The 144,179-nt window shown below is 38.2% G+C and overlaps 4 protein-coding genes across 5 annotated transcripts; 2 read left to right on the top strand and 2 right to left on the bottom strand.

Annotated features, from left to right (window-relative positions):
• Positions 1–14,862: 14,862 nt before the first annotated feature.
• On the bottom strand, positions 14,863–38,837 carry LOC150092504 (protein toll-like). Its single transcript, XM_090414543.1, has 7 exons — positions 38,719–38,837; positions 36,244–37,018; positions 26,173–26,729; positions 25,224–25,359; positions 20,846–21,034; positions 19,504–19,633; positions 14,863–17,140 (listed from the first exon to the last, which is right to left on the bottom strand). The coding sequence occupies exons 2-7, from the start codon at positions 37,016–37,018 to the stop codon at positions 16,885–16,887; spliced, it is 2,043 nt and encodes a 680-aa protein (XP_090270669.1). The 5' UTR covers positions 38,719–38,837; the 3' UTR covers positions 14,863–16,884.
• Positions 38,838–57,025: 18,188 nt separating this feature from the next.
• Positions 57,026–60,345, top strand: LOC150092503 (platelet glycoprotein Ib beta chain-like). The gene is made up of 3 exons (XM_090414219.1): positions 57,026–57,354; positions 57,581–57,720; positions 60,285–60,345. Exons 1-3 carry the CDS (start codon positions 57,133–57,135, stop codon positions 60,343–60,345), a joined length of 423 nt encoding a protein of 140 aa, XP_090270345.1. The 5' UTR covers positions 57,026–57,132.
• Positions 60,346–77,217: 16,872 nt separating this feature from the next.
• Positions 77,218–141,311, top strand: LOC150092501 (uncharacterized). Of its 2 annotated transcripts, none has more exons than XM_090414511.1 (8): positions 77,218–77,584; positions 106,797–107,710; positions 109,424–110,210; positions 134,272–134,798; positions 135,075–135,216; positions 137,054–137,242; positions 138,714–138,840; positions 140,802–141,311. In XM_090414511.1, the coding sequence occupies exons 2-8, from the start codon at positions 106,871–106,873 to the stop codon at positions 141,091–141,093; spliced, it is 2,904 nt and encodes a 967-aa protein (XP_090270637.1). In that variant the 5' UTR covers positions 77,218–77,584; positions 106,797–106,870; the 3' UTR covers positions 141,094–141,311. The 2 variants fall into 2 exon arrangements, with proteins under 2 accessions (XP_090270637.1, XP_090270638.1); XM_090414512.1 differs by lacking the exon at positions 77,218–77,584 and adding an exon at positions 100,908–100,999.
• LOC150092502 (uncharacterized) lies at positions 80,039–100,761 on the bottom strand. The gene is made up of 7 exons (XM_090414513.1): positions 99,911–100,761; positions 97,546–98,320; positions 88,932–89,488; positions 87,989–88,124; positions 83,352–83,540; positions 82,078–82,207; positions 80,039–80,763 (listed from the first exon to the last, which is right to left on the bottom strand). Exons 1-7 carry the CDS (start codon positions 100,625–100,627, stop codon positions 80,508–80,510), a joined length of 2,760 nt encoding a protein of 919 aa, XP_090270639.1. The 5' UTR covers positions 100,628–100,761; the 3' UTR covers positions 80,039–80,507.
• Positions 141,312–144,179: the final 2,868 nt, after the last annotated feature.

Here is a 144,179-nt window from a genome sequence, read left to right as displayed (position 1 = left end):
AAGACGCTAATAACTGCTTGTTAATATTCACGCATCTAAATTTCTTCTTCTTCCTCTTTCCTCACATATTTTCTCCTACTCTCTGGAACAGCCTTCTTCATGTTTGCTTTCCGACCATAGATAGGAATTCTTTCCAATCCCTCCCCGTATGTTTAACTATTTAACCACGTGTCTCATTTCGCATATGAAACTTTGGAAATTCAAACAAAAATTACTTCGTCCAGGTTCCTGATGTTCTGAAATATCTTCGTGCATTTTAAACGTACAAAAATAGTTAACAAAATGTGACAAATTAAAATAAGCCTTGAAAAAAAAACTCAACATCACTCACCAGTAAAGGAAAATGCCAGCGGGATTGCATGAAAAAATAAAGCCGTGTTGGAGCGAAAGTCATTGGACTTCAATGCGGTCATCACGATTGACACTAAAGCAACAAAAACAAACCTAAAATAGAAAAAAAGATATACTTACTGAATCAAAAACACAGCATGTATCGTATTCTTATACAAGTAGTGGAATACAAACAATGTTGGGAAAGTTTAATATTTTGTGCATTAATATTAGAGAGAAATGTGCTGAGTAGTATGGCAGGCACTTTGAACAAGATGAAGATCAAGATAAGATAAGGAAGCGTGACGTCATTGGTTGATAAGATGATTGACGTCATTGTGTGTGATGCGTGCGTGACGTCATGATATTGAAATAATTGGAATTTTTCTGGGGAACATATGTGTTTGTGACATCACGTTGTTTGTTTTATTCGTGTATGGAATTGTGGGTGAGATTAGAGATAAGTACTCGTGTCGTGATTGATGGGGCAGTTTAAACCAATTGAATGGGGGAAGCGACATTAGTGTCCTAGATGTGTGTTGTGATCAGATGTAGATACGTGACCTAATTTGATAGTTGTAAATAAGTGATGTTATTGTTTTGAATGGAAAAGGAAGATTTATTAGTGGATAAGGATTCGTAGTGTGATTGGTGGGACACTTTAAACCAAACAGGGGTAGGATGAATGGGGAAGTGACATCACTGTCATGAATGTGTGTTGTTGTGAGATGTAGATAAGTAAATGGTTTGTGTATGGGATTGTGGGTGATGGTTAGAGATAAGATATCTTGGAATTTCACTGGGGGGCTCAAACTGTCATTGACGTCACGTTTTGTCTTTGGTTGTCGTGATATCATTGTTTGGCAGTACGAATTTTCCAATATAGGTTTGAGATATTTCATTATTATTGAGTAATGTTATTGAGTATGGTAATTTTTAGTCTAGAGTCGAGATGGCGGCAGAATTTAGACCTTTTCTGAATAATTAATTACAAAGTAACATTGGTGTCTCCCGCCCTCAAACACACACACACGCACACACACACATACGTTTTTCTTGTCAATAGAAGAGTAAGGGAATTCTTTGTTTGGAGTCAAGATGGCGGTAGCATTTAGACCTTTTCTGAATAATTAATTAATTGCAAACTATCATTGGTGTACCCATCTCAAACACACACACACACACACACACACATACGTTTTTCTTGTAAATAGATAAGTATGGGAATTCTTAGTTTAGAGTGGAGATGGCGGTAGTCTTTAGACATTTTCTGAATAATTAATTATAGCCTATCATTGCTGTCCCCTCAAGCACACACTTTTTTTCTACTATACATAACTCATCCAAATATTTTGATTTGTCTAATATTTTAAGATCTTAAACTTCATTACTTTTTCTAATTAATGTTAACTTTATCACAAAAGGTTTTGGCTATTGGAATTTTTACTTTAGAGTCAAGAATGGCGTCAGCCTTTAGAGATAAAAATTAGTTATTTTTTGAATGAGAAACAAACGGCATTTTAAAAAATAAAAATAAATAAATAAACAGAGATTTTAACGGATTACAAGAACTTTTGTATGTAGTCTAGAAAAATTCTAATGACAATTTAGATTAACTTATATTCTCTACAGAATGGATCTTCTGAATGCCAATAGATATTCCAAAACAGTTGAATTATAACCCTTTATCCACAGCATAGCACACACAAAACACAAGGGTTGAAAGAAGGAAAGTTCTGTAAATAACCTGAAAATCTAGTTGATGCTCCTTCCTTTAGATTTCTGTCCGTTTGGTACTCTTCACTAATTTCATTAGCACTGGGGGTCATGCTATGTTTTTTACCACGGTGGCGAGCTTAAAACTCAACGTGTGTTTTTCATGACTGATATTCACAAGTGACAAGTAAATTCGCATTTCTTGATGTGGAGTTTTTGATAAGGTTCTATTTTTTTTCCAAATTGATTGGTTATTTTTCTCTATTTTACTTTTAAAATTCAGTTTAACTAGATATTTTAACCAGAATAACTGAGCAAAATATACAAATAAATAAATTGTGTGTGAATTTATTTTTCTCCCACTTTAGATTTTTGATTTGTGTTATCTTAAAGATATGTCATTTCCAGTTGCAATTTTGTCATACCTATATGTAACATGCGCTGTTTGAGTTTGGAATTCTGCGTTAGCGATTTGTTATTGCCACCACAAATAAATTGTTATTGCTTATTATTTCAAATGAATATTAGCTCTGCAGTGTATTTTGTTAATTTCTATGTTACCTGTTATTTTCTATGAACCTGTTATATTACCTGAAATATTATTTACAATATTTCATTATTGTAAATAATATTTAGAAATATTACTGTATTTCTTGTATTTCTAAATCTAACATACAGAAATTCAATAAAGTGAAAAAGACAATAATTTTTTTGTTTCTTACTCTATTTATTTAACATTTGCGCTGATGTTCATAATGTATGATATGCCACGGGTGCGTAGGTGAAATTCACGTGATTTTCTTCATGTGTTATTTCAAAACTAGTTTACCACCAACTCCCTTGTTTGGCTCATTTCCATTAGGCCCAGGTAATTGTTGTCCTCTCAGCACGGCATTGATTTCACAGTAGGGATATTTATATATATTTTAACACATTTATTATATTAGGTATTTTTTCCAACACAAATAAATATTTATTCTTATTTCAATTGAATTTGGTACTATAATTTTCAACTTAATTCCAAAGATTATACTTCAGAATTCCGTATTTGTCACCGCTATTCTATTCTGTTAATTTCACAATGTAGTGCGACAGTTTGTACTAAGATTTAGAATTTGCATTCATAATTTTTTTTTCAAACCGATTGATTGTTTTTCTCTATTTTACTTTTAAAATTCAGTATAACTACATATTCTAACAGAATAACTGAGCAGAATTAATAAATATATAAAGTATATGAGAATTTATTTTCCAACACTGTATATTTCTGATTAAGTCTTACCTTTAAGGAATCTATGTTATCCGGTCACCTTTTGTTGTACGTAGGTGAGAAATCATGTGTTTTGGTTTGAACTCTTGGTTTCCGTTGGGAAATTACCAATATAACTATTAATTTTACCTTCGATTCCTTGTGCTCTTAACCTATTTCTGTAAGTAGAATTTATTTGTGAATTATTTTACCACACTGTTAATTTTCATTCATTAACCTTGTTTGTAGATAACGAACAAATAAAACTTTTAATTCAATGAATCAAAAAAAAAATTCTCTGGTTACTTTGTGGCATGAAATTTCACAAGGAAAAAAAAAAAAAAAAAAAATCATCAACGACACCCAATTTTTTCATTTAATTTACACAATTTTATTGAACGAAATATTATTTACAAATTGTATTTACTGAATCTAACAATATAGAAAATAAATAAATTGAAAAATACATCAAAGGTTTTTCCATGGTTGTGGAATTGCCATCGTATGGTTTTGACAATGTGACTCTCATCTGAATGTTAATTTTCATTTCGTGTTTGTTTGTTGGGAATTTATTACTGTAGTAGTAAAATTAAGGGTTGCATATTTATATTTTCGAATCCAATACGTATACTTCAGAGAATTATTAAAAGCACAGAATCTTTCGTTATGTTTCCAAAAGCATTTAAAAGTACACATTATGTTTTCACGTTTTGGGCATCCAATTTCATTTAAATCAAGAACAGGCCTCCCTATTAACTTCGTTAATGTTTTTGATTTTTCTCTTCCTTTGGCAAGTAATATATGATATTTGCATGTTGATTCTATCATCCAATCTCTTAGTTTGTCCAAAGCTAGTGAACCAATTTCCCACTTCAGCTGATGGCTATATTTTATTAACCAAGAATTCTGTTTTTTAACTCTTTCAGGTAATTCTTTCCAACTACAAGGTGATTTTGTCACTGCATATCTTACACTAATTCCATCAGAAATACAAATTTCTTTAGGAAATAAATTTGAACTGTTATTCAACAAAAATTGTACATCAATTATCCCAATGATAACTGAAAGTTCGTATTTTTCACCCACAGTCGATTTTTCATAATCGTTTTCCTTCATTCTTCTTCTTCTTCTTTTTCTTCTTAGATTACTTCATATGGCACCACAAATGAATAGTTATTTATTATTATTTCACTGATTATTAGCTCTGATCGTATACTTTATGGTAACATTCGTTTACAAAATTCTAAACAATTAGAACTTTTCACAAAGAAACTTTCAAAGAATTTGTGGCTCACCCATTATTTTTGCATTACCAAACACAAATCACAAAACAGCAGCTGCAGTGGATGAACGATTACCTTAAGTCCAAAGTCACTCGACTCTCTGGTATTTTCTTATAGTACTGTTTACACTTACCATCCCCTACCCTGACCGTTCCTTCAAAAATGAACCTTTTGCGCAGATGACTCAACGACATGTTTTCACATGCTGTTGGATATACTGTTGGTGTGTTTTTATCTTACTTTGTGTAGGGAAAGGTAAAATTTGTATATGTGTTATCTGTAGAGTACAAACATTTTCTCTATGCCAAACTTTAAAGAAGTGTTAAAGTCACATTTTGTTGGTTTAATTAGGTGCTTCTCTCTTTCTCTCTCTCTGTAAAATAACCAAATTCTAACAGTTCGGATTTTCGATTATGTGAATGATTTGTTTTCAGATAACTCAAATACTGCCAATAGGTAGCATTAGACAATTTCTAAAATAATCAATACATGGATATTCCTTTTCAATACTTTTTTTTCCTGTCCTGGCATTAATTTCACAGTTGTGATTTTTTTAAATAATTAAACAGAATTGCATTAAGATATAAAGTTGTGGATTTAAATATCAAGATCTAATCAGAATAACTGAGTAAAAATTCACTGTGGAAAAACACAACAACAAAAACACACATCTTTGTTCATTTAAGTTTACAAATGCACATTTTATTTTGCTGAAATACTATTTACAAGTATATTCACTGAGAAAAATTCGAAACATGTAATTACCTAAAAATATTTCACAATATTTAATTTAGACTCTTAACATTTTCCAAAGAGTTCAATGAATAAAATTTTTGTTACTCACTGTTTCTTGGTTACATTACATCAAAATAGCTGGTCATGCAAAAGAATTTTTAAATCAGATACCATGCTAACCACACTTCAATACGTTTGATATTGTGTCAGTCTGGAAATGACACCATGCCTCACTAAACATTCTGTGTATTCTTTTGTCAGCTAATATACACAAACAGTTTTTGTAAAATGTTCGTAACTGTCTCAAAATAAAGAATCTTTATCGAATTGGATAAAATCTTGAAGTCTAATTTTACCATTGATGAATTTAAATGTTGAGCGATAATTTTTCCCATTATATGAACAGATGGTAATTCAGTTTCCAAAAACAGTAAATGATTGTACATCAATGTTGTACATTTTTGGTGAAAATCTCTCAGCTTCTTCACAACTAATAGAAAAAACCTTACTTCCATCAGCTCCTGTATCATCAAGTATTAGTTCCCCATCTTGGCATTTCAGAATATAACACTCACCGAGGTCCATTTCATAGTCAACTCTTCTTTGCAAGTAGCCGAGGATATCAGACCACTTCCTGCATAATTTTTCCCAAGTGGTCCGGGATAAATACATCACAATGTACGTGTCTTCTAAAATAATAATCGGTTTCCATCCTTTTAGAGCTAGGTGAAGAGTTTTGTCTCGTGCTATTTTCCTGAAGAAAGAAAATTTCGATGACTTTTGTGGCTCACCCATTATTTTACTTTACTTTACTTTCCTGGATAGCAATCACCACAACACAATACGATAACTTCACAGGATGAACGAATTGTTGTAACTGCAAAGACACTTGACTGGTTTATTTTTCCTTATAGTACTGTTTACCTGACCCTTAACCCTGACCATTCCTTCCAAAATGAAACTTTGCGCAGATGATTCATGCACATGTTTCTACATGGTGTTGGATAAACCATGACGACAATGACGGATGTGTGTCACCCTGGGAAAATTCCAAGATATCTTATCTCAAAAACATCACCCACAATTCCATAGCCAAACAAAACATGACAACAATGTCGTTATGTGTTTGAATATTTTTGCGGAACATATGTCTCTCATACTGTGATATCACAGAGGGTGACAGATGTCTTCCCTGCAATGCTCCCCCACCTAACCCTAGTCTCTCACCATCCCCTCTCTTCCAGAAGATGTCTGCTCAGCCTAGTGGAGATGAGTGAGCTCATCGTTTGCGGATATCTTTTAGTGATGTCACCTCCAATTGATACTGATAAATTTTTTGGGAAAAAAAATTAAAAAAAGCGTTTTTTATGAAACTTTTTTGGAAAAAAAATAAAAAAACGCGTTTTTTTATTTTTTTTCCAAAAAAGTTTTCATAAAAAACGCGTTTTTTCCTAAAAAGTTATCATAAAAAAACAGTTTTTTAAATTTTTTTTCCCAAAAAATTAATCACCGACGGGGATATCACCGACTATACCGCTTACATCCCGATTTTGTATCAACCAGCTATTTCCGCGAAACATGTTTTCGGTTTATCACTAAGCAAATTCTTTGGTTATATCGAGGCGCGGTCGTACATTGCATGGAAGGATAATTTCCAAGATGGTGCCCTGTCTGTTTCCTTGAGTCACCGAAGTTCGAAGTCACCTTTGTCCATTTTGGTGGTCCCCCACGTATTTATATTCAGTGCACGTTCCGCATTCTTCAGGAGTTAATGGCAGATTTCATTTAGCAAAGGAATATCTCTAATATTTTGGAGGGCGGGTGTATCACAAAGTTAATTGTCAAATAAAATTATTTACGCACATGTCATACACTCGCCTTCCAAAATATTAGGGATATCCCCTCAAAACTAAATATTACGAAAATAGTGTAGTTCTACTGCATTTTATTTCATTAGGATATTTTCTTGAAATAGATCTTGGGATTGTGGGGCCTGTGGCTCAACATCTAGACTCGCACCTGATTGCTCATCATAAAAGGAAAGAAAAAAGAAAGATAAATTTATTGCTGCGTGGTTTGTAAATATTAAAATTGGATCTTATTAGGTCTTAAACTGATCTCATTTATTAATGAGATATTTTAACTAATAGCGACAAGCGGGAACATGCAACCAGCAGAGAACTAAAATTAAAACTGATATTCGTTTTTACCGTTTCAAGATCGAGACAAGCCATGAAGAAGGTTGCCCTTCTGCTGTGTTTCTTTTTCGTCCAGTCGGTGCATTGCCGGAATAAATGTCCGTCATGCAAAACGCCAAGTGACGTCTGCTGTAGTTTTAATTACAAGGATTGTTGTCCTGAAGGTGAGTTGGTTTTCCTTACTCATAAGTGCTTCTCCTCCTTATTTCATCTGTGCGCGGTTTCCGATCATCCTGAGTTCGAAATGTCGAGAGAGGATTGTCTTGTAACGTTTAAATGATCTTACTGACATTTAACCTTTTTTGTGTGTGTGTGCTTGGCCTTTTTTTTTATCTTACAAAGCGATTTACCAACTTTTCCAGATGTTGTATTACATTTGCTAACAATCACAAACTAATCATTGCGATCGCATATTTATTTGCTGATGAAATAGTGGATGGAAGACATCTTCCATCAGCCTAATCTGATTTCGCCATCCAATCAAAAGACGAAATCTTTTCAGTTGAAATTTCAGAGGACTGAATCTGAAAAGTCACATTCGGTGTTGAATTTAAGGATAAGGGATCCATGGCTGGGGAAAAAAGCATTGCATAAACTTCGGAATCGCTATTAATATGTGTTATTCACTCTCTCTCTCTCTCTCTCTCTCTCTTTTTAGACGATATATTCATCTTTCAATGAATATGTCGTCTAACCTGTTGACAACTCCTTGGCAAACATTAGCCATATTTCATTATCAAAAAATCGGGCGTGGATGTGTCAGAGCACGGCCGGAGGGGTTTTATGAATACGTCACGTCAGCGGATTATATATGTGTTGGGAAGTGTAAATAAATGAAAACAAGTTTAATAATCGATTATAATTTTATTTATCATAGGGCTATGGTGAGAGAAGTAAGATGCAAAGGGTAGACAAGATACATCCAAGTTTCTGGCGAAAGTCAAATTAACACAAGTGTTACCTAGCGTGTTGCCGTGGTCTGAACGTAAGTGAGATTAAACTAGCGTTCCATAAAGTCTTGCAGTTATCGGTTTTGTGACACATCGACGTTGAACTCACCGGTGTTGATGGGCGTATGGGTCTGGCTCGATACTGGAGATTATTTTCTTTATGCATGTCGAGTATTGCAGCAGAGATCGATAGATACAGCATTCTATCGCTGACGATGAAGCGTTCGAATGAATGCACACAGCTCCGAGGACCAATTTAGATACACCGTTGATCGTCCAGGCATATCTCCCACTGATATGCCTGGACGAGTCATAAGTCGAAGAACCTGGACTGGTTCTTCGCCTTATGACTGACGATTCCACTGATTGTTCTTCGATTTAAGCTTACAACTGACATCAGTGGTAACGATACGTTGAAAATCGGTAAAGCTGTTGAGGTTCCTGTACATGGCGACTCCACCGGCGCTGCGTTTGGACGATGACGACAAAGTTGACGGTTGATTGCATCTCCTTTCTATGGCTGTATTCTTACATGCTTTAAGTTCGAAACCAGATACATTCACAGGTGTGGCATCATCCATCTATCCTTGGTCATCACTGATGATCAAGTAGTCCGGTCTGTTCATAATTGACTCATTTATCTTCGGTGTGCTCCACCAAATTCTGTGCGTTGATCGCAAAGACAAGTAAAACTCTCCGCCATGAATTTTCGTCATTGTTATGATCATCATCTGCGTTTAATATCTGGACCTCCTCTGTGATCGCAGCAGTCAACTATCGTCGACCACAGAAACTGTCAACTCACTTAACCAGTGTCGGCAAGTGGTGTTTCTTCATTGTCTCGTATTCGTCGCATATCTCCCTGAGAGTGGGTGCTGAATTTCCGTAACCGTGATGAAATTTATAATCGTCTCTCTCGTTAGTTAAATACAGTCGTCGATAGAAGTGACTCTGCTCAGTGCAACGTACACCAGTTGATTTTGTTGAGACTTGTCGTACTGAAAGACAACTCGATCAAAAGTGCCTGCTTGCGATTTGTGAATCGTTATGGCACAAGCGGGCTCGTCGACCTCTAATGCTCTTCCATTTTCACCGACCTTCCGAAATCCACATTCATTTCGTTCAATCCATCTTCTGAAGAGGTGGAATAGTCGCTTACTTCATTTACATCCATGGGTTCGTGCGCCACCGCCGCCGAAGTGCTGGCGCCATCAGCCGCGCTGTGCCACTTCCAATTTCTTTCGCTCCTGATACTTCCTTATTCGTTCCGACCCAGACATTGGGATATTACTGGAAAGCTGACAAGGTGCTCTTTTCCGTCGTATGGGTTCGGCATATTTCCGGCTGGCTTTCCGGCGAGTATAGGCGGACATTTTGAAAGTTCTAAACCCTTTCAACTGCAATTCACATTTACTTCACCAATACTGTACTGAAATTGAAGAATTATCCGTTATCTCGATAGATCTCGACGAGAGCTGTTGATTGACACTAAAACGAGCGTTGTACCACGACAGAATGCGAAGTGATATTGAGTGGAAGTTTCCGAGGCGCAGTGGATCGTGCACAGAACGGCGGAGCCCCTACTGCCACCCGCGGGGCGCTATCTGAAGGTCACTCTCGAATCTTTATTCCCTCAGCTATCGAATGATATAAGTTTGGTTTGGCTACCTTTAATACTTTAGAAATTATTAAGCCAAACCTTATTGAATGATTTTGTTACACTCAACTTTTCGTCCCGAACCCCCAAGTACCGTCCTGAATTTAAAGATGTATTCACGTCAAAAAAAATCAGTCACGTCAAAAATCCACATTTTATTCCCTTATGGAAGTAGGCAAGGCCGTTTTAGCCCTATCTAACTTTTGGAGACTGAGTGGGCAGTTCAATCTCGACTGATACCCAGTCAGAGATAGCTGGCCCAATGCTATCACTAATTAAGCGGCACGCAGTGAAGAGAGACGGTCAACATGTGCCGCCATCTCGTGATCCCTAATCCTAACGCAATATATTTAATGTCTGAAGATAGCGTGGGTTGTACGGTCGATTTTTCCAGTTTACGGGACGAAAAACCAGAGTTTCCGTGAAACAAAAAACAATTGCCCGTGTCAGAGATCGATCAACTCGGGAGCCGGTGTAAGAAAAAGTTCCTTTAGTCAGCCATTAGAATCAAACTCGTGACGATCTTTTTTCGGTAGGCTTAGCGCTGAGGAGTGTAAACACCACTTCCGCAGAGCTACACAGGCTTTACATTTCATAAAATGGCCTATCATAAAATATATATATATATATATATATATAATTATTCCCCTACAGGAGAAGGCGAGGCCGTTTTAGCCCAATCTAAGTTTTGGAAACTCAGGGTACATGTCAATTGCCGCCAGTGGTCAGTAGGAGTTCGCTGGCCCAAGACTCTCGCTAGCATTTGGTGAAGAGACGGCTGACAGGTTCCGTCACCTTGCGGCCCCTAATCCTAACTCAGTATTTTTTATTGTCTGAAACAATGTTGGTTGTACGGTCAATTTTCTTGAGTTTACGGGAAATGAAACCGGAGTTTCAAGAGGAAAGTCACGCTTTCCGGTGCCAGAAACCTACTAATTCAGGAAGCGATCGATGAGAGGCTTAGAAAAAGATCATCTATTCGACGACTGGAAAAAATGAACTTTGGCCTTTCTTCAATCATCCTAATACTGTGTGGGTGGAAACGCCACTTCCGCTGAGCTACACAGGCTCTGCGCAAATGTGTGTGTCGCATCCACTGTGTTTTCCAAAGATAACACAAGCAAATACATCGCATTCATAGTCTCTTCAGCTTCCAAAAACTGGTTCCTTTTCAGCTCAAGTCATTACTTCATTTGTAGCAGTGCTAATTCCACCCAACCTTAGTATATTTTTCTCACTATCGCACCGAAATATCGCTGAAATATTATAGTGGCTATTCAGAAGGAGAAATCACTTATTTGATGATCCTACTTCACAAATCTCACTCCATTCGCTTTCTCACAGTTTCCGAAGTATGTACTCTGTTGTGCCTATTTTGATCATCCACTGTTTGTGCTGCTCCGCAAAACTGCTTCCCGCCGTTTCTTAACTTTCGTATAAGCGCTCAAAACACAAAGCAAGTGTGGATCAGCATCCACAATTCACTTTGAGATTTATCGGACCATTTTTCTCTTTCTTTCTTTCTTTCTGCCTATCTTTGTTATTTGGAACTGCTTTCTCCACACATCCTCCTCCTCCTCAAGACTTGCAGTTGTTTCAAGAAGTACACTACTAAGATTTCTCTATCTCTCACCTTAATCGGAGAGAAAGAATAGCCAATAGTGATGTTCCCTAATCTGTAAAATCTGAACGGAAATATTTAAGAATTCCTTGTGATTGGTCTGAAATTTTCTGCTAAGCAAAAGAGCGCTTAAGTTTGTGGTTTGAGATTTTTATTGTTGTTTGTTGTCGATGCATTATACGATGCCATATACGATTTCTATTGGACGAATCTTTTAAGGAGAAGAAATGACCAAGAAAACGGTCACAGGTGTTTAATACGTTCAATTGTACACTACTTGTGTATTTGTTGTGAGTCTAACTATTTAGTGGAATCCATTCAGGACATCTATAAAACAATACAATTACCTGAAGTGTTTACAACATCTATCTGCGTACCAATTCAAAGAAACAAATGCACAAAATTGCGAGGATCGCAGAACTGTGAGCCTAATATCCCATGCATCTAAAATTACTTCAACAAAGAAATTAAAAGAGCCCTAAACGGTGAATTGAGTGAATAACAGAAAGGCTTCAGAAGAGGAATGGGAACCATTAATGCTATCCTTGAACTAAAAATACTAATGGAAAGATCACTTGAAAGAAATAGGAACATTTGCATATGCTTCATAGACTTTCAAAAGGCCTTCGACTGGATAAAACATAATAAAACGTTCAATATATTAGTTAGACATAGAATTTCATGTACTTAAGATTATAAAAATGATTTTCATCAAACAGAAAATGCAGCTGTTTAACTCTGAGACTTCTGAAGTGAAAATAAAAAGAGGAGTTAGACAAGGTTGTATCTTTTCACCAAATCTATTTAATATCTATAGTGAGACAGTGATGAAAAAGATTGAAAAAACAAAAAATTGGAATTAGTATCAATGGTATAAAATACAACAATCTTAGATATGCTGATGATACCATTCTAATAGCAGAAAACAGAAACCAATTAATCAAATTACTGCAGCTGCTAATTAAAGAAGGTAAAGAATTTGTATTAGATGCAAAAAAGACCAAGTTTATGAGAATCTCAAAAGAAAGCAGATCCGAGCCAGATATATTCATAAACAATATGAAAATTGAACATACAACAGAATACAAATATTTAGGCACCTACTTTACTGCAGATGGAAAGCAAGATAAAGAAATAAGAATAAGAACAGCCGTAGCTAAAGATGCATTCTGGAAAAATAAAGATCTGCTCAGAAGTTCTGTGAGTATCGAGACAAAGAAAAGAATGATAAGAACATTAGTGAGATCTGGATATTCAAGAAGAGAGTAAGGCAACAGATAATGGCCTTTGAAAAGTGGTGCTATAGGAGAGCTCTGAAAATCCCATGGACAGAACATGGGACAAATACAGATGTCCTACAGAAAATGAGAACACAGAGATCTTTCTTATTACAGGAAATGATCCAGAGAAAGATTAGATTGACAGGACATGTATTGAGAGATTCAGCAGGACAGAGAATACTAACAGTTTAAGAAGGAAGAATTATGGGAAAAGGATCAAGAGGACACAACCTCAATTGGTCCTAAAGGGGAGATGGGGAAAATTCGGCGAACCGCACACGATAAAAAAACAGAATCCCTTCTTCCACCCAACGTATTAATGATGTGCTAACATACCCCAGATATTTCGTCGGTAGATTATCATAAAAAAATAGTTTTATGTTTTCTTGTGGGCTTTTCTAAATTAGCAGAAACAGAGTTAAAAAGACTAAATAAATAAATAAAAATAAAATAGCGATTGCGCAGTTCAAGAGAAACTAAGTGGCTATAAATGCTTCACGATCTGACCTCTGATTCATGATTATCGTTTACAGCGGCATTGCGAGATAAATCCTAGACGTATTTGCTTATTGACGGAACAAGCGACACAAATATTTACAGAGGAAACTGAACCCCGAAGAGTTTATGACTGTTTCTATTATCAACGAGTCGCGCCCGTGCAACAGAAATGCTTCTCTTCTTATCAGCATGTAACACTCTTTTCCAGAATCCAAAATTCTCGGTGGTTTTAAGTGAAATTAAAACAGGTTTAATATTTCGTTCAGACGAGATCAGTTTGCTAAATAGCGAATTCAATGAAAATCTTAAACGTGAAGTAATCAATCGATAAATAAATAATCCGGCATCAGCGTCTTTTAAAGATACCCGGAAAGGAACAAACAGCACTGAACTGCTTGAGCCCTGGAACTCGCGAGAGAGTTCTTCCCATGTCGTGCTAGAAAGAGACGGGGTTTTTCCTAACCCCAGTAACTAGTATTAATCGGAATTTACTCGTGAGTATTCTACTGTTTTATTTTGTTACCATTTGCTGTAATTTCTATTACCTCGGTACTTCTCAACTCTGCTTCGTGTTATTTGTTTATTCTTTATTTAAACTTCGTGAAATGTCATAAATGGTCGATGCCGCCACTTATCTATTTATACTCGATCTTACGTGTTCTCACGCTCTATAGTCTTACACAGTGGTGGCGCACTCAGGATTTAATCTTGGGGAGGGGGCCCCGAGTTGAGTAGACGATTTGAGAATACACACTACGACCTACGACTGGGCATCTGCAGCGATCGCCAATACATGATACCCGCGATCTCCTCTGGCCCGGTTCGGGCAAACGAATTAATGCTCAGTCCAACTGAGCACTACTTCTTTTGCCTTGAGTTCATAGCGGCAGTGATTCCCGAGAGCTATAGGGTATTCCCACCTTATGTGGCCGCTAATTCATAAGGTAGTATAGAAATAGAAGACACAACATAAATAAAAAAATGAATTTTAACTAGGAAAAGATTTTGGGAAATTTTTCTGGTGTTTTTTTCTTTTTCTTTGGGGCGCACGGGCCCCTTGTGTGCGCTATTGGTTTAATAAATGTATTTGTTTTTCTACTGCCCCAATCAGACTATGTATTGAGTGCGAGATTATAAGATTTTCAACTTAAAGCAGATATTGTTAGCATTCCCTACTTATGTTAATCTTTACCGTTAATTAGTTGCGGCTTGATTATTGATCACTTAATCTTATGCAAGTTCGAAATCTTCAGGATAGTGCATTGACAGAATCAGTCTAATGTGTTGTTCACAAACCATTTAATTAATTTACACAGTCTTATCCACATTAACACATATATATACACTCGGGTCTCTTTATATGCGGATCTTTTTTTATGCGGATTTGAAGTTATGCGGTATAGTACGCCCACAGATACGAGACCTTTCGACACTTCTGTGCATGTCAACAGAAGAAGATTCCATTCCGATAACAGGGTAATCCAGCGTTACTCAAACTTTTCCTACGACGGAACACTTCAGAAATCCTGAAAATTTCAAGGAACACCTTGGTTATTTTGTAATGTATTAATTAATTACGAATTGTTAATTTAGCTGATTTATCATTATTAATTAATAATTAATTAAACATAAACATTAAATTAATTTGTGCCGATTTTCATTGACATATCGCATTCTGATCACCAATTTTTATGTTATTCTAAGTACTAACGAGTGAGATGTGAGTTTTCCCCTCCCTTTGAACATCCTGGAGATTGCTTTGTAGGCTGGAGGTGGATGAATCACTATCTGTTGGGTCACAAACACCTTCAATAAGAGAAAATTAAAGAAAGTTCGTTGTCTCTTATTCATATTAAATTTTAAATCTGCAGGCTTATTACTTTTAAAAAATCACGGCACTACGGTTTCGAAACAAGAATGTGGATAATGCCTTAAGTGACGATGATATTATTGGATATCGAATAACTTTAGATATCGTCGAAGATTCAGAAAACGGTAGCGAAGTGGAAGAAAAACCTGTCCCTCTCACTGCAAATGTAATCCGAGAAGGTCTTGAAATGTGCAATAAATTGAAAATCATTTTCCTGTTAATGACACAAATTCTGAACGAGCCTTGAAATTCCAACGTGAGCCGAAGAACTGTTTGTCTGGATATCGCGAGCTGTATAAAAAATTAGTGAAATCATCATCGCAATGTTTAATCACTGATTACATTGTCAGAAGAAAAAAATCAGCACAGAATGAGGATGAAGCTAATTCCGTTTGTGAAGAACCATTGCCCTCACCGTACAGATCTGATGGGTTGAATGTCTCTTCTGGTGATGAAAGTGATTTCGCACCAGTTCGCAAACGTTGCCGAACATTGTCGAATAGCGACGATAATTCTGATGACAAAATGTAAAAAAAAATGTTACTTTTCAATAAAATTAAATGAATAAAGCGTTACAACAAACTTAGGCATTTTTAAACTTTTTTATGCGATTTTAGGTTTATTTTAATTCATTGCTACGGTTTTATGCGGTTTTAGAAAATTATGGAACGTATCCCTAATTTTTCAACGTAAGTGAGGGTTTTTTGTGCGATTTTTTATATGCGGTTTTCTGTAGAACGGGAACGTATCTACCGCATGAAAAGAGACCTGATTGTATATATACTTATTTCAGAGCTTATTTCAATATTAATTTATGCAATGCAATCTTACTCTACCCATAAGCAGACCCACTTGATGCACATTCTTGCTCGGGAATATCACATACATAAGTACTTACAGTTCAGCACTGCTTTTTACATGTGTCTACTCGAAAGCATCGTTCACGTTTCTTCTTTGTTCGAGAGGTCGATCATTTTCTGCCCTGAAGGACCCTTAACATGGCGGCACTGTGTTAAGGGTCCTGAGGCTCCTTCCTAGCGAGACGTTCCATCAATCGACGCAATACTTCTCATGGCGGTGGATTCAGGTAGGAGAAGATTGAGAACTCTGAGAGCTACGACGCTTTCCTTCCAGTTACCGACAACGGACCTCACCTGGCAGCGGAAGACCCAGGTAGAAGATTCAGAAACATCGCACACTACGGTCGACATTGCAGAGCAGCCTTATTTAAAGTCCATTGTTTGTTTGTTTTTTTTCCCTAAGAAGGTAAAACTTCCTTGTGTGTGCCAAAGATCAACCAGTTCTTCTCGAATCAGATGACGAAAGAGTCTGGAAAAAGTTCCTTTAGTTTAAGACGAGACGGAATCGATGAGGTTTCTCTTCTGCGTTACGGAAGTCACCACAAAGTCACACACGCGTTTGTAATTCGATATTTTTAAAGAACTTTTGTGAAAGCAAAAACAGCAATCAGAACGGTTTCATCGTAAGTGTTTTTATTCAAGTTATTTGCTGCGCCCGAAACGATTCCACCTTCTTTTTGGGAAGTGCATACTTCAGCTTTTCCCAGAAGAACTTCTCTCCCCACAGAAGAAATGTGGTAGTCGCAAGGTACGCTCTGATGTCCGGATGCAGATCAAGGTCCGACGGCAGCTCTTCCAACTTGATCATGATGATGCGGCTGATCTTGTCTTTGAGGAATTGAGCGTGCGCCATCTGAAATTCTAGAACACACCATTCGCTCTGTAGGAAGCTCCTGTGGGAGATAAAAAGACGGTGGGTCATAATGATGTCGGAAAGAAGCAGCTTTAAGATTCCCACATAACATTATCAAAGAAAACTTAAATTAAGTCATAAGCAAATTAAACTTTGTAATTCCCACCAACATCGTCAGTGTATCTTAACCCTAGAAATATTGTTCGCAAAACATACAAATACCAATTAATTCTATAGGGGAGAGAGAGGAATCCTGCGCTACACTACTTAACAATTGGAGTAAAAGAAATTCATAGGAAAGGTTAAACTGCAATTTGTAGAAAAACATACAAACTCAGGGTTAGGAGATAAAACATTCCAAGAGATTTGCCAAGTAGCGTGTTCGCCCTCCTCTGGCCGAGATGACCGCTTGCACCTTGGGATTCGTTCCATTACACCACAGAAGGGGTCCTCAGGTATTCTGGACCACCCACACGCAATACCGTCCCAGAGGTCAGCAACCGAACGAAGCACTGGCATCGACCACCGGATGCTGTGTTCCACACGATCACACCAATGTACGATGAGATTCGAAGCAGAAGAATTAGGCGGCCAGGGGTGCACACGGAATGCGTGGATATGCTCTTCGATCAATAATTGCCCATTGCGATTCCTGTGGCACGGAAGAGTCAAGATCCATTGGGGCACATTGTGATCACGAAAGGAAAAACCAGAACCGAAACAATCCCCCAGGTAAGAATTGGCGGTCAAAGGTTGGTCAGTGTGCGCTTATAGGACTAGTGATGCCCACAAGAATAAGCCCCACAGGAGGATACGCCCGCCACGGGCATGTTTCCAACCAATCGTGCTGTCTGATTGGCCGGAAATGATCTGTCTCTCTCTATGTTCACTGCTCATCTACAGATGCCGTATGGTCACTCCGATGCGCGATGATGTTCCACACTAGGCCTCGCCATGTAGTCCTCTTGTTTGCCCTTCTGGCAGCCTCAACTCTCTGAAGATCAGTCACTCCACAGGCCATCCATCCATCTCATTGATGGTCTACCCCTGCCTCTTTTTCCAGGAATTTTACCTTCTATTACTATTCTGAGAAGTCCTCCTTCCATCCTTTTCATGTGTCCAAAATATTTTAACTTGCTTAATTCAATATCTTTAAGGAGCTTTAAAGTTATATTAATCTTTTCTAACACCAATTCATTTGTGCGCCTTTCAGTGTATGATATCCTCAACAGCCTTCTGTAACACCACATCTTAAAAGCAGATATCCGTTTCTTATCTGACTTCTTCAGGTTCCAAGTCTCGCATCCATAAGTTGCTGTTGGAAAGACAACTGCATCTAAAATCCTCAACTTCGTTCCCATGGAGATTGATCCATCCTTCCAGATTTTAGACAGGTCTCTGACTGTTGTTTTAGACATTCCTAACCTTTTTCTGACATCTTATGAACAGCAATTCTACACATTAATAATCGATCCCAGGTACTCAAATTTGCTGACTTCCTCAATTATTTCTCCATTAAGATACACTTGTTCTCAAGAGCTTCTCTGTTTGTTTTTCCTTTGAGAACCATGATCTTTGTCTTGCTAGCATTGAGTTGAAGTACTCTGTTAATACTGATCTTGTTAACTTTGTCAAGAATTAGTCCTAGTTCTTCCATGTCATTACAAAAGAGTACTGTATCATCAGCGTACCTCAGATTAATGATCAATCTACCTCCTATCGTAATTCCTGTCCTGATCTCATCCAATGCTTCATTCATGATGTCCTCTGCATATATACTAAACAAGTGAGGAGAAAGTAAACATTCTTGTCTAACTCCTTTTCCAACCGCACCTGGAGCCTTATTGCTGTTGAGCTGCTTAACTGCTCTTTTAACTTCATGCCAAAGTGGGGGAGGTTCCAAATCAAAATTTTCCAAATCAAAACGATCCGGCTGGCCATAATATTTGGCTTTATGAGAAACAAATGTGTGGGGTGTAAGGAGAATTCATTTGAAAATGGAAATGTGCCGAAGATATTACACGGATGAAAAGTGGCCAACGTACGAGTGTATATGCATAAACAAAATTTGTTCAATAGTATAGTTGTGGAGCGCTGGGTTGTTGGTGGATTAAAGAGCAGAGTAGAGTAGATTGCGCTTACCCTCCCACGACGAGTTCTTGGAGGTGTCGTGTAATTACACCTCTACACATTATTACGAAACCTATTAGGTTACCTAGTAAGCATCAAATGTGGAGTAGCAGTTTTTTGTCGTGTTTTCTCAGCATACTGCTAACTGCAGATACTGTAGCTTTATCAAATATTCGGCTGAATGCGAATCCTCTGATTCGCATTCAGCCGAACTATTTTTCATTTAATAATAGACCTTAAAAACGCAGAGGAATAAATAAAGAAGAAAATTACCTCGAGAGCAAGATGATGGTCCTCTTGCTGTTGCTGATAGCTACGCTGATATTGTGGTGAATGAATTCTCCGGGGATGAAGTGCCGATAATGCAGACACAGGTTGTATTTCGGTAATTGGTTCTCCAATTCTAAATAAGAGAAAATCGTTTCGTTACGATTAATTAAGGTGAAAGTTATCGTGTTTCTTCCCTGAAAGAAAGCTATTCCGTATTAGTCGCAGTGCGTCGTGTTTGTTTTAGCAACGAATAATTTCATATTATTGACACTTCTGTAAAGTGTCAAATTCATTCAATGCTGTTTGAGTACATCAGTAAACGCACTTTTCTGATGTACAGATGGTCTTCAGTCCAATTGCGTCGACATGTCAAAAGTCTACAAAACATTTTGAGAAGTATTTCATCCCATTTTTATCTTTCTGGCGTCACATTCTAAATAAATGAAATAAAAAATAAATGCGCTAACATCTTTTATTTCGCAAAGGGTGTAGGCAGGTCCGTTTAACCCCAACTAACGTTTGGAGACTGGGAAGAGCCAATCTCCACTCTTAGCCATCTGAGATAGCCGACAACACAAAGCTATCAATGATTTTAACAGATAACTGGCTCCATCTCATGAACCCTAACACTATATATTACTGTCTGAAATAATGTGCGCTCTGTTGTGAGTTTTCTTCATTTGGACTAAAACCACGTGTTTCCTGGAGAGAGAGAGATAGGGAAAACCCTACTCGTCTATGCCAGGGATCCACTAAATGGAAAACTGGTCGAAGAAAGGCTTAGAAAAACGTTCCTCTGGTCGGTGACGAGAATCGAACTTAAAACAGTGTTTCATTTGGGCGGCATAGCCCCGTGGAGGCAATAATGGCGTTTCCACAGGGGCTATTTCATTAAATCAGTAATAAATGTATACATCGTCGTTAGTAATATTTAGAGCCTGTGCAGATGCATTTTCCTGAGGGTATCAATATTTATTAAAACTGTTTCATTTGTGAAACCACTTCTCATTAACAGTGGGAGCCTGAGGTGCTTCCCGCACATCCTCTCTAATTCTAAAGTCTTACAGGCCACCTTGATGAGTTCTTTCCTGTTTGCATTTCTCTTTCGTTTCACCAATTGTTTATTTTTTTAAGATTATTTCATATTTGCGACTTATTTCTTATTATCTATGTGACAAACTTTGGTTTTGTGCTACTCTTATTCCTAATTATATGCGAATAGTTTCCTAATATTCCACAGGATTACGTAAAATTCTCTATATTAAGCACAACGATCAACTTATGTCTCTTTAAGCAAACAAAATTCATACTTTTCAAAGGCATTTGAAATCATCTGCTTACTCACCTGATATCAGATGTTTCAGCACAAATTCTTCGTCCTCGTTACTGTACGAAATGAAAGCGTCGAACTGTTTATCGTAATCGAAGTCCTCTTCTTTGATCCAAGTTATCCCGCGGGAGTAGAGCCACACCTTTATCACAACGTGGTTGTGTTTGTAGCAGAAGTACAGCGTGCTACTTGCGATTAACAGCACTAACAAATACATAAAACATTCATTATTATTACTGTTTGAAGAGGGCTCAAGTAGTATGCATTTAAACACACACAAAGGCAAACAAATCGAGGCCTCATTTTACTTAACGATCTGATTATTCATAATGTGAGAGTTCAAACTGAAAAAGTTAATCAAAAACGTAATAAAATTTATTTTTTTGCAGTCAACGCGACTCTTCCCTTTCCACTTTGTTCAGTCATTGGCGATACAAACATTTTTTATTTTACTTTTCATTACCTCTGAATAACAGAAAAGCGACGTGAGTTTGGTGCTTCAAATTTAGAGGATCTGCGGTAACTGATGCTATGAGCGAGGATGGAGATGTAATTCAGGCAGGCACAAAACCGCGAATGAAACACAGCTTGATTATGAAAGACTGAAGTACATGGCCAAAAAGAGATCCCATTTGGTGACCTTTGAACTATGGAAGTAATTCTTGAGTTTTGTGTGTTGTGACCCAGGGGCGAACGCTGGTCTTGAAATTCACGCTTGCTCTTGTTATCATTCAGGGAATGAGAGGTGTGATTGAAGTCTGATTAGCGGAATAATGAATTACTGACCATTTAAAACTATGTACAGGTAACCCTCGTATAACGCGGATGTTAGGTTCGGCAGAAATGCCGCGTTATATAAATCGCGTTAAGGGAGACTCAGATCACATACAATAAGTAGGGTTATGTTCCGAAATCGTTTTTTTTGTTTTAATTATATAAACAACAGTGACAAATCCAACATATAATTAACGTAAGTTAAGAAAACATAAACCATGACACGAATACATAGTATAAAAATTACAAATTGTACTTAAAATTCATTGCACACGATGCATAAATGTTTTAGGCAAGAAAAAAAAAGTGCATATTTTAATCTTTCATATCACGGGGATTTGAGGATCGGTTATAAACATTGGGTTTGTCATGTAATCACCTGATGCATTACTGCAAAACAGTAGCGTAATTCTATCTTTAGAAACTTTGAATCCAGGAGCTGATCTTTCATTTTTCAAAATATAGGTGCGTTTTTGCATTTTTTCCCAATATAACCCGGATTCATCCGCATTGAACACCTGGTCTGCATTATAAATGTTTATAAACTTTGAGAGCTTTTTGTTTAATATGATTTCCATCCAAAGGAATTTACTTTTGAGTGCATCTTCTTTCCAAATCATTAGAGATTTCTTCAATTTTCTCTTAGAAAATTGCGTACACGAGCAACGAGCTTTGCACTTACCGTTGATTATTTTGAGAGAGTTTATTAACCCAGCAATAAACACTTTCTCGGATTTTATGTTCATTGTGTTTGATTATTTGAATTGTTGATTCATTTAAATTCGAAGTTCTTACAACAAATCCTGGTTTTTCTCCATTTTTCAACCGATCCATGATTTTAATTTTTTTTTCTTCGAGAGAAATTTTCTTCGAGACGAATTTTCTTTCCAATATTAATTTTTTCCCTTTCAATGCAATTTGTGGCTTACTATAAAAATAATTTTTTAACATAAAAAAGCATTACATATTAATTATGTATGTAACTCAGCAGAAAATAAAGTGCTCAGCTTGAGATAACACACTTATGATTTTTAATGCGCTTTCGTGGCAGAAAACGAGGACAATTTTAAACAATAAACACATTATACGGTATACAATTGAGTTACATGTGTGCTAAAGGGTGTTTCCCCTAATATAAATTCGCTACGTATAACTACCTGCGCGATACGGGCTGACACAAATTTAACGAAGATAAAATTTGATTTTTAACTCGCGCGGGAAAAATATATGAAAAGATAAAGGGTTACTACAATTTGTGAAACGGGTTATATTGAAACCGCTTTGTATAAGTACCGCGTTATACGAGTTATCTGTACTGACCATTTAAAACTATATATTTAAAAATTTATGTACATTTAATCATACAAATACAACATTTATTTTACAAATGAAATTCTATATTTTTCAATTTAGCTACTTGAATACAAATTCTACCCTATGAAGGTTAGAATTCTTCTTTATGAACTGGTCAATAACATCGTCATAAAAGGTTGGCGATAAAATATATCGTGATAAAAAAATTTAATCCAAACCAACAAACGCAGATCAAAATCGAGCCCAAATTGCCGGAAGAATTTCTTAATCGTGTACTAGAAGTCATTAATTTTACGACAAAATTTCACGATAAATGTCGAAACTGGGTCACTTTTCACGACTTCCTCGTATCGTGCCGTTTAGTTGTCGTTATTGCTTAGATAAGAATCTGAAATATTTGTTTTATACATCATTGTCACTCAAACAGTAGACCGATAGCACTTTGTTATTTTTGTATTCTTTTAAATTTATTTTCTGAACTTCATCTACCACCTAAGGACAGTTAGGGACTTCCATGCCCACGGTGGGATTCGGAAACTCTCAGACTGTTGGTTGGAGAGCGAATACGCTGACCACCCGGCCAACCAGGCAAGTTATATTGACTGTTATTTGTTCACTTCTGACTTAAAGCGCTATAAATATTCTCTCTCTCTCTCTCTCGCTCTCTCTCTTACAAAAGAGAGAGAGCGAGTAACAAAAGCATCCTTTCAATTAGTCGCTTCATGGACATCGGTATCTAAATAGAGAAAAAGGGTGAGGGTGAGCTTTAACTTCCCTCGTGCTTGGCACAGGGAAGTTAAATTTTATTTCCCTGATTTTATGTATTTCATTACTGTTAATGTCGGAGAAACCGATTTCTAAATAAATTATAAACTATGACGATAATTGGCATTTTGTCCAGGATGAAAACTTGTGACGGAACTGACTGGACATTAAATATTTCTGTCGTTTGTTCTTTCAATACTTAAAAAATATTTCACAAATTATGAAGTAAGTGGAGGCGAAGATGTACGAGAACAACTTCTTCAAGTGTCATCCCAAGAAAGAGGTTGGCAACCATGTCAAGGAACCTTTTGGTTTCTTTTGCTGCTCTGGAACATTTATGGTAATTCAAGCCAGTCCAGTCTTTAATGTCTTCAAACCACCTGGGTCTACCTCCTCCTCTTTTTCGTTCAGCTTCCCTTCTGATATTCCGCATTTGAAAACAAGAAACCGAGTCTTGAAAATTGGAACTTGCAACTTGAGAACATTATAAAAAGTAGCGAATTTTGACAACCTGATACAGGAAATGAAAAGACTTAAAGTTCTTGTGATGAGAATTAGGTAAGTGAAACGATTAGATAGGGTGACGACAGCGGAAATCATTTTCCTGCTTGGATGGTCATATGTAATAGAATTTCGGTGTGCTGATCTTCCCAGAGCGGTATAATAAACGGAAAACATCGAGTCAACGACCTACATGCTGGTTGACACAACAGCATTGCAAGCATGTTGTTGATGCGAAAAGGAGGGCAAACACAGGACGGTGTTATTAAATCGAAAATTCCCGCTGCAGTTTGTCGAATGCCTGCGAGAATGGGATCGACACTACCGAAGATAGTACGACCATCGTTTTTGGCCAAGTAGGCTGACCCACTTTACCCAAAAAGTGATTTTCAATAGAACACTGAACTCTCCAATGCAATACCGAGAAATTCTTGCGGTTATTGATGGAAGAGCAAGAATACCTCATGTCAGCAGAGATTAAGAAGTCGGTCGAGTGCATTCCGAACTTCTTCGTCTTGCTCCAGCGTAATATTCTGGTGTTCTGAAAGTTTACCGGCTGTAATAAAGAGGGCAACACTTTGTATTGTAACAACGTTACAAAATACTTCGCGTATTGTGATGTTCTTAACATTTTATAATTTAAAAACAGAAAACCATTCGTGAGACTGTTTTGCAAAATACCCGGAAAGCTCATTGAAACATTCATCCCGTTATTCTGCGAATGGTAAGAGGAGAGAGAGAGAGAGAGAGAGAGAGAGAGAGAGAGAGAGAGAGAGAGAGAGAGAGAGAGAGAGAGAGAGAGAGAGAGAGAGAAATATACATTACGGATCTAATTACTTTTTCACTTCATTCCAAAAATATTAGTAAAGGTATAAATTTAAAATAATACAATGAGAAGGACGAAATTCGTATTCTATGCAGATTGACATTTTACGATGCGGATTTGCCTGGATTATATATTTATATACTGTATATATAATAAAGAACCATATAATATATAATATGTATGGTTCAGATACTACAGAAGTAACGTACTCACCTAACACAGTGAGGCCACTTATTACGTAGATTGCTATGGAAATGGGGCACAGATCCAAATCTCCCAAGGCGATAATGAAGATTTCCTCATCGTCCGCATCTCCGCTGATGCATTTTGTGGTATTTGCGTCCGTAATCTAAAAGATACAATGAAAACCCTTCTGTTCTTTTAAAAAAAGTTAGTTTTTAACCATAAGTTAGTTAAGTTAGATTTTTTTTAACTAACTTAACTTCATAGGACTTTTCGTTCAAAGACGTGTTTTTGTTGTTCCTGCAGAAAACACCCAAAAAAATGCAATAAAATAGAGGGTGAGATTAGCACATGATATACGGCCGTGCAAGAAACTCATTTCGGCATCATACGTCCACCTACGGTGATGAGAAAAGTCTGTCAAAGATCGTCTTTACGAATGAGAAGACTAACTACTTCTGATGAGCAGTGCGAGCAAAAACGACCTCAATTAAATACTCAAAAAAAAAAAAAAAAAAAAAGTCTTCGTTTGATCACACTGAATGTTTTTCTGTGTGAATCCAATGCACAAATGATTGCAAGCCGCCAACATTTAAGGTTGAAGAATCCAACCTGTAAGCCTACTTCAGGCTTTCAATCTGTTCACCTAGCAATATTCAGTAATGTTCGATATTTATAAGGGAACAAACATTTACTTCCAAGACAGTCCAATATTAAAAATTGGAGATGGGAGATATTTATATTTATATTTTTTAAAATCTCTTTTTATTAATTTAATTAAATAATTTTACTCTGTTTTGCGATGTATTTCAGTTAAGTCTTATTAAGTATATAAGGAAAGCTTAGATCCCTTTTCTTATTCTTTTCAGCCACCGTTTGAGAATTTCTGAGAAGAAATAATTTGCAATTTAAAAATCCCAATTTCCTAGCAACGAAGCCCTCAACAGACATCGAAAACGTTTCTTTCAATAGAACTTACCGCGTGGAGATTCCTCAGGAACCAATGTTTGAAATCGACAGTTTCGCAGTCGCATCTCCACGGATTTCCAGACATTGTCATCCTTTCCAGCTTCATGGCGTTCAGAGTGTCATTCGGCAGGGTGGTCAGTAAGTTGCGGGCCAGCAGCAATGCCGATAATCCAGCGTTGAGCAACCTTCTGTCGAGAACTTTAAGGTTGTTGTTTTCCAAGTTTATGCTATGAACTTGAACAGCAGGTGACGAAATGGTGCCGTTCCCTTCTGCTCTGGCGTCACTGATAAAAGCTATGACGACTTCGGGTACTGCGTCCAGGTTCAGAGAACTACAGTCGACGTCCAAATGGAGGTCGGCGGTGTCATCGTAACCTGCGCAAAAACATTTACAAGGAAGAGGGCAACTCCAGTAGCTCAAGTCCTCGGCGGTTTGCGAAAGGAAGGGTACGCCTTTCTTGAAAGGTGGGTAGTTGCATACGGGGGTGTCCTTAAGCACTTCATCAGGATCATAATACAACACTTCACCGAGTGATTTGCTGCGGCAGTCGCAAACTAATGGATTTCCTGTTAAAAAAAAAAGGAAATTATAAATGTATGGAGAGCATATCGCACTATTCAAATAACAATAATAATTGTATTTTCCCCCAATGAAAGAAATTTTATTCAGCCTGACTATTTACAATAGCGCAGTGGATGCAGGTGTCGCCTGCATACACTGCGCTGGACCGCACGAAGACAGACTTATAAGTTCGAGTCTAGTCCCAGCCTGGAGGAACTTTTTCTAAGCCTTTCTTTGGCAGTTTCCCGAGTTAGTCGATATCTGGTAGTACCGGCAAGCGGAATTTTTCTCCCAGAAAGTCGAATTTTTCGTCCTGTAAACTCAGGAAAATCTACCGTGGAATCTACATTATTTCAGACAGAACTATATTTTGTTAAGGTTAGATACCAAGAGATGGCAGTACTTGTTTGCCCGTCTCTTCATCGGTTGCCACTTTTAAGTACTTATAGTCTTGGGCCAGCTATCTTTGATTGGCTACTAGTGAAGTTTGAACTGCCCACAGAGTATTCAAAAAGCTAAACAGGGTTAAAAGGTCTTGTCAACTTCCTAGAAGGGACTAAAGACTTTAGCTGATTTATTTATTTTACAAATGTACAGGATGGCCATAAATTAACTTTCTCTCTTTAGAGGTATCTGTAGCTAAAACTAATACGGAATGAGACCGCATTTTATATTGAGACTTTAATAGGCATGGGGAAATGAATTCCGCGAAAAAAAGATTTAGTACCAAACGTCGCCGATAGGGGAAATTTTGGCGCTGATTGACTGATGAATTATGATGAATGACTTATCTCTGCTCAGTCTCATACCTCTATCTTCCAGTACTTTCCTCCAACGTTCCAGTTTAGCTGCCACTTCTCTTGATTCTGCACACGGTACGATGTCATCTGCATACAACATAGTCCAAGGCGGGTCTTCTCTCACCTCCTCCGTCATCACAATATTAAACACTACATTCGATCACTACATTAATTTCTGTGTCTCATGCAAGTTGTTGTTTTAGTTTAATTATTGTTCTTATTATCATTGTAATATGCACACATCTAGCCGGAATAAGTGACGCGCCTGTCGCTTATACCGTCGAAATGTTATTATTCCATTTTATCTGCCTTTAATGTAATTATGCGCTTATTTCCGGCTCCTCCAGCGCCAAAATTTCCCCTAACGGCGAATTTTGGCACTAAATCTTTTTTTGCGGAAATCATCTCCCCATGCGTTCAAAAGTCTCAATATAAAAATTTGGTCTCATTCCATTCATTGTCCGTGCGGTTATCCTAGTGGCTTTGCGCTTAGCAACCATATGCCTGGGGAAGGAGTGTCCTGGTTCGATTCCCGTCGCCGACGTGAGGAGCTTAAGGATCTTCCTCAGCCATAACCAAGTTAGCCAGTCTTGGGCATGGACAGCAGGGTTTTTCTCCCAGTTTATATGGGGTTTTTCATCCTGCAAGCAGGAAAACGGGCCCCGTGAACACACGGATCTACAGCCATAAATACTTAACCCCCCATGAGGGGGGACTCAACTTTCCCCAATAGGGACAGTGAGAAAAATGGAGGAAACTCCACATGAATAAATAAAATTCCGTTTATTGGTTTTAGCTACAGATGCTTCCAAAGAGGGAAAGTTATTTTATGGCCACCCTGTATATACAAGTACTTACATTTCTTCTTCTACAGCTTTTCACAGTTACGTAGGGGGGTCGCTGTTTGTGGTGAGTCTCCTCCACAACCTCCTGTCTTGGGTTGTAGCCAGATCCAAGTTCTTCATCCTTAAGTCCTCCTCTACCATCTCCCTCCATCTCTTCTTTGGCCGACCACGCTTCCTCTTCCCCTGCACATCCATCGGCATGACCTTTCTTCCCACATACTCTTCCTCCCCCCTCATCACATGACCAAACCATATCAACCTGGCCTTCTGTATCTTTGCTTCTAAGTTCATAACTTTCACCGTTCCCCTTACATAATCATTTCTCAGACGATCCTTTCTAGTCACACCGCACATCCACCTAAGCATTGTCATCTCCGCTACCACCATCCTGCTGATGTTATTTTTCCTCAGGGCCACAGTTTCCATAGCCTACCTCATAGTTGGTCTCACTACTGTATGGCCATCCACTCTGTAACACATATACTCTGTCTTACCTCTGCTCAGTCTCATACCTCTCTTCCAGTACTTTCCTTCAATTTCCAGTTTAGCTGCCACTTCTCTTGATTATGCACACAGTACAATGTCATCTGCATACAACATAGTCCAAGGCTTGTCTTCTCTCATCTCCTCCGTCATAACAATATTAAACAGGAACGGACTTAATGCTGACCGATGATGCAAGCCAACTGTCAATAGAAAACTTGCTGTCTCTCCCAGGCAGGTCAGAACTCTTGTCTTCACATTTCTGTACATCTCCTGCACCAACCTGACATATTTCTCCGGTACCTTCTTCTCCCTCAAACACCTCCAGACTTCTTGCCTTGGCACTCTATCATAAGCTTTCTCCAGATCAATAAAACCAGATGTAGCTCCCGTTGCTTCTCTCGAAACTTTTCCATCATCTGTCGTAACCCAAAGATGGCATCTGTCGTCGATCGACCAGACATGAAACCAAATTGCTCCTTTGCAATCTCCACCTCCTTCGTCAGTCTTCCATCAATAATCCTCTCTAGGATCTTCATTGTGTGGGACATCAACTTTATTCCTCTGTAATTCTTAGTCTTGGGCATCCCCTTTACTCTGGTAGATGGGGACAAGGGTACTTTCCCTCCATTCCTCGGGTATATTTTCCTGTTGACAAACTTTTATTAACAGGTTCCACGGCAGGTCAATCTCTCTTCGCTTAGTGCCTTCCATGCCTCCACAGGGATCCTGTCAGGATCTACCGATTTTCCATTCTTCATCCTCTTTACGACTTCCTTCACTTCCAGAACATTCTACTGATGTTCTGCACCATCCCATCATTAAGCTCCCCATCTTCTCTGTGAGTCCTTGCATTTTCTTCATTCAAAAGCCCTTCAAAGTATATTCTCCATCTTTTTCTTATATCCACATCCTTCCTTAATACTCTTCCTCCAGAGTCTTTGATCTGCCTCACATGTACGATGTCCTTTGAGGCCTTATTTCTACTCTTATTTCTACTTGCGCTCAACTCCTCCCCCCCCCAAGGGAAGGGAGAGAAACGGGGAAAGCCCATACAGATATTATTATTATCACTCATAAACCAGCAAGTTTGAATCCTTTTGTCTGTTATCTCAATCAACTCAGCACCTCATTTTCAACGTCCTGATCATCAGCAAAATATTTGCCACCAAGAGGCTACAGCACAGCCGGCTAAAAAAGGTGAAAGTCGCTCGGGGCAAATTCGCGGCTGTAAGGCAGATGGTGAGGGAGTTCCCACTGAGATTCTCTCCAGGGCTCCTGCAGTTGTAATGCAGGAGGAGCACTCCTGGTGTCAGTACGCCTGGACGTTTGGGGTGAACTGCATCCCGAAGCGTCAATGAAATGTCGCAGTACGATGTGCATACAGAGTCCTCACGCTTCTGGAAATGGGGCAGCAGTTCTCTTCGTGAAGCCCAAAACATTGTAAGCATATTCCTTCCTACTCTCAAATTGCTCGCTTGCCGGTGGAATGGGATGTGTCCGTTCATTGAAGAACGCTTTGATTCTAGTCGGCAGTTGGAACCCCCGTAACAAATCTGTTCAGCACCCATTCGGTTCATTTTGTGCCAAGGACTCAGATCTCTGGACAACCACTGCGCAAACATTTTTCCGGCATTTTAAACGATACTGCACTATGCTGTAGGTCAGACCAGGGGAAACCATTTCCCTCGGACCTTATCCGGTCCGATACCTAGTATTGTACGGCCCGCCAGCTTCTTCTTCCTTTTTTCCTCTTTTACTTGCGCTGTCGAGGGATTGTCTATTCATTTAACCGCAACCGTACACAAGCATGAGGTGGTTAGCCGTATTACTCCCGGTGTATCCGATGTCTGTAGAAGCGTTAAATTCTCAGGACCAGTTGGCCTGCTTGCGAGATGAAAAACTGGGAAGCAAAAACCCCGCAGTCCACGCCCAAGACCAGCTAAGTTGGCTATGTCTAAGAAAGACCCTAAGCTCTTCCCGTCAGCGACGACAATCGAACCCAGGACACTCCTTTCCCAGGCATATGGTTGCGAAGCGCACAGCCACTCGGCTAATCGCGCGGACTCGGCCTGCAATCTAAAGATTTTTAATGATTTTCTCGACAGAATAATAATAATAATAATATAATAATAGTACAAAATGTTGAACAATCGTATGTGTAACCTAAGACCAACTGCTCATCCAGGTTTCGATATGCATAAAGTTACAAAAATTTATGTAATGCATTTACTTTATATACACATATGTACATTCATATAATATACATATTATTATAATATACTGTAATTACTTAATGAAATCACAGGAAAAATATTAGCATGTCTCCTGAGAAAGTTGAATAACAATTAATTGGGAACAAAATAAAACAAAGCAGTTATATAGCATTTACATTTTTACGTTTTACCCACGAGACTGGATCTTTGAATACAAATATGCTGAAAACCAATAATTTCTACAATTATTTTGAACAGAACATCCTCGTTTCTGTTGGAAAATAAATACTCTTTGATTACAGTTTATATTTCTTTGGGTTAGTTTCATTTCTTATTGTTAAAAGTGGTGTGTTGAATACATTTGGCGCTAAATAAGTCTAATGTTTGTGTATTGCTTCTTTATTTGCTTCAAGAACTATATATGTTAGGCCCTTATGTCTACTAAGGAAAGCATCTTGTTTGATATTTACGTATTCGTTGTCGTTTTTTTATGAATAATAGTCCTTATAAGGACTGGCGTAAAGGGGCGAAGCAAGAATGCTTTTCATCTTCCCCGTTATCTGTAGAGGACAGTGTAGGGATAAGGTGTTATTGAGCAATTAAAACTCTGATCATGGCCAAGCCTCAGTTAGAACTTCATTAGCTACAGCATTGCCATCCATTACCCTCCAAGGGGCTCCCGTCTCTCCTTTATGAATAATAGAACCCTATAGACTATAAATATCTAAAGGGGTAGTAGGTTTAGTATGGTGTATTCATTACACATTGCAGTTTCCTTATATTTGTTTCTAGTTAAGATTTTAATCACTTTATTCTGAGTCGAGACTAAAGGTTTCAGCGTAGTGCGATAGATTCCTCCCCAACTTAAATATGCCATATTGTAGTGTACTTTGAATCCAGGCAGAATATAATGTTTTCAGCATATTTAAATTTAAGAATCTGTTTAGGAAATAAAGTCTGTTTAACATAATCCTTACTTTTTTTATGACATCGGTGATACGCGGTTTCCAGCTTAAACTACTATCAATTTTTAATCCCGAGTAAATTATTACACTGACTTTTTCTATTTCCTCGCAGATGCAATTTGAATTTGTCCTGGAATTCCAATCAGGCAAAATTAATTGTGCAGCGAAGTTCATTTAGCTAATTTTATTTCGCAAGTTAAAATTTATATATTTAGTTTTTGAGACAGTCAGACTAAGTTTGTTTAACTGGAACCAATTTGCAACTTTCAAAAGATCAGCATTCACGATGGTTTTCATTTGTTCGAATGTGTCTGTAGAGAAAATTAGTACTGTATCATCTGCAAAAATATTTATTTTACTGTTTAGTTTAAAATTGCAGAAGTCATTGATATAATTATTAAATAAAATTGGTCCCAAGACAGATCCTTGTGGTATACCGCAGTCTACTGTTTTGGAGCTGCTATAGCTGTTGTTTATTCTTACAATTTGTGATCTGGCATTTTTGAACCAGTTTAGCGCAGTAGCTCGTATTCCTATGACTTTTAATTTTTTTTATTAAAATTTCATGCGATACAGAGTCAAAAGCTTTGTGTATATCTAGAAATACTGCTAATGTTAGTTTATGTTCATCAAGAGAGGTATAAACTGTGTTTGTGAAGTTCAGTAAAGCGTGTGTTCTGTGCTAAATTTTTGCCTGAACCCAAATTGATTCTATGAAAAGAAGTTGTTTTTGTCCAAAAATTTCACGAGTCTAATTTTTACCAATTTTTTAATATTTTAGAAATGATGAAACTGCTTTTAGTATTCATTTGTGCCTTGTACAGTATATTGCTGTGGCTGCTTTCGAGCCAGGCGCAGTTGCGGCAGTGATCATATTTTGCATTCCCGTCTTCGCGCGCTGCCGCTCTCGCACAGTGCTAACTTCATGGTTTGGAGTACCGCGTGTTTCTAATCGCATCACGAGCTTAAGGCGGCGAATATTGGGCATATGCCCAATATTCAGAAAAGCATTGCGAAAAATATCTCTTATTTTTCCTTTTTTCATATTAGGCCTATCCTAAGCCGTTTAAAGCCGTATACCCGTCCCGAGGATAAGGTGGCTGGCACTATGCCTCCCGGTGTGTGCTATGTCTGTCGATGCGTGTGTTTCCGGAGTCGGTTTGCCTGCTTGCAAGAGGAAAACTCCAGATTAACTGGGGAGCAAACCCTGCAGTCCACGCCCAGGTTGTGGAGCGCATGGCCACTTGGCTAAACTGGGAACTCCGATTAAGTGTTATTTATGTTTCATAAACAAAAAAAAAAAAATAATAAAAAATAAAAAATCCACACTTCTCGGTTCCCCCAAATTTGGTTATACACAATTCTCTTCGGTCTTTTGTAAATAACAAAAATAATAATAACACTTGGAACGATAAAACGGTTTGAGACATGTAAACGAAGCTAGAATTTATTGAATACTCGCTTGTAATTCGTTCACTGTTTCATGAGCATCATGCAGGGAGAGGCAAAATAACTGATTAGAACATTCACACTTTTAACAGAAGAGCGAGTCAAACAGCTCGAGCGAGTCTTACTTCCACGCGTCTCGGTCACAGCTCAATGAGCAGAAGCAGCGCTGTCGAAGTTCCAAGGAACCAGGAATAGTGGTGGAATTCAAAATTAAAGTAGGAGCTTTAAATGAATCCTAATTTCCTCTTCATATGGTAAACCGATTTTTCCTAGTATTACTCCGTCTACCACACGTTTCTATAAGACGTCTAGTTAATGATAAAAATAAAAAAAAGAAACTGTTCGGTTTGCTTTTACCTGAAAGAAAACCTACGTGGCTTTTACCTAAGTGGCTTTGCGCTTCGCAACCATATGCCTGGGGAAGGAGTGTCCTAGGTTCGATTCCCGTCAACGACGTAAGGAACTCAAGGATCTTCCTTCAGCCATAGTCAAGTTATCCGGTGTTGGGCGTGGATAGCAGGGTTTTTTCCGCCAGTTTATCCGGTATTTTTCATCCCCCAAGCAGGCAAACCGGTCCGAGGGCGCACATGGATTACAGTCAGGAATACTGACCCAGCCATAGGTCTGATTCGTCAGCCTATGCCGGTACGGAGCCCGGATAAAATTTGTCCGGACTAGATGGTACCATGAACTCCCGTATAAAGGGGGAACGCTGTATCATCACACGGAATTTGTTTATTTATTTATCTCTTCCACCCGTTTCAGAGTGGCTTATGTCACAAGCTCGACAGGCCAGCCACATCGGCATTCACCGTAAAGTGTCAAGTGTCCCTGCGAATGTGAACTGCTGCACGTGACAGAAACTTCTTTCCATCAACATCCCTCTGGATGAACTTTCTTTGCAGGAAGTTCCTTTGCCCCCAATAAACGCTGTTCAACTGTCGTACTCCTCGAGCACGGCTGCCAGACTGCTGCAGACAGCGACAGAACGAGCATGCGCGTTTCTTCCCTATCCCGGAATCATCCTACTGTGCTGCTACCTAGTGGTGTGTACCGAAAACCTTCCACTTCCAGTTCGTCTCTTCCACTTTCCTTCCGTTCGTTAGACGTTTTAATGATTGCTTCTTCTGCTTATTGAAAAAAAAACGTAATTCGACAGTTCTTTTATATGCTCTAGTCCGTTTTCGAGTAAAAAATAAAATGAATTTAAAGTAGAGGGCTCACACTCTTCCTTGTTCTTTCCAGGACTCGTCTCGCCTTGCTTCCTGTCAAATAAGCTACATTGCTAATTTGTCCCCATGTGGATTTCTTTGTTCTTCCTGTAGTACAGACATTTCCAGTCGTCACGTTTCGCGAAGGACTTCCGTTGCCATGTAGATTCGGATAGGCCGGAACATGCAGATTTCGAACGCATTTTCTACATGTTATACCTTTTCCTCCGGACAACAAGATCCTTTAGGCATTTGTTACACTTCATTACTCACGTACACACCTTACTTCCTCGAGCTGCTGCTACCAGTTAAGAATGTGGAGTCTTTTCTTCTATCGCTGTTCATCACGTTTACATCAGAATTTTGAATACATGAAAAATACGCGACGGATTTCGATAATTTATACGTACAACGCGCTCAGATTGTTCAGAGGAACCACCTTGAAGCACTTTAAGATTGCTTATCAAGAAAAAAAAAACATTTTAAAACACTGATATATTAATAATGTTTTTAAAAAATATTTACATTTACAAATTCGTAATTCTATACAAAATTAACCCTAAAAGGGACAGGGAGATGTTTTTTTGTATCAGAGTTATCAAAAAAGTCATTGATAAGCCATGTGTGTCGCGTAATTTATGAAAGGAAATGTGATAATAAGCATCCTAATGGCTTTACTAAGAGAAAGTCTTGTCCGAGTAAGAAAGCACGCAGTTTACTATGAGCACATGCAGCGCCTTTTTTCAGAGAAAAGTTTTAAAATTGAGTTAAAACGGTTAAGCGCTTTATCGGAAAATTAAAATTTAATTCCCTATAATTTCGAACTTCCCTGAGATTCTTTTATCCAAATTTTTTCATTTTGACTCGTGCAGCGTTGCAGTGAAAGGAAGAAGCCCTCAGACCGCGAGGCCAGTGGACTCATATCATGTGCACGAATTGTGTGCGTTTCTTCTAGCAGGTTTGACTGTTTCTGGGCGAATCACAAACTACAGTTAGTTTAGGGAAGGAAATTCCCTCCCACTTTCGTACGAGACGGGCTAACTCCCCTAAGTACTAATGAGAGTTCCTTATACTGAACGTTGATCTTTCGAACGAGGGTCAATGAGACACTTAGGTAGTACAGAGCACGGGTCACTTTGCGCCTTTACGGAAGCAGTTAAGGACCTGCAATGGCGGGAACCCATTTCAAATAAGCGCTTTGACAATTTTAAAGTGCGATTTCTCCACCATTTCTCCACACACTTTCAGACGCCTAAAAACCTCCACAAATGGAAAGAAATTTAGTTTTATTGACTCATAACGACAGTAATGGGCTCCACGTGGCCATTAACAGTCCATGATTTAACTTGCGTAAACCTGCATCCAAATGTTGTGACCTCTCATAATAACGATCGTGTCAGGATGACATCGAAACACACATCCAAATGCGAGTGTTTTTGAAAAGAGCCTATTGTGTTGTTGTGCAGAACGCGCTAATTCAAACACGCCTCTATTTTCACAGATTTAAGAAGAAGAATTGACTTTGGATTCAATACGAGAATCGGACTTACCTTCAAGATGCAACTCCTCACAATAAGTTGGAATGTCCATCTCCCCAATTATGCGCAGTCTGTTGTTTGCTACATCAAAGGTGCGCACATACAAGAAGGGTCCGACATTGTTTAATGTTTCCAAGTAGTTATTGGAGAGTATTAATGTTGTTAATTTGGACAAGCAGAGGAACTGAGCTGCGTCTTTCAGGAGGTTGTGAGAAAGATTCAAATGAAGAAGAGGGCAGTGACCTATGAGGGAAAAATTAAGCGTGCGAATGTTGTTGTGACTCAAGTCCAAGTCGACCAGACTGGGATTTGTAACGAAAGCTTCTTTGTGTATAGTAGAAATGCGATTGCCGCTGACATTCACTTTTTGAAGCGAGACGCTGACACCAAACACCCATCGATCGAGAGTGGTTATGTGATTTTCGGAAAGGTCGATAAAATCTAGAGTAAGAAATGACGTCTGGAACGAAGATAAGTTTGATGCTTTCAGATTAAGGATGTGCAGCGGATGGTAATTCGGCATTGGTAACTGGGGAAATGGAGTTAAGAAGTTATTGTAACTCAGGTCCAGTAGTTGAACGTATGGCAGCTGTGTAAACATCACTTCTTCGACACTTTCCAGTTTGCAATTACTTAAATATAGTGAAGTAATGTTGGGCGTTCTTTCGAATACCTTCGGACCAATCATCTTTATCGGGTTTCCCGAGAGATCCAAGATTTCCAGGGATGTCATGTGTTCAAACACTCCTTCTGTTGAAGACAAACCGTTTCCATTCACGTTGAGCATCTGAAAATAAAAGTTGAAGCATCTGTAATGACACTGAAGTGACATCGAAACACTCAACAACAATAAAACCCCTCCTACCTTTAATTTCAAGTGTAAGATCTCACTTTTTAAGAATCACGTGCTTTATACGTAAATTTCCCAATTGTTGCACAAGCAAAATAGTTACCACTTTATGAACTAGAATTTTCTTAAAAGAAAAGCTAATTTTCCCACTTACAATAATAAACAATCATCCCACCAAATGCATTGATTACACTAATATCCGAATGGATTCTCCTTCTTCTGACATGAGCACAAGTGTCGAAGGGTCTCGCATCTGCAAGCGTACAGTATATATATTTATAGTCTGGAAACAACCCTGCTCAATAGATCAAGCATGGAATTCTTTCAAATTGTCTACAGAAAGGAGGAGATGGTCTTACACAGGTGAATGAAATTCACCTCTCACCTAACGAGAAGCGCGAATATCCATGGCCACTGCGGGGTTCGAACCCACAGCCTGCGGGTTGGAGAGTGAATACGCTGATCACGGCCAAATAGGTCGGCTAAGCGGAATTCTTTGATCATTCACTTGATGTCATGGGATTCTCGCTCTTCACCTAACTCCATCCATCCATCCATCCTGTGGAGTTAAGAACAATCTGCTTTCATGCACGCGGCTCTTCCTGTACGTTTCCTTACTTTTCCTAATTAACCTCAAGTCCTACTCATCGCTTTACTGATGCTCTTCATATTCGACGAACGTTCCAGCTGCACAGTTGTCCAAGATTCAAGGCCAATCAGACCAGCTTTCTTAAATCTCCTCCAATGAGGTGAGAATAACCTTGTAAGTCTCAGTGCTACGAAACGCAGTCATTTCTTTTATGAATGATTTCGTTTCTTTCCCACACACACCTATAGGGGGAGGTGTTTTACATCAGTTACATCTCAATGGTTCCTGCCTGTAAAGCTCACAGCAAATCAGAAATGGCTGTGCCATGCACTGTAAAGACAACCAGACATCTCCTATTAAAACGCATGACAAACACAGTCTGAGCCTCGCAGGGTCAAATTTATATGCTCAGAATTACGTTTGATCAAGAAATCTCAGACCCAGGGCTTGCACCTCAGAGGATCCATCCCGCAACAGGTTTCGACGAACGCAAAAGTGTTACATTTAAGAAAGGTTCCCCACGTGCCATTGCCGCTCTTTAGTTAACTCCGTTTTCCAAGAAAACTGCGGGTTTTGTTTTAATTTCTCTTTTTTTTAATTCTCTAGGATCTCCTGTGAGCTGGGAAAGGAAGTCAAGCGAACGATGTCACACAGGTAGCTCGAAGCAAATCAGAAATAGCTGTGTCGTGCCGTTCCAAGTAAACACGCGGCCTTAAGATGTTAAAATAACCTCATTCGAACCGGAAGATTGCGACGCACTTTTGTTTTCATTGCGACATGGGGAATGCCGAAGCGCTAGCGGAAAAATGCTTCCGTTCCGTCAAATATTACAGAACTTGACAACCTTGACAGCAAATGAGAACGTGCTCGCTACCGGGAACCACCTATGTTTAAGGTACGTCTCGTTTCAGTGTAGTCGGAAGCATGACTGCCTTCTTTTATTACTTGTTTAACTATTTCCATTATTATTATTATTATTACTCTTTCGATAATTGCTAAAACAGTATTTCAACGGAGTTGGCGAGCATTTTATGAAAGCAGCACCTACCTGAAGGTCGAGAGGCGAGAGGACACCGGACAGGTTGGTGAGGCGGTTATCCTTCAGGTTCAGGGTTAGGAGATTCTTCAAAGGACGGAAGGTCCGCGGATGGAAACTGCGAAGTTCGTTCGCTTTGGGGGGGGGGTGGGGGGGGGGGGGGGTGGGGGGGGGGGGGGGTGGGGGGGGGGGGGGGTGGGGGGGGGGGGGGGTGGGGGGGGGGGGGGGTGGGGGGGGGGGGGGGTGGGGGGGGGGGGGGGTGGGGGGGGGGGGGGGTGGGGGGGGGGGGGGGTGGGGGGGGGGGGGGGTGGGGGGGGGGGGGGGTGGGGGGGGGGGGGGGTGGGGGGGGGGGGGGGTGGGGGGGGGGGGGGGTGGGGGGGGGGGGGGGTGGGGGGGGGGGGGGGTGGGGGGGGGGGGGGGTGGGGGGGGGGGGGGGTGGGGGGGGGGGGGGGTGGGGGGGGGGGGGGGTGGGGGGGGGGGGGGGTGGGGGGGGGGGGGGGTGGGGGGGGGGGGGGGTGGGGGGGGGGGGGGGTGGGGGGGGGGGGGGGTGGGGGGGGGGGGGGGTGGGGGGGGGGGGGGGTGGGGGGGGGGGGGGGTGGGGGGGGGGGGGGGTGGGGGGGGGGGGGGGTGGGGGGGGACAGATCACTGTTGACACGATTTTCCTATGTAATGTTTCTAATTTTGTTAGCTGTTTGATGTGTTTGCTAAAGATATTATTCCATCCAACATAAAAATCTCCTATATCACGGTTGGAATAATGTCTTTAACTTGGAAGAGTTTTGCTGCGATGATCCGTAGTTTGGTGTGTAGGTATTCTATAAGTTTTGTCCATTTAAGGTGGGAATCTATATAGAGACCGAGTTATTTTGCGTGTATTAGAGGTTTGATTTCGGAACATTGGCAGGTATTTTTGTTGTTAATTCAGAGGTATGTGTGACAGTGTATCGATAGTGATGCGGGGCGAATGATTCTTGGGAAGTGTATTATCAACATCTGTGTTTTGGTGCCGTTGATTAGAATTGTGTTTTAGTGGAAGTATGTTGTGATTTCATTTAGGTTTTCTTGTGCTTTGCAGAGAGCCGTGTTGATGTCTGTGTGGATTGCTAGTAATACAGTGTCATCTGCGTACAGAAATATTTGACTTCTTATGGATATGTTATGAACATCGTTAATGTATATGTTGAATGCAGTGGGTGATAATATGGCACCTTGAGGGACACCGTGTTTTTTTTGTATACCTCAACTGTGACATGTACCTATTTTTGTTATTTGTGTTCTGTTTGAGAGGTAGTTCTTGAACCATGTATGCAGTGTTCCTCTTATACCTATTGAGTATAGTTTGGTGAGTAGTACGTTATGTTCAAGTGTATCAAATGCTTTGGTTAGGTCCAGCAGTATATGGACGGCGTACTTGTGTTTGTCGAAAACTTTGTTTATTGTGTCGCGATGTCTTCTAATAAAGTAATGGTGCTTTTTGTTTTCTGAAAGCCGAATTGGTTTTGTGAGATGATGTTGTACTTCTGTAAATAGTTCTGTAGTCTGGGGTGCGTTATTTTTTCTAGAATTTTTGAGATGACTGGTAGGGTAGGTATTGGTCTGTAGTTCTGAGTATCGTTTCTTTGGCCATGTTTGTATATTGGCGTAATTACTGCAGTTTTTAGTTGTTGCGGAATAATGCCTGTGTCGAATATTATGTTCACCAGTTTCAAAAGTAGTGGATTTATTTGTTCAAAGTGTGTTATAAGGTCTGTGAGTCTTATTTTGTCCACTCCTGGAGTGATCTTTGGTTTTAGTTGTTAGATTGCTTCTTTTTGTTCCTGTTTTGTTACGGATGGAAAATACATCGTTTGTTGTTGACTTTGTGTTGGTAGTTTTTTGTTGATCGTTGGTAGTTTGTCCTTTTTGAGTTTTGTGATGTTGTTTGTGAAAGCATGGTTGAATGAGTCAGCTAGTTCCTCTTGGTTTGTGTCCTGACCGAAGCTTTTTGCAATAAAATCTTGTGCTTGAAAAAATTTTATTTTTTCAAGTTACTGTTTCGTTGAGTGTAGTCCATGTTTGCTTAATCTTGTCGTAATACTCCACGAATGTTTGGAAGTAATAGCGTCTTTTTGCCCTACGAATTTTTGTTGTTAGTCGATTTCTTGTATTATTTTTATAAGATTTTTAAATGTGTGTTACTGAATGACTTTTTAAGTTTTTTCCATAGATTTTCTTTTACAGTAATGGTATTTAGTATGTCCGTATTTATCCATGGATTGTTGTCTGTTTGTCGCCTTCGTTTGTGTAGGTTTTGTTGCTCTTTTGTATATTTCTGTGAACTTTAGTTCAAAATTCTCGTATAATGTTACAGGATCATTTATTTTAAGTAGGGAATTCCAGTCTGTATTTTTTACATGGTTATCGACAATGCTCTTTAATATGATCGATTTTGTCGACGTTTGTGGTGGTAGGAGGGGGGGGGGGTAGGAAACGTAATAAAACGAAGTTGAGACAAAGTAATGATCGGCAATTTTGACGTTAATTACTGATGATTTATATGTATGGATGGGAGCCCGTATGTCGATATGATCAATGCATGATTTTGTTAGTGAGTTATTGAGTATTTCTTCTCTTGTTGGGGAGTTAATGGTAGGGTTTATGTTGTACTGACTTAGTATATCAAGATATGTGTTAGTGGTTGAAGAAGCGTGGTCAAGAGTATTTATGTTAATGTCTCCTATTAGGATGAGTCTGTGTGTTGTACGGGGTTCGATGCTGCTTGTCCATGTTTCTAACTCGTGAAGAAAACTGAGTGGATTATTATCTGGGGGTCTGTATATTGTGTATTTGATACTATTGTGGCGATTTGTGATTTCCAAAATTAGTGTTTCCGCATGTTCGAAGTGAGTTTGTTTTTAGTCACATTGTATTTTTCTTTGATAAATGCCAAAATGCCACTTCCTCTTTTATTTGGTCTACATGAGTTGTAGGTTTGATAATTATTTACGTTGTATGCGTAAATTTCTGTGTCGTTTATTGCAACTTCGGTCAGTATTAGCGCATCTATATTTATCATGGTATAATTGAGCTGTGTTATCAATGTAAGCCAGTGTTTTTTATACTTCTTATGTTTGTGTGTACGATAGTGAAGTTGGTATTGGTGGAAGTGTTGTCTGACAATTTCTTCAAAGAGTCAAAGATCTTGAAGTTTATGTTGTCTGACTGGATATGTTCGCCTATGTTTCAGATCTCCATTATATAGATTTTAAATGAGTTCTAATCTCTACTTAAGGATGTGAAAAGTTAGTTTTATATTGGTAGGTTGCGTAATTCGGATTGCCTTGTAATTATGTCTACTCGAGTGTTCCCATTCTTTCTCATAAATATCTGGGAATTCTTTGTCCACAGGAACTTGTAGTTTTTCTCTGTTTTTGTCTTCCTTGTTTGGTATAAAAATTTTTGAAGTATGGATTCCAGTGTTTCGTTATATAGATTGGTGTTGGGAGTTTCTTATCAGTTAGGATCGTTGTCAGCCTTGTTTTCTTGCTTGCTGTAAGAATAGGGTCTCTCAGACTTCTGTTGATAAAACGAGCGATGACTGGTGGCGGTCTCTCTTTGTTTTTTGTGGGCGTCGGTTAATAGAGGTGATATCTGTGGTTGCGATTTGAATTCCAATTTTGCTGCCGATCAGTTGTATTACGTTGCTTAAGTCTTCTGTATTTTCTTTCATTATTCCCTCAATTTGAAGTTTTTTTTCCTTTCTTTTTGTAGAATTTATTATTAATATTATTATTAGTCCTAGATAATATTAGTTCTTAGTCTTTTATAGTTCAACATTAAAAGACTAAGAACTCATTTCAGAAGAAAAAAAAAAGAAGATTGCATAAAACATAATTATATTAATAGTAATATTAAAATGACTAAATGTAATGTAATAATATTATTATTAATATTATCAAAATATTACTATTATATTTACTGGAATAATTAGAGGGCGCTGTGTAGGCATACGAACGGTCGCACGGTGATAGCGCTGCTCCAGATTTTTATAGTTTTAAAGTGGTTCCAACTCCTGTTTTAAGCTGAAAGTGCTCCCAAGTAACCCTACTTATCACGCCGAAGACAGTGATATAAAATTCAACGAGATCAGCTAAGAAGAAACCAAATTTTGAAGTGTTGAAAAGGGAACAGAGAGGACCGTGGTCAACACCCAGCGAAGAACAAAGGACGTCGTCATCTTTATAATCACGCCTCACTGCCTAAGGGAAGAAAGGTGAGTCATGAAGTTTATCAAATGCCTGGAGGAGTTATCGTCCAACGGAAATAATATAACTTGGACGAAATGCAGTAGGATTCTACACTTAAAATGTGCCGGCTTTTCAGAAACAACCGGGCAACATAAATATGAACCCGATGTAACACGTGAGGAATGGAAGTGTGTAATCTGCATGAGGAACAAAGAAACGCACGTAAGGCAGCCACCTACGATGCAGCCGATTATACCGGAGGCAAAATCTGATGACAAACTGGACAGACAAAAAAACACAGGTGAGTCCTATAATTTAAACTCATTAAGTATACTAATAGAAAACGGTCTAGTGACTATAAAAGCCAGCTTAGTAGATTTTGTGCAGATGTGTAGATGGAATATTAATTATTACAGAACTGGGACAGGATGGTGAGGTAGAAAGAGCACCACATTTAAGAATACAGTAGTTAGGGATAATAGTTATACCCAACTAATATTTATGGTTAACTATTTATATATTCCTCTTATTCCTAATACTATTCTAACTATTAATAGAATAGTTAATAGGAATAATATGAGTATATAAGTAGGTCACTATAAATATTAGTTTCGCTATAATTATTAGGTTTCAGTTATTGAAAACGGGGTGCTTAAAGGTCAAAGCTGTTTAAAGGCTATGTGGAGGAGACCTCCTCATAGCCTTTAAAGGAATGCAGAGAACCAACCAGGGCTTCTAACCTAATGTCCAATCCTCACCTTCTCGTGGTGCACCCTGTTGGGTATCTACTTGGATACTGAACGGACGAGGATGGGCTGGCAATTTGGGATTTAGTCGACCAAATTGTATTCTTATTGGTTAAACCAAAATAAAAAATAATGGTACAACATGACAAAATTTCATGCCGGCTGGGGTGTCGACCGGTTAAACAAGGCCCCCGTTGTTTGCGCCAGGGAACCAGGGCAAACAGCAAAAAGTCAGCTACTGGAACAAATAAGAAAACAAACCCCAATTCAACATCACCAGAGTTAAAGATCGGTACTGTCAACGTAAGAAGCCTGAATGGCAAAGAAATGGACTAACTGAGGAATTAGATAAGTACCAGATCGACATAATAGGGGTGACTGAAACAAAAAAGACCAAAACTGGTGAGATCTTTCTGAGCAATAAATACAAAATGTTATATTTAGGCAATGACAATCAAGAAAAAGAAGGAGTAGCCATAGTATTCAACACAAAATACGAGGCTAATCTTCTTGAATGGCAGTCAGTCTCAAGTAGAGTAATGTGGGCAAATATGAGAATGGGGAACAGGACAATGAGACTTATTTGTGCCTATGGTCCCACAGAAGGTTCTACTAAGGTAGAAGGAATATAACAAGGAATTTTTGTGGTTTTAGAAAAAGCAACTGACACAATGAAAAAGGAAAACGTGGTCCTTGTTGGGGATCTAAATAGCAGAGTAAGAAATGATTGTGAGACATACAAAAATATTTTGGGAAAATTAGAAGAAAAGAGCAAAGTTAATAATAATGGCAAATATCTGTTGGAATTCTGCTCAGGACATGGACTGGTTATTACTAACACCATGTTCCAACATAAAAATGTGCAGAAATTCACATGGAGAGAAGAGGCTAGGATTAATAAAAGTCTCATTGACTATGTTATTGTTAATAGTGATGTTTTCTCCCTGGTGCAGGACACCACAGTGTACAGAGGATTTGAAATTGGAAGTGATCACAATCTCGTCTTGAGCAGGAAAAAATTGAATTTCATATTGAAAAGAATAACATGTAAGAAAGTTTTAAAGCGAATAAAAGTTGAGCAGCTATAAGATGTGAACTGTAGACTAAAATACAGAAAGATTATTGAAAAAAAACATGAGAGAGTTTGAGAACAGGAATCAAACCTTAGAGATTCAGTGGCAAACTCTGAAGAAAACATTGATTGATTCTGCCAGAGAGGCATCTGGTGAGGTTGTCTGCAAGAATCAAAAAATCAGAACTCTCTGGTGGACACAGGAAGTTAAAGAGGCAGTGAAGGAAAAGAAGAAAGCATATCAAAAGTTCCTGGCAAATAAGTCAGCTTGTGTTCTTAGAGAATATAGAGACAAATGCAAGAATGCTAAACACTGTGTAAAACTGGCTAAACAAAAGTCATGGGAGGACTTTGGCAAGAATATAGAAAATAAATATCAAGATGGTGGCAAAATATTCTGGAGGTTGTTGAGAAAGCTTAGGAATAGGGGAAAGAGTGCTGTAAAAGGAATTAGAGATGATAAAGGTGATATGAAAACAGGAGAAAAAGATATCCTTGAAGTATGGAGTAATTACTTTGAAAAACTGCTAAATGAAACAAGCAGTGATGACAGCACAGTGGTAAAAAAACACTGATCAGGCATGCAGTCAGGAATATATATCCATACTTAAAATAGAAAAAAGCCATCAAAGGCTTGAAATGTGGAAAGGCAGCAGGAGTAGATGATATTCGACCAGAAATGCTGAAGTATGGTGGTATAAAAGTCTTACAGTGGCTACACTGCATAGTTCAGAAAGCCTGGACACAGGGACGAATTCCCGATGATTGGAGTAGAGCTCTCATAGTACCCATATATAAAAAGGGAAATAAAACTGAATGTGAGAATTACAGAGGTATTTCCCTACTGAGTGTTCCTGGCAAGATCTATGCAAATATACTTGAGAAACGGTTGAGAAGAATTGTGGATGGAAAGCTGGGTGAAGAACATGCTGGATTCAGGTCAAATAGAGGCCTGTCAGGATCAGATCTTCACTTCACGACAAATAGTCGAGAAAGCATGGGAATATAACAAAGATCTGTATTTAAGTTTTGTTGATTTGGGAAACGCATATGACAAGGTGCCAAGAGAGAAGCTATTCAATACGCTGCAGTTATATAGTGTCAATAAGGCATTATATCAAGCAATACTTAGTCTTTATCTGAGTTGTAAGTCAGCAGTTAGAATTAAAGGAAGTACAGGAAGATGGTTTAATGTTAAATCTAGTGTGAGACAAGGATGTATATTATCCCCTCTATTATTCATTATCTATATGGATCACATTATGAAGGAAAGTGGTATTAAACATGATATCAAAATTGGATATGTTAATGTCAGCTCTTTGCTTTATGCGGATGATGTTATACTTCTAAATAAATCCGCTACAAGTCTGCAAGATTCTCTGACTAAATTGAGTAGTTGTTGTAATAGATGTGGTATGAAGGTCAGCAATAAAAAGACAATGAAAATAGGCAGAATCATTGAAAAAGTCAACTGTGTTTTGAATGGAGAACCTGTGGAACAAGTTCTCCATTCACAAACGGAGTTGTGAATGAAAAATATTTCAGCTACTTAGGCACGATTTTTAGTGAAGATGGTAAATTAAATATAGAAATAGACAACAGAATCAGCAAAGTTGGTATGGTGGGAAATCAATTGGATAAATTCATGTGGAATAAGAGATAAATTAGTGTGAATACTAAATTAGCTGTATACACACTGTGTTCAAACCAGTTTTAACTTATGGATCTGAGAGCTGAGTCAGAAGAAAAACACTTGACCAAAGACTAGAGACTGCAGATATGAGATTTCTGAGAAAGATTAGAGGCTTGAACAGATGGCATCAATGGCAATATCATATTAAAAACTAGGATATTAGGAAAGAACTTGACATTGTCAGCATCCAGGAATGCGTTACCAGAGCTAATCTCAGGTGGTATGGTCACTTAAATAGAATGGGAGAGAAAAGATTAGCAAAACAAGTGTTCTCTGCCAGGTTGGCAGGAAAACGACCCAGAGGAAGACCAAGATATAGGTGGATTGATGTGGTACAAAGTGCCTTAGACGATAGAAATATAAGATCTGATAATGTTGGAGTCTTGACAAGTAATAGACTGATTTCGAGGAAAATTATAGATAGTAATTTAGTAATGATGTAATTTTTTTCATGAGTACTATCATATCCTGTGCACCCCTTGAGGTTACATGGCAGGAATTTGATGATGATGAGTTATTGAAAACACGTGCATTTTGAAAATCACTTTTCCTGGATAGCAAAGACATCTTGCACGCTGCTATCGTTTGCAGTACTAGTTTAAGATCACAGGTGCAATTTTGAGTAAAGATATTAAAGAAACATAATAATAAATTACGTAAATGCTATCATAATATGTAAATCAGCATAAGTAAATCTGCTGCTGCAATACTAGTCTTTACCTTTTCCTCCAATACAAGTATTTTATGACACACTGAGAAATTTTAAATTCAATATTTTTTACTGAAAATAAAATATATAGATGGATGCTCCTAAAATGAAATATGTAATTAATTACTTCTCTTGTGAACCGTTCAAAAGTAAACTGTAATCAGAAATATCAAATATCAGAAATATCGGCTAACAACCGACTCAACCGGCTAACAACCTCAGCTATGCAGACGATATAACAGAAGTAATAGACTCATCTTCAGCCAAGACACAACAACACTTTGACAAACTATGCCAAGCTGCAAAAATATTTGGATTGACAGTTAAATGAAATAAAACTAAAATACTCACAAATATAATGCAAGGTTCCATCATTGCAGAACACAATTAACCTTTAGAAAAAAGTAGAAGACTTTCAACGCTTAGGCTCAAATATAAATAATACTGTAAACGACATATTATTAAGAAAATATAAAATCTCAATCAACACAGGCATCAAAGATATATATTGAAATTGCCCCTCATTGCTTGGAAAATTAAAATTAAACTTTAAAAAGCAAACTCTCAGGCTATCTTCTGGTATCGTGGAGAAACATGAGACGGTTCCACCCAAAAAGCAATAATAACCTTAATAGCTTTAATACAATCTGCTTAAGACTGTAACTCGGTTACTATTGGAAGCAACATATTAGTAATTCCAGTATTTTAGAAGAGGCAAACCATAAAACCCTTAAAATGAAACCCAACGCAATCGTCAACTTGATTGGCTTGGACATCAACTGAGACATCCTTTTCTCCATACTTCAACATCTTAGTATTATACGTTCCCTCAAATAAACAAATACGAGGGGAAGACCAACTATACAATTCTGGCAGAATATTCACTATCTTATTAGCACAGATACTCTCTCTCTCTCTCTCTCTACGAGAAGTAACTCAACTAGCTCAAAACAGAGATGCCTGGAAAACTACAAATAATAATTAACTTTTTTCTTATTCCTATATTAGTTCGTTTTCATATTTAAAAATTATAAATTGTAAATAAACCAGGATGATGAACAACCGACTAGATAGCGAACTCTCTCCCAGCAATCAACTGTGGATTCGAAACTCGCAATAGGCATTAATGTTTGGAGTTGTTATTAGGGGAGAGATGAATTTCTTCGTCTGAAAATACTAGCATTGGAGGAAAAGGTAAAGATTAGTATTGCAGCCGCAGATGGCAATTTAGATGATCTTGATCATTATGATAGCATTTACGTAACTTCATTATCATTTTCTTTAATATAATTTCTCAAAAGTGCACCTATGATCTTAAACCAGCTCTGTTAACGATAACAACCTACAGTTTATCTTTCCTATGTAGGAAAGATAAACTGATAACCTTCTCATTACTGAAAGGATGGCGTAAAAGGCTTTACTAAACGTTCAATGTGTGGCCGTGCTCCATCCTGGATAAAAATTATGGAGTACAGACATTGTCTCTGCTGCAATTCAGGAATGACAAAATTTTCCACCATTCCTCGATAAATCTCTCCAGTAATGGAGCAGGTTACAGGACTTGTCGGGGTAATACGCTCAAAAAAGTAAGGTCCTATTATGAAATCGGCTGTGAAGCCACACCACATGGTTACTTTTGGAGAATGCAGTGGTACTTGCTGGATCGCTTGGGTATGTTCAGAGTGATGTCCAAGTTCTGTAGTGATGAGTGTTGACCAACCCATTCAGATAAAATTGAGCCTCATTACCCCACAATATTCTCTAAGGCCAGTCATTGTCGACCTCCATTCGGGGAAGAAACGTTAGAGCGTAGGTCATGCGCTTATCATAATCTGCAGTAGTTAGTGCTTGCACACGACTGAACTTATACGGATAGAAGTGAAGCATTTTTCAATAAGATTTTCCAGAGTGTACAGTAAGCCATATCAAGTTTGTGAGCTATGGCACGAGCGCTTGGACCAGTACTGGTCCCTCTGTCGTCGAACACCGCAGTAGCAACGTCTGTTACTGTCTCTTCTTGCACTGCTTTCCGTTCTCAGCCAGGTCTAACTCCTAGTGATCCAGTTTCTTCAAACTTCTTAATCATAGCTCTCAGTGCTACAACTGACATAGGACCTGTACGCAGGTTATGAAGCCTTCTAAATTTCCTAAGGGTCGCTACGGCATTGCACTGTTTAAGGTAAAACAACTTAACAAGTAAAGCATGCTGAGGCAAGGTAGGACGCATACTGGTGGCGCTGCTGTCACGTACGCACAGTAAAATTCGCATAATACTTTTTACTTGTGTTCACTGCAAATATTGGAATGCTTTCGGATCCACCAGCGCCAAAATTTCCCCTATCGGCGATTTTTGGTACTAAATACTTTTTTCGCGGAATTCATCTCCCCATGTCTTCGAAAGTCAGTACAAAATGTGGTTTCATTCCTTGTATATTAGTTTGAGCTACAGATTCCTCCAAAGAGGGAAATTTAATTTATGGCCACACTGTATATATATATATATATATATATATATATATATATATATATATATATATATATATATTTAAGAATAATAAATATTCTTAAATATGATGCTCTTTCTCCCCAAACATTAATATTCCATCAACGGAACCTATGGTATCAAAGTAATAAAGAATATTTATAACTTTTTAAGACGAAACAGAAATTAGGAAACTCACCGATCAATAAAATATTACTTTCACTTTCACTGTATAAGAATAAAAATATTATGAAAATATAAATAAATTATACATAGATCTTTCCCTGTTTTACCTATGCGGTGTCGAGGGTTTCTATTCCTTATAACCGCAACCGTTATACAAGGATAAGGTTGTCCAAATGCCTCCCAGTAAGTACTATATGTAGAAGAGACAGTAACAGCGTATGTTCTCAAAGCCCGTTTTCATACATGCTGGAGGAAGATCCCAAATAAACTTGGGAGAAAACCCTGAAGTCCACGTCCGAGATCGGCTAACTTGGCTATGTCTGAGAAAGATCCTAAGCTCCTCACTTCAACGACAGGAATCGAACCCATGACATTCTTTCCCAGGCAAATGGTTGCAAAGCACATTGCCAGCTAACAGCGCGAACTAATACGTAGATACATAATAAAATTGTACTTCGTGATATTCATCTCGCACTGCATTTACTTTTCTTATATTGGTATCAATGCAATATCATTTCCATTTTCAACGAATTTTTTCGGCGATCAATAGTTCGTGTGATGAGTTTTTCTGTGATGAAGTTTCCTTGCGATGATTTTTCCTCTTGATGAATTGTCCGTGAACCGTAAATTATATCTGGTAAATTATCACTGTGATCATCATTAAAAATCCTCGGAGCAATACATAGATTATTATGCCAATTTTACGTTGTGCAAATTATAAGGAAAATTTTTAAACTTTGTACTCAACCACATGTAGTAAAATGTGTTACTGTTGTATAAAAATGTATTAATTCATCTTACTGTAAGAGAAAAGTACTCAGCAATAAAAATTTTTATCAAGGTATTTAAAAAACCATAACTAATCTAGAAGACCAATAATATTATTTTTCAGATTTTTATTAAAAAGTTTATTCTTTTAGATACATCAGTTATATCTATTGTAAAAAGTGTTCGTATTACAGTGTTAATTTTGTTTATATGCTTTTGTGTAGATGTATTTTCTTTGAAGTACAATAAATATTATTATTATTATTATTATTATTATTATTATTATTATTGACAGAGGGCGCTGTGTAGGCATACGAACGGTTGCATGATGGTCTCGCCGCTCCCGTTTTTTATAGTTCTAATGTCGTTGTAATTCCTGTTGTTAATTTAAAAGTGTCATAAAATAATTCTGCGTGTCACGCTGAAGACAGTGATATATAATTTATCGAAATTGGCCAAGTGGAATCCAAATTTTGAGTGTGCTGAAAATTTATCAGAATTCACCACAGTCACTAACGAGCATAGAACAAAAGACGTCGCCATCTTTACAGTTGCTCAAGGGAAGAAAGGTGAGTCATGAAGTGCAAGAAGTGCCTGAAGGATATATCGTCCGATGGATGTTATATAACCTGCAGGAAATGCCATAGGGATCTTCACTTTACATGATCCTGACTTTCAGAAAAAACCTGGCAACGCAAATCCAGTGCCAAACGAGAAGAATGGAAGTGCCTAAATTGTATAGAGAACAAAGAAATGCTGTCACCCACGGCGCAACCGATTACACCGGAGGCAGAATCGGACGATGAACTGAACAGACAAAAAATACTGTTGAGTCTTATAATTTGAATTCTGTCAATTTATTACTAGAAAAAGGTTTAGAGAATATAAAAGCCAGCTTAGCAGATCGTGTCGAAGAACTCTTTGATAAACAAATAACCAAAAAATTAGTGAATATGAAGAGTTAGTTAACTGTAATAATTCAACAGTCGAAGAAGTCTTACAAACGGTAAAAGACATTAAAATCAGCATTAACGTACTAACTAACGGGTAACACAAATTGACGAAAGACATCACCGAACTTCGTCAAGAACTTAATTCCCTAAAACTACAATACGAACTTTTAAATCAACAACAACATAAAAAAGATCTTGTCATAAGCGGCCTTCCAGAAACTGCATCCACAGAAAACCTCAGAGATGTAGTTTTAAAGTTAGGCCATGCAGTTGACATCCCCTTCAGCGTAATGATATTCAGAGATAAATCGGATTCCCAGGAAGAACAAAAACAAGGCTCGACACGACCCGCACCAGTCATAATTCGTCTGAGAAGCATGGCTACAAGAGACACTCTCATAAAAGCCAGCAGACTGAAAAAACCAGTTGTCAAGGATATAAATGTATCTGAGTATTTAACACCTTTCAGTCAAAATCTCGTATAGCAAGCAAGAAAAGCAAAACCAGAAAAAAATTGTCAATTTTTGTGGATCAAAGACGGCTAGATATTCGTGAGAAAGACACAAACTTCAAAGTCTATACAAATAAAAAGTTCGGAAGACATAGATAGGATGCTAGAGTGAAACAAAAGACTGGAAATTAGTTCAAAAAGGAGACCACAACACAACAAAAATGAATGTGGACCATCAGATAGATGTAATTGCACCAGAATACATCATCAATTGTTCTTTCGAATCGCTTGATGCATGGAAACAAAACACAGTACAAGCGAGTGGTCTCTTAATCTTGCATATTAGCATCAGAATCATCCGAAAACATTTGTTATTATTACAGGCTTATCTGAGGAATTACACTGATATTATTGATATAATGATTCTAAATAAAGTATCTATAACTACTGACGAAGCGAATGCTTTCAAAATTCGAGGCTTCCAACAACATAGATCATTCTGCCAAACAAAAAGAGGGGGTGAAATATTAATATTTATCGAACATAAATTAATAGCAAAAGAAATTGTCTATCTGTTTGAGCATGCTGAAACCCTTTGCAAGGAAATCACTAATACCAGCAATAAACAGCAACTCATAATACTAAATTATATTAAATTCTATTTACAGGCCACCAAACTTAACCATGATAAAACTTTTGCACGAACTCATTACTGGCTTTCACTCCAAGAAATATGCTCAACCGAATACCTAATGATAATTGGCGACGTAAACATAAATATTACAAACGAAAACCAGAACAACATTAATTGTTCTGGTTTTCGTTTGCAATATTTATGTTTGCAAGTACAATATCTATACACACTATCCGTGTATAACCTAATAACAACAATAACACCATGTACTAGAGAAGAAATATTCGGAAATACTATCACTGTTTCCTGCCGTCTTGATCATATAAACATCCGAGCACCACCAAACAGTTACACTGCATCAGTCATAAAGTGCAAAGTAGCAGATTATTACTTCACGGCTCTAAATCTGCACACCAAGAAAATACCCATGCAATCCCCCCAGATGAAAAACAACACCAAACAATAATGGACGAAGAAATAGTCAACCACGAAATAAGAAAAACCCACTAGGAACACATCGCATTAGATTCAGGAGATATCTTATACAACAACATTAAACTCACACTGGAGGAAATATATAAGTAACTCCAAAGAAAGTCAGAATTCGCTCAAAAACAACCCATAATCCTTAGATAACACAAAACGTAATCCTAGAAATATACAGAAAGGACGCTTTATGGAAAGAATTAAAGCGATATACAAATAACACAGCTTTAAAAACTGAATATAAGATAACAAGGAATCACCTTACAACACAAATGAGAAATGAAAAAAGAAACTACTACAGAGACAAACTAACCTCTGCACAAAACAACGTGAAACAAACCTGGTATCTGATCAATGAGATGCCAGATTGTGCTCCCAACAGCACAGCCTCTGAAACCATAAAACACAGCTTCATGAAAGACACAAATCTATCCAAGAACTAGCAAATGACTTTCACCAATACTTTGCAGACTCCATCCAAGAACTGCGCACAAATATTCCCCCAATCACAAAACGTGATCCTCCACTTGGACCACAATCAAAACAGACATTATGGTTTCCAACCTAAAAAAAAAGAAGAACTTTTCTCTGTAATTTATCAAATCAAACCAAACAAAGGCCATGAATTGATGGTATTAGAACTACGGATACCAAGCAACATGCAACTAGGCTTTGTCCTACTAAAATTAATAAATAAAATATTTAAAACAGGACGGATACCAAGTATGCTAAAGACTGCCATAATCAAACCCATATGCAAACATGGAAGAAGAAATTTAATCAGCAATTACAGACCCATAGCACCATTACCAATTATCAAGCAAATTATGCAGCGGATAGTCCTAAAGATACTCACAGCATATACAGAGAACTTTCATATTATCCTCCAATCGTAGTACGGTTTTCAGAAAAATAAGGAAACAACATCTCTCTTGGAAGACTTTCCAGACGTAATTAATACAGCCTTAGACAAAATCAAAATTGCCAGTAGTCTTTATTGATCTAAATAAAGCATTTGATACACTCACAGATCAAACCTTCTTAGAAAAGCTGAGGCATGTTGGCATAGATGGGCCCATTCACCGGTGGTTTGCAAACTACCTTCAAAATACAAAGCATATCACACGTATCGGGTCAAACCGAAGTAGAGAGCTTCCAGTAACCTGTCGAGTGCCACAGGGAACTGAAATCTCTCCAACGCTATTCAACATTTACACGCACGATATTAATCAGCTACCTCTCAAAGGTAAGATATTCCAATACGCAGATGATACAGCAATAATATCCATCCACAATAACGCAAGCACAGCCCAAACAAATATGCAACATGACATAAATCTGATCATAGACTGGCTCACCAAAAACTCCATACGCCTAAACTCAGAAAAGACAAAATTAATGATATTCAGAAATCCACTGACTCGACCAGTTAATAACAAATATATAACCATCCAACATCCACTCTCCAACATAAAAAACACACAGAAAAGTAAAACCACTACAATCACTCAGGTTGAAACAATACGACACCTTGGAATTTACTTCGACTCAGATATGAACTGGAATAATCCCATAAGCCATCTACACATCAAACGACGAACAATAACTGGCAAACTCTACATGTTAAAAGATATAGTTCTCACACTCGTAAAAACACTAACATACAACGCATTAGGCCAAAATATAATAAGATACGCTATAACAACGCATGCTTTCTGTGCACCGTACAAACTAAATAGATGAATGTCGTTACAGTATAAAATGATAAAACTGAACATTTGGGAACAAAGAGACAAAAACGATTTTATATACACTGCAATGTCAGAACACAAAACACTTATTTCACCTTTACTGACCAGACTACAGAATTATTTACAGAAGTACAACATCATCTCACAAAACCAATACGGCTTTCAGAAAACAAAAAAAGAACATCACCACTTTATTAGAAGACATCGCCGACACAATAAACAAAGCTCTCCACAAAAACAAGTACCTCGTCCTTATATTGCTGGACCTAACCAAAGCATTTGATACACTTGAACATAACGTACTACTCACCAAACTATACTCAATAGGTATAAGAGGAACACTGCATACATGGTTCAAGAACTACCTCTCAAACAGAACACAAGTAACAAAAATAGGTACATGTCACCGTCGGTGTATACAAATAAAACACTGTGTACCTCAAGGTGCCATATTACACCCATCTATTCAACATACACATTAACGATGTTCATAACATATCCATAAGAAGTCAAATATTTCTGTACGCAGATGACACTGCATTACTAGCAATCCACACAGACATCAACACGGCTCTCTGCAAAGCACAAGAAAACCTAAATGAAATCACAACATACTTCCACTAAAACACAATTCTAATCAACGGCACCAAAACACAGATGTTGATAATACACTTCCCAAGAATCATTCGCCCCGCATCACTATCGATACACTGTCACACATACCTCTGAATTAACAACAAAAATACCTGCCAATGTTCAGAAATCAAACCTGTAACACATGAATATACCTCGGTCTCTATATAGATTCCCACCTTAAATGGACAAAACTTATAGAATACCTACACACCAAACTACGGATGATCGTAGCAAAATCCTTCTAAGTTAAAGACATTATTCCATCGGTGGTATAAGAGATTTTTATGTTGGATTGAATAATGTCTTTGGCAAATACATCAAACAGCCACCTAACAAAATTAGAAACATTACACTGGAAAATCGTGTCAACAGTGATCTGGACACCTTACATCCAACAACCAATATCCGACAAGCACATGGCGATACAGAATTCTGAGCATTAAAAACCTGAAACACTACATGACATTAACAAGAAATTATTTCAACATCACCTACCGAAACAACAGAGACACTTATCATATAACGCAACATACTACAACTCTCTACATCCACACACCCTTCAACAACTCATACGGGTCTTTTGTGAGATCACATCAGATACCCACGGATCTCAACAACCTACCAAGAAAGTTAAACCATGTAGATAACTACAGAAAATTAAAAAACAAACTCTGGAAAATATACCAACAAAGTTAAGAAACCATTAACAGTAATATACACATCACAAATCACTAGCATCCAATACCTACATCCCATACATAAACTAGCAACAACACACATAGGGAAGGCTAAATCCCACTCTCTTCACAAAAGCTAACCCAAGCTTTAAAGTAGGTGGGATTAACTTGCCTCACTCATCTACAAGTAATCTTTATAAACAAATGCATAAATTTGTATGTATAATCACTCTTTCTCAAACTTCAAAATAATAATAATAAAAATAAAATAAAAAAATCAAAAATTATACAAAAAATTCTGTGTAATCTTCATTGTTAATATTAGAAGAACATGTGTTGTAAATACATAATATAAAGGCAAAAAAGTATTATTAAAAATTTTAATTGAAATCCAATGTAGCAATGTAGGAATTGCAACACTTAGTACTGAACTCTGTAAAATTATAAGGTGCAATGTCACACAAGATGTTTATTGTATGTATAAATATTTTAGCAATCAATAAAATATATGATTATTATTAAAAAAAATTCGCATTTGATTATGCAGTCTTTATTTGTGTAAATCAGTTCTCGCATGTGATATCCAGATTAAATTCAGATTTTCCCGTCATTCATTTTATGGCTCAGTATCCGCCATTGTTTTCATTTCAGACAATCCTTGGAACTGCGAATGCCCGCTCTATCCACTGATCCAGGCATTGGCGGACGACGTGACCTTTCTCGATCAACCCGAATGTGCAGCTCCCCTTTGGCACCAAGGAAAGGGACTGAAATCTTTTAGTTTCGAAGATCTTGCGAGCGCTAACGACAACTGTGCTGTGCCATGCCACTGCAACTGCTTTTATTTCTCGAACGAAACGCATTCCTTTTATGGCAATTTAGTGAACTGCAGCGGTCAAAATTTGACGTCTGTGCCTCCTCAGGTGAACTCGTTTTTAAACTCTTCAAGCACTGAGATGTTTGCTGTAAACTTGGAAGACAACCAACTCGCTTCTGTAGAGGGGCTCTTTTCGAAGAACGTCGTGGGTCTGCTGTTAAAAAATAACCGGTTGACTAATCTGCCTTTTCCGGCCATCACGCAGATGCCCTTGGAATATACTACGATGTCTGAGAATCCGTGGAAGTGCGATTGTAACAGCAATGAGCTCAGAAAGTGGATTACAGACAAACGAGAGGAGGTCAGTACCACTCTTTCTTGCCTGATTAGAGTCATTGAGTTTAGATTATTGTCTCGCTGGAAATCTTTGGAGTCGGAAGACTAACAAGGATATCCATTCAACTCTCTCTCTCTCTCTCTCTCTCTCCTCTTTCTCCTACATGTTATCTTTCCAAATTCAAACTAAAACCGAAAGTTTAAGTTTATACATAAATATATAATTAAAAAGAATTTCTTTTGTGTTCCAGATTATTGATGTCAATGATACAAAGTGTGCGAACGACGACGCAAATGGAAATAATAAAAACAAAGCGATCGTCAGTCTCACAGAGAAAGACCTTTGTCCTGAACTCCTTTTGGACAACAGTGCTCCCTATCATTGCTATAGGTACGTATGGTAAAGCTGATCCTAATATTTCTACTACAAACTTTCGATTTTGCTGTTTAATTCAAAAAAAAAAAAATTGGAATCTCAGCGGAATCGTGTTTACAAAGGAATTTAGGGTGGTGTGTATTGCGGAAAAGGTGCTTTCTTCAAAATTTGACTCATTAAAGTCTGCCGACTTACTCCTTCTCAAAGAAATCTCTGGAAAGTTATTTTCATGTCCTGAAAGTTGAACTTGCGAAACACCAACAGGAAATTTTTCCTCTCATCAACACACCCAAAGAGAATTCCTTTGATTTTTTTTTCTTTTTTGAATAATTGCAAAAACATATCAACGTCATCCCCTCTTCTTTGTACACAGTATCCTCTAGGTTCTATCACTTAAACTTGAGTGATGAAAAATTGTCAAAGGCTGTGGCTGATCAATGGAAGTTATGCAATGGAGAGAGAGAGAGAGAGAGAGAGAGATTCAATATTAAGTAGTATGGTTATATCTGTTCAAGAATATCAGTTATACATTAATAAGGCTGTTGCTCCAAATTATACAAAGGTTCCACATTTAGTAGAATACTGCATGTCAGGGGACAACGCACGTGGTCTATAATAATACACAGATACATGGTGTAATTTGAGGGGGAATGATGCAGAGAATCATTGGCAATGGAGGAGGAGGTAAAGTTCTATCTAGCACAAAACCTGCCAGAAGAACAGACGCCACATGCATTTCATAATTCACTGTCCTCATGGCCTCAGCAGATTCGGCCTTAACACCAAATCGCGCAACAATTCATCGACAATACGGAGAATTCTGTGTTGCCGACAGTGTGACTGTTCTTTGGAAACCGTCCAGTGATTCGCCGTGTCCTCCTGCAAGGGCTGTGACCTAGAAACGTGCCCTGCCCAACTTAACTAAAATAATTAACTGGCAAAACTAAGATCTTTTATTGTTAAAAGACCATAAGATTTAATGATTACAAATACAAAGCGCCAACAAGTTTCACTAGCCCCTCTCTAGCATTTTCAAGGCTGTACTGGTGTGAAAACAAATGCATCAAGTTACATGAAAACATACACTTTTATTAACTGCTAGGCCGTTATATTTGATAATTCCTGTTTGATGGCGTGCATGCGTTCGATTACTTCAGTCAGAATCCGGTACATGACCACGTGTTGTGTAATTTCTCGCATATTGTAGTTCTGTTGAGCTGAGAGAATTGATGAGATATTTCCATATGTGTTTAAGAATAGCACCTTGATTTCTATTTAAATTATTGACTGTGCGTAGCACCACTAATGCTTCTTCGAAAGTGCTGTAACTGTAGTCATTCTCGATGTAAGGCACAGAACTGTTTTTCCAATCTATAACGTGATTTGATGTTGAGAAATGATGAGCTAAACCAGATGTGATGATTCTATTGTGATTGACATTCCCCACGTGTTCCTTCTGTCTTATTTCAAAACTTCTAGAGGTTTGTCCAATGTAAGAAAGGCCACACGTACATAGAATTTCATATACGCCAGGAAATTTGAAGAAAGGTCCCTCATTTTTGGGCGATCTTAAGACTTGTCTGATCATGGTAGTTGGTTTAAAAACCACTCTGATGTTATGAGCTTTTAAAATTCTCGCCAATTTTGTGGAAACTGAATTAATATATGGAATTACAGCTGTGTACACATATTGGGACTCCGTTCCACGTTATTGGGCGTTGTCTTTAAAAACAGAACTTCAATATGCGAAAAACTACGCAACACGTGGTCATGTACCGGAGATTCTGACTGAAGCATTCGAACGCATGCACGCCATCAAACAGGAATTATCAAATATAACGGCCTAGCAGTACTAAAGTGTATGTTTTTATGTAACTTGATTAATTTGTTTTCACACTAGTGCAGCCTTGAAAATACTAGACAGTGGCTAGTGAAACTAATTGGCTCATTGTATTTGTAATCATTAAATCTCATGGTCTTTTAACAATAAAAGTTCTTAGTTTTAACACATTAGACCAAATATGAACAGTTTCACTTCACAGCTGAAACATAAAGTTCGGTGCTTAGAAAAGGACAAATGCATAAAAGATAAGTTACTAAATCACCTTACATTTCTGAAGAGATGTAGAAATTTTGCTGTCATCCTGAAGTTCTTAGTAGTAAAAGGATACATCCAATCTGCAACAGCCAAAAGAATGTACTACATGACTTCGTCAGTGTTAATCAGAGAAAGAATGCAACATACCAGGTATGAGCTTAACATTATTGACGCGAAGAGCATTGAAAAGTTTGATGAAATATCTAACAGTATAGACTGCATGACTTGGAATAACATAGACCACTTATTATATCGTGGCTACGAAAAAACTTTCAGAGGGAGTAGAATCACACAAATTAAAAAATTTGAGGTAAGAACAAATTCCAGTCGCACCATGGTCTCCCTAACAACAAAGTAATTTTCAACGATCGGTTGATACTTCTTAATTGAACGAATGTGTGAATATGACCTTTTACAAAACGGGAAGAAGACTTTTATGTATTTTGCAATATTTGCTCATAGAATAATAATTGTTTTCCAGGTTCGTCAATTCTCTTCGCCGTAGTCGGCGTTGTCCTTTTCTACTACAGAGAGGCCATTAAAATATTGCTTTACTCTGCCGGAGTCACATTGGGTAAACTTAGGAAATAAGAAAGGCGACTCATAGGAGTGCCGATGCGTGCAGTCGTCCGTGTGGCGTTTGGATTAAGCACGCAATTGTGAACTGAGCCATTGTAATGGGAAGTTGATTCCGATTTTTATTCAAGAATTACTGTCGAAAGCACTAAGGCTATGAGACCAGCATATTAAATATGTTAATTGCGGGGGTTCTTTTGTCCCGTTTGGATGCTTTCCGAGATGTAAAATTCGTTGGTCTCTGCACGAAACCTGAATTCGTCTTCAGATGAAAAGAATCCTTCTAAAGCTTCTTCGAGTCTTAAGTGGGATTCGAACCCACACCTTTTAACCAAAAAGCATTGAACTGTGGAGGCGGTAGAAGTAGCTGCTCTTTCATCTTCTGAGCCACGATGGGCTGTTGGTTCTTCTCTGAATGCATCTTTCTCGGGTTAGTAAGACTGTTGAAAATGCAGACTGGAATTACGGTTTGTGTGGAGACAGCACAAATCATCAGGACTTGTTTGTTTGCGAGTTTGAAAAAAGGCCATTAAATTGTTGGCCCTCCGACGAAGTGACAGTAATGCAATTTCGGGGAGGAACACGAAACTGCAATCATAGATTGTTAATTAAGAACTGAACGCTACTCAGTTCTCATTGGGCTTCTTAAAACAATCTAATCAAAGAACCTCTTGGATGTAAGTTTTTTGCTTCTACACATGCTTGACATTTGACATTAAACGGCCGCGAACTGGTTGCTGTAATCGAGTTCTACTTGTGGGTTTAGCTTGTTAATAAATATATGTTATACATGCCCTGATATGCTCATAATACTTATCACTAGCATCGAATTCCATATTTATTTCTAACTTTTTGGATATATTTTTTAAATTAACGTATTCATGTACTTACCTGAAAGTTCTAGAATTGTGTTTGTTTAGCAATTAATCAAATTGTATTTGATTTAAAAGTTGAAACTGAGTTTAAGTCAAGTTGATCTAATTTGTCGCTGCTGAAATTTCTAGAACTGGAAGGAGATTACCACTACAAACCTTGTTTGCATTACCGAGACTTTTGCCCTGGAACCTTCATTCTGGAAAATATCATGGATGCGTGTCCAAGAGCAGGAGGACCATCGTGATCTTATCTCGGTAAGTGGTTCTTAAATCATCATCCCACTGTGATATACGTATTCATGTGTTGCTAACTGCTTTAAGAGGATAGTAAAAGTCAATTAGTCAGATATTGAAATAATTGGTTTTCACGGCGTGACCAGCGAAATCCATTTGTTCCCCTCTCTCCCCCGATATCACAAAAGTCTTTAAATTTCTATCAGGCTCATTCAGCAGAACTTCACAAAGAACATCTCGAATCGGATGTTACGCTGATGTGTCCAGGATGTTTACAGTCACATGATAATGTGGTTATCACGGCTTAGAAAAAGGGCTCACGCAGAAACATCGAGCAACACCGAACTTTTGAGGTATTTGGGAAGAGTTTCGAAAGTACGAAGGATGAGTTCTGCCGAGTTGAGACGCAAATAATTCTGAACGTGAACATAAATATTCATGAATAGTCACTTTTTAATTTTCAACCGAGCTCTCATTATGGAAAAGTGATAAGAGAAAGTGCCACTGTGGAACAGAATTGGTTCTTACGTGGCTGTTCCTGATGCACGAACACTATCAAGGGATTTTCCGACGAAACATTCAGCAGTGACGATTCATGAAAATTTAGCCAGAAGACGATAAAATAAGTGGAGAGGACAGTTTTAGTGCAACTACGTTGGTGCGCACTCCATGCAAAACAACATCCGGAAAGGATCGTCGAAGAAATGTCACTTTTAGGATTTCCAAAGGGTGCCAGCGAAGTTGGTGAAGCGCATCTTCGCCTGAAACTGCGAACTCTAAATTCGGACTGCCCAATTAAAATGCGATTCACAGAGAGGACATCACTGCGGCCTCTGGGTATAGAAATAAGAAAAGGATGGCATCCAATCGATTAAGAAAAGGAGCGTTTCACTGTCGAAGTTTCGAGGCCACAGCGGAGCAAGAGCTGTTTTCGGAATGCAAGCAGAATAATTCGAGTTTGACTTACTTAAGCTGTTTTAAATAACGCTTACTTCTTTAATTTCTTTGGATGGAACGCAGAAATCTGTTTCTTCATTCACTGATCAACTGAATATTTTATTACCCTCTTCTTACAATAATTAAATATCTAATTCGTCGATTTTCAAAGTAATCTAATTAATAATAAATTAGAGTTCCAGCAGCATATTATATTGGCGGGTTTATGCTAGTTTTAGAAACTGAAGAGGCAAGGGATCATGGCGTATTGATGGATAGGAATTTGAAGTACCGAGATCCCATAGCAAAAGTTGCAAATACAACTCAGAGGATAATTACGATGTTGAAGCGAACCGTGACATGTAAGGATAAGGAAGCCATTTTACCTCTTTATAAGGCTTTGAAAAGACCACATCGGGATTACTGTGCGCAGATTTGGTCTCTCGGGTTCCAAGGGGATAAAGAAGCTGTGGAAAGAGTGGAAAGAAGAGTTACAAAGATTATATCCGGATTATGGGATTTAGATTATGAGGACGGATTGCGAGTATGTGGATTACAGACTCTGATTAACAGGAAAATGAGGGGTGATATGATAGAGGTCTATAAACTTTTGAATGGGTGTTATAGCATTTCAAATGATGAAATGTTTCGTTATATGAAAGGCGGGGAGAGAACTCGGGGACATCCATGAAAGTTAAGGTTGTTCACAGTCAAGAAAGGGGTAAGAGCTAAGTTTTTCTCCCAAAGAGCAGTGAGTGAGTGGAATAATTTGCCCTTAGGGATAGTGAGTGCATCTTGGGTGAATGGGTGAATGAATTTATGGAAAGGCATAATAGCTGGGTTGGGTAATTTACAGCCTCCCTCGATGAGTCCTTGACTTCCTGAAGATCTCAGATAATAATAATAATAATAATAATAATAATAAAAGTACTCAATGTTTAACAAGTTTGCAACTCCTGAAATTCTCGATTTTTTAAATTCCTATACTTCTCTTTTTTTTTTTTTAGGGCAATTTTGGAAAGCTCCTGGTGTCGCATGGAATTCGAAACAGCTCATCTTCATAACATGAAAGTCAGCCATTGTTACTTGGTTGCGGTGAAATACGGCGATATTAACGTGGGTGATCTCGACGAGGAAATGCAGAAATACCTGGAAACAACCACTTACCTTTGCTGGGGCGAAAGGTATTTCTGGGAGAAGCTCAATTATGCATTACCTAAAAAGGAAAAAAGGGAGTCGAAATCCCAGAATCCTTTGTGCTGCTTTTGCTGTCTTAATCACGAGAACAAAATTACTTGAATTATTTTTGAAATTTTTTTTCGCTGATGGATATCCTTTGTTTTTCTCATTGCAATCTTTCATTATTGCGTGTGCTGCAAACGCTCTGCAGATTTAATCCAAAATGTAATATTAAACACGAATTATAAAGCTGGATTTCTGTGATATAAGAACATTAGCGAGACCACTTGTACAATGGCAGGATCACTATTAGGATAAAAGATATTTCTTAAGATGTTTTTTTACTCGTTGCTTAATCTCCAAAACTCAACTTCCTTTCAACAGTTAAATGTTATTGGTCATCTCTGGATGCTTCACAAGCGAGTTCTACTTGAGCGTGGTAGTTTAAGATTCTTAATCATAAAAGTTGCAAGAATCGTACGTACGCGTGTCCGAAAACGTCCGATGGCTGTTTGGACAATGGACGATAAGATTCCAGAGAGATCACCACAACCCACTTCAGCAAATTCTAATTAAATAGTTTTTCAGTGGGTGTTCACATAAATACAAAAATGTGATTCGCACTTTTTTCTTCATTTATTCTGTCCCAAATTGTACTTTCATGAGTGCAAAGTACACTTGAAATTAAAGTATCTAGGAACATTGTACTCATGAAAGTACGTCCAGTTTTATTGTATTTTGGATATGCAATCAAAATGTACAATGTAAACGTGATGTAGTTATTTACTGTAGTCTTCTCCAAGGAGTAAGCATTCGTCTGTTCCTCCAGTTTTACCGGTTTTTCCACTTCGCTACTGGGTTTCCTCTCTCTCTCTCTCTCTCTCCTTCTTTCTCTTTGGTATATCCTTCTACCTCTTTTGGTAGTCGATATCTTTCCATCCTAGACAGATGTTTTTTTTTTCCATTTCTCTCTCTATTCCTTGATCTTTTCATTCATGTCCTAAATATCTCGTTCTTTTCTGATGTCTTCATTTCTTATAGAGTCCGAGTTTGTGCATCCTTTAATTGTTCTTCAAAATCTCATCTCTGCAGCTTATATTTTACTTTCATCTTTCTTTTTATCGGTCCATGTTTCTGAACAATATAACAGAGTGGGGTGGCCATTACTCTATAACTATGTAGCTGAATTTCTCTTCTTCTCCTCTTTTTATTTTTATTCAGTTTCCTTTTAATTGTCCCTCAAATTTTCTAGAATTTCTTTGTTCTTTCGTCTATGTTTTTTTCTTTTTAGATATGTTATTATGAAGCCTAAATAATTAACCTCTGCCATCTATTCTATTATTTTATTCTCTATAATTATTTGGATCTAACAAGATCTCGACCTTTAAATTCCATTTTTCTTGTTTTCTTTTGTGAAATTTTTAAATTTTATTATTGGGTTATTTCCTTTTAATTCATAAACTGGTTTTTAAGGTCATCTTCGTTATCTTGTAATATAATCTGATCATCTGAATACAGCACTGTACTGATAATGGTTCTGGTTAATATGGTACCTTGTTTTATTATTGTTTTCCATATTTTAATAATCTGATCAATATATATATATATATTGAATAGAGTTGCAAATGAGCTACATCCCTATTTGACACTCTGATTTATTCCAATTTCTTCTGTTAATTTATTACCTAACTGTATTTTTTGTATTTTTTTACAAACATTGTATAGCTTTTACCAAATCTAATGGATATCCTTGTTTTTGTTTTAATTTTATTCCATAGTTTTTCTCTGTGTATTTTATCAAAAGTTTTCTCGTAATCTATAAAGGCCATATGAGTCTCTAAATTAAATTCTCGTATTTTTTCTATAATAATTTACAGTAATATCATTTACAGTAATACAAACCGGGAATATACAGCACAGCAATCAATGCTGTGTTTTAGAACATTAGCAATTCAGTTCGCCACAAAACAGCGAATTTTTCAACTTGTATTTACACTTAATTTTATTAGTAAAGAGAACAACAAATGCCCACAGTAACGGGAATTCTCCTTATTTAGAAAGACTTGGGGGGGGGGAACTACAGGACAGTCACAGTTGAATGCGATTTCTTTCTTCATTTCGTGCGTGCGACCGGCAGATTAATGAGAAGATGAATCCAGAAAAAAGTATCGTCCCCCCCCAATTAGACAAGCGGCCGCGTTCAAATAAGAGGTCATGACATTTTCAGCAGGCAGTTCTCCGAAAGTGATGACAACGAAGTCTTCCTTCTTTCGCAGGACTTCCTCGTGGGGTTCCCTGAATTCCGACAGGCTGCATTCTTTCCTCAGGAAGTTGCTGCAAATACAGTTCCCTTCGGGATATTAGGGGTGATTTACGAATACTTTACGAATTCTATTACAAATGTAAATTATAAATTTAAAGCATTCACAAGAAATAATTTCTTTCTAAAGAGGGACTCCTTTTTCTACCAATTCTATAATTTGAATTATACACTATAGAGCAGAAATTATAACGTTCTACCTTTTTTTTAATATGCCGAGCATTTGTGGCAAATACTTAGCACAGAAAAGTATGAAGGCAAGAAATGTACACTGTACTTGTCACTGTGCGGGTGTACAATATCGAAAATAAAAAGTGTTTTCAGTAATTCAACGTCATCGCGCTCACTAACGTACGCCGCCATATTAGTCATCAATCAGTTCGCATCAACAACTGGAGCAGCGTCCGATGGCATGCCAAAAGATGGAAAGAAAATGCAAGAACAGTTAGTTAGCTAAAGGAAAAGACAACAGGGAGTACTAAAACGATGTGCATACATCCGTTGGACCAGGGAAGTCTCGCAAACAGGGAATTGGCAGCTGTTGAAGTTCAGGCCAGAGTAATGCATATTAATTTCTGTACACTCTTTTCTTTGTCGAGCCTGCAACGTCAAATTGCAGAAGTCACAAGCCGAATACACACGTTCTTCCGATCAGATGGATGTGTTTTGGATAAGACGTGACCAGCGGATACCAGAAGGCTTGACATTTAACGAATGATACATTCAATCTGCTAAATGTGGCTGCTGTAGTGTATTTCAAGAAAAGTTCAAGAAAATGTACTGCTTACAGTTTTCTGCTTGTTAGACTTCACGTTGTTCCTGGTAACCTTTGTACCCACCGTGGCAGCAGTCGGAGGTTCTAACACTTGCTATAGCCGTTAATTATTATGAGAGAGTAGTTGGATTTAAGGCTAGTATCTGAACAATGGATACATTCTGGCCAGCAGTTTTCGGTCCAAAAGGATAGAATTAAAAATAAAATCACTTCGGCGTAGTATTTTAAATACTGTGAAGTAAATTACTCACTTTTAGAAAGAGCACTGTGCAAGCTCTCGGTCGGTGCAAGATACATCCACTTTTCCTGTTCGATACCGCACAAAATCAAGGGAAAAAGAGGAGCGATCTCGCTAAAGTCCGAACATATTGTGTGTGTGCGTGCGTGTGTGCGTGAGTACGAGCCTCTCAAGATAATAATACAGTACTTAATATAGGTCATTGTGATTGCGACATCATGTGCTCCGTATTTCAGTGTGTCCCAATTGAATAACAGGAGAGGATGGACATGAAATTATCACACTTGCGTTATAAAATGTGAGTAGGATGAGAGCAGATAATTAAGTGGACATTCCGAAGTATGCAAAGGCACGTTCTAATCTTCTCTTAACGAAGTACGAATGCCGATTATTATTTACTTCCCGATAACAGATAACAGAGCTACGATAACAGAGGTCATGGTTGCAAATGTAACCTCTGCTACAATAGCGGAAAGTAAATATGCGTGACCGTCGCGGCATTCGCTGATAGTAAAGGAAGAAGAGACAACACGTGCGTGTACATTTTGTCAGGAAGAAATTATCTCTGAAATCATTTTAACGAAAAATAGCGGGGGTGAAGGGGTTATCTCTGCATTAAGACTGCGATGTGTCTTTACGTTCAATGCAGTCGACAACCGATGAGACTGTTACTTTCGCTTCTTACTTAACGTCCTGCCTTGCGTCACTTCATTGTGGCGACTTCTTCGAACTTAACTGCGCAATTTCCTTCCTGCAACGCCTTTTTTATTTTTTGAAAGGGGGGGATGAGCGGAAAACCAGCAGCCTGACAGAATAGCATTTTCTGTCTTCACACAGCAAAATGCTAAGGGCATGTTCGCTTCTATTTTCTGCCAGTAATAAGATGTTCAATATTCAAACCTTCACTGAGACTCTCTTCTCTGTTAAAGGAGAAATACGTCTCAAGTTTGGTGATTAAAAAAGTCAGCTATTTGTATCACATTTACAGCCTTCGTATTAGCTGCTGACGCCATTATAGATCGTGATGAAAATAAATAAAACACACACACACACACACACACACACACACACACACACACACACACACACACACACACACACACACACACACACACACACACACACAGGTACTGACTGATCAATTCATTATGTAATCTGCCACGTCATCCTTGAAATGCACCGTTGCGTCGAAGACAGTATTCGTTCAAGATTATACGAAGGAAGACTGTCAGTGATTTCAGGATGTAGTGCAATGGCTTGTCCTGTTAAGCGTCTTCGCAATCCAGAAGGTTGGCTGTTATGGATCTCTACCTGAGATCCATAATGTGCAGTAGAAAGTTAAGATGGTGAGGCCTTAATCTCTCCCATCTCGCAGTTAATGATCCAATGTTTGTAGATATGTGTGTTTACTATTTTCAGGGACGAACAATCCTCCACCTCCGTGTGAGACCGGCATACGCATTGCAAACAACTGATAATAGAAGTTCCTCTCGTCATAGAAAAGGGCTCGAACTCCGGTCTTTCCGACCAAACGGCTAGTCCATACCAGCTGAACTACTGAGGCTCCGACTCAGTGTAGTAACAGACCGATGGGTGTCGGGAGCGAATATGAACGACGCACGGTAGTAGGAGCAAGACACGCGGTGGGTGCAAAAATCATAGGAAATGCTAATCTGCTGAGACATTTACCGTTGAACCAACGTATTAATTGAGGTGGAGGCCGACCGATCGTTTAACGGAGTATTCCGTGTTAAACAAACAGCAGGGTAGTCGTCTGCAAGGGCCACCATTCAAAGTTACTTCAGGCGTGGTGCTGCAATGCGAGGGTAGGAAATAAATGTCGGACTGTTCTCCGATATGGTCATTCCGTTCTCAGTTGTTCCCAACCAACACCAGCAAGAGTCACCGCAGTCCCTTTCGCTGGGTGACGCTCTTCACCCTACTGAGAGCGGTAATGTTTTCTTACATTCATGAGATTCTCCGATATCGCGAAAGTGATGGCTGCTCGAACCCTATTTTAGACTAGGGACATTTCCTTCTGTTCAAGAGGCAGTAAGAGAATTCTGTCGACTCAGGTGATCAAAGGGGAAACGAAACGAGTATACGAAGTTCACTAAGCGATATTCGATCCGATCGAATATCATTTAGTGAGCATCAGCCAGGAACCCAACCCCACGCCCACATGAGCTGACACCAAAGAAAGGCAGAAGTCTCGCTGTTGGGTAAGTAACGAGCCTCACTGAGCGGCTACTCAGTGCCCATCTGCCATCTCATTGTTTTCATCTGAGACAAAATAAACAAATCAATTTATTTTTTAAGTGAAGGTTACTCAGACTCACCTGGACATGAAAAGAACCACTTTCCTGCTCTGCTCAATAGCTGACCTGATGTTGTCCAAACAGCCGAGTGCGATGAAAACATCTCGATGCAGAAGACACACCTCGTGGGCATTTTCTCCTTTTTCCAACTCTAACAGGACAAGAAATAACCAAGATTTATTTGAGGCAGATCCGCGCTGCTACTAAACTATAAATTGTTGTTTCTTTAAGAATGCTTATCGCATGTTGGATTATCTTTTATATTCCAATCGACCATAACTAGAAGTGGATATTAACAAGTTCCTCTAATGTGTGAGGTGTGAAAGCTCCCGAAGTGTAAAATTCATATAATTAAATAACCGTAATGACTAGAGGCCGAGAGATACGAAAATATAAAAAATCCTGTTTATTATTTGAACGCACAAGTAGTCCAAGAAAAACAAGTATAAAATTACTTAAATACAAAGAGCTAATAAGCTTCATTTCGGCGATATAAACATTAATTAAATTAAGGGGATATTAGATCCCACATTGTTTTTTTTTAAACCGAATAAGAAACTCTACGATTGGAATCAGAGAGTTTCATGCCGAATATAGTATAAAAAACTATAAAAGTATCGGCGATTACTAGCGTGAGCTAAATGCAAGTAATCCCAGAACGTAGTACAAACACAGGCAACTCGTTGCAAAGGTGGGGAAAGTTCTGATTGCTATTTTTGGTATTTTCCATAATGTAAAAACACATTTCCTAGGAAATGTATACTGTTATTACATTATGGTGGGAGGTCCCTACCCAGACCGGTTTCAGCCTTTATTGAGGCTTCATCAGTGAGTAGCTAGACCAAATTACGTATTTGTACTACGTTCTAGGACTCCTTGCATTTAGCTCACGCTAGTGTTCACCGATACTTTTATAGTTTTTATACCATATTTGGCATGAAACTCTCTGATTCCAATCTTTGAGTTTCTTATTCGGTTTTAAAACAATCTGTGATCAAATATCCCCTTAATTTAATTAAAGTATAAAATTTCTTAGTATCTTTAACGTATTTTACACCCAAGGTAAAAAAAAAACTTTCCACATCTTTCTCTCATCCAGAGAATTTTATTAAGAAGATTAAGCACCTTTTATCTACTTGTATATGAGATATCTATATGACTTATGAGTTACTTCAACCTTGGGTAAATTAGCGGAAAAAGCTAACCTTTCCAGAATTCAACTTGCAGTAAAAAAATTAAACATCCTTCCTTCAGAACAGTTTGGTTTTCGCCAATTTCACAGTACCAGCCAACAAATTCATAGACTAATGGAATTCATTATCACAAGTTATAATTGGCATCAATACACCGGAGCAGTTTTTCTTGATTTAGAAAAGGCGTTCGATAAATTATGGCACTTTGGACTGCTATACAAGTTGATTTTGGCTGGCATTCCATTAGATCTAGTCCAAATCATAAAGTCATTTCTTAGTAACAGACGAATGCAAGTCAAACTAAATGATATATTATCTACGCAGCGACGCATCTTGGTAGGAGTTCCTCAAGGGTACCTTCTGGCACCGATACTTTTCGCGATTTACATGGGGGACATTCCGCACAATCCAATATCATCCATTATTGCCCTGTACGCAGACGACACAGCTATACTAGCCAGATATATTAAACCGCACCTTGTCACCAAGAAACTGTCAGAAACCTGCAGAGATTAGAGCACTGGTTCTCGGAATGGAGACTGCAAGTAAACCCTCAGAAGAGTATCGCCATGCTGTTCACTAAAATCACAATATCTCCCAAAGATGACATCTTCCTATTTAATACCAAGATTCCCTGGAAAGCAGAAGCTAAATATCTGGGTGTACTGCTGGACAGAAAACTAACTTTTAGTTCACATATAAAAGCCTCATGTTCGAAAGCATCAAGAGTCATTGCACAGCTTTACCCTCTTATCAATAGGAATAGCAAGCTGGATACCAAAATAAAACTGCTCCTTTATCAATTGATGATTCGACCCATTATTACTTATGCTTCCCCAGCCTGGAGCCACACCTCAAGTACAAATATCCTCAAACTACAGAAAGTGCAAAACAAATGTCTCCGCATGATCTTGAACGCACCATGGTATGTCAGAAATGTTCAACTCCACTGGGATTCAAATATCCCCTACATCTACTCTTTCCTGCAGTCTTCAGCAATAAAGTTCTTCTCAGTATCCTCTTCATATCCAAATGAATTAGTGCAACAAGCAGCCAATTATAATGAAACAGATTTCTCAAAATACAGGAGACCGAAGGCCATCCTACTTCCAAATGAAGATCTCTAAAGCACACTCACTCAGGCAGAGCATTTAGCTCATAAACTTTTCCTCACACAGCAATCCTTATCAGATAGCAGGGATTAAAAAAGCATTTTGCTTCACCCTTATAGTCAGCAACGTCTTGCGTCTTGCGTCAACCTTGGTATTTCTCCCGGGTCTGGTTCCTGCTGATGAGACCTCGATAAAGGTCGAAACCAGTCTCAGTAGTGGTCCTTCCCATTATGCATTGCAATATATACGCCTGAAAGGGGGAGTATGCTTTGCATTATGGGATACATACTAAGGAAAGCGATATGAAGTCATCAGCCTCTATATACAAGTAGCTCAGACGTGAATACATCTCAAGCGCAAAACTTTGTTTTGCTTACTTGGGAAAAGAATTAAAACCAAATATAAAATTTCTTGGTATCTTTAACACACACACACATATACAGTCGAGTCTCTTTTCATGCAGTAGATACGTTCCACAGAAAACCGCATATAAAAATGGCACAAAAAAAGACAACTTACGTTGAATTTTTTCTTGACAATTATTCATAAGACTATTACACTTTTTTTATAATCTTTGTCAAGTAGCTTTATTTTATCCTCCTACATGTTTTGCCAATCCTTTTCTATTGACATCCTCAGGGAATACAAACTAGTAAGCTAAAATGAAGGTTACAGACTAGGTTATAACTGATAATTCTAATTCATACAAAAAATTGGTATTGTGCGTGACAATGTGCTCTCGTTAACGTGATTTATTCGTTATGGTTCATTACGTAATTGTTATGAAAGTTCATTTCTTTGATGTTTAATGATCTGATAAAAGTTTTCCAAATTTCTGGTAAAATTAGACCTTGATTCTTGTTTAGGTTTTCAGTTTTACGGGCGACTGTAGCTGCTTCTTTAAAGGTTCTTGAATGGTAGTTATCTTCTATGTATGGCATAAGGCTCTTATCCCACTCAGTGTGATGGTTAGTAGAGGCAAAGTGGCATGAAAGGCCTGAGATGTCTTGTCTGTTATTTCTGACATATCCTATGTGTTCTTTCTTTCTTTCTCGTTTCAAAGCTTCTAGATGTCTGACCTACGTAACTAATACCACATGAGCAAGGTATATTATATACTCCAGAATACTTGCAGAATGGGTGAGGATCTTTCGGTGATCTTAAAAATTTCCGAATAGTGTTGATTGGTTTGAATGCCACTCTGATCTTCTGAGGTTTAAAAGGTTAGCTAATTTTTTGGAAAGGTTGTTGACAAAAGGAATCGTAATTGTACTGATGTATTGGACGTCATCACGTTGTCGATGTGGTATATCAGTAAATAGAATCTTGTTGTAGAGTCTTTTAGGGTAACCATTTAAAGAAAGTTCTCTGGATATTGTGGTTAATTCCGTTAGTAGGTCATCCTTGTCTGTCGTATACTGTATAGCTCTTTTCTTGAGACTATGGATAATGCTAAGTTTCTGAGCTATGTGATGAGCTGAGTTGAAATGGAGGTAACGTCCAGTATTTGTAGGTTTTCTGTATACAGATAGGTTGATACTATTATTGGATTGTTTCTTTATTAAAATGTCAAGGAATGGCAGTTTTTTATCTTTTTCCATTTCTAATGTGAATTTGATGGTATTGTGGAAACTATTGATTTGGTTGAGGTAATTCATTAGTTCTTCTTTCGTATGATCCCAAATGATAAAGATGTCATCTACATATCTGTACCAAATTTTCGGTTCTGGAATGATCTGGGTTAAGATTTTTTTCTCAAGATCTTCCATGAATAAGTCAGCACAAGCAAGTGATAGGGGGCTGCCCATAGCTAATCCAGTGAGTTGTTTGTAGATCGTTTCTTGCCAAATAAAATAGTTAGAAGTTAAACAGTGATTGAACAGTGATTACTTCTCTGTTTACTAACATTCCAGTGTTTGAAGTCATCAACATCTTAGACATCTTATTCCCAAAAAACATCACTACTTTGTTCAATCACTGTTTAACCCACTGCCACCCACGGGACGCTATCTGAAGGTCACTCTCGAATCTTTATTCCCTCAGCTATCGAATGATATAAGTTTGGTTTGGCTACCTTTAATACTTTAGAAATTATTAAGCCAAACCTTATTGATTGATTTTTTTACACTCAACTTTTCGACCCGTATCCCCAAGTACCATTCTGGATTTAAAGACGTATCCGTGTCAAAAAAAAAAAAAAAAATCAGTGAATGCCTTTTATTCCCTTATGGGAGTAGGCAAGGCCGTTTCAAAGCCCTATCTAACTTTTGGAGACTGAGTGGACAGTTCAATCTCCACTGGTACCCAATCAGAGATAGCTGGCCCAAGGCTATCACTAATTAAGTTATTAATTACCTATCACTAATTAAGTTATTATCACTAATTAGGCTATCACGAAGTGAAGTGACACGGTTCAACAGTGCCGCCATCTCGTGATCCCTAATCCTAACACAATATATTTAATGTCTGAAGATGGCGTGGCTTCTACGGTCAATTTTCTTGAGTTCACGGGGTGAAAAACCAGAGGTTCAGTGGGGAAAAAAAATAACACTTGCCCGTTTGCCCATGCCAGAGATCAATTAACTCGGGAGCAGGTCTAAAAAAGCTGAGAAAAAGTTCCTTTAGTCAGCCACTAGAATCAAACTCGTGATGCTCTTTTTCCGGTAGGCTTAGCGCTAAGGAGTAAAACACCACTTCCACAGAGACAAGCTTTACATTTCATAAAATGATCTCACCTTCTCCCTATAGGGGAATACTTATATATATAATTATTCCCCCTACAGGGAGAAGGCGAGGCCGTTCTAGCCCAATCTAAGTTTTGGAAAATCAGGGGACATATCAATTGCCGCCAGTAGCCAGTAGAAGTTCGCTGGCCCAAGACTCTTTGTAGCATTTGGTGAAGAGATGGCTGACAGGTTCCGTCATCTTGCATCCCCTAATCCTAACAGTATTTTTTATTGTCTGAAACAATGTTGGTTGTACGGTCAATTTTCTTGAGTTTACGGAAAGTAAAACCCTAGTTTCAAGGAGAAAAATCCCGCTTTCTGGTGCTAGAGACCAACTAATTCGGGAACTGGTGGATGAAAGGCTTAGAAAAAGATCGTCTATTCGACGACTGGAAGAAATGAACTTTGACGTTTCTTCGATCGTACTAACACTGTGTGAATGGAAACGCCACTTCCACTAAGCTACACAGGCTCTGCACAAATGTGTGTGTCACATCCACTGTGTTTTCCAAAGATAACACAAGCAAATACATCGCATCCATAGTCTCTTCAGCTTCCAAAAACTGGTTCCTTTTCAGCTCAAGTCATTACTTCATTTGTTAATTCCACCCAACCTTAGTATATTTTTCTCACTATCACACCGAAATATCGCTGAAATATTATATTGGCTATTCAGAAGGAGAAAATCACTGAATTGATGATCCTGCTTCACAAATCTCACTCCATTCACTTTCTCACAGTTTCCGAAATATGTACTCTGTTGTGCCTGTCTAGATCATCCCGTGTTTGTGCTGCTCCGCAAAACTGCTTCCACCGTTCCTTTACTTTCGTATAAGCGCTCAAAACACAAAGCAAGTGTGGATCAGCATCCATAATTCACTTTCAGATTTATCAGCCAATTTTCCTCTTTCTTTCTATCTATCTCTGTTATTTGGAACTGCTTTCTCGACACATCTCCCTCCCCAAGGATTGCAGTTGTTTCACGAAGTACATTACTAAGGTTTCTCTCTCTCGCCTTAACTGGAGAGAAAGAATAGCGAATAGTGATGTTCCCTAATCTGTAAAATCTGAACGGAAATATTTAAGAGTTCCTCGTGATATAGTCTGAAATTTTCTGCTAAGCAAAAGAGCGCTTAATTTTGTGGTTTGAGATTTTTATTGTTGTTTTTTGTCAATGGACGATGCCATATACGATTTCTATTGGACGAATCTTTTAAGGAGAAGAAATGACCAAGGAAACAGTCACAGGTGTTATACTTCAATTGTACACTACTTGTGTATTTGTTGTGAATCTAACTATTTAGTGGAATCCATTCAGGACTTCTATAAAACAATACAATTACCTGAAGTGTTTACAACATCTACCTGCGTACCAATTCCAAAGAAAAATAATTCACAAAATTGCGAGGATCACAGAACTGAGAGCCTAATATCCCATGCATCTAAAATTACTTCAACAAAGAAATTAAAAGAGTCCTAAACGGTGAATTGAGTGAACAACAGAAAGGCTTCAGAAGAGGAATGGGAACCATTAATGCTATCCCTGAACTAAAAGTACTAATAGAAAGATCACTTGAAAGAAATAGGAACATTTACACATGCTTCATATACTTTTAGAAGGCTTTTGACCAGGTAAAACATAATAAAATATTCAATATATTAGATTAGACATAGAAGTTCATGTACTTAAGTTTATAAAAATGATTTTCACCAAACAGAAAATGCAGCTGTTTAACTCTGAGACTTCTCAAGTGAAAATAAAAAGAGGAGTTAGACAAGGCTGCATCCTTTCACCAATTCTATTTAATATCTATAGTGAGACGGTGATGAAAAAGATTGAAAAACAAAAAAACAGGAATTAGTATCAATGGTATAAAATACAACAATCTTAGATATGCTGATCATACCATTCTAATAACAGAAAACAGAAACCAATCAATCAAATTACTGCAGCTGCTAATTAAAGAAGGTAAAGAATTTGGATTAGATTTAAATGCAAAAAAGACCAAATTTATGAGAATCTCAAGAGAAAGCAGATCCGAGCCAGATATATTCATAAACAATATGAAAATTGAACATACAACAGAATACAAATATTTAGGCACCTACTTTACTGCAGATGGAAAGCAAGATAAAGAAATAAGAATAAGAACAGCCGTAGCTAAAGATGCATCCTGGAAAAATAAAGATCTGCTCAGAAAAGTATTAAGACAAAGAAGAGAATGATAAGAACATTATTGTGTTGCCAATTTTCACACGTGGAAGTGAGACCTGGATATTCAAGAAGAGAGTAAGGCAACAGATAATGGCCTTTGAAAGGTGGTGCTATAGAAGAGCTCTGAAAATCCCATGGACAGAACATGGGACAAATACAGATGTCCTACAGAGAATGAGAACACAGAGATCTTTATTATTACAGGAAATGATCCAGAGGAAGATTCGATTGGCAGGACATGTACTGAGAGGTTCTGCAGGACAGAGGATACTAACAGTTTTAGAAGGAAAAATTATTGGAAAAGATCAAGAGGACACAACCTCAACCGGTCCTAAAGGGGAGATGGGGAAAATTGGGGGAACCGCACTCGATAAAAAAACAGAACCCCTTCTTCCACCCAACGTATTAATAATGTGCTAACATACTCCAGATATTTCGTCGGTAGATTATCATAAAAAATAATTTTATGTTTTCTTGTGGGCTTCTCTAAATTAGCAGAAACAGAGTTAAAAAGACGAAATAAATAAATAAAAATAAAATTGCGATTGCGCAGTTCGTTCAAGAGAAACAAAGTGGCTATAAATGCTTCACGACCTGACCTCTGATTCATGATTATCGTTTATAGCGGCATTGCGAGATAAATCCTAGACGTATTTGCTTATTGACGGAACAAGCGACACAAATATTTACAGAGGAAACTGAACCCCGAAGAGTTTATGACTGTTTCTATTATCAACGAGTCGCGCCCGTGCAACAGAAATGCTTCTCTTCTTATCAGCGTGTAACACTCTTTTCCAGAATCCAAAATTCTCGGTGGTTTTAAGTGAAATTAAAACAGATTTAAGATTTCGTTCAGACGAGATCAGTTTGCTAAATAGCGAATTCAATGAAAATCTTAAACGTGAAGTAATCAATCGATAAATAAATAATCCGGCATCAGCGTCTTTTAAAGATACCCGAAAAGGAACAAACAGCACTGAACTGCTTGAGCCCTGGAACTCGCGAGAGAGTTCTTCCCATGTCGTGCTAGAAAGAGACGGGGTTTTTCCTAACCCCAGTAACTAGTATTAATCGGAATTTACTCGTGAGTATTCTACTGTTATATTTTGTTACCATTTGCTGTAATTTCTATTACCTCGGTACTTCTCAACTCTGCTTCGTGTTATTTGTTTATTCTTTATTTAAACTTCGTGAAATGTCATAAATGGTCGATTCCGCCACGTATCTATTTCTACCCAATCTTACCTGTTCTCACCCTCATAGTCTAACACAGTGGAGCACTCGGGATCTTGGGGAGGGGGACCTGAGTTCAGTAGACGATTTGAGAATACAAACTACGCATTGCATACGACCTATGACTGCGCATCTGCAGTGATCGCCAATACATGATACCCGCGATCTCCTCTGGCCCGGTTCGGCAAACGAAGTAATGTTCAGTCAACCTGAGCACCACTTCTTTTGCCTTGAGTTCATAGCGGCAGTGATCCCCGAGAGCTATAGGGTATTCCCACCTTATGTGGCCGCTAATTCATAAGGTAGTATAGAAATAGAAGACACGACATAAATAAAAAAATGAATTTTAACTAGGAAAAGATTATGGGAAATTTTTCTGGTGTTTTTTTCTTTTTCTTTGGGGCACACGGGCCCCGTGGCCTCTTGTGTCCCCTCCCCCTTGTGTACGCTATTGGTTTTACAAATTTATTTGTTTTTCTACTGTGCCAATCAGACTATGTATTGAGTGCGAGATTATAAGATTTTCAACTTAAAGCAGATATTGTTAGCATTCCCCACTTATGTTAATCTTTACCGTTAATTAGTTGCGGCTTGATTATTGATCACTTAAACTTAATCTTATGCAAGTTCGAAATGTTCTGGATAGTGCATTAACAGGATCAGTCCAATGTGTTATTTACAAATCATTTAATTAATTTACATAGTCTGATTTACATTAACACATATATATACACTCGGGTCTCTTTATATGCGGATCTTTTTTATGCGGATTTGAAGTTATGCGGTGCACGCCCACAGATACGAGACCTTTAGACACTTCTTCGCATGTCAACAGAAGAAGAATCCATTGCGATAACAGGGTAATCCAGCGTTACCCAAACTTTTCCTATGACAGATTACTTCACAAATCCTGAATTTTCACGGAACACCTTGGTTATTTTGTAATGTATTAATTAATTATGAATTGTTAATTTAGCTGATTTATCATTATTAATTAATAATTAATTAAACATAAACATTAAATTAATTTGTGCCGATTTTCATTGACATATCGCACTCTGATCACCAAAAATGTATAATATTATTCTAAGTACTTACGATTGAATGTAGACTTTTTCTCCTGCGTACTGGCAGTTTTCCCCTCCCTTTGAACATCCTGGAGATTGCTTTGTAGGCCGGAGGTGGATGACTCACTATCTGTTGCGTCACAAACACCTTCAATAAGAGATTTCTTAACACCAAAATTAAAGAAAGTCCGTTGTCTCTTATTCATATTAAAATTTAAATCTGCAGGCTTATTACTTTTAAAAAATCACGGCACTACGGCTTCGAAACAAGAATGTGGATAACGCCTTAAGTGACGATGATATTATTGGATATCGATTAACTTTAGATATCGTCGAAGATCCAGCAAACGGTAGTGAAGTGGAAGAAAAACCTATCACCCTCACTGCAAATATAATTCGAGAAGCTCTTGAAGTGTGCAATAAATTGGAAAATCATTTTCCTGTTAATGACACAAATTCTGAACGAGCCTTGAAATTGCAACGTGAGCCGATGAACTTTATGTCTGGATATCGCGAGCTGCATAAAAAATTAGTGAAATCATCATCGCAAAGTTTAATCACTGATTACATTGTCAGAAGAAAAATCAGCACAGAATGAGGATGAAGCTAATTCTGTTTGTGAAGAACCATTGCCTTTACCATACAGATCTGATGCGCTGACATCTCTTCGGGTGATGAAAGTGATTTCGCACCAGTTCGCAAACGTTGCCGAACATTGTCGAATAGCGACGATAATTATGATGACAAAATGTAAAAAATATGTTATTATTCAATAAAATTAAATGAATAAAGTTTTAAAACAAACTTAGGCATTCTTATTTTCCTGAATTTTTATAAACTTTTTTATGCGATTTTAGGTTTATTTTAATTCATTGCTTCGGTTTTATGCGCTTTTAGAAAAGTATGAAAAGTATCCCTAATTTTTCAACGTAAGTAAGGATTTTTTGTGCGTTTTTTATATGCAGTTTTCTGTGGAACGGGAACGTATCTACCGCATGAAAAGAGACTTATTTCAGAGGATATTTCAATATTAATTTATGCAATGCAGTCTTATTTTACCCATAAGCAGACCCACTTGATGTACATTCTTGCTCTGGAATATCACATACATAAGTACTTACAGTTCAGCACTGCCTTTTACATGAATCTTTTGTCTACTCGAAAGCGTCGTTCATGTTTCTTCTTTGTTCGAGTCGTCGATCATTATCTGCCCTGAAAGACCCTTAACACCGCGGCACTGTGCAGCTCCTTCGTAGCGAGACGTTCCAGCCATTTCAACAATCGACGCAATATCCCATGGCGGTGGATTCAGGTAGGAGAAGATTGAGAACCCTCAGACTTGCGACGCTTCTCTTCCGGTTACCGACAACGGACCTCACGTGGCGGTAGACCCAGGTAGAAGATTTAGAAACATCGCACACTACAGTCGACATTGCAGAGCAGCCTTATTTAAAGCCCATTTTTTTTTCCCATAAGAAGGTAAAACTTCCTTGTGTGTGCCAAAGATCAACCAGTTCTCGAATCAGATCAAGAAAGAGCCTGGAAAAAGTTCATTTAGTTTATGACGAGACGGAATCGATGAGGTTTCTCTTCTGCGTTACGGAAGTCACCACAAAGTCACACACGCGTTTGTAATTCGATATTTTTAAAGAAATTTTGTGAAATCAAAAACAGCAATCAGAACGGTTTCATCGTAAGTGTCTTTATTTAAGTTATTTGCTGCGCCCGAAACGATTCCACCTTCTTTTTGGGAAGTGCATACCTCAGCTTTTCCCAGAAGAACTTCTCTCCCCACTGAAGAAAAGTGGTAGTCGCAAGGTACGCTCTGATGTCCGGATGCAGGTCAATGTCCGATGGCAGCTCTTCCAACTTGATCATGATGATGCGGCTGATCTTGTCTCTGATGAACTGAGCGTGCGCCATCTGAAATTCCAGAACACACCATTCGCTCTGTAGGAAGCTCCTGTGGGGGGATAAAAAGACGGTGGGTCATAACGATGTCGGAAAGAATCAGCTTTAAGATTTCCACATAACATTTCAAAGAAAACTTAAATTAAATCATAAGCAATTAAACTTTGTAATTCCCACCAACATCTTCGTCAGTGTCTCTTAACCCTAGCAATATTGTTCGCAAAACATACAAATACCAATTAATTCCATAGGGGACAGAGAGAGAGAGAGAGAGAGAGGAATCCTGCGCTCCACTGTTTAAGAATTGGAGTAAAAGAAATTCACAGGAAAGGTTAAACTGCAATTTGTAGGGAGGCATACAAACTCACGAGCCAAAATATTCCGATAGATTTGCCAAGTAGCGTGTTCGCCCTCCTCTGGTCGAGATGACTGCTTGCACCTTGGCATTCACTCCACTGGACCACGGAAGGGGTCCTCAGATATTTTGGACCACCCACACACAATACCATCCCAGAGGTCAGCAACCTAACGAAGCACTGGCATCGACCACCGGATGCTGTGTTCCACACGATCACACCAATGTACGATGAGATTCAAAGCAAAAGAATTAGGCGACCAGGGGTGCACACGGAATGCGTGGATATGCTCTTCGATCCATAATTGCCCAATAGGATTCTTGTGGCACGGAAGAGTCAGGATCCATTGGGTCACATTCTGATCACGAAAGGAAAAACCAGATCCGAAACAATCCCCCAGGTAAGAATTGGGGGCCAAGGGGTGCTAAGGGTGCGCTGATAGGACTTAGTGATGCCCACAAGAATGAGCCCCACACGAGGATACGCCCGCCACGAGCATGTTTCCAATCGTACTGTCTAATTGACCGGAAACGATCTGGGTGGCCATGATATTTTGGCTTTGTAAAAAACAAATGTGTTGGGTGTAAGGAGAACACATTTGAAAATGGAAATATTCCGAAGATATTACACGGATGAAAAGTGGCCAACGTACGAGTGTATATGCATTAACAAAATTTGTTCGACATCATAGTTGTGGAGTGCTGGGTTGTTGGTGGATTAAAGAGCAGAGAAGAGTAGATTGCACTTACCCTCCCACGACGAGTTCTTGGAGGTGTCGTGTAATTACACCTCTACACATTATTACGAAACCTATTAGGTTACCTAATAAGCATCAAACGTGGAGTCGCAGTTTTTTGTCGTGTTTTCTCAGCATACTGCTAACTGGAGATACTGTAGCTTTATCAAATATTCGGCTGAATGCGAATCCTCTGATTCGCATTCAGCCGAACTATTTTTCATTTAATAATAGACCTTAAAAACGCAGAGGAATAAATAAAGAAGAAAATTACCTCGAGAGCAAGATGATGGTCCTCTTGCTGTTGCTGACAGCTGCGCTGATGTTGTGGTGAATGAATTCTCCGGGGATGAAGTGCCGATAATGCAAACACAGGTTGTATTTCGGTAATTGGTTCTCCAATTCTAAATAAGAGAAAATCATTTCGTTACGATTAATTAAGGTGAAATTTATCGTGTTTCTTCTCTGAAAGAAAGCTATTCCATTTTAGTAGTAGTTCGTCGTAGTTGTTTTAGCAACGAATAATTTCATATTATTGACACTTCTGTAGTGTCCAATTCATTCAATGCTGTTTGCGTACATGAGAAAACGCACTTTTCTGATGTACAGATGGTCTTCAGTCCAAATGCGTCGACATGTCAAAAATCTACAAAACATTTTGAGAAGTATTTCATCCCATTTTTATCTTTCTGACGTCACATTCTAAATAAATGAAATAAAAAATAAATGTGCTAACATCTTTTATTTCGCAAAGGGTGTAGGCAGGTCCGTTTAACCCCAACTAACCTTTGGAGACTGGGAAGAGCCAATCTCCACTCTTAGCCATCTGAGATAGCTGACAACACAAAGCTGTCAATGATTTTTACAGACAAATGAAGTAGGGCAGACAACTGGCTCCATCTCATGAACCCTAACACGATATATTACCGTCTGAAATAATGTGCGTTCTATGGTGAGTTTTCTTCATTTGGACTAAAACCACGAGTTTCCTGGAGAGAGAGAGAGAGGGGAAAACCCTACTCGTCTATGCCAGGGATCCAATAACTGGAAAATTGGTCGAAGAAAGGTTTAGAAAAAAAGTTCGCCTGGTCGGTGACGAGAATCGAACTTAAAACAGTGTTTCATTTGGGCGGCATAGCCCCGTGGAGGCAATAATGGCGTTTCCACAGGGGATATTTCATTAAAACTGTTTCATTTGTGAAACCACCTCTCATTAACAGTGGGATCCTGAGGTGCTTCCCGAACAACCTCTCTAATTCTAGAGTCTTACAGGCCATCATGATGAGTTCTTTCCTGTTTGCATTTCTCTTTCGTTTCACCAATTGTTTTTTTTTTAGGTTATTTCATATTTGTGAGTTATTTCTTATTATCTATGTGACAAACTTTGGTTTTGTGCTACTCTTATTCCTAATTATATGCGAATAGTTTACTAATATTCCACGGGATTACGTAAAATTCTCTATATTAAGCACAACGATCAACTTATGTCTCTTTAAGGAAACAAAATTCATACTTTTCAAAGGCGTTTGAAATCGTCCGCTTACTCACCTGAGATCAGATGTTTCTGCACAAATTCTTCGTCCTCGTTACTGTACGAAATGAAAGCGTCGAACTGTTTATCGTAATCGAAGTCCTCTTCTTTGATCCAAGTTATCCCGTGTGAGTAGAGCCACACCTTGATCACGACGTAGTTGTGTTTGTAGCAGAAGTACAGCGTGCTACTTGCAATCAACAGCACTAACAAATAATACATAAAACATTCATTATTATTACTGTTTGAAGAGGGCTCAAGTAGCATACATTTAAACACACACAAAGGTAAACAAAGCGAGGCCTCATTTTACTTAACGATCGGATTATTCATAATGTGAGAGTTCAAACTGAAAAACTTAATCAAAAACGTAATAAAATATATTTTTTTGCAGTCAACGCGACTCTTCAGTTTCCACTTTGTTCAGTCATTGGCGATACAAACATTTTTTATTTTACTTTTCATTACCTCTGAATAATAGAAAAGGGACGGGAGTTTGGGGCTTCAAATTTAGGGGATCAGCGGTAACTGATGCTATGAGCGAGGATGGAGATATAATTCAGGCAGCCACAAAACCGCGAATGAAACACAACGTGATTATGAAAGACTGAAGTACATGGCCAAAAAGAGATCCCATTTGGTGACCTTTGAACTATGGATGTAATTCTTGAGTTTTGTGTGTTGTGACCCAGGGGCGAATGCTGGTCTTGAAATGCACGCTTGCTCTTTTTATCATTCAGGGATTGAGAGGTGTGATTGAAGTCTGATTAGCGGAATAATGAATTACTGACCATTTAAAACTATGTACAGGTAACCCTCGTATAACGCGGATGTTAGGTTCCATAGAAATGACGCGTTATATAAATCGCGTTATGCGAGACTCAGATCACATACAATAAGTAGAATTATGTTACGAAATCGTTTTTTTTTTTTAAAAAATCATATAAACAACAATGACAAATCCAACATAAATATATTTTCATTTAATTCAGGTAATTAATGTAAGTTAAGAAAACATATGCACTATGAAACAAATACGTAGTATAAAAGTATAAAAATTGTGCTTAAACTTCATCGCACATAATGCATCAATGTTTTAGGCAAAACAAAATAGTGCATATTTTAATCTTTCATAGCACGAGAATTTGAGGATAGGTTAATAAACATTAGTTTTGTCATGTAATCACCTGATGCATTACTACAAAACAGTAGAGTAATTCTGTCTTTGGAAATGAATCCAAAAGCTGATCTTTCATTTTTCGTAATATAGGTGCGTTTTGGCATTTGTTTCCAATATAACCCGGATTCAACCGCATTGAACACTTGGCCTGCACTATAAATGTTTATAAACTTTGAGAGTATTTTGTTTAATAAGATTTCCATTCAAAGGAATTTTCTTTTGAGTGCATCTTCTTTCCAAATCATTAGAGATTTCTTCATTTTTCTCTTAGAAAATTGCGTAGACGAGCAACGAGCTTTGCACTTACCGTTGACCCAGCAATAAACACTTTCTCGGATTTTATATTCATTTTGTTTGCTTTTGATTGTTCCGTTGGAATTGTTGATCCATTTACATTCAAAGTCCTCAAAAACAACTGGTTTTTCTCCATTTTTCAACCGATCCATGATTTTAATTTTTTTTTTCGAGACGAATTTTCTTTCCAATATTCATTTTTTCCCTTTCGATGCAATTTGTGGCTTACTATAAAAATAATGTTTTACATAAAAAAGCATTACATATTAATTACGTATGTAACTCAGCAGAAAATAAAGTGCTCAGCTTGAGATAACACACTTATGATTTTTAATGCGCTTTTCTGGCAGAAAACGAGGACAATTTTCAACAATAAACACATTATACGGTATACAATTGACGTTCAGGCGTGCTAAAGGGTGTTTCTCCTAATATGAATTCGCTACTTGTAACTACCTGCGCGATACGGGCAGACAGGAATTTAACGAAGATAAAATTTGATTTTTAAGTCGCGAGGTGAAAATTATATGAAAAGATAATGGGTTACTACAATTTCTAGATTTTATCTAGAAATTGTAGTAAACTTTGTCAAAACCGCGTTGTAAAAGTACCGCGTAGAACAAGGGTTACTACAATTTGTAGACCGCATTATATTGAAACCGCGTTTGTATAAGTACCGCGTTATACGAGTTACCTGTACTGACCATTTAAACCTATGTATTTAGAAATTTATGTACATTTAATCGTACAAATACAACATTTATTTTACAAATGAAATTCTATATTTTTCAAGATAGCTACTTGAATACAAATTCTACCCTCCGGTTCTTCTTTGTGAAGTGGTCAATGACACCGTCATAAAAAGTTGGCGATAAAAATATATCGTGATAAAAATTTAATCCAAACTATCCAACGCAGATCAAAATCGAGCCCAAATTTCCGGAAGAATTTCTTAATCGTGTACTAGAAGTCATTAATTTTACGACAAAATTTCACGATAACTGTCGAAACGGGGTCACTTTTCACGACTTCCTCGTATCGCGCCGTTTAGTTGTCGTTATTGCTTAGATAAGAATCTGAAATGTTTGTTGTATACATCATTGTCACTCAAACAGTAGACCGATAGCACTTTGTTATTTTTGTATTCTTTTAAATTTATTTTCTGAACTTCATCTACCACCTAAGGACAGTTAGGGACTTCCATGCCCACGGTGGGATTCGGAAACTCTCAGACTGTTGGTTGGAGAGCGGATACGCTGACCACACGGCCAACCAGGCAAGTTATAAATATTCGCTATAAATATTCTCTCTCTCTCTCTCTCTCTCTCTTAAAAAAGTAGAGTTTATAATCTAGTAACAAAAGCATCCTTTCAATTAGTCGCTTCATGGACATCGGTGTCTAAATAGAGAGAAAGGGTGAGGGTGAGCTTTAACTTCCCTCGTGCTTGTCACAGGGAAGTTAAATTTTATTTCCCTGATTTTATGTATTTCATTACTGTTAATGTCGGAGAAACCGATTTCTAAATAAATTCTAAACTATGACGATAATTGGCATTTTGTCCAGGATGAAAACTTGTGACGGAACTGACTGGGCATTAAATATTTCTGTCGTTTGTTCTTTCGATACTTAAAACAAGAAAACATTTCGCAAATTAGGAAGTAAGTGAAGGCGAACATCTACGAGAACAACTTCTTCAAGTGTCATCCCAAGAAAGAGGTTGGCAACCATGTCAAGGAACTTTTTGCTTTCTTTTGCTGCTCTGGAACATTTATGGTAATTCAAGCCAGTCCAGTGCTTAATGTCTTCAAGCCACATTCCTCTGGGTCTACCTCTCCCTCTTTTTCCATCCAGCTTCCCTTCTGATATTCCGCATTTGAAACCAAGGAACAGAATCTTGGAAATTGGAACTTGCAACTTGAGAACATTATAAAAACTAGCGAATTTTGACAACCTGATACAGGAAATGAAAAGACATAAAGTTCTTGTGATGAGAATTAGATTAATGAAACAAGACGTTCTAACATGGGAAAAGGAGAAAAAGACAACAACAAATCACGCATATTTCATAACCACCATCAACACATGCAAATAATCTGAGGAAGGCCGTCCTTGCTTTATATCACTGAGTCCTCAGTTTTTTAAGGTCGAGCAATTTTCAATTTTTACACGATTGGCCGTTGACCGATCGTAAAAAAGTTGGCCTTGATGTGTGAATATGGACAAAGGTCGTGAGCTGTGTGACAAACTGCGAATGGGGGTGACGACAGCAGAAATCATTTTCCTGCTCGGGTGGTCATATGTAACAGAATTTTGGTGTGCTGATCATCCCAGAGCGGTATAATAAACGGAAAACATCGAGTCAACGTCCGGCATGCTGGTTGATATAACAGCATCGCAAGCATCTTGTTGCGAAAAGGAGGCAAACACAGGACGGTGTTATTAAATCGAAAATTCCCGCTGCAGTTTGTCGAATGCCTGCGAGAATGGGATCGACACTGCCGAAGATAGTACGACCATCGTTTTTGGCCAAGTAGGCTGACCCACTTTACCCGAAATGCGATTTTCAATTGAACACTGAAATCTCCAATGCAATACCGAGAAATTCTTGCGGTTATTGATGGAAGAGCAACAATACCTCATGTCAGCAGAGATTAAGATGTCGGTCGAGTGCATTCCGAACTTCTTCGTCTTGCTCCAGCGTAATATTCTGGTGTTCTGAAAGTTTACAGGCTGTAATAAAGAGGGCAACACTTTGTATTGTAACAACGTTACAAAATACTTCGCGTATTGTGATGTTCTTAACATTTTATAATTTAAAAACAGAAAACCATTCGTGAGACTGTTTTGCAAAATACCCGGAAGGCTCATTGAAACGTTCATCCCGTTGTTCTGCGAATGGTTTCGAATGCTGCTGTCTGTAGGAGAAGAGAGAGAGAGAGAGAGAGAGAGAAAGCGAAATATACATTACGGATCTAATTACTTTTTCACTTCATTCCAAAAATATTAGTTAAGGTATAAATTTAAAATAATACAATGAGAACCACGAAATTCGTATTCTATGCAGATTGACATTTTACGATGCGGATTTGCCTGGATTATATATTTATATACTGTATATATAATAAAGAACTATATAATATATATGTATGGTTCAGATACTACAGAAGTAACGTACTCACCTAACACAGTGAGGCCACTTATTACGTAGACTACTATGGAAATGGGGCACAGATCCAAATCTCCCAAGTCGATAATGAAGATTTCCTCATCGTTCGCATCTCCACTAATGCATTTTGTGGTATTTGCGTCCACAATCTAAAAGATACAATGAAAAACCTGTTCTTTAAACAAGAAGTTAGTTTTTAACCAGAAGTCAGTTAAGTATTTTTTTTGTTTTTGTTTTTTAAACTAGCTTAACTTCATAGGACATTTCGTTCAAAGACGTGTTTTTGTTGTTCCTGCAGAAAACACCAAAAAAAGTGCATTAAAATGAAGGGTGAGATTAGCACATGATATACGGCCGTGCAAGCAACTCATTTCGGCATTATACGTCCATCTACGGTGATCAAAAAAGTGTCAAAGATCGTCTTTACGAATGAGAAGACTAACTACTTCTGATGAGCAGTGCGAGCAAAAACGACCTCAATGAATACTCAAGGGTAAAAAAAAAATTTGATCACACTGAATGTTTTTCTGTGTGAATGCATTGCACAAATGATTGTAAGCCGCCAACTTTTACGGTTGGAGCCTCCAACCTGTAAGCCTACTTCAGGCTTTCAACCTGTTCACCTAGCAATATTCAGTAATGTTGGATATTTATAAGGGAACAAACATTTACTTCCAAGACAGTCCAATATTAAAAATTGGAGATGGGAGATACTTATATTTATTTTTTTAAAAATCTCTTTTTATTCATTTAATTAAATAATTTTACTCTGTTTTGCGATGTATTTCAGTTAAGTCTTATTAAGTATATAAGGAAAGCTTAGATTGCTTTTCTTGTTCTTTTCAGCCACCGTTTGAGAATTTCTGAGAAGAAATATTTTGCAATTTAAAAATCCCAATTTCCTAGCAACGAAGCCCTCAACAGACATCGAAAACATTTCTTTCAGTAGAACTTACCGCGTGGAGATTCCTCAGGAACCAATGTTTGAAATCGACAGTTTCGCAGTCGCATCTCCACGGATTTCCAGACATTGTCATCCTTTCCAGCTTCATGGCGTTCAGAGTGTCATTCGGCAGGGTGGTCAGTAAGTTGCGGGCCAGCAGCAATGCCGATAATCCAGCGTTGAGCAACCTTCTGTCGAGAACTTTAAGGTTGTTGTTTTCCAAGTTTATGCTATGAACTTGAACAGCAGGTGACGAAATGGTGCGGTTCCCTTCGGCTCTGGTGTCACTGATAAAAGCTATGACCTCTTCGGGTACTGCGTCCAGGTTCAGAGAACTACAGTCGACGTCCAAATGGAGGTCGGCGGTGTCATCGTAACCTGCGCAAAAACATTTGCAAGGAAGAGGGCAACTCCAGTAGCTCAAGTCCTCGGCGGTTTGCGAGAGGAAGGGTACGTCTTTTTTGAAAGGTGGGTAGTTGCATACGGGGGTGTCCTTAAGTACTTCAGCAGGATCATAATACAACACTTCACCGAGTGATTTGCTGCGGCAGTCGCAAACTAATGGATTTCCTGTTAAAAAAAAAAGGAAATTTGAAATGTATGGAGAGCATATCGCACTATTCAAATAACAATAATAATTGTATTTTCCCCAATGAAAGAAATTTTATTCACCCTGACTATTTACAATATATACATGAGAACAAATGTATATTCTGGCCTGTGTAGCTCAGTGGAAGTAGTCTTCCACTGAGCTACACTTCGTGCGGTCTAGCGACTGCATCCACTGCGCTAGACCGCACGAAGACAGACTTATAAGTTCGAGTCTAGTCCCGGCCTGGAGGAACTTCTTCTAAGCCTTTGTTTAGCAGTTTCCCGAGGCAAGCGGGATTTTTCTCTCAGAAAGTGGAATTTTTCGTCCTTTAAACTCAGGAATGTCTACCGTGGAATCTACATTATTTCAGACAAAACCATATCCTGTTAAGGTTAGATACCAAAAGATGGCAGTACTTGTTTGCCTGTCACTTCATCGGTTGCCACTTTTAAGTACTTATAGTCTTGGGCCAGATATCTTTGATTGGCTATTAGTGAAGATTGAACTTCCCACTGAGTATTCAAAAAGTTAGACAGGATTAAAAGGCCTCACCAACTTCCTAGAATGGACTAAGAGACTTTAGCTGATTTATTTATTTTACAAATGTACAGGATGGCCATAAATTAACTTTCCTACAGCTATAAATTAACTTTTAGCTACAGGTATCTGTAGCTAAAACTGATACACGGAATGAGACCACGTTTTATATTGAGACTTTCATAGGCATGGGGAAATGAATTCCGCGAAAAAAAAATATTTAGTACCAAAAGTCGCCGATAAGGGAAATTTTGGGGCTGGCGGAGCAGAAAGCAGTCGGATATTTGCAATTAACTCAGGTAAAAAGAATTATGCAAATTTTTCTGTGTGTACGTCACAGTAGCACCACCAATTCCACTTAAAAGGGGATTCGGAACGTTCAGGCAGTTATTCGAATGACTTACGAATTGTGCTCGATATGCATCCTACCTTGCCTCAACGTGCTTTGCTTCTTAAGTTGTTTTACCTTAAACAGTGCAATGCTGTAGCAGCCCTTCGGCAATTTAGAAGGCTTCATAACCTGCATACAGGTCCTATGTCAGCTGTAGGACTGCAAGCTATGATTAAGAAGTTTGAAGAAACTGGATCAATTGGAGTTAGACTGATATAGGACGGAAAGCAGTCCAAGAAGAGACAGTAACAGACGTTGCTACTACTGTGTTCGACGACAGAGGGACCAGTACTGGTCCGAGCGCTGGTGCCATAGCCCAACAACTTGATATTGCTTATCTTACGGAAAAGGATACACTTCTATCCGTATAAGTTCGGTCGTGTGCAAGCACTAACTACCGCAGATAATGATAAGGGCATGAGCTACGCACTAACGTTTCTTGCCCGAATGGAGGTCGACAATGACTGACTTGGAAAATATTGTGGGGTGATGAGGCTCATTTTTATCTGAATGGATCGGTCAACACTCATCACTACAGAACTTGGACATCACTCTGACCATCCCCATGCGATCCAGCAAGTACCACTGCATTCTCCAATAGTAACCGTGTGGTGTGGCTTCACAGCCTATTTCATAATAGGACCATACTTTTTGAGCATATTACCCCTACAGGTTCTGTAACCCGCACCATTACTGGAGAGATTTATCAACGAATGCTGGAAAATTTTGTCATTCCTGCATTGCAGCAAACACGTTTGGACTCGATAATTTTTATGCAGGATGGAGCACGGCCGCACATTGAATGTTCAGTACAGCGCCTCTTACTTAGCATTTCAGTAATGGTAGGATTATCAGTCAGTTATTTCAGACGGCATGGCCGCATCGATCCCCGGACATCACTCCATGTGACTTTTGCTATGGGGGTATTTGAAATCCGTTGTGTATGTTGGTAGCATTCCCAACTTGCATGTCTTGAAAGAGAACATAAAACGGGCTGTTATGAACATCCGATCCGACTCCTTATGTAGTCGGATTGGATGTTCATAATAAAACCAGATGTAGCTCCCGTTGCTTCTCTCGAAACTTTTCAATCATCTGTCGTAACACAAAGATGGCATCTGTCGTCGATCGACCAGACATGAAACCAAATTGCCCATTTGCAATTTCCACCTCCTTCGTCAGTCTTCCATCAAGAATCCTCTCTAGGATCTTCATTGTGTGGGACATCAACTTTATTCCTCTGCAATTCGTACAGTCTTGGGCATCCTCTTGTAGATGGGGACAAGGGTTCTTTCCCTCCATTCCTTGGGTATATTTTCCTGTTGACAAACTTTTATTAACAGGTCCCACAGCAGGTCAATCCCTCTTCCCCTAGTGCCTTTCATGCCTCCACAGGGATCCTGTCAGGGCCTACCGATTTTCCATTATTCATCCTCTTTACGACTTCCTTCACTTCCACTCTAGTGATGTTCTGCACCATCATTAGGCTTTCTATCTTCTCTGTGAGTCCTTGCATTTTCTTCATTCAAAAGCCCTTCAAAGTATATTCTCCATCTGTTTCTTATATCCACATCCTTCCTTACTACCCTTCCTCCAGAGTCTTTGATCTTCCTCACATGTACGAGTCCTTTGATGCCTTATTTCTACATTTGCCAGTCGATATATCTTTCTCTGTCCTTCCTTTGTTTGTAATTGATCATAAAGGTCTTGATATGTCATGGCCTTCGCCTGTGCAACAACTCTTTTGGCTTCTCGCTTTTTCTCTCTGTACTCCTTTCTGTCATCTTCCACTCTTGACTCGTTCCACTTCTTCCTTGCCTTCCTCTTAGCCGGCACTGCACCTTGTACATTATTATTCCACCACCAACGCTCCTTCTGCTCTCTAATCTTTCCGGATGTTTCACCAAGCACCTCAATTGCACAGCTTAGAATTACAATATACAAATACTTACACTTGCATAGTTTATATACATAATACTAATTTCTTTAATACGTATTTCTTTTTAATAATGTTTGTTCTGGATGACGTACAATGCATGCATCCTGGTAGAGGATATGTTTTGTGAAAGTGTGTATGTGTATCGGGGGGAGGACATATCTTTTCCTACAGTTCTAGGATGGAGCGTACAATGTGTTGACTGAAATCATTGGCTAGCTGTTGAAATGTTTTGCCTCTTTCGCGAAGCTGTTTTATGGTTTCAAAGGCTTTAGGACTGCAATTCACCATCAGATGTTTATTTTACTTAATTTTGTTCAGAGGCTAACATGTCTCGTATTAATTTCTTTCAGCGTTTCTTTATCAGCAATGTTTCTTATTCATTTGTATTCTGCTTTTAAAACTGAGTTACTTGGGGATAACTTTAATTGTTTCCCCAAAGCATTCTTTCTTTCTATTTTGTGCTATTCAACGACTTTAGCTTGTTTGGGAGCGCATTTTTAATTTTCGCATTTGTTTGGGTTAGTTTCATTTCTTATTTTCAAAGGTGGTAGCTTGTTGAATACTTTTGGCTATAAATAAGTCTAATGTTTGGGTGTTGCCTCTTTATTTGCTTTCGGAACTAAATATTTTAGGCCCTTATGTCTACTAAGGAAAGTATCTTGTTTGATATTGACGTATTCGTTGTGGTTTTATATGAAAAAATATGCCATATAGACGTATAAATATCTAGGGGGTAGTATGTTTAGTATGGTGTATTTATTACACATTGTAGTTTCCTTATATTTGTTTTTAGTGAAGATTTCAATCACTTTATTCTGAATGGAGACTAAAGGTTTCAGCGTAGTGCGATAGATTCCTCCCCACCTTAAATATGCCATAGTGTAGAGCGCTTTGAATCCAGGCAGAATATAATATTTTCAGCATATTTAAATTTAAGAATCTGTTTAGGTAGTAAAGTCTGTTTAACATAATCCTTACTTTATTTACGACATCGGTAATATGAGGTTTCCAGCTTAACTTACAATCAATTTTTAATCCCAAGTAAGTTATTACACTGACTTTTTCTATTTTCTCGCAGTTGCAATTTGAATTTGTCCTGCAATTCCAATCAGGCAAAATTAATTGTGCAGGGAAATTCATTTTGCCAGTTGTATTTCGCAAGTTAAAATTTCGATATTTAGTTTTTGAGACATTCAGACTGAGTTTGTTTGACTGAAACCAATTTGCTACTTTCAAAAGATCAGCATTCACGATGGTTTTCATTTGTTCGGCTGTCTGTTAGAGAAAATTAGTACTGTATCATCTGCAAAAGTATTTATTTTACTGTTAAGATTGCAGAAGTCATTGATATAATTATTAAATAAAATTGGTCCCAACACAGATACTTGTGGTACACCGCAGTCTACTGTTTTGGAGCTGCTATAGCTGGTATTTATTTTTACAATTTGGGATCTGGCATTTAAGCAATTTTTGAACCAGTTTAGGGCAGCACCTCGTATTCCTAATTCATTTTTGTATTTGACTGTCCTAATTTGACTCTGTATCATGTGATACAGAGTCAAAAGCTTTGTGTATATCTAGAAATACTGCTAATGTTAGTTTATGTTCGTGAAAGGAGGTGTAAGCTGTGTTTGTGAAGTTCAGTAAAGCATGTTCTGTGCTAAACTTTTGCCTGAACCCAAATTGATTCTTTGAAAAGAAGTTGTTTTTGTCCAAAAATTTCACGAGTCTAATTTTTACCAATTTCTCTAATATTTTCGAAATGATGAAACTGCTTTTAGTATTCATTTGTGCCTTGTACAGTATATTGCTGTGGCTGCTTTCGAGCCATGCGCAGTTGCGGCAGTGATCATATTTTGCATTCCCGTCTTCACGCGCTGCCGCTCTCGCACAGTGCTAACTTCATGGTTTGGAGCACCGCGTGTTTCTAATCGCATCACGAGCTTAAGGCGGCGAATATTGGGCATATTCAAATTCAGAAATGCATTGCGAAAAATATCTTTTATTTTTCCTTTTTTCGTATTAGGCGTATTGGCCTGTTACGGAGTATCCTAAGCACTTTCTAGCCGTACCCGTCCCGAAGATAAGGTGGTTGGCCCTATGCCTCCCGGCGTGTCCTATGTCTGTCGATGCGTGTGTTCCCGGAGCCGGTTTGCCTGCTTGCAGGAGGAAAACCCCAGATTAACTGGGGAGCAAAACCCTGCAGTCCACGCCCAGGTTGTGGAGCGCATGGCCATTCGGCTAAACTGGGAACTCCGATTAAGTGTTATTTGTGTTTCATAAACAACTTCTAATTTCTCCCAAATTTGGTTATACACAATTCTATTCAGTCTTTTGTAAATAACAAAAATAATAATAGCACTTGGAAAGATAAAACGGTTTGAGACATGTAAACGAAGCTAGCATTTATTGAGTACTCGCTTGTATTTCGTTCACTGATTAATGAGCCTCATGCAGGGAGAGGCAAAAGAATTGATTATAACATTCGCACTTTTAACAGAAGAGCGAGTCAAACAGCTCGAGCGAGTCTTACTTCCACGCGTCTCGGTCACAGCTCAATGAGCAGAAGCAGCGCTGTCGAAGTTCCAAGGAACCAGGAATAGTGGTGGAATTCAAAATTCAAGTAGGAGATTTAAATGAATCCTAATTCCTCTTCATGTAGTAAACTGATTTTTCGAAGTATTATTATGTTTACCACACGTTTCTATAAGACGTCTGGTTAATGATAAAAATAAAAATAAAAAAAACTGTTCGGTTTGCATACCTACTCTCAGACCTTCGCGGTTAGCCTAGTGGCTGTGTGCTTCGCAACCATATGCCTGGGGAAGGAGTGTCCTAGGTTCGATTCCCATCAACGACGTAAGGAACTCAAGGATCTCCATTCAGCCATAGCCAAGTTATCCGGTGTTGGGCGTGGATAGCAGGGTTTTTTCCGCCAGTTTATCCAGTGTTTTTCATTCCACAAGCAGGCAAATCGGCCCGAGGGCCCACTCGGATTACAGTCAGGAATTCTGACCCAGCCATAGGTCTGATTCGTCAGCCTATGCCGATTCCAAAGCCAGGATAAAATTTGTGGGGACTAGATGGTACCATGAACTCCCGTATAAAGGGGGAACGCTGTATCATCACACGGAATTTGTTTATTTATTTATCTCTTCCACCCGTTTCAGAGTGGCTTATGTCACAAGCTCGAGAGGGCAGCCAGATCGGCATTCGCCGTAAAGTGTCAAGCGTCCCTGCGAATGTGAACTGCTGCACGTGACAGAAACTTCTTTCGTCAACATCCCTTGGAATGGACTTTCTTTGCAGGAAGTTCCTTTGCCCACAAGAAACAACTGTCGTACTCCTCGAGCACGGCCGCCAGACTGCTGCAGACAGCGACAGAACGAGCATGTGCGTTTCTTCCCTATCCCGGCATCATCCTACTGTGCTGCTACCTAGTGGTGTGTACCGAAAACTTTCCACTTCCACTTTCGTCTGTGACTTTTCCTTTGATTCGTTAGACTTTTCAATGATTGCTTCTTCTGCTTATTGAAAAATAACGTGATTCGACAGTTCTTTTATATGCTCTAGTCCGTTTTCGAGTGAAAAATAAAATGAATTTAAAGTAGAGGGCTCACACTCTTTCTTTTTCTTTCCAGGACTCGTCTCGCCTTGCTTCCTGTCAAATCAGCTACATTGCTAATTTGTCCCCATGTGGATTTCTTTGTTCTTCCTGCAGTACAGACATTTCCAGTCGTCACGTTTCGCGAAGGACTTCCGTTGCCATCTAGATTCGGATAGGCCGGAACATGCAGATTTCGAACGCATTTTCTACACGTTATACCTTTTCCTTCGGACAACAAGATCCTTCAGGCATTTGTTACACTTCATTACTCACGTACACACCTTACTTCCTCGAGCTGCTGCTACCCGTTAAGAATGTGAAGTCCTTTCTTCTATCGCTGTTCACCACAGTTTATATCGGAATTTTGAATACATGAAAACTACGCGACGGATTTCGATAATTTATACGCACAACGCGCTCAGATTGTTGAGAGGAACCACCTTGAAGCACTTTAAGATTACTTATCACGAAAAAAAAATATAAAACACTGATATATTAATAATATTTTAAAAAATATTTACATTTACAAATTCGTAATTCTATACAAAATTATCCCTAAAAGGGACAGGGAGATGGATTTTTTGTATCAGAGTTATCAAGAAAGTCATTGATACGCCATGTGTGTCGCGTAATTTATGAAAGGAAATGTGATAATAATCATTCTAATTGCTTTACTAAGATAAAGTCTTGTGCGAGTAAGAAAGCACGCAGTTTACTCTGAGCACGTGCAGCGCCTGTTTTCACAGAAAAGGTGCTGCACGTACTAATCCTGTTTTAAAATTGAGTCAAAACGGTTAAACGCTTTATCGGAAATTAAAATTTAATTCCCTATAATTTCGAACTTCCCTGAGATTATTTTATCCAGATTTTTCCATTTGACCCTTCCAGCGTTGCAGTGAAAGGATGAAGCTCCTCAGCCCGCGAGCCAGTGGACTCGTGTCGTGCCCACGAATTGCGTGTGGTTTCTTCTAGCAGGTTTGACTGCTTCTGGGCGAATCACAAACTACAGTTAGTTTAGGGAAGGAAATTCCCTCCCACTTTCGTACGAGACGGGCTAACTCACCTAAGTCCTAATGAGGGTTCCTTATACTGGACGTCGATCTTTCGAACGAGGGTCAATGAGACACTTAGGTAGTACAGAGCACGGGTCACTTTGCGACTTTACGGAAGCAGTTAAGGACCTGCAATGGCGGGAACCCATTTCAAATAAGCGCTTTGAAAATTTTAAAGTGCGATTTCTCCACCATTTCTCCACATATTTTCAGACGCCTAAAAATCTCCACAAAGGGAAACAAAATTAGTTTTATTGGCTCATCAGGTCAGTAATGGGCTCGACGCGGCCATTAGTAGTCCATGATTTAGATAGTAAACTGCACCGATACGTTGTGACCTCTCATAATAACGATCGTCTCAGGATGACATCGAAATACACATCCAAATGCGAGTGTTTTTGAGAAGAACGTGTTGTGTTGTGGAGCACGCGCTAATTCAAACACGCCTCTATTTTCATAGATTTAAGAAGAAGAATTGACTTTGGATTTAATACGAGAATCGGACTTACCTTCAAGATGCAACTCCTTACAATAAGGTGGAATGTCCCTCATCCCAATTATGCGCAGTCTGTTGTTTGCTACATCAAAGGTGCGCATATGCAAGAAGGGTCCAACTTCGTTTAATGTTTCCAAGTAGTTATTGGAGAGTATTAATGTTGTTAATTTGAACAAGCAGAGGAACTGAGCTGCGTCTTTCAGGAGGTTGTGAGAAAGATTCAAATGAAGAATATTACAGTGACCCATGAGGGAAAAATTAAGCGTGCGAATGTTGTTGTGACTGAAGTCCAAGTTGACCAGACTGGGATTTGTAACGAAAGCTTCTTTGTGTATAGTAGAAATGCGATTGCCGCTGACATTCACTTTTTGAAGCCAGACGCTGACACCAAACATCCATCGATCGAGAGTGGTTATGTGATTTTCGGAAAGGTCAATAGAATCTAGAGTAAGAAATGACGTCTGGAACGAAGATAAATTCGACGCTTTCAGATTAAGGAAGTGCAGAGGGTGGTAATTCGGCATTGGTAACTGGGGAAAAGGAGTTAAGAAGTTGTTGTAACTCAGGTCCAGTAGTTCAACGTGTGGCAGCTGTGTAAACATCACTTTTTCGACACTTTCCAGTTTGCAATTACTTAAATGTAGTGAAGTAATGTTGGGCGTTCTTTCGAATACCTTCGGACCAATCGTCTTTATAGGGTTTCCCGAGAGATCCAAGATTTCCAGGGATGTCATGTGTTCAAACACTCCTTCTGTTGAAGACAAACCGTTTCCATTCACGTTGAGCATCTGAAAATAAAAGTTGAAGCATCTGTAATGACACTGAAGTGACATCGAAACACTCAACAACAATAAAACCCTCCTACCTTTAATTTCACGAGTAAGACCCCACTTCTCAAGAATCACGTGCTTTATATGTAAATTTCCCAATTGTTGTACAAGCAAAATAGTTACCACTTTAAGAAGTAGAATTTCCTTAAAAGAAAAGCTAATTTTCCCACACACAATACTAAACAATCATCCCACCAAACTCATTGATTACTCTAATATCCGAATGGATTCTCCTTCTTCTGACATCAGCACAAGTGTCGAAGGGTCTCGCATCTGCAGGCGTACAGTATATATATTTATAGTCTGGAAACAACCCTGCTCAAGAGATCAACATGGAATTCTTTCAAGTCGTCTACAGAAAGATGGTCTCACACAGGGAAATGAAATTCACCTCCCATCTAACGAAAAGCGGGAATATCCATGGCCACAGCGGGGGGGGGGGGGTTCGAACCCACAGCCTGCGGGTTGGAGAGTGAAATCCATCCTGTGGAGTTAAGAACAATCTGCTTTAATGCACGCGGCTCTTCCTGCACGCTTCCTTACTTTTCCTAGTTAATCTCAAGTCCTACTCATCGCTTTACTGATGCTCTTCTTATTCGACGAACGTTCCAGCTGCACCGCTGTCCAAGATTCAAGGCCTATCAGACCAGTTTTCTTAAATATCCTCCAATGAGGTGAGAATAACTTTGTCAGTCTCGGTGCTACGAAACGCAGTCATTTCTTTTATGAATGATTTTGTTTCTTTCCCACACACCTATAGGGGGAGGTGTTTCACATCCGTTACGTCTTAATGGTCTTAATTTTACATCCGTTACGTCTATAGCGTTCGCAGCAAATCAGAAATGGCTGTGCCATGCACTGTAAAGACAACCAGACATCTCCTATTAAAACGCATGACAAACACAGTCTGAGCCTCGCAAGGTCAAATTTATATGCTCAGAATTACGTTTGATCAAGAGATCTGAGACTCAGGGCTTGCAGCTCAACGGATCCATCCCGCAACAGGTTTTGAGGAAAATTAAGGAAACGTTCCCCACGTGGCATTGCCGCTCTTTAGTTAACTTCCATTTCCAAGAAAACTGCGGGTTTTGTTTTAATTCGTGGCTCCACGATCTCCAGTGAGCTGGGAAAGGAAGTCAAGCGAACGATGTCACACAGTAGCCCGAGGCAAATCACAAACAACTGTGCCGTGCCGTTCTAAGTAGACACGTGGCCTTAAGATGTTAAAATAACCTCATTCGAACCGGAAGATTACGACGCACTTTTGTTTTCATTGCAACATGGGGAATGCCGAAGCGCTAGCGGAAAAATGCTTCCGTTCCGTCAAATATTACAGAACTTGACAACCTTGACAGCAAATGAGAACGTGCTCGCTACCGGGAACCACCGATGTTTAAGGTACGTCTCGTTTCAGTGTAGTCGGAAGCATGACTGCCTTCTTTTATTAATTGTTTAACTATTTCCATTATTATTATTATTACTCTTTCGATAATTGCTAAAACAGTATTTCAACGGAGTTGGCGAGCATTTTATGAAAGCAGCACCTACCTGAAGGTCGAGAGGCGAGAGGACACCGGACAGGTTGGTCAGGCGGTTATCCTTCAGGTTCAGGGTTAGGAGATTCTTCAAAGGACGGAAGGTCCGCGGATGGAAACTGCGAAGTTCGTTCGCTTCCAGACCCAAGTGCACAAGCTTTTTGAGGCCCACAAACGCATCTCCGTGAATGAAGTCGATGCGATTCTTGACGAGGGAAAGGGATTCCAAGGCGGCGCAGTTCTGCAGTTCGAACTCAATTCGTTGTATCCCGCAGTTCTCCGTTTGCAAGTAGCGAAGGGTGTCTTTGAGATAACCGCGCGGGGAGATCATCGCGTTCATCTCCCTGTGCAAGATTGCTATTTCGTGAACGTGGTTGTAGACCGTCGTACGATCTTCGGCGTATGAAAAACGCGTAGCGACCACCGAACTCAAATTCACGGGACACTCGATGCCGCTCTCAAAACCAAGGCTTCTTGCTAAGCGACTCGGATGCGCTTTGGACGAGTCCGTGTCCTGGGAACCAATGTTAAGGTCGCAGACATCGTGGTAGAGAGAAATGCTGTCGTTTACCTGACGGTTTCCGCACATATATTCGAGCATGAGGGTTTTCTGGGTCTCTTTACAGATGTCTAATCCTTTCACTTGCGAAAACGCCAGCACTTTTATTAATCGCGTCGTTACCGAAAGCAGCAGCAGAACAGCGAAGCGATTAAACCAAAATATGTCCATCTTGAACAGACTCTTCTCGCGGAAATATTTCTTATTAACAGTTTCCGGCTACAGAAGTTGCACCGCGTGATAAAACCAGTGCTCATTGCCAGCTGATTACCGCATAGCGATCTTTAACTACACACCTGTAAACTACACTTTCTGCTTGATGATTACGAAGTTTTCGAGTGGGACGCAGGCACAGATTTCGCGCAGACGCATTAAATCAGCAGTTCTGTAGGCGAACCACTAGGAAAACCTGATGCGTCAGCTTCTCATAAATAACAGTTTCCTAACGGAATACTTTCGCATAAAGCAGTGGCGTGAAAGAAGAATAAAATGGCTTGCGTTTAAAGTGCACGTCATTACTGCTCCACTTGTCAGTCGTTAGCCGTGAGTTTGCTTTTATTGTTAAAAGAATTTAAAAAAGAAATTTTAGCTTTACGTTTAATCTGAGATTCTCTCTTATTTTTCTCATTATTATCGCACGACATCTCCATGGTGTATCGGGACTTATTACTGGAAGCCACTGCAATATAGCATTGCATTCTCTACATCGCTCTACATTCGTATTTATTTTTGTCTGCGTGCGTTTTGTGTTCTCTGGTTGGTTTCTTTACTTCTTCAGAGAGAGGAAAAACTTGAGTTTCCCGGCTTTCTTTTCCAAGATAAAACCGGCCAGTTCGGTAACTCTAAACTCTGCCACTTCCACATGAGCCTACTCAACTCTACACTGAAGTTTGTTTTATTTCCCTTCGTAGAAAGTTTCATAAGGTTTTAATTCAGGCTTTTGTGCTTTGAGAATTAAAATTATTCTTTCTGAGAGGATGTGCAGATCTAATTTTTAAACTGCCAGCAAATCAAAGCAATTCGGTGTTTTCAGAGCTTGCCAATAAATTTTCGTTTATTTTTAGTAATAATTGAATTTTTTAAAAAAGAAGACATGATGTTCTTTTTCAATTTCAGAATTTTAACATTCTGAAAACGAAGAATTCAAACGCAGAAGCGATGAGGATGAGGAAGAAAATGACAGATTGAAGAAAAGCAACAGCTGAAATAACGTCTCAAACAAACTGCATTTTTGTGATGCGAAAATTGGAAGTGTGCGCGTGCGTGCGTGTTTTTTTTTCCCTCCCAATAGTAACCCAACCAGGAGGTAATTTATTCCCACATTCTCCATTGCATTACAATGCTTATATTGCATGCAGCTTATAAGTACTGATTAACGTTTCTATTTATATTTTTGTATCAAGTTTCATATTTACATTTAGATTTTCATATATTAACACTATACAGTATAATTCACATAATAACAGTATTTATGTTAGATCACAAGGAGTGCAAATTGATTTTATTACCGAATTTAGTTAATTCTATGTAATAATTTTCGATAAGTCTTTGTTTTTAAACTGGCCACTTCTCTCCGGAAGTGATGACGTGTTGTATTAGGGGCATCCGGATGGAGTCCAATAGCTGACAGTCGTAAAGTATGTGATCAGCAGTCTGTTGAAGGTGTGGACTGCAGATGCATGATGGCGATTCCAGGATATGGAATCTGTGTAAGTAGTGTCAGTTTTCCACGTCCCGTTAGTAGGGTGGTTAAACCTGAAGAAATGGAGTGTCTTTTCAGCAGGAGTCTGTTTCTGATGCTAGGAAAGAATTCTTTTGTTGTTGCACCGTTTTTTGATGTTTTCCATTCTTCTTCCCGCATGTCTAGGCTTTTCTCTTCCGCAAGTGTTTTTATTGCAGATTTCGAGAATTTCTGGTAACTTGTTTCTAGCCGTTCGTTTCTAGCTGCTTCTTTAGCCAAGTGATCCGCTCTCTCATTTCCTGCTATTCCAGTATGCGCTTTCACCCAGCAGAACTTGATTTCCCATCCCTCTAGAGCTCTGTGATTTCGAACCAGATTTCTTGTCTGTTCTATCAATGCAATATGGTTCTTCTGATTTTTTATGCCGTCTATAGTGCTTCTACTCTCGCTGTAAATTGCTGCTGTCTTTTGATGAGAGGTGTTGAGTTCTAATTCCTGGAGATATGTGAGTGACTGAACTATAGCAAGTTGTTCTGTTTGGTTGCTGGAACAGAGAGGATGCAGTCTAGAACAGCGTTCTTGTATTATGGACTGTCTGTTTTATGCAGTGAACGAACAACCGACGTTCCTTTCGGTTTTGCTTCCGTCAGTGTATATTTGGAATTCGTCACTTTCAGAGCTTTCCTTCTCCTTAATATTTGCTTTCTTTGCTGGGTGAGTCCACCTACTGTAGTGAAGCGGACGTTCGTAGCAATTTAGATCGATGTTGCAACTTTCGATATATCTTCCGGAAGTGACTTCATATATAAGAGAATATTCTTGTATTTTCAGGCAGAACGGTGTTAGAGCTGCAATAAAGCAAGCCGCCTAGAAAGATATTGTTCTGTATCCTTTGATTATGCGTATGGCTATAAAGCGTTGAACTCTGTTTAGTTTTAGTCGGTTTATCTTTGATTTTAGTGAATGTTTTCAGGCCTTGCATCATAAGATATCAGTGGCAGTATAGTCTCGGTATATATCGTTTTCAGCGCTCGTTGGCCTAATTCCCACTTAATCCTTGACAACTTAGCTAGAAGGTTTACTATTTGTAAGCTTTTTTCGGCAACATATGAGCTGTGCTTATTGAAGGTGAATTTTTCGTCTATTGTTACTCCTAGATATTTTAGCTCACTGGCTACCTCGAGAGCTTCGCTGTTTAGGAAGACTGTTACAGGTTGTTTTGAGTTTCTTCGTGAGATGTGGAGCACTTTAGACTTGGTGCTATTGAAGGTCACTTTCTTCTCGCGTGCCCACTCTGCAATTTTAAAGAGTTCTTCGTTGGCCGTTACTTCTAACTGTAAGCCGTCGCGTCCCCGAATCATTATCATCGCATCATCGGCGAAGGCTTTGACTTTTGTTTCAGTGGTGAGAGGGAGTCTTAAAAGCGAGTCTACTGGATGTTCCAGAAACCTGGCCCACAGCAGGAACCTTGCGGACAGCCTCGTTTGACTTTTTTCGTTACAGTTGTGTTTTTTAGTGTCATGGTTGCTCTTCTGTCTGAGAAATAATTTTTTGTAAGGTTGAGTAAGTTTTTAGGGCATTTTAAATCTATTAATTGATTGATTATGGCTGGCCACCAAGCAGCATTGAAGGCTCCTTGTACATCGAGTGAGATCAGTAGTACATCTTTTTTTTTTTTTACTTTAGACTGTGTTCTGCGAACTCTTTCACTTCCATAATTGCGTCTACTGTGGTGAACTGAGGTCTGAATGCGTATTAATTGCTGCTTAATAAGTTTCTTGAGTAGACGTGGTGCATTATTCGGTTTATTAGAAGTTTTTCTAGTACCTTACCGGCAACGTTTATGAGGCTGATTGGTCTGCATTTGTTAATTTCGTCGGATGTTTCTTTTCCTGGCATTTGTTGCAAACGGTTGTTATGAATTCGGGGAATTCGAGAAACGCTGTTAAGAGTATGTCGCTGCTCATTCCTTCTTCTCTAGGAGTTTTTCTTGGTTCCATTGATCTTATTATTGATTCGATTTCATTAGTTGCAAATGAGACGTCATCAGGAAAGTCTATATCTATTTCCATTCTGCAAGTTTTGTGGATTTCTTCATCTGTTGATTCATCGTCATCGGGAATAAACTTCTCTATCATAATAACTGAAGTTTCTGCTAATTTTGTAGTGTAGGTGCCGTCTGTTTTCTTCATAGTTGATAGTATAGGTGTTGTCTTGTTCTTGTTTGATGGTAATTTATATATGCAATTCCAAGGATTCGATACGATTGAAATTTTTTCCATGATTCTGTTTTCGCGTTTGTAATTTTGGACTGATAGCTGTATTTGGCTTTATAGTAGTTCTGTCTTCTGCTCTCTCTAAAATCTTGGTTATTGTATGTTCTTTGGTATAGTCGTCTGAGTGCGTTGACAAGTTTTCTTAGGACTGTTAGTTCGTCGTTCTACCAAGGTATTGATTTTCTTCCATCGATGTTTAGCTTCTTGGTTGTTCAGAGTGTTTGGTCGCTGGATTTTATCAGACCTGATGAAAGTGCAGAAGCAAGGAAGTCTATATCGCTTTGTGCCGATGTCCAGATGGCTGGGTTTTTGTTTAAGTTGTGCTGTTGTTCGCATTAAAGTGATGTTCTGAGATTAAGAGTGAAAATTCTCTTTTTAATGCTTTTATAAATTTCTTTAGGTTGGTTTTATTGGTGAAGTATTTGATGTTAATGCGGTGGTTTTTGTTGTCTATTCCGTTTAAATTTTTGTTACTGACGATGAAACTTATTATGCGATGGTCAAAACAGCTTTCCTCTTCTTCGTATTTCCATTCACGGGATAAAATAGCGCTGTTTACCATTGTTAGATCGATGAAGCTGCTTCCTCTGGTATTTTCGAATGATGGAGTGTTACAGTCGTCGTTTAATACATGTAGGGAATTTTATGCTATGAACTCTTCCAAATTTTTACCTCTATTGATTGTGCTCTCGTTAAACCATAAAACCGAATGGGCGTTGCTATCTATTCCCATAATTAGGCCGTGGTTTATGGTAAAATCCACAATATTGCTCATTTTTTTACTAAGTCATATTTTATGTCAGCGTGATAGTTTAGACGCATACTTGCAGCGAAAGTTTTAAATCCTCTGTACGTAATTTCAATTAGTATCGAGAACTCGTTGCTGTGCTAAGAAATTAATATTGCCTCGACTTCAGGGTTGATCACGAGTATTGCAGCTCTCTTTCTTTCAGATCCTTCGGATCTTTCAGATCCGAAGGATCTGAAAATATATGCATACAACAAAATATGCGGCTTTCCAAGTAATATTTTAAAATTACTTGGAAAGCCGCATATTTTGTTGTTGATGTTGTAGGGTTCTTGTGTTAATGCCAGTCCTATATTTTTTCTATTTATGAGTTCTGTTAAGTTATTAACAGCCTTGATAGAGCTTTGTAGATTTATTTGAAGACATGCCAGGGAAGGAAGTAGTGCTGTTTCTGCAAGCTTTATTATTGTTTTCCATAATCTATGTTTTGAATTTTGAGCTGTTTGTGGTAGTTATATGTCGGGAAGTCATTGCTTAATGCCATGTATTTGGTGTCGTTTTTGGTTTTAGCATGCTTGTTGTGATTTTGGAAATTTCTGCAATTCATCTCGGACTTATTTCGTGGGCACTCGCTGAACTTATGTTCTTTAGAACAGAATGGACAGGTGGTTTTTCCCCGGCAGTGTTGTGTGTGATGGTGAAATTTATTGCGGTTAACGCATCTCAGAACGCTTACGTTAGTCTGCGCAATGGCACATTCTCCATAGGATTTTAACACCGGTTTTCAGCAGTTTGGTCTGTGTGGTAAGTTAGCAGAGAACGAATACAGAGATTATTATTAATATCAGGTGAAGGGGCTTTGTGTTACAGGTGCAACAGAAAGTGGAGAAAACGACCTTTGAAGTATCTGATAAACAGACACAGAGCCCAAAAGCAAGGCCTGTGAGACAGAGGCTGAAGTGAATCTGTAAGAGAGGAATAATCTGTGGGCCGAATTACACTCCTCTGTACAGCGCCAAGAATTTTTAGAGCAGATTTAGATGCCCCACTCCAAACATGTGAGCACTATTCTAAGGATGGGCAGATCTGGGATTTGTATGTTGTTAAGATTTGATTGGGTGTATGAAAACATCTTAAATGAAAGAGGATTCTTTTATGCTGAGGAAGATACTGATGGGATGTGTTTTATGCCAGAAGACACTGGAGGTAAGTGAAAGTCGAAACAGAAAAAATCTGATTTTTTCTGATGATTTGTGTATTACTGAGGGTAAGAGAAGATGAGCTGTGATCTCTTTTGCCAGAGAAAAGGTAAGATCGAATTTAGGGCAGTGGACGTGCGCACTTTGTCCTCGCCTCATTGGAGGATGGTGCTGTACGTAGATCAATGTTTACGACACTCTTGGAGATAAGCTTAGCAAAATATCGTTTTGCGCAGAAAATAGGATAAAATAACTTTTTACTTTTCCACGAAACCAGCTACTTTACATCGGTTAAAGCGCACTTTTTAAATTACCAACTTCCATTATATTCAATTTATTAACTGATTTTATAATTTCTGTACTAAGAATACAAGTTTACAATTCCTGCAGGAATAACTAATTTTTTATTAACTAATACAATTTTTGGTGCTTTCAGGTTGGCGATCGCGATCAGTAAGCTTTTGTGACAGACTTTGAAGATGATTATTAAAATGTGTTTTGAAAGTAGAAATGAGAACACAAGATTTCGGATTTGCATTTAAAATACTGCACAGTAATATTAGTGGTCAGTTCAACGTCAGAGTAGCGTGTGTGACGTGCGACATGCTCTTTCTCTCTCTTAGTCTGGTAAGACTGATGCTGGGTGCTTCAGTGAACAATACATCTTCAATTCATATAACAACGCTTATAGCAATCAGTTTGCTGCTGGGAATAAGGACAACTTCGGGATCTCCAAGTAGCATTCGTGGTTCGGCTATTTGCGATTTAAATTTAGACTCCAATGTGGTGAAAGAGCTCTGCGAAGAAAAAAATTTGCTTTTGTCGAGTGCTGTCCTCAGCATCAATGTTTCCGATGTAGTAGTACTTGCCAGAAGGTCTCTCTCCAACGATACTTCCTTCGCTAGATTGAAGAGGTTGCTGGATTTAGACGCTGTCGTCGATCTCTACTTTCATCAAGTTCTTTGCCTTGAATCTGAAGATGGAGAGTGTAACTTAACCATCCTCTCCATTTCGCACTCGTCCCTTAATTCCATCCCAAGTGAAATTCATCAGTTCTCTTCCCAGTTACAAGCTTTGCATTTGCCTAATAACAAGTTGCGAAGGGTGGATAAACAACTAAAGGGATTTTCCAGTCTGCTGGAGTTGAATCTGAGGAGCAACCAAATCGATCGTATCGAAGACGAAGCATTCGTCGGGATGAAGAGCTTACTCGTCCTCGATCTCAGAAGCAATGAACTTTCGAATATTTTTCCCGACACCTTGAATCCACTAAAAGAACTGAGGACCCTCCTTCTTGGAGAAAACAGGCTCGTTTCGGCTTCCGGGATGCTGAGAGATTTAAATCCTGTGGTAAGTGTTTTGATTTAACTTTAAATTTTACAACAGTTCAGTTTTGTGTCACGAGTGTTCACTAATCATTTTAAAATAAAATCAAGAACAAAATTATTTGCAGGAAAATCAGAAGACGCTCTGATCACTTTCCTTCTTATTATGCTGCATTTTCGCGAGTATTTCTCTCACTGCAGCGAAGCCCGTTATAAAGGAAGACAACAAATTAGAAAAACTGTCTTGATATCCGATACTCGTTAACGAAATTATATATTTGAAATTTGAAAATATCGCGAGACTGAAACAACAAACAACAGTTATTATTATTATTGTCAATCGCAGCCATTTTAATTTAGTTTTTGTTATATTCTGCTGTTGCGAACCCTACACAAAAAGAAAGATTTTTACGCGAGTTTAAAAACTGTACGAATGCATATTATGCCGAGTGGAAAATTCGAGGAATAGAATAACAAAATATCAAGATAAACGGAATCATAATTAAAATTTAATTTGCTGCGTGGGTTTCATCAAGGATGCCACTTACACTTCGCTCGCAAAGCGATGCAGAGTGACATCGCGTGCTACCTTTAACTATCAATGAAACTCGATCGACAAACTGAGTGTCTCCTCGCTTACAACAGGCGAGGTCCTGGCGTCGATGTTTGAATTTAATTCCTCCGCATCAGAAACTGAATGCAGCATAAATCGCCTGCTGCTAGTGGAACGTGGCCAACTCAGACAGCAGCAGCCGTTGAGCGCTGTCGTCAGATGAACTTCGATGCGATTGTAGAAAAGGACCCAAAGCACTCAAAACAAATAAAACTTGCAACAAACGCGGAAAAAAGATGAAAAACGGATTTCTACTTCTGTTTAAACGCAACACCGCGTGGAATCTGACATATGAGTGGCCAGGACATCTTGAAAAAAGGTGCGGAAAGAAGGCGTTGAGACATGTTTCCGCACGTAAAGCGAACAAGACAGAGTAGGTAAGACTTAACCGTAGGAGCTTTAAATCGCACGTTAATTGACAACAGGGAACCCTGACATAAGGGCACGCGTACTTTATAAACATAATCCACTCGCCTCACGGCCTCAGTTCTAGACGATCCTCAAATCGAGTAGTTTCCGTGAACAACTTTAATTCCGCGCTGTGAGTGGCAGTCGTTGGAGCGATTTATTCTACTGTAAACTCAATCCCTCAGCGCTTTTCAACCGATTTCCCATCTTCGTAACTCAGGATTCTTTCAACTATGGCTGAGTTAGCTGGCGTCATGTACGGTTGCGGCCCGAATTTCCTTCAGAAATCTAATTTCCTTCACACACACACAAGCGTGCGCGTCTCATAGCCTTAGCAGCGCCGAAATAAGAACCGAAGTGAATCTGCAGACACGACACCATCTCTCTGAGCCATTTTTACTGGCGATTCTGTTCGCTTCGAAGCATGAATGAGAACAGTTCGAATTCACAATGCGAGGTGATTTGGTTAGTAAGTTTGGAGATTTGGAGTAGGTAAATAACAAACGACATTAGTTTTCCACGACGCCTGTTTCATCCACCTTTCGATCCGAATGCATTTAATGCTGCACTTTAAATCGCATTCTGCTTGTAGCTGACATTAAATGCTGTTTGGTAACTAACCAAAGTGAGTGGGGATGGTTTCCTGCGGAAACGTTAGAAATATGAAGCCATTGTTTGTGATAATGATTCCTGCATCTTCTCTTCTTTATTTTCCAGATTGTCGATCTCAGTTACAATCGAATTGCGACGCTGGAAAACGTCTTCTACTCAACCATGACGAACCTCGCAGAAATATGGATGAACAACAACCCTGTTTCGTCCGTCGGGGTGAACGCGTTCCCTTTTAAAGCGCAGCAGTTGAAGCGGTTGGTCTTAAGTAACTGCAACATCTCGTCGGTGCATCCACAAGCCTTCTGGGGAATTCTTTTTGTAAAGTACTATTTTCTAGACGGCAACAGACTCGCTTTTGCTGATCTGGCCTCTGCAGTGCCTTATTATGCAGACCAGCTTCATTTAGAAGGAAGTCGAATAAACTCAATCGGAGCTCTTTTTCGAGATAAACGAAGTATCACGGTTGACTTCAGCGATAACGAAATATCCTCGCTGAACAGCGGAGATATACCAAGTGGACAATTTCTTGACGTGTTGGTGTTCAGAAACAATAAAATAGCAAACATTTCTAGCGATTTTTTCGCAGCGGCGATAAACTTGGACCGTGTGGACTTCAGCCATAACCTCATCGACACGCTGAACAACTCGCTCCTACTCAACTGCAAACTTCGAGTACTAAACGTGTCGCACAACATGCTGGAAGTCTTGTTAGGAAATGATTTTTGTTTGGCCACCTTGCAAGTGCTGGATGTAAGTCATAACAGCTTCCACTCGGTCAACTTACCGTTTTATTGGATGAAGGGTATAATCATGGTCGATCTTTCTGCAAACAATTTTACAGAACTGCGATATCCCAGTTTGCCAGGATCTGGAGCGTGCATCCGACTAAAAGGTAAGCAAAAAAGTAAGAATTATATATACAGGGTGTTCGGGATAAATTTGACAGTTTCGTAAGGAAAAAGAAAATCTTCTTTGTATCTATTAAATTTAATGAATTGACAAAAAAACATTACAGGCAGAGTTAATTACAATACTATCAACAAGATTTACTCAAAATAACCACCATTAGCATCGATCACAGCTTCAATTCTGCTTCGGAACCTCGAACAAGCTGATGCTACAGTCTCCCTGGGAAGGGTCGCAAAAACTGTTTTAATTTTATCCATTAACTGGGCTTTTGTATTACTGGAAGTGCGATTGATGTCTTTTTCAACTGCGCCCCATACAAAATAATCCATGGGGTTAAGGTCTGGGGAGTTTGGAGGCCAAACATTTGGACTGGTGAAGTCGTAGAAATTTTCAGACAACCATTTTTGACTTTTCCCAGAGGTGTGGCAAGGGGCCGAATCCTGCTGCCATACATACGGCCTACCATTGGCTACCCTTGTTATCCAGGGCTTGACTACAGTTAGCAACTCCACGAACAAAGCCCGAATTCCAATGCCAGGGTTCTTCAACACCTGTTCCTGCAGATTTGCGAGGAATTCTGCTGTACGAACGCAATCAGATCGTCTGCTAGGGATCTTTCTTCTTGCTACATCCTCGTAGTCACCATTGCAAGTCTCTAGTTCATGCCTGATTGTTTTTACTGTATTCAGGGAGCATTGGGCAGCAGTCGTAATATCCTTATTTTGATGGCGGGCACGAATCATCATGATACAAGTTATTCTCTTCCATGATTCAGGTGGGTTCCAGCTATCCATCCTTTCTGACATCTTGTATAATGAATGAAGAAGGGTCCAAACTTTTAAATGAAGAGAAGTGTGTGTTAATACATGTAACTTACGGAAAAATATAATTAATTATAAATATGTCAAATTTATCCCGAACACCCTGTATATATATATATATATATATATATATATATATTGTTGAAATTAGGATTTACTCGGGATGTATACATTTATAAAAATAAATTTAACTGACTAGCCAATCCAATATCAACTCACAAAATTTAAAAAATGTTGTGATTAACAAATCCTCTCACACACTTTCTCCTGCAGAACTTAGTGTGCTCTCAAAGGGCCTTAACTTCGTTCCTTCTCCGACCTTCATTCCTAAAGAACTCTTTCTTACGAAAGTTGAGAAGGCAGCTGGACAATTACCAAAACAAACTGCGAATCTACTTAGGATCGAAGCCATCTTTACCATTAACAACAGTCGTCGTCCTACAGATAATCTATCGCCGACAGAAAGGAAAGCAATACACCAACTTCGTAACAACAATGACATTATTATCCTACCTGCTGATAAAGGGAATGCAACTGTAATCTTAGACAAAGCTGACTACCGTTGTAAGATGAACAACTTGTTAAGTTCTAATACGTATTCTATGCTAGAAAGTGATCCCACAAGAGAACTTCAAAACCGTACAAACAATCTTCTGAAATCAACTTCTGAACTTCCTAGACATACAAGACTATCTCTCCGCTCTCTCCATCCCCTCATTCCTCGGTTGTACGGCTTGCCTAAGATCCATAAGGTTGACACCCCTTTAAGACCTATTGTGGAAGGGATTGACTCACCTACATACAATCTGTCTAAATATCTTGCAGCTTCTTTAAAACATTTAGTTGGCAATTCTTCTTCCTTCATCAAAAACTCTGAAGATTTCATCTCAAAAATAAAAAATTTGAATCTTTTAGACTCGGACAGAATGGTGAGTTTTGACATCGTATCTTTGTTTACGAATGTTCCTACAGATGAAGTTCTGAGTCTTCTTAAGGACAAGGTTTCTAAAAAAGTGTTCGCTCTTCTAACTCACTGCATCAATTCCGGCTATTTCTGCTACGAAGAGAAAATATACAAACAAACTAGCGGTTTAGCTATGGGCAGCCCTCTATCTCCAGTCTTAGCTAATTTTTTTCTAGAAGATTTTGAAGAGAAAGCTATTTCCTCAGCTACTCTGAAACCTAAACTGTGGTTACGTTACATCGATGACGTCTTCCTTATTTGGGGACATAGTTTAGAGGAACTGCAAAACTTCCTAAACCATTTAAATAACCAACATCAAAACATTAAATTCACATCTGAACTAGAGGTTAACGGCGTTCTCCCCTTCTTGGATCTAAAGATCAGTAGATTTCCTGACTGTCTTAAATTTTCAATTTTTCGAAAAACCACCCACACTGATAGATATTTACATGGTTCTTCTCATCACTTCCCACCTCAGAAACTGGGCATCATCTCCACCCTCGCCCATCGAGCAAGATGTCTCATTTCCACAGAAGAAGACCTTCAAACAGAGCTTAACTTCCTGAAAAACACCTTCTTAAATAATGGATATTCGTCTCGTAACATCACTAAACGCTTGAGACCACGCCAACATCCTCGACAAGAAGATGACTCCAACCCAATCACTCATATACAGTTGCCTTTTATCAGCACTCTTACCCCAAAACTAGCTAAGATTCTGAAAAAATTCAACATAAAGACCGACTATACTACGCTGCCAAAACTTCGTTCTTTTCTGAGTCGACCAAAACCAAAACACAACCATCTGCATTTTCCTGGTGTTTATAAAGTTTTGTGCAACTGTGGTCGACCTTATTTTGGCCAGACAGACAAATCTGTTTCACTTCGTCTTGAGGAACATAGACGTGACATCTCCTACAGTAGAGCACGAGCGAGCGCCCTTTCCAGTCATGTCCTTTTCTCGGCAAACTCTAACCTTGAAGAACAGCCACATCAAGTTGATTGGGAACGCACTACTAATTTATATATTTGCAAGGATGAATTCGAAAGAAGAATCATCGAATCAAAAGAAATAGTTCTGGACCCTTCACATTTAAACAATAATCTTAGCTACAATTTACCCGATTCCCATAGCGCAGTAATCCAGTACTGGCGCTCAAAAATTAGCTGTCGCACACATTCTACTCATGCCAACGGTAGCACGCGGTCACCTATTCAAATATGACTGTTATTATTCTGCTTTTTATTAAGCTGTAAAGTTCATTTTTTACCGTGTTATTTTATGTCTTATGTTTTTATTTCTCACCTGAAGAAGTCGGATCACCGATGAAACTAGTTGTGATGTATTAAAGGTTTTTGTTATACTTTCTCGGGTTCTAGTCAGTTAAATTTATTTTTATAAATATATATATATATATATTCCTTTCATAGCTGCTAAGAATAATTGTTATTTTGCTTAAAAAAAAAAAAAAAAAGGAGAGAGAAAGAAAATGAGGCAAATAAATCTCACTATCAGAGTTAACAATAGATCCAGCACGATCGGATTAGCAATATGGTAATACGTGAACCGAGATTGGCAGTTCTCTGCATTTCATCAGCATTTGAAGGGGGCTCGTGTGGGGTATAATTATGGTCGATCTATCTGCCAGGAAAAGCCAGAGTGCCCTATGCGTGTTAGAGGGCTTTGACCACCCTTTGAAAAACCACGCCCTGCTCGTGAAGTAGCTATTGCCATGTTTCACCTCCAGAGAACATCGTTCAGTTTTCTTTGACCCTCTCTCTTCACTATGCAGCGTGCTGATGCCCTTCATCAAAATCCCGCACTGATGAGGGACCAGCTTTTCTTCCATTCGAGGACAAAGCTATAAAGTGCTTCACAGAGCGATCTCAGACCAGCCGCCAGGTAATACACAGAGCCGAACTTGATGATAATGTGTCCTGTTTGTCTCATCCGACAGAAAAAAATAATTGTTCTGCCCTTCTGTTAGACCAGAGTTTCCCAAACTGTGTTCCGCTGAAAGTGAATAAGTGTTCCATGAAAAATTATCAAAATTAATATGAGCTTGGAATGGTTTTAAATGCTGCGACAAGTTTAAAACATGTTTGAAAATCAGTCGCTCCTCACTTTGCGCGTGGATTGTGCTATTAAGACTAGCGGCGCTCGCCGTGACACACCCTACAGCGGTTGTCGACACCTCCGAGTGCGAGTGAAGTACGGAGGTATCTATTCTAGGAAACGAGCGGTCACAAGCAAGATCAATGCGATTCGATGCGACCCTGCACACCTGTAGTGTGCGCTATCGCATTTTTGCGATGCGATACAGCCTGCTTCGGCGATGGCGTGTGCTAAGCTTTACATTGAATACGAGACCGATGATACTCGGCTCTAACCAAGGTGTTCTGTTAAAATTCCGGGATTTGTGAAATGTTCTGTCGTAAGAAAAGTTCGGGAAACGCTGTGTTAGACTATGCTCGGAGGATGTCTTAGCAGTTTACAGGTGACCCTGTCGAGAATTGGAGTCTGTGCGCTACCTGTGTAGAAGTCATGTACATAAGTCTCTTTGCTCTACTTGTTTCTAACATAGCAACCATGTAAAAGACCGTAATGAATGATAGTAATACTAATGCCAAATAAATAAATAATAAATAAATAAAGATACCCCTTGCAGACCATTTGAGAATGCAGCATAAACATTTGTGATGGGTGACAGTTCATCTCAGTTATCGAAATTTCAATCTGTTTGATTCCTTCTGTTTTAAGGGAGTGAATGCGTGTATTTCTCAGTTAGGTAAACAAACATTTCCAATGTTTACCTAATTGTTGCCTTTACCGCTTTTCCTACTTCTCACGACTATGTTGATCTCTCATTATGTGTCTGTGAAAGTGCATTATTAGTGATTTTCAAGAGGGAGTTTCTGCACGTTCGGAAGAGGTGTCAGTGTCACACACACACTGTATTTTTCATTATGAAACACCTCTTCCTCCTGATTTTCATGGTTTGCGAGTACATAAGGTGTAGGACTGCTAATGTTATACGCGGACGCTTCTGTATCACTTGTAGAAACTTCGATCAAGATTAGAATATCGTCATTTGTCAGGATGTTAATGAGCAGTGGTCAATGTTAACTTAGCATCTCTTTAAGCTCCTTATATGAGTGTGTAGCATGATGCGCTCAGAATGTGTATTCAAATTCTCTATCCAATTATTTAAAGCTTCAAAAACATCAGCGTTAACATTTTCGGCTGCATATGTTCGCCGGATTTCAGCATTGCGCTGAGAGACTGGTGAGGTCGATTCACATAAGATTACGTGAATGTGGGAATTTTCCTGTAAATACCTCTGAGTCTACTCCATAGAAATTTAGTTTTCTTTTTTTTCCCTGTTTTTGTTTTTCTTGCTTGATACAAGACGTTTTTTGAAATATGGAATGCACTGTTCTGACTTGTAGACTGGAGTTGAGCGTTGGCTGTTATTGAGGACTGACGTTGTTGGCTTTGCCTTCTTCCTTGCAGCAAGGATGCGATCTCACAGGTGCAACATGCGATCTCTGATGGTGGTGGTCTCTCTTTATTTTGTTGTTGTCGTCCTCGATTTACGCCTCCGTTGCCACAGACATCGCCTCCGATGTCTGTGGTTGTGACATGTACACCTATTGTATTAGAGAGTTTAAATCTTCCGTCCTTTCTTCGGATATGCTATCAATTTGCATTTCATTTTCCTCCCTGTTCCTTCTGAAGTACAAGTTCCATCTGAGACTAAAGGATTTTTACTTTTTTTCTTAGTTCTTCATTCTCGCGTTTAATGTTTCTCTGCTCTTCTATTACTGTCAATATCGTGCACTTCTTCACACTATCACCGTTGTATTGAAGGAAGTTTTGATCGATTTCCTCCGTGTAGGAATTAAAACCCATTTTTCACCATGTGCTGGAACGAATCTACATTTCCAATAATAGTGAGATCAGGGTAGACTTACCTTGCCTCATTTCACTGCTTTTTCCTGGGGATTGTTTTTTGCATTTTATTTTTTCCCTTGACATTGCGGACAGCGCCATTCTATGAGTTGGGTTCCAGTTGAATTCCGAGGCACTGGTAGTGTAGCCTCTGGGGACAACTTGCGTAATACGACAGCCCCCTTCTTCACACATGGCTCATCGTACTTGTTACAGGGCGTAGTAGGCGCGTGTAACCTTGAGAGTCTTAGTGTCCTTCTGACTAGCGTCCTTCTGGTGATTTGTCAGGAGTCAGTTCACGTTGAAGTCGGAGCAGTACGATAGCTCCTTCGGTAACCAACCCTTTTGAAATGCGATACTGCAATAGCTATTTCTCTTCATGGTGAACACAGTGATATCGGTAAAGAGAAAGGTTTGCACGTCCTGAATTCCCCAGCTTTAGTTGTTCCATTTTAAATAGCAGATATCAGTAAGGAGGACTTTTAATAGAGCACCAACACTTGTCGGCTTCTGTTCGACTGACCATAGCACTACCTCAATAATATTTTTATTACATATGATACATACTTGATTACATATTTTTCTTTAAAACAAATCCAATCCTTTTTTTTAAATAAAATTATGATTAATATTGTCATTACATATTTACAACATACGATTTCCTATTTACAATAGGTTTAATTCTGTTTTTTTTTTTCTTCAATGAAATTCGAACAGGATTTTGTTTCTTTCTTTTCTGTCCTCCCCCCTGAATAAGGTAATAATAATAATTATAATAATCTTCAGTATCTTCTTTAATGCTGTATTCTTTACTAACTGTTCTATTACATAATCTGCTTCTTTGATTATAAGGATTACGTGTGGTTGAGTGAGGCGAGTTAATCCCACCTACTTGGAACCTCGGGTTAGCTTTTGTGAAGAGAGTGGGATTTATCCTTCATGTATGGGATGTAGGCATTGGATGCTAGTGATTTGTGATCTGTATATTACCGTTAATGGTATCTTAACTTTGCTGGTATATTTTTCAGAGTTCGTGTTTTAATGTTCTGTAGTTATCTACGTGTTTTAACTTTCTTGGTAGGTTGTTGAGTTTCGTGGGTATCTGATGTGATCTCACAAAAGAACCGCATGAGTGGTTGAAGGGTGTGGGGATGTAGAGAGTTGTTGTAGGTCGTGTTATACGATATGTGTCTCTGTTGTTTCGATAGGTGATGTTGAAGTAATTCATTGTTAATGTCATGTAGTGCTTCAGGTTTTTAATGCTCAGAATTCTGTGTATCGCCATGTGCTTGTTGGATGTAAGGTGTCCATATCACTGTTGACACGAATTTCCTGTGTAGTGTTTCTAATTTTGTCAGGTGGCTGTTTGATGTATTTGCATAGATTGTTATTTCGTATCTGAGTAGGAATTCGCAGATACCGTGATATAGGAGTTTTTTTATGTTGGGTGGAATAATGTCTTTAACTTGGAAGAGTTTTGCTGCGATGATCCGGAGTTTGGTGTGTAAGTATTCTATATGTTTTTTCCATTTAGGGTGGGAATCTATATAGAGACCGAGGTATTTTCGTGTGTTACAGGTTTGATTTCTGAACATTGGCAGGTATTTTTGTTGTTAATGCAGCGGTATGTGTGACAATGTATCGATAGTGATGCAGGGCGAATGATTCTTGGGATGTGTATTATCAACATCTGTGTTTTGGTGCCGTTGATTAGAGTTGTGTTTTAGTGGAAGTATGTTGTGATTTCATTTAGGTTTTGTTGTGCTTTTCCGAGAGCCGTGTTGATGTCAGTGTGGATTGCTAGTAGTGCAGTGTCATCTGCGTACAGAAATATTTGACTTTTTATGGATATGCTATGAACATTGTTTATGTATATGTTGAATAGAGTGGGTGATAATATGGCACCTTGAGTATACCATGTTTTATTTGTATACCCCGACTGTGACATGTACCTATTTTTGTTACTTGTGTTCTGTTTGAGAGGTAGTTCTTGAACCATGTATGCAGTGTTCCTCTTATACCTATTGAGTATAGTTTGGTGAGTAGTATGTCATGTTCAAGTGTATCAAATGCTTTGGTTAGGTCCAGCAGTATAAGGACGAGGTACTTGTTTTTGTCGAGAGCTTTCTTTATTGTGTCGGCGACGTCTTCTAATAAAGTGATGATGTTCTTTTTTTGTTTTCTGAAAGCCGAATTGGTTTTGTGAGATGATGTTGTACTTTTGTAAATAGTTCTGTAGTCTGGTCAGTAAAGGTGAAATAAGTGTTTTGTGTTCTGACATTCCAAGTCGTTTTTGTCTCTTTGTTCACAAATGTTCAGTTTTATCATTTTGTACTGTAACGACATTAATCTATTTAGTTTGTACGGTGCACAGAAAGCATGCGTTGTTATAGCGTATCTTATTATATTTTGGCCTAATGCGTTGTATATTAGTGTTTTTACGCGTGTGAGAACTATATCTTTTAACATGTAGAGTTTGCCAGTTATTGTTCGTCGTTTGATGTGTAGATGGCTTGTGTGGTTATTCCAGTTCATATCTGAGTCGAAGTAAATTCCAAGGTATCGTATTGTTTCAATCTGAGTGATGGTAATGGTTTTACTTTTCTCTGTGTTTTTTATGTTGGAAAGTGAATGTTGGATGGTTATATATTTGTTATCAACTGGTCGAGTCAGTGGATTTCTGAATATCAATAATTTTGTCTTTTCTGAGTTTAGGCGTATGGAGTTTTTGGTGAGCCAGTCTATGATCAGATTTATATCATGTTGCATATTTGTTTGGGCTGTGCTTGCGTTATTGTGGATGGATATTATTGCTGTATCATCTGCGTATTGGAATATCTTACCTTTGACTGGTAACTGATTAATATCGTGCGTGTAAATGTTGAATAGAGTTGGAGAGATTAAAGTTCCCTGTGGCACTCGACAGGTTACTTGAAGCTCTCTACTTCGGTTTGACACGATACGTGTGATATGGTTTCTATTTTGAAGGTAGTTTGCAAACCACCGGTGAATGGGCCCATCTATTCCAACATGCCTCAGCTTTTCTAAGAAGGTTTGATGTGTGAGTGTATCAAATGCTTTATTTAGATCAATAAAGACTACTGGCAATTTTGATTTTATCTAAGGCTGTATTAATTACGTCTGGAAAGTCTTCCAAGAGAGATGTTGTTTCCTTATTTTTCTGAAAACCGTACTGTGATTTGAGGATAATATGAAAGTTCTCTGTATATGCTGTGAGTATCTTTAGTACTATCCGCTCCATAATTTGCTTGATTATTGGTAATGTTGCTATGGGTCTGTAATTGCTGATTAAATTTCTTCTTCTTCCATGTTTGCATATGGGTGTGATTATGGCAGTCTTTAGCATACCTGGTATCTGTCTGTTTTAAATATTTTATTTATTAATTTTAGTAGGATAGAGCCTAGTTGAATGTTACTTGGTATCCTTAGTTCTAATACCATCAATTCATGGCCTTTGTTTGGTTTGATTTGATGTATTACAGAGAGAAGTTCTTCTTCTTTTATGGTTGGGAACCATAATGTCTGTTTTGATTGTGGTCCAAGTGGAGGATCACGTTTTGTGATTGGGGGAATATTTCTGTGCAGTTCTTGGATGGAGTCTGCAAAGTATTGGTTAAAGTCATTTGCTAGTTCTTGGAAAAAATCGTGTCTTTCATGAAGCTGTGTTTTATGGTTTCAGAGGCTGTGCTGTAGGGCGCAGAATCTGGCATCTCATTGATCAGATACCAGGTTTGTTTCAAGTTGTTTTGTGCAGAGGTTAGTCTGTCTCTGTAGTAGTTTCTTTTTTCATTTCTCATTTGTGTTGTAAGGTGATTCCTTGTTATCTTATATTCAGTTTTTAAAGCTGTCTTATTTGTATATCGCTTTAATTCTTTCCATGAAGCGTCCTTTCTGTATATTTCTAGGATTACGTTTTGTGTTATCTAAGGATTATGGGTTGTTTTTGAGCGAATTCTGACTTTCTTTGTAGCTTTCGTATATATTTCCTCCAGTGTGAGTTTAATGTTGTTGTATAAGATATCTGCTGAATCTAATGCGATGTGTTCCTAGTCGGTTTTTCTTATTTCGTGGTTGACTACTTCTTCGACCATTATTGTTTTGTGTTGTTTTTCATCTGGTGGGATTGCATGGATATTTTCTTGGTGTGCAGATTTAGAGCCGTGAAGTAATGATCTGCTACTTTGCACTTTATGACTCATGCAGTGTAACTGTTTGATGGTGCTCGGATGTTTATATGATCTAGGCGGCAGGAAACAGTGATAGTATTTCCGAATATTTCTTCTCTAGTACATGATGTTATTGTTGTTATTAGGTTATACACGGATAGTGTGTACAGATATTGTACTTGCAAACATAAATATTGCAAACGAAAACCAGAACAACTAATGTTGTTCTGGTTTTCGTTTGTAATATTTATGTTTATATCGCCAGTTATCATTTGGTATTCGGTTGAGCATTTCTTGGAGTGAAAGCCAGCAATGAGTTCGTTCAAAAATTTTATCATGGTTAAGTTTGGTGGCCTGTAAATAGAATTTAATATAATTTAGTATTATGAGTTGCTGTTTATTGCTGGTATTAGTGATTTCCTTGCAAAGGGTTTCAGCATGATCAAACAGATAGACAATTTCTTTTGCTATTAATTTATGTTCGATAAATATTAATATTCCACCCCCTCTTTTTGTTTGGCAGAATGATCTATGTTGTTGGAAGCCTCGAATTTTGAAAGCATTCGCTTCGTCAGTAGTTATAGATACTTTAGTTAGAATCGATATATCAATAACACTGGTGTAATTCCTCAGATAAGCCTGTAACAATAACCAATGTTTTCGGATGCTTCTGATGTTAATATGCAAGATTGAGAGACCACTCGTTTGTACTGTGTTTTGTTTCCATGCATCAAGCGATTCGAAAGAACAATTGATGATGTATTCTAGTGCAATTACATCTATCTGATGGTCCACATTCATTTTTGTTGTGTTGAGGTCTACTTTTTGAACTAATTTCGAGTCTTTTGTTTCACTCTGGCATCCAATCTATGTCTTCCATACTTTTTATTTGTATAGACTTTGAAGTTTTTGTCTTTCTCACGAATATCTAGCCGTCTTTGATCCACAAAAATTGACAATTTTTTTGTGGTTTTGCTTTTCTTGCTTGGTATACGAGATTTTGATTGAAAGGTGTTAAATACTCAGATAGAAAGATTGGTGTGTTGTCTTGCGATACTTTTAAGTCCTTGACAACTGATTTTTTCAGTCTTCTGGCTTTTATGAGAGTGTCTCTTGTAGCCTTGCTTCTTAGACGAATTATGATTGGTGCGGGTCGTGTCGAGCCTTGTTTTTGTTCTTCCTGGGAATCCGATTTATCATCTGAATATCATTACGCTGTGGGGGATGTCAACTGCATGGCCTAACTTTAAAACTACGTCTCTGAGGTTTTCTGTGGATGCAGTTTCTGGAAGGCCGCTTATGACAAGATCTTTTTTTATGTTGTTGTTGATTTAAAAGTTCGTATTGTAGTTTTTAGGGAATTAAGTTCTTGACGAAGTTCGGTGATGTCTTTCGTCAATTTGTGTTACCCGTCAGTTAGTACGTTAATGCTGATTTTAATGTCTTTTACCATTTGTAAGACTTCTTCGACTGTTGAATTATTACAGTTAACTAACTCTTCATATTCACTATTTTTTTGGTTATTTGTTTATCCTGTTTATCAAAGAGTTCTTGGACACGATCTGCTAAGCTGGCTTTTATATTCTCTAACCCTTTTTCTAGTAATAAATTGACGGAATTCAAATTATGAGACTCAACAGTATTTTTTGTCTGTTCAGTTCATCGTCCGATTCTGCCTCCGGTTGTAATCGGTTGCGTCGTGGATGGCAGCTTTTTTTTGTTCTCTATACAATTTAGGCACTTCCATTCTTCTTGTTTGGCATTGGATTTGCGTTGCCAGGTGGTTTCTGAAAGTCACGAACATGTAAAGTGAAGATCCCTATGGCATTTCCTGCAGGTTATATAACATCCGTCGGACGATATATCCTTCAGGCACTTGTTGCACTTCATGACTCACCTTTCTTCCCTTGAGTAACTGTAAAGATGGCGACGTCTTTTGTTCTATGCTCGTTAGTGACTGTGGTGAATTCTGATAAATTTTCAGCACACTCAAAATTTGGATTCCACTTGGCCGATTTCGATAAATTATATATCACTGTCTTCAGCGTGACACGCAGAATTATTTTATGACACTTTTAAATTAACAACAGGAGTTACAACGACATTAGAACTATAAAAAACGGGAGCGGCGAGACCATCATGCAACCGTTCGTATGCCTACACAGCGCCCTCTGTCAATAATAATAATAATAATAATAATAATAATAATAATAATAATAATAATAATAATAATAATAATAATTTTAATATTTATTGTACTTCAAAGAAAATACATCTACACAAAAGCATATAAACAAAATTAACACTGTAATACGAACACTTTTTACAATAGATATAACTGATGTATCTAAAAGAATAAAATTTTTAATAAAAATATGAAAAATAATATTATTGGTCTTCTAGATTAGTTATGGTTTTTTTAAATACCTTGATAAAAAGTTTTATTGCTGAGTACTTTTCTCTTACAGTAAGATGAATTAATACATTTTTATACAACAGTAACACATTTTACTACATGTGGTTGAGTACAAAGTTTAAATATTTTCCTTATAATTTGCACAACGTAAAATTGGCATTATTATCTATGTATTGCTACTCGGATTTTTGATGATAATTACAGTGATAATTTACCAGATATAATTTACGGTTCACGGACAATTCATCAAGAGGAAAAATCATCGCAAGGAAACTTCATCACAGAAAAACTCATCACACGAACTATTGATCGCGGAAAAAATTCGCTGAAAATGGAAATGATATTGCATTGATACCAATATAAGAAAAGTAAATGCAGTGCGAGATAAATATCACAAAGTACAATTTTATTATGTATCTATGTATTAGTCCGCGCTGTTAGCTGGCAATGTGCTTTGCAACCATATGCCTGGGAAAGAATGCCATGGGTTCGATTCCTGTCGTTGAAGTGAGGAGCTTAGGATCTTTCTCAGACATAGCCAAGTTATCCGATCTCGGACGTGGACTTCAGGGTTTTCTCCCAAGTTTATCTGGGATCTTCCTCCAGCAGGTAGGAAAACTGGCTTTGAGAACATACGCTGTTACTGTCTCTTCTACTTATAGTACTTACTGGGAGGCATTTGTACAACCTTATCCTTGTATAACGGTTGCGGTTATAAGGAATAGAAACCCTCGACACCGCATAGGTAAAACAGAGAAAGATCTATGTATAATTTATTTATATTTTCATAATATTTTTATTCTTATACAGCGTATTTACAATATATACAATATATTTTTATTCTTATCTATATATATATATATATATATATATACAGTGTGGACATAAATTAACTTTCCCTCTTTGGAGGAATCTGTAGCTCAAACTAATAAACGGAATGAGATCACATTTTGTACTGACTTTCGAAGACATGGGGAGATGAATTCCGCGAAAAAAGTATTTAGTACCAAAAATCGCCGATAGGGGAAATTTTGGCGCTGGTGGATCCGAAAGCATTCAAATATTTGCAGTGAACAAGTAAAAAGAATTATGCAAATTTTACTGTGCGTACGTGACAGCAGCGCCACCAGTATGCGTCCTACCTTGCCTCAGCATGCTTTACTTGTTAAATTGTTTTACCTTAAACAGTGCAATGCCGTAGCGACCCTTTAGAAGGCTTCATAACCTGAGTACAGGTCCTATGTCAGTTGTAGCACTGAGAGCTATGATTAAAAAGTTTGAAGAAACTGAATCACTAGAAGTTAGACCTGGCAGAGAACCAAAAACAGCGCAAGAAGAGACAGTAACAGACGTTGCTACTGCGGTGTTCGACGACAGAGGGACCAGTACTGGTCCAAGCGCTCGTGCCATAGCTCACAAACTTGATATGGCTTACTGTACACTCTGGAAAATCTTATTGAAAAATGCTTCACTTCTATCCGTATAAGTTCAGTCGTGTGCAAGCACTAACTACTGCAGATTATGATAAGCGCATGACCTACGCACTAACGTTTCTTGCCCGAATGGAGAATATTGTGGGGTGATGAGACTAATTTTTATCTCAATGGGTCGGTCAACTCTCATCACTACAGAACTTGGACATCACTCTGAACATTATCAAGCGATCCAGCAAGTACCACTGCATTCTCCAAAAGTAACCATGTGGTGTGGCTTCACAGCCGATTTCATAATAGGACCTTACTTTTTTGAGCGTATTACCCCGACAAGTCCTGTAACCTGCTCCATTACTGGAGAGATTTATCGAGGAATGGTGGAAAATTTTGTCATTCCTGCATTGCAGCAGAGACAATGTCTGGACTCCATAATTTTTATCCAGGAGGGAGCACGGCCAAACATTGAACGGACAGTAAAGCCTTTTACGCCATCATTTCAGTAATGAGAAGATTATCAGTCAGTTCTGTTCGACAGCATGGCCGCCTCGATCCTCGGACATCACTCCATGTGACTTTTCATTGTCAGCATCCAGGAATGCTAACGCATTCCTGGATGCTGACAATGTCAAGTTCTTTCGTAATATCCTCGTTTTTAATATGATATTGCCATTGATGCCATCTGTTCACGCCTCTAATCTTTCTCAGGACTCTCATATCTGCGGTCTGTAGTCTTTGGTCAAGTGTTATTCTTCTGACCCAGCTCTCAGATCCATAAGTTAAAACTGGTTTGAACACTGTCTTGTATACAGCTAATTTAGTGTTCCGACTAATTTCTCTCTTATTCCATATGAATTTATCCAATTGACTTCCCACCATACCAACTTTGCTCATTCTGTTGTCTATTTCTATATTTAATTTACCATCGTCAGTAAAAATCGTGCCTAAGTAGCTGAAATGTTTTACTTGTTCCACAGGTTCTCCATTCACAACACAGTTGACTTTTTCAATGATTCTGCCTATTTTCTTTGTCTTTTTATTGCTGACCTTCATACCATATCTATTACAACAGCTATTCAATTTAGTCAGAGAATCTTGCAGACTTGTAGCAGATTTATTTAGAAGTATAACATCATCCGCATAAAGCAAAGAGCTGACATTACCATCTCCAATTTTCATATCATGTTTAATACCACTTTCCTTCATAATGTGATCCATATAGATAATGAATAACAGAGGGGATAATATACATCCTTGTCTCACACCAAATTTAACATTAAACCATCTTCCTGTACTTCCTTCAATTCTACCTGCGGACTTACAACTCAGATAAAGACTAAATATTGCTTGATATAATTCCCCATTGACACCATATAACTGCAGCGTATTGAATAGCTTCTCTCTTGGCACCTTGTCATATGCGTTTTCGAAATCAACAAAACTTAAATACAGATCTTTGTTATATTCCCATGCTTTCTCGACTATTTGTCGTAAAGTGAATATCTGATCCTGACAGGCCTCTATTTGGCCTGAATCCAGCATGTTCTTCACCAAGCTTTTCATCCACAATTCTTCTCAAGTATATTTGCATAGATCTTGCCAGGAACACTCAATTGGGAAATACCTCTGTAATTCTCACATTCAGTTTTATTTTCCTTTTTATATACGGGTACTATGAGAGCTCTACTCCAATTATCGGGAATTCGTCCCTCTGTCCAGGCTTTCTGAACTATGCAATGTAGCCACTGTAAGACTTTTATACCACCATACTTCAGCATTTCTGATCGAATATAATCTACTCCTGCTGCCTTTCCACATTTCAAGCCTTTGATGGCTTTTTTCTATTTTAAGTATGGATATATATTCCTGACTGCATGCCTGGTCAGTGTTGTTTTACCACTGTGCTGTCATCACTGCTTGTTTCATTTAGCAGTTTTTCAAAGTAATTACTCCATACTTCAAGGATATCTTTTTCTCCTGTTTTCATATCACCTTTATCATCTCTAATTCCTTTTACAGCACTCTTTCCCCTATTCCTAAGCTTTCTCAACAACCTCCAGAATATTTTGCCACCATCTTGATATTTATTTTCTATATTCTTGCCAAAGTCCTCCCATGACTTTTGTTTAGCCAGTTTTACACAGTGTTTAGCATTCTTGCATTTGTCTCTATATTCTCTAAGAACACAAGCTGACTTATTTGCCAGTAACTTTTGATATGCTTTCTTCTTTTTCTTCACTGCCTCTTTAACTTCCTGTGTCCACCAGAGAGTTCTGATTTTTTGATTCTTGCAGACAACCTCACCACATGCCTCTCTGGCAGAATCAGTCAATGTTTTCTTCAGAGTTTGCCACTGAATCTCTAAGGTTTGATTCCTGTTCTCAAACTCTCTCATGTTTTTTTCGATAATCTTTCTGTATTTTAGTCTACAGCTCACATCTTAGAGCTGCTCAATTTTTATTCGCTTTAACACTTTCTTACATGCTATTCTTTACAATATGAAATTCAATTTTTTCCTGCTCAAGACGAGATAGTGATCACTTCCAATTTCAAATCCTCTGTACATTCTGGTGTCCTGCACCAGGGAGAAAACATCACTATCGACAATAACATAGTCAATGAGACTTTTCTTAATCCTAGCCTCTTCTCTCCATGTGAATTTGTGCACATTTTTATGTTGGAACATGGTGTTAGTAATAACCAGTCCATGTCCTGAGGAGAATTCCAACAGATATTTGTTATTATTATTAGCTTTGCTCTTTTCTTCATATTTTCCCCAAATATTTTTGTATGTCTCACAATCATTTCTTACTCTGCTATTTAGATCCCCAACAAGGACCAACTTTTCCTTTTTCATTGTGTCAGTTGCTTTTTCTAAAGCCACCAAAAATTCCTTGTTATATTCCTTCTACCTTAGTAGAACCTTCTGTGGGACCATAGGCACAAGTAAGTCTCATTTTCCAGTTCCCCATTCTCATATTTGCTCACATTACTCTACTTGAGACTGACTGCCATTCAAGAAGATTAGCCTCGTATTTTGTGTTGAATACTATGGCTGCTCCTTCTTTTCCTTGATTGTCATTGCCTAAATATAATATTTTGTATTTATTGCTCAGAAAGATCTCACCAGTTTTGGTCTTTTTTGTTTCAGTCACCCCTATTATGTCGATCGGCATTTATCTAATTCCTCAGTTAGTTCCATTTCTTTGCCATTCAGGCTTCTTACGTTGACAGTACCGATCTTTAACTCTGGTGATGTTGAATTGGGGTTTGTTTTCTTATTTGTTCCAGTAGCTGACTTTTCGCTGTTTTCCCTGGTTCCCTGGCGAAAACAATGGGGACCTTGTTTAACCGGGAGTCGCCCCAGCCGGCATGAAATTTTGTCATGTTGTACCATCATTTTTATTTTGGAATACAATTTGGTGGGCTAAATCCCAAATTGCCAGCCCATCCTCGTTCGTTCAGTATCCAAGTAGATACCCAACAGGGTGCACCACGAGAAGGTGAGGATTGGACCTTAGGTCAGAAGCCCTTGTTATATATGGTTCTCTGTTATATATGTAATGTTATATATGGTTCTCTGTTATATATGTAATGTTATATATGGTTCTCTGCATTCCTTTAAAGGCTATGTGGAGGTCTCCTCCACATAGCCTTTAAACAGCTTTGACCTTATACAGCTTTGACCCTTAAGCACCCCGTTTTCAATAACTGAAACCTAATAATTATAGTGAAACTTATATTTATAGTGACCTACTTATATATTCCTATTATTCCTATTAACTATTCTATTAATAGTTAGAATAGTATTAGGAATAAGAGGAATATATAAATAGTTAACCATAAATATTAGTTGGGTATAACTATTATCCCTAACTATTGTATTCTTAAATATGGGGCTCATTCTCCCTCACCATCCTGTCCCAGTTCTGTAACAATTAATATTCCATCTGCACAGCTTGTAATGAGAAAGAATATTAATAACTTTATACAGAATTAAAAATTTCACACCGCTGAGTATAATCGAAATAATAAATCCTACATAAATTTTTTTTTCTCATATATGGGAATAACGTAACGTGAAACATGATTTCAAATTTTGTCACGATTAATTTTCCAAGCGATGAATTCTCTGGACGCGATGATTTACAGTTACATAAGTTAATTAATAATACCTGTTGTAGGTCACATTTTTTCCCCTTCAAAATTTGAGAAAGTGTGATTATACACGGTCTTTTTATTTACAATAAAAATATTATATTTTCTACTATTTCACACAATACAAAGTCACTTAACTATTTACAATCATTTTTAGTAATATTTAATGTTTTATTACATTGTATTTTCATGTATTGCATGGTAATATTATTATATTATGCAGAGTAATACTGATATATTACATGATAAGATTTAAAAAAAATTTTTTTTTTAGTTTATTATCTCTCAAATAATGACATGAATATACTAACATTTAGGCAACAATGCATCTTTTTCTTGCAAAATGGTTCCGTAAGAATTATAATTACTCTTAATATCATTATCATTTGCAGAATTTTTCATTGACACAAGAGTAAAAGGTGTGTATTATTACTATTAATAATAATCATAGTAATCGTGTTTATTATTAATGACTCATAAGTTAAACAATATTACTTATGTTGCAGTTTACATAATAATAATTTTTTTAAATTTAAATTGTAAATGAAATATATAATTTTAAACTTAAATATATAACTGAAGTATTACTATCACATTTTCTGTTTACTACGAGAATTCATTACAGAATGTTAAATGAATAATGTTAGATAAATACTACTACTGGGATGTAACTCAACTGCACCCTCGAAGCTTTGTAATTAGCTTATCTGAGGGTGATACTGGTTATATATACATATTTGATATTGATCTGGTTGTTATTGATTTTGTCAATAACAAAATCATTTGTTATTGATTTGGTTACTGTGTTGGAAGTAGGCAGATCTTTGGGAGGTCAAATGAATGATCTGAATGGTCGGATCAAAGTGAAATTGCCGATATATCCTGTGTTATTGCATCTGTCTTGATGGTTCACGTTCTTTTTTTTATTCTGGGGTTCTTTTTGAACTATTTAGGAGGCATTTTTCTTTACAGTGGCAGCTTTCTATGTCTTCTGTGCTTTTAATTTGTATCGGCTTTGAAGTTTGTGACTTCCTTATGAATATCTTGGCATCTCTGGTCCACAAAAATTGATAATTTGTTTCCATTTTTGCTTTTCTTGTTTGGTACAACAGATTCTGGTTGAATAGGGTTAAATATTTGGATAGCAATATTGGTGTATTGTCTTGCTGTGCGTTCAAGTCCTTGGCAACTGGTTTTTTCTGCCTGCTGACTTTTATGAGATTGTCTCTTGTGGGCTTGCTCTTAAGACGAATTATGACTGGTGCAGGTCGTGGGAAGCCTTGGTTTTTTCTCTTCCTAGGAATCCGATTTACGGTCTGAATGTCGTTAAGCTGTTGGGGGATATCAATTACATGGCCTAATTTTAAAACCACGTCTCTGAGGTTTTCTGTAGGTGCAGTTTCAGGAAGACCGTTTATGACAAGATCTTTTTTATGTTGTTGCTGATTTAAACGTTCGTAATGTAGTTTTAGAGAATGAAGTTCTTGACGGAGTTCGCATGTCTCTTTCATCAAATTGTGTTGCCTGTCTTTTAATGCCTTAATGCTCATTTTCATGTTCTTTTACCGTTCGCAACACTTCTATAACTGCTAAATTATTAAGTTTTACCAAATCTTCATATTCGCTAGATTTTTTTGTTATTTGTTCGTTCTGTTTCTTAAAGAGTTCTTGCACAAGATCTACTAAGCTGGCTTTTATAGTCACTAGACCGTTTTCTATTAGCATACTTAATGAGTTTAAATTATAGGACTCACCTGCGTTTTTTTGTCTGTCCAGTTCGTCATCAGATTTTGCCTCCGGTATAATCGGCTGCATCGTAGGTGGCTGCCTTACGTGCGTTTCTTTGTTCCTCATGCAGATTACACACTTCCATTCCTCACGTGTTACATCGGGTTCATATTTATGATGCCAGGTTGTTTCTGAAAAGCCGGCACATTTTAAGGGTAGAATCCTACTGCATTTCGTACAAGTTATATTATTTCCGTGGGACGATAACTCCTCCAGGCATTTGATACACTTCATGACTCACCTTTCTTCCCTTAGTCTGTGAGGCGTGATTATAAAGATGGCGACGTCCTTTGTTCTTCGCGGGGTGTTGACCACGGTCCTCTCTGTTCCCTTTTCAACACTTCAAAACTTGGTTTCTTCTTAGCCGATCTCGTTGAATTTTATATCACTGTCTTCGGCGTGATAAGTAGGGTTACTTGGGAGCACTTTCAGCTTAAAACAGGAGTTGGAACCACTTCAAAACTATAAAAAACTGTAGCAGCGATATCACCGTGCGACCGTTCGTATGCCTACATAGCGCCCTTTAATTATTCTGTAAATATAATAGTAATATTTTGATAATATTAATAATAATATTATTACATTACATTTAGTCATTTTAATATTACTATTAATTTAATTATGTTTTATGCAATCTTCTTTTTTTTTTTTTTGAAATGAGTTCTTAGTCTTTTAATTTTGAAATATAAAAGACTAAGACTAATCATAATATTAATAATAAATGCTACAAAAAGAAAGGGAAAAAAAACTTCAAATTGAGAGAATAATGAAAGAAAATACAGAAGACTTTAGCAACGTAATACAACTGATCGGCAGCAAAATTGGAATTCAAATCGCAACCACAGATATCACCTCTATTAGCCGAGGCCCACAAAAAAAAAACAAAAAAAAAAGAGAGACCGCCACCAGTCATCGCTCGTTTTATCAACAGAAGTCTGAGAGACCCCATTCTTACAGCAAGCAAGAAAACAAGGCTGACAACAACGATCCTAACTGATAAGAAACTCCCAACACCAATCTATATAACGAAACACTGGAATCCATACTTCAAAAATCTTTTATACCAAACAAGGAAGACAAAAACAGAGAAAAACTACAAGTTCCTGTGGACAAAGAATTCCCAGATATTTATGAGAAAGAATGGGAACACTCGAGTAGACATAATTACAAGGGAATCCGAATTACACAACCTACCAATATAAAACACTAACTTTTCACATCCTTAAGTAGCGATTAGAACTCATTTAAAATCTATATAATGGAGATCTCAAACATGGGCGAACATATTCAGTTAGACAACATAAACTTCAAGATCTTTGACTCTTTGAAGAAATGGTCAGACAACACTTCCACCAATGCCAACTTCACTATCGTACACACAAACATAAGAAGTATAAAAAACACTGGCTTACATTGATAACAGAGCTCAAATATACCATGATAAATATAGATGCGCTAATACTGACCGAAGTTGCAATAAACGACACAGAAATTTACGCATACAACATAAATAATTATCAAACCTACAACTTATGTAGATCAAATAAAAGAGGAAGTGGCATTGTGGTATTTATCAAAGAAAAATACAATGTGACTAAAAACAAACTCACTTCGAAAATGCGGAAACACTAATTTTGAAAATCACAAATAGCCACAATAGTATCAAATACACAATATACAGACCCCCAGATAATAATCCACTCAGTTTTCTTCACGAGTTAGAAACATGGCCAAGCGGCATCGAACCCCGTACAACACACAGACTCATCCTAATAGGAGACATTAACATAAATACTCTTGACCACGCTTCTTCAACCACTAACACATATCTTGATATACTAAGTCAGTACAACATAAACCCTACCATTAACTCCCCAACAAGAAAAGAAATACTCAATAACTCACTAACAAAATCATGCATTGATCATATCGACATACGGGCTCCCATTCATACATATAAATCATCAGTAATTAACGTCAAAATTGCCGATCATTATTTTGTCTCAACTTCGTTTTATTACGTTTCCTACCCCCCCCTCCTACCACCACAAACGTCGACAAAATCGATCATATTAAAGAGCATTGTCGATAACCATGTAAAAAATACTGACTCATTCAACCATGCTTTCACAAACAGCATCACACAACTCAAAAAGGACAAACTACCAACGATCAACAAAAAACTACCAACTCAAAGTCAACAAAAAACGATGTATTTTTCATCCGTAACAAAACAGGAACAAAAAGAAGCAATCTAACAACTTAAACCAAAGAACACTCCAGGAGTAGACAAAATAAGACTCACAGACCTTATAACACACTTTGAACAAATAAATCCAATACGTTTGAAACTCGTGAACATAATATTCGACACAGGCATTATTCCACAACAACTAAAAACTGCAGTAATTACGCCAATATACAAACACGGCAAACGAAACGATACTCAGAACTACAGACCAATATCTACCCTACCAGTCATCTCAAAAATTCTAGAAAAAATAACGCACCCCAGACTACAGAACTATTTACCGAAGTACAACATCATCTCACAAAACCAATTCGGCTTTCAGAAAACAAAAAGCACCATTACTTCATTAGAAGACATCGCGACACAATAAACAAAGTTTTCGACAAACACAAGTACGCCGTCCTTATACTTCTGGACCTAACCAAAGCATTTGATACACTTGAACATAACGTACTACTCACCAAACTATACTCAACAGGTATAAGAGGAACACTGCATACATGGTTCAAGAACTACCTCTCAAACAGAACACAAGAAACAAAAATAGGTACATGTCACAGTCGAGGTATACAAAAAAAACACGGTGTCCCTCAAGGTGCCATATTATCACCCACTATATCCAACTTATACATTAACGATGTTCATAACATATCCATAAGAAGTCAAATATTTCTGTACGCGGATGACACTGCACTATTAGCAATCCACACAGACATCAACACGGCTCTCTGCAAAGCACAACAAAACCTAAATGAAATCACAACATACTTCCACTAAAACAGAATTCTAATCAACGGCACCAAAACACAGATGTTGATAATACACATCCCAAGAATCATTCGCCCCGCATCACTATCGATACACTTTCACACATACCTCTGAATTAACAACAAAAATACCTGCCAATGTTCAGAAATCAAGCCTCTAATACACGCAAAATACCTCGGTCTCTATATAGATTCCCACCTTAAATGGACAAAACTTATAGAATACCTTCACACCAAACTACGGATCATCGCAGCAAAACTCTTCCAAGTTAAAGACATTATTCCATCCGTGATATAGGAGATTTTTATGTTGGATGGAATAATGTCTTTGGCAAACGCATCAAACAGCTAACAAAATTAGAAACATTACATAGGAAAATCGTGTCAACAGTGATCTGGATACCTTACATGCAACAACCATTATCGACAAGCACTTGGCGATACACAGAATTCTGAGCATTAAAAACCTGAAAAACTACATGACATTAACAAGGAATTATTTCAACATCACCTATCGAAACAACAGAAACATATGTCGTATAACGCGACCTACAACAACTCTCTACATCCCTACACCCTTCAACAACTCATACGGTTCTTTTTTGAGATCACATCAGATACCCACGCAACTCAACAACCTACCAAGAAATTTAAAACACGTAGATAACTACAGAACATTAAAAAACGAACTCTGTAAAATATACCAACAAAGTTAAGAAACCATTAACAGTAATATACACATCGCAAATCACTAGCATCCAATGCCTACATCCCATACATAAACAGGAGCAACAACACACATAGTGAAGGCTAAGTCCCACTCTCTTCATAAAATCTAACCCAAGCTTTAAAGTAGGTGGGATTAACTTGCTTCACTCATCTACAAGTAATCCTTATAAACAAATGCAGAAATTTGTGTGTGTAATCACTCTTTCTCAAACTTTAAAAAAAACTATAAAAAATTCTGTATAATCTTCATTGTTAATATTAGAAGAACATGTGTTGTAAATACATAATATAAAGGCTAAAAAGTATTATTAAAAATTTTAATTGAAATCCAATGTAGGAATTGCAGCACTTAGTGCTGAACTCTGTAAAATTATAAGGTGCAATGTCACACAAGATGTTTATTGTACGTATAAATATTTTAGCAATCGATAAAATATATGATTATTATTAAAAAAAATTCGCATTTGATTATGCAGTCTTTATTTGTGTAAATCAGTTCTCACATGTGATATCCAGTTTAAATTCAGATTTTCCCGTCATTCATTTTATGGTTCAGTATCCTCTATTTTTTTTCATTTCAGACAATCCTTGGAACTGCGAATGCCCGCTCTATCCACTGATCCAGGCATTGGCGGACAACGTAACCTTTCTCGATCAACCCGAATGTGCAGCTCCCCATTGGCACCAAGGAAAGGGACTGAAATCTTTTAGTTTCGAAGATCTGGCGAGCGCTAACGACAACTGTCCTGTGCCATGCCACTGCAACTGCGTTTATTTCTCCAACGAAACGCATTCCTTTTATGGCAATTTAGTGAACTGCAGCGGTCAAAATTTGACGTCTGTGCCGCCCCAGGTGATCTCGATTTTAAACTCTTCAAGCACTGAGATGTTTGCTGTAAACTTGGAAGACAACCAACTCGCTTCTGTAGAGGGGCTCTTTTCGAAGAACGTCGTGGGTCTGCTGTTAAAAAACAACCGGTTGACTAATCTGCCTTTTCCGGCCATCACGCAGATGCCCTTGGAATATGCTACGATGTCTGAGAATCCGTGGACGTGCGATTGTAACAGCAATGAGCTCAGAAAGTGGATTACAGACAAACGAGCGGAGGTCAGTACCACTCTTTCTTGCCTGATTAGGATCATTGTGTTTAGATTATTGTCTCGCTGGAAATCCTTGGAGTCAGAAGACTTACAAGGATATCCATTCTACTCTCTCTCTCTCTCTCTCTCTCTCTCTCTCTCTCTCTCTCTCTCTCTCTCTCTCTCTCTCTCTCTCTCTCTCTCCTCTTTCTCTTACATGTTATCTTTCCAAATTCAAACTAAAAACGAAAGTTTAAGTTTATACATAAATATATAATTAAAACGAATTTCTTTTGTGTTCCAGATTATTGATGTCAATGATACAAAGTGTGCGAACGACGACGCAAATGGAAATAATAAAAACAAAGCGATCGTCAGTCTCACAGAGAAAGACCTTTGTCCTGACGACTCCTTTTGGACAACAGCGCTCCCTATCATTGCTATAGGTACGTATGTTAGGGCTGAGCCTAATATTTCTACAACAAACATTCGATTTTGCTGTTTAATTTTTAAAAAAAATTGAATCTCAGCGGAATTTACAAAGGAATTTAGGGTGGTGTGTATTGCGGAAAAGGTGCCTTCTACAAAATTTGACTCATTAAAGTCTGCCGACTTATTCCTTCTCAAAGAAATCTCTGGAAAGTTATTTTCATGTCCTGAAAGTTGAACACTTGCGAAACACCAACAGGAAATTTTTCCCCGCATCAACACACCCAAAGAGAATTCCTTCGTTTTTTTTTTTCTTTTTTGAATAATTGCAAAAACATATCAACTTCATCCCCTCTTCTTTGTACACAGTATCCTCTAGGTTCTATCACTTAAACTTGAGTGATGAAAAATTCTCAAAGGCTGTGGCTGATCAATGGAAGTTATGCAATGGAGAGAGAGAGAGAGAGAGAGAGAGAGAGAGAGAGAGAGAGAGAGATTCAGTATTAAGTAGTATGGTCTTATCTGTTCAAGAATATCAGTTATACAATAATAAGACTGTTGCTCCAAATTATACAAATGTTCCACATTTAGTAGTATACTGCATGTCAGGGGACATGCAGTATTCTACTGAATCTACTCTGCATCATTAATATTAATACTAATTCTACTCTGCATCATTCCCCCTCACATTACTTGCTGTAATGTGAGGGGAATGATGCAGAGAATCATTGGCAATGGAGGAGAAGGTAAATTTCTTCCTACCACAAAACCTGCCAGAAGAACAGACGCCACATGCATTTCATAATTCACTGGCCTCAGCAGATTCGGCTTTAACATCAAATCGCGCAACAATTCATCGACAATACGGAGAATTCTGTGTTGCCGACAGTGTGACTGTTCTTTGGAAACCGCCCAGTGATTCGCCGTGTCCTCCTGCAAGGGCTGTGCCCTAGAAACGTGCCCTACCCAACTTAACTAAAATAATTAACTGGCAAAACTAAGATCTTTTATTGTTAAAAGACCATAAGATTTAATGATTACAAATACAAAGGGCCAACAAGTTTCACTAGCCACTCTCTAGCATTTTCAAGGCTGTACTAGTGTGAAAACAAATGCATCAAGTTACATGAAAACATACACTTTTATTAACTGATAGACCGTTACATTTGATAATTCGTGTTGTTTGATGGCATGCATGCGTTCGAATGCTTCAGTCAGAATCCGGTACATGACCACGTGTTGTGTAATTTCTCGCATATTGTAGTTCTGTTGAGCTGAGAGAATTGATGAGATATTTCCATATGTGTTTAAGAATAGCACCTTGATTTCTATTTAAATTATTGCCTGTGCGTAGCACCACTGCTGCTTCTTTGAAAGTTCTGTAACTGTAGTCATTCTCGATGTAAGGCATAGAACTGTTTTTCCAATCTATAACGTGATTTGATGTTGAGAAATGATGAGCTAAACCAGATGTGATGATTCTATTGTGATTGACATCCCCCACATGTTCCTTCTGTCTTATTTCAAAACTTCTAGAAGTTTGTCCAATGTAAGAAAGGCCACACGTACATAGAATTTCACATACGCCAGGAAATTTGAAGAACGGTACCTCATTTTTGGGCGATCTTAAGACTTGTCTGATCGTGGTAGTTGGTTTAAAAACCACTCTGATGTTATGAGCTTTTAAAATTTTCGCCAAGTCGCACCATGGTCTCCCTAACAACAAAGTGATTTTCAACGATCGGTTGATACTTCTTAATTGAACGAATGTGTGAATATAACCTTTTACAAAACGGGAAGAAGACTTTTATGTATTTTGCAATATTTGTTCATAGAATAATATTTGTTTTACAGGTTCGTCAATTCTCTTCGCAGTAGTCGGCGTTGTCCTTTTCTACTACAGAGAGGCCATTAAAATATTGCTTTACTCTGCCGGAGTCACATTCATGAAAGCCGCAGAAACAGACGAAGGGAAAGAGTTCGATGCATTTATCTCTTACAGCGATCAAGATCAGGAATATGTAACAAATATCTTGGTTCCCAGTAAGTATCAGTGCATTTGTATAAATTTCTCTTTAATGATATTCATACTCAGGTTTATTCAAGAACATTTTATATGTCCATAACTGGTGTAGAATCATCGTTCTCCTTACTAGAGGTCTGAAGTGGTTTGGCAACGTATCCTCTTTGATTTGCAGAGCAAGGTTTCGAGATCATCCAACGTTTTGCTCACCACCTCACTAATGTGTGACAAGTTCACAGACTTACGTGGGCAAGATTCATATTATTCGTCTGACTCGTTTTCAGTTTGAATGGTTTGCTAGTTTGTGGGTCGATTTCCAAATTTTGTCGTTTTAATTCTCATATATTTGTTGGATGCTAATACTCGCATCGGAATTGTCGCGAGTGCTTGCAGTATGGTAGCTGTAAGTTGGAAAAAACTGGATGATTGGGTAAACTTAGGAAATAAGAAAGGCGACTCATAGGAGTGCCGATGCGTGCAGTCGTCTGTGTGGCGTTTGGATTAAGCACGCAATTGTGAACTGAGCCATTGTAATGGGAAGTTGATTCCGATTTTTATTCAAGAATTACTGGCGAAAGCACTAAGGTTATGAGACCATCATATTAAATATGTTAATTGCGGGGGTTCTTTTGTCCCGTTTGGATGCTTTCCGAGATGTAAAATTCGTCGGTCACTGCACGAAACCTGAATTCGTCTTCAGATGACAAGAACCCTTCTAAAGCTTCTTCGAGTCTTAGGTGAGATTCGAACCCACACCTTTTAACCAAAAAGCACTGAACTGTGGAGGCGGTAGAAATAGCTACTCTTTCATCTTCATCGTGGCTCAGAAGATGAAAGAGTAGCTACTCTTTCATCTTCTGAGCCACGATGGGCTGTTGGTTCTTGTCTGAATGCATCTTTCTCGGGTTATTCAGACTGTTGAAAATGCAGAATGGAGTTACGGTTTGTGTGGACAGCACAAATCATCAGCACTTGTTTGTGAGTTTGCAAAAAGGCCATTAAATTGTTGGCCCTCCGACGAAGTGACAGTAATGCAATTTCGGGGAGGAAAGGAACACGAAACTGCAATCATAGATTGTTAACTAAGAACTGAACGCTACTCAAAGTTTTCATTGGGCTGCTTAAAACAATCTAATCAAAGCACCGCTTGAATGTAAGTTTTTTTGCTTCTGCACATGCTTGACATTTGACATTAAACTGCCGCGAACTGGTTGCTGTAATCGAGTTCTACTTGTGGGTTTAGATTTTTAATAAATATATGTTATACATGCCCTGATATGCTCATAATACTTATCACTTGCATCGAATTCCATATTTATTTCTAACTTTTTGGATATATTTTTTAACTGTACGTATTCATGTACTTACCTGAAAGTTCTAGAATTGTATTTGTTTAGCAATTATTAGAATCCAAACTGCTTTTAATTGATTTAAAAGTTGAAATTGAGTTCAACTCAAATTAATCTAATTTGTCGCTGCTGAAATTTCTAGAACTGGAAGGAGATTACCACTACAGGCTTTGTTTGCATTACCGAGACTTTTGCCCTGGAACCTTCATTCTGGAAAATATCATGGATGCCGTCTCCAAGAGCAGGAGGACCATCGTGATCTTATCTCGGTAAGTAGTTCTTAAATCATCATCCCTCTGATATACGTATCCATGTGTTTTGTTGCTAACTGCTTTAAGAGGATAGTAAAAGCCAATTGGTGAAATATCGAAATAATTGGTTGCACGGGGTGACCTGCAACCAATCCATTTGTCCCCCCCTCTCCCCCGATATCACAAAAGTCTTTAAATTTCTATCAGGCTCATTCAGCAGAACTTCAAAAAGAACATCTCGAATCGGATGTTACGCTGATGTGTCCAGGATGTTTACAGTCACATGATAATGTGGTTATCACGGCTTAGAAAAAGGGATCACGCAAACATCGAGCAACACCGAACTTTTGAAGTATTTGGGAAGAGTTTCGAAAGTACGAAGGATGAGTTTTGTCAAGTTGACACGCAAATAATTCTGAACCTGAACATAAATATTCATGAATCGTCACTTTTTAATTTTGCACCAAGCTCCGATTATGGAAACGTCTTAAGAGAAAGTGCCACTGTGGAACAGAATTGGTTCTTACGTGGCTGTTCCTGATGCACGAACACTATCGAGGGATTTTCCGACGAAACATTCAGCAGTGACGATTCATGAAAATCTAGCCAGAAGACGATAAAATAAGTGGAAAGGACAGTTTTAATGCAACTGCGTTGGTGCGCACTCCATGCAAAGCAACATCCGGACAGGATCGTCGAAAAAATGTCGCTTTTAGGATTTCCCAAGAGTGCCAGCGAAGTTGGTGAAGCGCATCTTCGCCTGAAACTGCGAACTTTAAATTCGGACTGCCCAATTAAAATGCGATTCACAGAGAGGACATCACTGCGGCCTCTGGGTGTAGAAATAAGAAAAGGATGGCATCCAATCGATTAAGAAAAGGCGCGTTTCACTGTCGCAGTTTCGAGGCCACAGCGGAGCAAGAGCCGTTTTCGGAATGCAAGCAGAATTCGAGTTTGACTTACTTAAGCTGTTTTAAATATCGCTTAATTCTTTAATTTCTTTGGAGGGAACGCAGAAATCTGTTTCTTCATTCACTGATCAACTGATCATTTTATTACCCTCTTCTTACAATAATTAAATCTTTCATTTGTCGATTTTCAAAGTAATCTAATTAATAATAAATTAGAGTTCCAGCGGCATATTATATTGGCGGGTTTATGCTACAAGAAACTGAAGAGGCAAGGGATCTTGGTGTATTGATGGATAGGAATTTAAAGTACCGAGGTCACATAGGAAAAGTTGCAAATACAACTTAGATGATAATTGCGATGTTGAAGCGAACCGTGACATGTAAGGATAAGTAAGCCATTTTACCTCTTTATAAGGCTTTGATAAGACTACATCGGGACTACTGTGCGCAGATTTGGTCTCTCGGGTTCCAAGGGGATAAAGAAGCTGTGGAAAGGGTGGAAAGAAGAGTTACAAAGATTATATCCGGATTATGGGATTTAGATTATGAGGACGGATTGCGAGTATGTGGATTACAGACTCTGATTAACAGGAAAATGAGGGGTGATATGATAGAGGTCTATAAACTTTTGAATGGGTGTTATAGCATTTCAAATGATGAAATGTTTCGTTATATGAAAGGCGGGGAGAGAACTCGGGGGCATCCATGGAAGTTAAGGTTGTTCACAGTCAAGAAAGGGGTAAGAGCTAAGTTTTTCTCCAGGAGAGTAGTGAGTGAGTTGAATAATTTGCCCTTAGGGATAGTGAGTGCATCTAGGGTGAATGGTTGAATGAATTTATGGAAAGGCATGATAGCTGGGTTGGGTAATTTACAGCCTCCCTCGATGAGTCCTTGACTCCCTGAAGATTTCAGATAATAATAATAATAATAATAATAATAATAATAATAATAATAATAATAATAATAATAATAATAATAATAATAATAAGTACTCAATGTTTAACAAGTTTGGAACTCCTACAATTCTCGATTTTCCAAATTCCTGTACTTCTCTTTTTTTTTTTTTAGGGCATTTTTGGAAAGCTCCTGGTGTCGCATGGAATTCGAAACAGCTCATCTGCATAACATGAAAGTCAGCCATTGTTACTTGGTTGCGGTGAAATACGGCGATATTAACGTGGGTGATCTCGACGAGGAAATGCAGAATTACCTGGAAACAACCACTTACCTTTGCTGGGGCGAAAGGTATTTCTGGGAGAAGCTCAATTATGCATTACCTAAAAAGGAAAAAAGGGAGTCGAAATCCCAGAATCCTTTGTGCTGCTTCTGCTGTCTTAATCACGAGAACAAAATTACTTGAATTATTTTTGAAATTTTTTTTCGCTGATGGATGTCCTTTGTTTTTCTCATTGCAATCTTTCATTATTGCGTGTGCTGCAAACGCTCTGCAGATTTAATCCAAAATGTAATATTAAATACGAATTATAAAGCTGGATTTCTGTGATATAAGAACATTAGTGAGACCACTTGTACAATCGCAGGATCCTTATTAGGATAAAATATACTTCTTAAGATGTGTTTTGTCGTTGCTTAATCTCCAAAACTCAACTTCCTTTCAACAGTTAAATGTTATTGGTCATCTCTGGGTGCTTCACAAGAGAGTTCTACTTGAGCGTGGTAGTTTAAGATTCTTAATCATAAAAGTTGCAAGAATCGTAAGTACGCGTGTCCGAAAATGTCCGATTGCTGTTTGGACAGGAAATGGACGATAAGATTCCAGTGAGATCACCACAACCCACTTCAGCAAATTCTAATTAAACAGTTTCTCAGTGGGTGTTCACATAAATACAAAAATGTGATTCGCACTTTTTTCTTCATTTATTCTGTCCCAAATTGTACTTTCATGAGTGCAAAGTACACTTGAAATTGAATTATCTAGGAACATTGTACTCATGAAAGTACGTCCAGTTTTATTGTATTTTGGATATGCAATCAAAATGTACAATGTAAACGTGATGTAGTTATTTACTGTAGTCTTCTTCAAGGAGTAGGCATTCGTCTGTTCCTCCAGTTTCACCGGTTTTCCCACTTCGCGACTGGTTTTCCTCTCTGTCTCTCTCTCTCTTCTCTCTCTCTCTCTCTCTCTCTCTCTCTCTCTCTCTCTCTCTCTCTCTATTCTCTCTCTCTCTCTCTCTCTCTCTCCTTCTTTCTCTTTGGTATATCCATCTACCTCTTTTGGTAGTCGATATCTTTCCATCCTAGACAGATGTTTTTTTTTCCATTTCTCTCTCTATTCCTTGATCTTTTCATTTATGTCCTAAATATCGCGTTCTTTTCTGATGTCTTCATTTCTTATAGAGTCCGAGTTTGTGCATCCTTTAATTGTTCTTCAAAATCTCATCTCTGCAGCTTGTTTTCCTCTCTCTCTCTCTCTCTTCTCTCTCTCTCTCTCTCTCTCTCTCTCTCTCTCTCTCTCTCTCTCTCTCTCTCCTTCTTTCTCTTTGGTATATCCATCTACCTCTTTTGGTAGTCGATATCTTTCCATCCTAGACAGATGTTTTTTTTTTCCATTTCTCTCTCTATTCCTTGATCTTTTCATTTATGTCCTAAATATCGCGTTCTTTTCTGATGTCTTCATTTCTTATAGAGTCCAAGTTTGTGCATCCTTTAATTGTTCTTCAAAATCTCATCTCTGCAGCTTGTTTTCCTCTCTCTCTCTCTCTCTCTCTCTTCTCTCTCTCTCTCTCTCTCTCTCTCTCTCTCTCTCTCTCTCTCTCTCTCTCTCTCTCTCTCTCTCCTTCTTTCTCTTTGGTATATCCATCTACCTCTTTTGGTAGTCGATATCTTTCCATCCTAGACAGATGTTTTTTTTTCCATTTCTCTCTCTATTCCTTGATCTTTTCATTTATGTCCTAAATATCGCGTTCTTTTCTGATGTCTTCATTTCTTATAGAGTCCGAGTTTGTGTATCCTTTAATTGTTCTTCAAAATCTCATCTCTGCAGCTTGTTTTCCTCTCTCTCTCTCTCTCTCTTCTCTCTCTCTCTCTCTCTCTCTCTCTCTCTCTCTCTCTCTCTCTCTCTTCTCTCTCTCTCTCTCCTTCTTTCTCTTTGGTATATCCATCTACCTCTTTTGGTAGTCGATATCTTTCCATCCTAGACAGATGTTTTTTTTTCCATTTCTCTCTCTATTCCTTGATCTTTTCATTTATGTCCTAAATATCGCGTTCTTTTCTGATGTCTTCATTTCTTATAGAGTCCGAGTTTGTGTATCCTTTAATTGTTCTTCAAAATCTCATCTCTGCAGCTTGTTTTCCTCTCTCTCTCTCTCTCTCTTCTCTCTCTCTCTCTCTCTCTCTCTCTTCTCTCTCTCTCTCTCCTTCTTTCTCTTTGGTATATCCATCTACCTCTTTTGGTAGTCGATATCTTTCCATCCTAGACAGATGTTTTTTTTTCCATTTCTCTCTCTATTCCTTGATCTTTTCATTTATGTCCTAAATATCGCGTTCTTTTCTTATGTCTTCATTTCTTATAGAGTCCGAGTTTGTGCATCCTTTAATTGTTCTTCAAAATTTCATCTCTGCAGCTTGTATTTTACTTTCATCTTTCTTTTTATCGGTCCATATAACGGAGTTATAATAACGAACAATATAACAGAGTGGGAGTGGCCATTACCCTATATATTTATTTATTTATTACTATATATATATTTATATATATATATATATATAAATAAAAAGAGGAGAAGAGAAATTCAGCTAAATAGTTATATATATCTATATATATATATATATATATATATATATATATATATATATATATATATATATATATATATATATATATATACAGGGTGTTCGGGATAAATTTGACATGTTTATAATTAATTATATTTTTCCGTAAGTTACATGTATTAACACACACTTCTCTTCATTTAAAAGTTTGGACCCTTCTTCATTCATATACAAGATGTCAGAAAGGATGGATAGCTGGAACCCATCTGAATCATGGAAGAGAATAACTTGTATCATGATGATTCGTGCCCGCCATCAAAATAAGGATATTACGACTGCTGCCCAATGCTCCCTGAATACAGTAAAAACAATCAGGCATGAACTAGCGACTTGCAATGGTGACTACGAGGATGTAGCAAGAAGAAAGATCCCTAGCAGACGATTTGATTGCGTTCGTACAGCAGAATTCCTCGCAAATCTTCCAAGAGGGCCTCAGGTTGACTTCAGATGGCTACGTGGAGTTGCTAAACACTGTAGTCAAGCCCTGATTAACAAGGTAGCCAATGGTAGGCCGTATGTATGGCAGCAGGATTCGGCCCCTTGCCACACCTCTGGGAAAAGTCAAAAATGGTTGTCTGAAAATTTCTACGACTTCATCAGTCCAAATGTTTGGCCTCCAAACTCCCCAGACCTTAACCCCATGGATTATTTTGT

Source organism: Typopeltis vanoorti, chromosome 25 (assembly GCF_054136105.1).
Source record: "Typopeltis vanoorti isolate ZY-2024b chromosome 25, IOZ_Tvanoo_1.0, whole genome shotgun sequence".
Lineage (NCBI taxonomy): Eukaryota > Metazoa > Arthropoda > Arachnida > Uropygi > Thelyphonidae > Typopeltis > Typopeltis vanoorti.
The sequence above is the reverse complement of the archived record's forward strand: the minus strand, read 5'-3'. Positions and strand labels throughout refer to the sequence as shown.

Excerpts from the sequence above, each read along its gene's own strand:
- LOC150092504 (XM_090414543.1), bottom strand. The coding sequence starts at position 37,018 with ATGCTCAACGTGAATGGAAACGGTTTGTCTTCAACAGAAGGAGTGTTT. Across the intron at positions 25,360-26,172 it reads TCCTGAGGAATCTCCACGCG|ATTACGGACGCAAATACCAC; the intron begins GTAAGTTCTATT and ends TGTATCTTTTAG. Across the intron at positions 19,634-20,845 it reads GCTGAAACATCTGATATCAG|AATTGGAGAACCAATTACCG; the intron begins GTGAGTAAGCAG and ends TCTCTTATTTAG.
- LOC150092503 (XM_090414219.1), top strand. The coding sequence starts at position 57,133 with ATGTTTGCTGTAAACTTGGAAGACAACCAACTCGCTTCTGTAGAGGGG. Across the intron at positions 57,355-57,580 it reads TTACAGACAAACGAGAGGAG|ATTATTGATGTCAATGATAC; the intron begins GTCAGTACCACT and ends TTTGTGTTCCAG. Across the intron at positions 57,721-60,284 it reads GCTCCCTATCATTGCTATAG|GTTCGTCAATTCTCTTCGCC; the intron begins GTACGTATGGTA and ends ATTGTTTTCCAG.
- LOC150092502 (XM_090414513.1), bottom strand. The coding sequence starts at position 100,627 with ATGGACATATTTTGGTTTAATCGCTTCGCTGTTCTGCTGCTGCTTTCG. Across the intron at positions 98,321-99,910 it reads TCTCGCCTCTCGACCTTCAG|ATGCTCAACGTGAATGGAAA; the intron begins GTAGGTGCTGCT and ends TTTTATTTTCAG. Across the intron at positions 80,764-82,077 it reads ACCATCATCTTGCTCTCGAG|GAGCTTCCTACAGAGCGAAT; the intron begins GTAATTTTCTTC and ends ATCCCCCCACAG.
- LOC150092501 (XM_090414511.1), top strand. The coding sequence starts at position 106,871 with ATGAGAACACAAGATTTCGGATTTGCATTTAAAATACTGCACAGTAAT. Across the intron at positions 110,211-134,271 it reads AGCGTGCATCCGACTAAAAG|ACAATCCTTGGAACTGCGAA; the intron begins GTAAGCAAAAAA and ends TTTTCATTTCAG. Across the intron at positions 137,243-138,713 it reads AACAAATATCTTGGTTCCCA|AACTGGAAGGAGATTACCAC; the intron begins GTAAGTATCAGT and ends TGAAATTTCTAG.